Source organism: Scomber japonicus, chromosome 11 (genome assembly GCF_027409825.1).
Source record: "Scomber japonicus isolate fScoJap1 chromosome 11, fScoJap1.pri, whole genome shotgun sequence".
NCBI classification, from domain to species: Eukaryota; Metazoa; Chordata; class Actinopteri; order Scombriformes; family Scombridae; genus Scomber; species Scomber japonicus.
The window spans coordinates 11,852,002-11,987,024 of NC_070588.1; the positions used below are offsets into that span (position 1 = coordinate 11,852,002).

General features: G+C 38.7%; 2 protein-coding genes across 3 annotated transcripts; one reads left to right on the forward strand and one right to left on the reverse strand.

The window, feature by feature from the left end:
• Positions 1-28,868: 28,868 nt before the first annotated feature.
• asic4a (acid-sensing (proton-gated) ion channel family member 4a) lies at positions 28,869-116,011 on the forward strand. Its single transcript, XM_053328544.1, has 10 exons — positions 28,869-29,444; positions 102,108-102,252; positions 102,634-102,761; positions 102,887-103,040; positions 109,349-109,402; positions 112,413-112,566; positions 114,267-114,358; positions 114,504-114,583; positions 115,218-115,328; positions 115,865-116,011. Exons 1-10 carry the CDS (start codon positions 28,869-28,871, stop codon positions 116,009-116,011), a joined length of 1,641 nt encoding a protein of 546 aa, XP_053184519.1.
• Positions 116,012-121,428: 5,417 nt separating this feature from the next.
• Positions 121,429-130,524, reverse strand: chpfa (chondroitin polymerizing factor a). Of its 2 annotated transcripts, XM_053328804.1 has the most exons (5): positions 130,094-130,524; positions 128,355-128,919; positions 126,305-126,487; positions 124,905-126,153; positions 121,429-122,653 (listed from the first exon to the last, which is right to left on the reverse strand). In XM_053328804.1, the coding sequence occupies exons 1-5, from the start codon at positions 130,381-130,383 to the stop codon at positions 122,616-122,618; spliced, it is 2,325 nt and encodes a 774-aa protein (XP_053184779.1). In that variant the 5' UTR covers positions 130,384-130,524; the 3' UTR covers positions 121,429-122,615. The 2 variants fall into 2 exon arrangements, with proteins under 2 accessions (XP_053184779.1, XP_053184780.1); XM_053328805.1 differs by lacking the exon at positions 121,429-122,653 and having other exon boundaries at positions 123,594-126,153.
• Between the last annotated feature and the right edge of the window lie 4,499 nt (positions 130,525-135,023).

The window sequence follows — 135,023 nt, forward strand, 5'->3', positions numbered from 1 at the left end:
TTGAAATTATGTGGATAGATCATCAAACAACAAATTTGACCCAATGTTCTCAGTTAGAACATTCAGCAATTATATTTATTAATGTTTCAGCTTGTGTTTTCCGCACCATGAAATCCTAAATTCACTGCCTAACTACTCCTTGCATGTTCTAATGCTAGAAATTATTTCAGGCAATAATAATAATAATACTTTTTAGGGGTGCTGGGGGTGAAATTTAAGTGTGCTTGAAGAGCACCTGAAGAACACTAAAATTATACTAACAGCTAAATGTGTTTAACCCTGATGATTGAATCTCACAACTTTAAACTGATTAATGATGTGTAGGCATGATCATTTAAAAAAGTTATTAATTATTAGATGTTAATTTTCAACTGTTGATGTAAGTATGATATTGACTAGTAACATAATAAATCTTTACACTACTGGAAGGAATGACTAGTATTAAAAGCTGCTTTAAAACAAGATAATGGAAAATGGAAGATAAGCCAAACATCAGTTTCCTACTAAGGTCAAAGTGCATGTATGTATGTGGATGGCATTATACAAACTGTAAACTATTTTTATTCTTCTTCCTCTTCTTCTCACTACTATTATTATTATTACTATCAAATTAGAAGATTACATCTAGCAGGCTTTTTATTTTCTGAAGCTTTATGTGTGGCTTTGAGTTTAAAAGGTTTATAAAGTCTTGTGGTTTGAAAAGGGTATCCAATTTACATCTTAGTAGTTTTAATGATTTTCAAAAAGATTTTCATTGATAATCTGTGAAATATATCTATTTTTTTGTTAGTTGACAGTGATGGACACTTTCAATGTCAGAACTGCAAATTTGAATTTGTCAAAAAGCTTTCTTTCTTTTTTGACAGCATTTTATATTTGACAAAAAACTGTCTTTTTCAGTCTTAATGAAGCCTTTTGGACTTTTCTCAGCTCCTTGGCACACTTCAAAGCCATCAGGTCCTTGGAGTGACATTAGTATTCTGCTCACATGCACAATAGCCTGTAAGCAATGGACATTGAATTAGGGGAGAGTTTTATGCTGAAGGTATGGCCACAGAACACATTAATCTTTTATATTCTGTCGATAATGTGGCACAACTAATGATGGGGGAAAGATTAAGCAACGGTAAACACAACATGTAGTACAGTATATAACCAGGCATGGCTGACAAGGCTGACAAGGCCACAAAACTGCAAAACTGTGTTGCTTGAATCATTTGTTGGTGCAAGTTACCGTTAATTACAAGCTGTTGAAAACCATTTTTGCAACCAAGGCTTTATTATTTTGTGCTTTTGTGCTAGAACTAATATTTAAACAACATATATTTTACAGTCTCCGTTACACTTTCATTGTGCATTGTATATCTACAGTTTTCAAAAATAAGCAAGTGTCCAACTATCGCGTTCAGATGCTTTCTGTTCATGCTGAATACGTTAAATATCCACTTCATTTACGTCATGTAAACAAACTACGCACCTATTATCTGTGTACTCAACAGATTGGAGATGTACTCAGTCAAGCACAAGATGGGTGATTACTAGCTATCCTACGTTTGTACTTGTCACATAAAACACACATTTTATATCATGGTATATAGAGTAGATGTTTCTTTACTTGAAATGACATAAAATATAGTCAACAGCAACTTAACCAGAAACTTAAAGCTCCCTGGTGATCTTCCTCCTACCCTATTTAGATTTTAGAGGTAACTCCTAATTTTAACTAAATGAATCAGCTGTTCCTTGTCTATGACGCATATTTGATTTGAGTGACAGGAAGTAAATAGAAACAGGGCATTTGACAGAAGTTCAGAAGTTCAAGACAGCACTACACATCGTGCTACACCGCGTCTCACAGCTGGCTTGGACATTTTAATGGAAAACAAAGCAAGCCAACTGACGTACACTCGCGTCGAATTTGGTTCGGACCCCAAAGCGAGTATATTCTGTTTGGTCACACATTTCCAATCTGTGGCATGCACAGACTTTCTAAGGGGTAGTTAAGGTTAAAAAAGGGCAACAAAAGGTTTAAAAAAGGGTACTTTGGCACGCAAAGCTCAGAGGACAGGAACAGTCACCCTCATGCCAATAATGGCATGATTCTTTGAATGAAAATCAGCATAGTCTTGGCACAAGACACCCTTTTGTCCAAGCATGAGAGTAGCCCTTGAACACAATCAGGGTCCAGTAGGCTACAACATTTCTTGCAGAGGGCTGTGCAGAGTGGAAATCCACTTAATGTATGCTTGTTTGCTACTAAATAGCAGATTAACCCCAGAGGCTTAAACTACCTAGCAGCTGATGTAGAGTATTGCAACAAGGTGTCTACAGGGACCCTTCTTTCCATCTCTATCTTCTTTTTTATGGCCCAATCTGAATTACCAGAAAAAAGGATTTTACTCAGAAGGTCAGCAATACTCAAGTTATCAGAAGAAAAACAGACAAAGGTGTACAAGGCGTTAGGGAAGAGACAGTATATCACAACAAGGTACATTTTCTGGTGCATAGGTTGATTTTTTTCAACTTCTCTGAAAATTGAGAACTGCAAAACATTTAATATGAAGTTAAAAAAGAAGGAATAGTTCAACATTTTATCACATTCTGTTTCTGTCCACAAATAACAAAATCTCCTGACCAATCAGCACCTCTAAAGCTCACTAATTAACACATTATATTTCATTTGTTTAAATATACTTTTTTATTTATTCATCTCACTGAGATTAAGATCTCTGTCGTGAGGACAAACATAGCCTGAAAACAAACATAGCCAAAACAACCAAAAGCACATACAGCCCCAGAAACAATCACAGACATCATAAAAGAGGCTCCAGGTTAAATGTTTAAAATTGCCCAGTGGGTTGAGTCGTTCAAGGTCTAAAATTATTCTTAATACATATGTGAGTAGTAGTGGAAGGAGGTCTTCCCAAGTTCAGTATTTACCAGAGGGGTAACTAAAATCTGGTATGGTGAGCAGGGGTTTTGAGTTTTAGAAGAGAAGTCATATATCAAGGCAGTTTTTGTAGGATACATGGATAAATACAAACTGTGTTTTTCTTCTTTTTTTTTTAAAAAGCATGTTGTGGTGCTCGGGAGTCATTACTTGGCTGGGTGCCTATTGTCAAACTCAAAACTCCCCACCAACAGCTCAACAAAAGAAATTGAATTTTTAACTAGAATAGCTCTCAATCAACGTTTACAATAACAATAAAGCTTGCACTAAAGAAAAGGCAATCAGAGATCTTCCAAATAACATACTACAAGAAGCCATATCCCAGCGGTAGGTCTGCGTTAAAGGATAGGTTCACCATTTCTAAAATCTATCTTGGAACAATTGTCAGAGGCCCCATACATTTTTTGCCCACTGTAATCTGTTTATACTGACCATTAAATTATTCCCTCCGACTGGACTTACAATGTAATTTATAAAGTTATGGGGGACAAAATCCATAGGCCTAGTTTTCTTAATGACCAGAACAGGAGGAATGATCACAGCAAGAAACACATATCTCAACGTACATTTAGGCACCTGTCTAGTGTTTTAAGACTGACTTGAAACATTGTGAATTTGTCCTTTTAATAGTCATCAGATGTTGTAAAGTGTTATTGCTATTGATGATAATGCCAGTGCTCTTCTAGATCACTCAGTGTTTTAGTCTTTCAAAGGGTCAAAACCAGCCTCATGTCACACTGAAAACCTAGTTGAGATTCATTAGGATCTGGACACGCAGTGCTGTCAGTGTCAGCCTTAGGGCACATTATTTATTTATAGACATGTTTACAGTAGGTTATATGTAAGCATCTCTGTGTGTATATGCTTTGTTGTGCAGTACAATGATGAATGCCCTCAGGTTACTTCCCAGTTTACCTTGAAGCATTCGGAAGGTCTCCGTAAACATTGTTGGGGTAATTGTCTGAATGTGAGTTCACTGCGACATCTGAAACAGTTTTTTCAATGTCAATTTAATCTTTGTCACAAAACCAGTGCTGTTTTTGGTTTTTTTTACAACATCATATTTCATGTGCTATTTTTTCTGATAGATCTTCCTTCACATTGTACTTTTTCTAGAAATGTGCTGCCTTGAAATGAGACTTCCAAAGTACGTCCTGCAATGTGTCTTATGAGAGCACAAAGCATATGGGGGAGTATTAGAGACCTTTTGAGGTTGGGGAGAAAATTGGCCATTTGTCTGTCACATTCAGCCCATTCTCCCATTACCTGTACAGACCCATTACAAGCTAGAACTGTAATAACTCCTCATGATCTATGACTGTGATGTGGCTACCAGAAAGATACGCGTTCCCCGTTGAGAGTGGAGCATTAACGCCTATTTATACATACCCGATGTGGGGTTTTTAGACATTGTTTATTTTCTCTTGTTAAGGTGCAGTTTGTAGAAGCTTTTCTTGCTTGATCCCCTAATGACTTAAATTCTTAATCTCTTTGGTTTTACCTCCTGAGATTATAAAGCCAATGACATATTCAAAACCCTAGACCTCATTCCTTCTGCTCAACAGTTTCCAGCCCCTTTCAAGTCCTTGCCACAGAAGGGGAGCTCATGCAGAAAGGATTTGCCCTATCCAAGTATTGTACCTGCTGTAAATGATAGATTTAGGGAGAGGCAAGAAAACGGGAAAAATAATAATCTCCTTGACGTAAGACATGACAAGTGAATAGACATAAAAAAGAAACCAAGCACACAGAAAATTGGATTTTCAAGAGAGCCTTGTCTTGCAAGAAATGGCCAGTCGGAGGGTGTTAGTGAGGCAGACTGGCTTTCATTAGCCTAGTCATTTGGCATCACTGAACCATGAAGATGGTTAAGTGATATTATGTTAACCTCCTGTTTTACATCTAGAGTTGAGATTAAACGTAATTAGGTGGCTTTAGTACTTCCCACATAGTGCCTGGGTAATTGACGACTGACTGAAGTCATTTACTGACGGACTGTGCTATTGTTCTGATCTCAGTCGCCGCCGCGCCTGTCATTTTAAAAATAATTGACCAAGACCACAGACATCAGCTAGTTCGCTAAGGCTTTGACTTTCACTGTGGCCGGATCAAAAGAGAAACGGTGTGTCCTGTTTAGCAATTTATGGTATCTCTGCCCTATTTTTAGCCTGGCTGAAAAGATGTGATGAATGTTGAATTTCTATGTACTGGTGAAAAATCAAATACAGACAGAAAGAAGTAGAGCCAAACACTGAAGTGCTGTGCCCTATGTATAGTATGGCTATGTTTGACCTTTAAAACATAATTGATGGACCTGAGTCTGATTCTGGTGGCCTTTTTACCAGGGACATTTACTATGGTAGCAAAAGGCATTCTTATAAGACAGTACATATAATAGTAGGTCTGCACTGCTGTTGTGTCATAAAATATCTTCATATGATACTTCCATGGACATACTTGGATATTTGCTTGTGTACAATCAATGGCTAAATAATTCTTGCAACAGCCCCGCAGGAGAAGACATACTGTAGGTCAAGAGTTTTTCATCCTGGAGAGGCACACAGAAGACTATAAATAAACTAAAATAACTATAATTGGTTAATAATTCACACAAGGGCCTTATAGTTTACCAGTGGTGCGGCATGAGAAACATTTAACCATGTCACATACAGTGGGACATTATAGCCTGCTGATAGTATTTTATAGAGATTTGAGATTTTAAAAATTGTAACATGGAGCTAATAATTAACAAACCGTATTTAACATTTAAATACAGTTTACTACAGGGTGATATTTAGAGTGCAGATTTACATTCAAAAGTAAAATAAACAATAAACATGTGTGACTTACCTCTTAACTTCCCACACTTTGTACAATATTGCAAAGCTTCTTCCCCATTCAGATTCAAGCCACAGATTTGACATTCGAAAGCAGCAATATTCACTAACAGATAACATGTAAAGTTTCAGTTCACATCAAAATATATTAATGTATGTTTCAAATGGATGACTTTCATATCTTTCATATTGCATACATAAATAGCCTGTAGGCAACATCATTTCTTGTGGCGTTTCTGTGCTCATTGAAGCTAATTATTCACCATGTAGCCTTAAAGAAAATCCAACATGAAGTTCAACTGTATGTGACTGAAAAACATATTTGGTGTTTCTTTTAAAATTATAGAACAAGTTTGAATAATGGATCCCATGAAGGGAGCAAAGGGCTCCAAGATTGTTGAACTACCAATGAACATGACACAGAAAATAGCATAACTTGACAGAAAAAAGTGTAGCATTTTAGTCCCTGTAGGTCAGTAGCCCTCTGTTCTGTGGACATCGCAGTAGTCTGATCAGTGTGTGTGTGTGTGTGTGTGTGTGTGTGTGTGTGTGTGTGTTTGTGTGTGTAAGGTGTTATTGGCTCATGTTCAAGGGTCCTTCTGGATTCATTGTAGCCTCAAAGACAATTCAGTGTTGTCTGCTTTTCAGGCGTGTGAAGCAGCTAGCTGTTTTTATTGTGACAGGTGAATATAAAGCACATGGTTGGGGCTGCTGTCCATCATCCCACATCCATGGAAGTGTAAATTTAGCAAGTTCTTGTCCTCTCCAGCCACATGTTTAGATCCGTTGACGCCTGTGTAACAGTAAACAGATTGCATGAAGAGATCAGTCTGTCTGTGACTGAGATCTTTTCATCCAAACAGTCTTTTCTGTCCTTTTGTGGAGGAGTTTTATTAGGCTATACCAATGTCATGGCTCCAGTGAGAATGTGTGTTTGATTGGATTTGAATGTTGTAAACCCGCAATATGCCACATAAGGAGGTCATTAGCCAACCAATGAAGGTGATATTAGCAGCCTAACAATTAAACAGAAATTAACTATGTCTGGCAAAAGCTGATGAGACGGTCCTGTTAAGTCCTTAACAGCCACGTTGGCCTATTATTGTATTCAAATCAGGTTACACCATGAATACAAAATGCCAACAGGAACAATCTGTCAGTTTCCTGTCATAATTACAGTATGCTGCAGTTTGTGAAAGCAATGAAAGGTATAACTCTAATCTTCCACCTTCTCACATAGAGCTGTGAGTCTCTTATATTCCCTCCATCACAGTTAAGTCAGAGACACCAACAGCAAATTGTCAAACAATTAGATTTTGGTGTACAAAGGCTCAGCTGTTTATGGGAGTTCTCAAAGTTTACTGAAAGATCTAATCCCCCCTAATAAACACGCAGTACTATGGAAACATTGGGGGGGTTAGGTTCTTATCCATAATGCAGTGGCATCAGGGAGGCATCTGATCAGTCTCAATTTTATTCTACAGCATGGCAATGACCTCAAACATACAGCCAGAGTCATAAAGAACTATTTTCAGCGGCAAGAAGAACAAGGACTTCTGCAACAGATGGTATATGGCCCCCACTGAGCCCTGATCTCAACATCATTGAGTCAGACTGGGATTACATGAAGAGACAGAAGCAACTGAGACAGCCTAAATGCACAGAAAAACTGGGGCAAGTTCTCCAAGATGCTTGACGCAACGTACCTGCCAAAAACCTTGAAAATCTGTGCACAGAGAAGTGGTGATGTTTTAACGAGAAGCATGCTCACACCAAAAATTGATTTAATTTAGTTTTCTTCTGATTTTGAATGAAGTTAATCAATAAATAACCATTAATGGCATTAATTTTAAAACTTTTGCACAGTACTGTTTGTGAACTTAAATCCTATCAATCTGCTATATACCACATACGTTTGGGGTGGTGGAGGAAGCAAACAGCCTACATGCATAGGAGACGACTTCCAAACTCATCAGATGAAAATCTGTCTAGCATATTCTTGATGCTGACTGTAGTCCCTGTAACATATATTTTCCAGTGTTAGTTGAATCAAATATTAGGACAGTGTTCCAGTGTCTCAATCTGCCTTTGCCTATAAAGTGGAATGACTTTGCTACTCTAACCCTAACCCTAACCCTCCTGAACTGAAGCACAGCTACAATGTTCACTCATCTTTAGTTGTTCAGGTTTTTGAATGTGACCTCAAAGTCCACACTGTTTGCAGGAACAGAATATATACAGCATTTCAGTAGTTGCCGGCAAATCTTTCCTCCAACTTTTTGTCCTGCTGTATGATTATGATGATGATGAAGATGATGATGGGAGCAGCTTTGGGGCTAGAGAGGCAGATGGGCCCTCATCCTCCCTTCTGCCTGACGCTGGCCTGACCTCCTCTTCCCTTGAAAGCATGATACCTGTGAATACTCTGATTATGGCCAGGCCAGACTGCATAGGCCCACGACCTCTCGCTGTGCAGGCGAGTATTGAAGCAGTAGAGTGGACATGATTGACTCTCACTGCAAACCCTGCAGGAGAGCCGCGTTCCAACTGGGAAAGACTGAGAGATGGTGGGAAAGGGAGATGAAGGGAAAAGAAGGGAGCCTGTCCTGCTTTGTCTGGCTAATTAAGTGTTATTATCCAGCACAACAGGAGGTACCTGAGAAATAATTGGCCACAGCGACAGCTAAATGTTCCAGTATGAAGGTGAAGCCAGAAGCACTGTAAAAGGTCACATGCTATTATGCGTTGAGCTGATCTTATTAGTACTGCAGTATGTCAAAAGACCTTTAATTCATGGGCAAAATACTTCTAAGATTAGAAAAAAATATCCATCCATTGACTTAAAACCATTCTTGTTTAGGTGAGAAAATTGGATTTTTTCCCCCTGTGATTTCTGACCTGTTTGTCAAAGAGAGAGTTCCCTCCAATTTTGGCTTTTATACCCACTTAACAGGTAAGGATTATGCCTCTTTTGTAGTGCTAATTACAAATTGAAAAAAATATGCTTTCAACTCTACCACATTATAAAACATATCCCAACTATTACATGAAATTTGATAAATCTCATCCTTCTAACACCGATATCCACACTTGATCCACTACAGCAGAAATAGCTAACGGTGTAACACAGTGGGAGAATATTTCCCTTTCTAACAATGTTACTGGGTGATTTCACTGATTAAAACCTTTAACTATGGAGGAGGAACTAATCAGTGAAATCAGCTGCTATATTCAGTGTCTGTCTTGGTAAATGTGTAGCTGTAGCCAAGACCTCCAGTACTCCTCTATCATTACTTCTTTTCAGCCCTTTTCAGTAGCATTTTGGCAAATGTTAGATTGCTTGATTAATTTAGCTTTCATTTTAGGATAAAGGTTAGAAATCTTGATGAACAGAGTCACACTACAGACAATGTTGAAATAACTGAGGTTCCTCACATTAAATTCCTAGTGATAGTAGATGAATGAACATGGAAATACCATATTGGACTTGTCTGTAAAAAGACTAGTTTGCTCACTGATGAATCATTGTTGAATCACTGTATTTAAATATATATATATATATATATATATATATAATAAACTAAACTAAACACTACTGGATTTTCTAAACCTCTGAATGGAATATATGGCTCAATTTATAAGCCTGCAGCTGTTTATTTCGTCTAGTTTTCATGCTAGAATGACTGCTTACAATTCAGCTGTGTGGCAAAATGTCCTGTTGGAATTAATGTCAACAAGACTGAGAATAAAAAGTCATATGAGCCAGAGAACTGGACAAAATCCTATGCAATGTCCTCTCTGCACTACTCATTAGTTACCTCAGATTGGGAATGAATAAAGGTGCCATCATGAATTGACAAGTTGTCTTTATTTTATATTATTTTATTTAAAAATACACAATTTAATCTATTAAACATTAAAGAATGAGAATATTCACCATTTTTAGATTGAGAGAATATTTTTTCCAGCTTAAAATGACCACTGTTTATTTTCCATGCCAGGAATGAGTGTGACTTACTTCAGGTGTGTTCAGTGTTTGACAGCCGATCTCAAAACCTACCAGGATCTGCAGTTCTTCCTGTTATTTTCTGCCTCTTCCTTCTCTCATTTTTCTTCCCTAAGTTTATGAGTTGGAGTAATAAATGCCTCAGGATAGGACAACATTTTTGCTCAACTTGAAACATTCTCAAGTCACCCACATGCATGATCGTGTCAATTTTTGCACTCTAGAGAAAATTCAGGTCAACTCACATCCCTGCATTGACTTTATATGTAATAATGCTGCCTCTAAAATTGGCTTTGTATTTAGTCTGAGCGCATCTTTTTACAGGGTGATGGACCAGTGAACAAAGACATCCTCTTGCCAACGCTCAAACGCTTTGCATTAACCATAACCATATCCAAGTTGTCATACAGTGGTTGCCTAAATCTACCTGTACCTTAACCATCAGTCAGACTTTAGTTATAGTGAGACATTACACTTTTTCCTGGAATTTCCACAAAACTGTGAAGAGACAAATTCCAACTGTGGTTGTGCATTTTCCCCTGTGATGATGAAATGTGATTGAAAAGTGCTGTAGAAGGTTCTTTATGTATTTTTTAGTTACCCATTCTTCCACTCCATATATTATTTGTGAATGCTTCTATCCAAAAGGCCAAGTAGTGCTTGCAAGTTCATTTACTCCTGTAGAAATCAAACTCCTGACCTTGGCAACTAGCCCACCCATGCAATTAGTGTAGTGCTCATTCACTTCTTTACTGGGCTACACAGACACATCTACATATCAAAAACAGGAATCTAAACTGGACATTTCAAAGAAATGAACCAAGTGTAAGAGCTTTGAGGCGAACTCTTTGATGCTGAGACTCAATAAAGATAATGTTGGTCAACGGTCTGCCATGGTTGTGTTAGTGATAGTGTTATTAGGGAGCTTAAAGCAACACCAAAGTAGTGTTTTTTACCTAAACTACGGCTGCAACTAACAATTATCTTCATTATCGATTTATCTGTTGATGATTTTCAGTCATTTGGTCTACAGTATATAGAATGTCAGAAAATTCTGAAAAACGTTCATTATAGTTTACCACAGACCAGGTTGACATCCTCAGATCACTTATTTTGTCCAAATTACATTTGAAAATCCAAAGATATTGAGTCTGCTTCATGGAAAAGCATCATATCTTCAAATTTTAGAAGCTTAGCAAAATGATTATTCAACTGGCAAAATTGTTGCAGATAGATATCATATCAATTGACTAATCGTTGCAGCTCTAAACCTGACCCAATCAGAGTAAACCATACTATATTGTAAAAATTAAGACTCAAACTACAGTAGAATCAGTTTACACTATTAATCAGGTATATGTGCTGTTTGCTATTCATTGTTTTTTTCTTTTACTGATGAACAGACTGTAATTCATAAGTGTTCATGGTGTGTAAGTAATATTTCATTGTTGCTCTGTTCTAAATTTAAGAAGTTTTTTTAAACATAAAATCCTAGTGACGTACCTGATCCAGGCACTACCCAGCCATGATCCCTCCCTCCACCACTCTGCCATCTCTCCTTTATAGGCATACAACTTCAATCAGCACAAGCACTCTCTATCTGTTTATCAGTCTCTGGGGAGGAACAGGACATTTTAGAGCAGAGAGAAAAACGGCAACAGAAAGGGTGAGGAAAAGTCAAGAGGGGGCGCACATACTACCGACTGTGACATCAAAACGTCTTTCATGAAAAAGGGCTTCTTAGTGAAAATGTTGCTCAACTTTGAAAGAAACTATCACGAGGCAATGGAAGTCATAACTTATGTGCAACAACACCAACAAAATTCAAAGAAATAATTGTGTAAAATTGGTTCTAATAAACAAATAATTAGCAGCAATTTTGCCAAGGATATTTTTGTACAACCCAGTGCATCATCATGTTAAATATACTGTGAGTGAGTGAGTAAGTGAGTGAGATTTACAGAAATGATACACAATAAAGATAAGACCATAAATGCTCCCTAATGAGAAAATGAGGAAATAAGTCCCAGTGAGATTGTAAAGTAAGACTCTTTGTTCCTGCTGTGAGCAAGTGTAACATGAATTAATCAGCAACTAGTAGCACAGTGTGTTGTTATTTCACAGCTTTGATGAACTGAAGGAGCCATGGCAATACTTTTAATACAAAGGATTATTGCTTTCTTTATCTTGGCTCCGCAGAACAAAATAAGGATCGACTTGCATTCATAAACTGACTGAACAATATGGGGTGTTGTCAGATAACTGAACACCACGCTGCGAATAGCCAGATTCTGTTATGAACAAGTGACCAGTGTAGGTTATTATTTGAAGAAATAATAAACAGTACCCATCTGTGTTGGTTTGCAGAGAGCAGATGGCAGATGCAAAAGCTTACCAAATAGTGTAAAATTGATCTGTCTCTATTTGGGATTGCAAGAATTCCATTATCGGGTGATCGTTTTGCAATATTTATGCTTTTCACCCCTAGTTGCCCCTGCTATAATTGTCCACCTTGCCCCCTCTGAGCCTCCTTGTCAGCCAATCATTCACCTAATGCTAATGACCAGGTGCCAGCTTACTGTCCCTCAGATATCATGCCTGAAGACTGATGTATTGATCGGGCGAGATTGATCAGGGCAGGGAGGGATGATACAGCAACATTACATGATTTATTCAGGTTCTAATATCTTGCGTCAGGACTGCCCTCTGGGACTTGGCTGTCTAGGCCCAGTGTCATCATCCATCCAAGTATCAGACCCTCTTCACAGACTGTAGCTTCAGCTCCCCCACAAAAAGGCATTGATATTCTCTAGTTGGTCCAGGTGACTATTAAATCAGCACAGCTTGGAAACTGGTGCTTTTTAGATGTATTATTTTGTAGATAGAATAGATTGTTTTTCTTTCTTTTGCATACTTTACTAAACTGTGTCATAATTGGCATTCTGTGGATGGACAAAACCAAATGCACTGTTTTCTACTTCTCACAAACAGGGCTAACCAAAACAAGACAAGCTTGCCTCTCAAAATAACATTTTAGTATTCATCTGTTGGAAAAACTCATTTGTGATGCATTAGATATACTCACTACATGAACATGCTGAACTTAGACTATTTATGCCATTTGTTTACAAAGTCTCACAAACCTAATGAACACAAAACAGTCAAACTGTCTCTCAGTGGCAAGCAGAGAATGTGTTCAGGCTTCACTAGGGCAGTGAAGCAGACTGTTCTGCACAGATGACAGTGAATAGTTTCAGGTTTGCAACCAAAAGGAAAGAAAGAAAAAAACACCATATGACGCTAAAAGGCTCTTCAGCCAGTTTAATGAGGAGCTGACCCATGTAAGCCACAGACACCAGTAACAAAGTACTTCACAGTCAAATAAATAAACCAAACATAAAACACACAAAACATAAAACACCACATACCATCTAAAGACAGACAGGTTTTTATATGGCTTTTAAAAGAGTCCACAGAGACCAGAGACCTGCCACTTATTAGGAGACTATTCCAAAAGCTCAGGTGCTGCTGACTGGAAAGAAGGGATCGCCTGGAGTCTTGAAACATGTCCAGGGGACATTTAGTAGCCCGTGGTTTGAGGATCTTAGAGTTCGGCTCCTGCTGTGAGGAAGCAGAAGATCCATAATATAATGTGGAGCCTCGCCATGCAGGCCTCTATGGGTTGGGGTTAGGGTTAGGAGCAGGAAGCCAGTGCCAACAGGTTAGAATAGATGTCCAAGAAAAGGTTTGTTAAGGTGGTTAAAAGAGGAATTATAGTAGTCCAAACATGATGAGAAAAGCATGCATCAGCATCTCAATTTCAGCTCATGACACAACAGACCTAAGTTTGACTATTTTTCTTTTATCTTTTATCAATCATGTTTTAGTTAATGAAACATGATTGAGTCAACTTCCTAATATGAGTATCAAAACCGTCCATTGGTGAAAAATGAGCCCAAGATTATGCAGATTAGGCCAAGAATAAAGCACCAAGGTTTTGCCTGATCACTGTGTGAAGGTAATCAGCAGCAGTAATATAGACTGCAGTTCTATCTGCATTTAACTGCAGAAAATTATTTTCTGTCTGATTCCTAATTGCATCTAAACGGATATTTAATACAAAAAAAGCTCACCGGTGTACAAATGATACTGCAGGATACATTGATGAAACTACTGATAATCTGTGCTAGTGGAAGCATGTATATGGAGAATAAAACAGGCCCCAAAACCGAGCCCTGGGGGACACTACATGACAAAGCAACAGTGTCTGACATAAGTTCACCTACAAAGACTGAGAGAGACCTATCAGTGAGATAGGAGGAGAACAACTCCAATGTAGTCCCAGAAATTCCCACCACATACTATAGCATGTGTATTAATATGTGGTGGTCAACAGTATCCAATGCTGCGCATGCCAATAAAATGAAAAGCGAACACTCTCTACCATCTGCAGTGATTAATATATAATTTGAAACCTTAAAGAAAGCAGTTTCAGTGGAGTGTACCTTTTTGAAAACCAGATTGAAATTGGTCAAACACACGGTGCAAATGAGTTGCTTTTCAACAACCTTTTTTTAAAATTGTAGAGAAGAAATTTTTGTTCTGTGGCACGGAAGTGTGTACGTTTTGTTTCCTCAGCAAAGGTTGAACAATAGACTGATTAAAATAGCAGGGCACACACCCAGACAAAAGAGAGTGGTTTATAATATTGACTAAGCAAGGACCAATTATTTAAAAAAAATAAGAACAGAGAGGTTTTTAGGGCATCTAGTGGGCTTGAAGAGAGTTTCATTTTTCCGAACAAGGCTGCAATATCATCCATAGAAACCAAGAATCCAAGATGGATGGTTTAGAGAAACCACTTGTGAATGGACTGGATGAGTGCGAAATGTTTGCCCTAACATTTACAACCTTGTCTATAAAATATTTAAGAAAGTTATTGCAGTCACTGGTAGAGAAAATTGGCAAATGTGGAGGGCCCAGAGAGACAATATTGTTTATTGTATCAAACAGGACTTTAGGATTTCTCTTACTGGAAGATATTACATTAGAGAAATTAGATCTCTCAGCCTTCACCATTGAGGATACCCATCTCTTTGAGATGCAAGCTGGTACTTCAAGTTTTGTGGCTTTCTAGAAGTACTTGGTCATCTGATATTTGCACTCAAAACTCTATGGTTTAATTCATCCATGGGGATGAAGTTATGAAAGGGATATTTCTCTTAAGTTTAAGAGAAGGTACTTTATCCAGCACCTAGGAGAAGTGATTGTTAAATGTTTGGAGTCTCCACATTGCTATCCTTTAAAACAATACTGCTGTCAAACATAATAGAGAAACAAACTCATTTATGAAATGGGTACATCTCATGCAAAAAGAAGGCTCGAATTTGAAAAAAATATTAAATAAAATTCATTCATGTTTACTGACAAATAAATCCTTAGAGCCAACAAGTGCAGTATTGACCCCCTGTATAAAAATAAAAAATCAGAGGCAATATTACACAAGCATCATATGAAAATTAAAATGCCGGACCATTAGGACTTTGTCCAGCTTTATAATAGATGAAAAAAAACCCAAGCAAAATCTGATGAGAAGGAACTGATTGGGCCTGATCATCACTTTGCAATTCAAAAGAAGAGTAAGACTTGGTTCTTACCATCTGGCATATAAATTTGTTCCTAAAAACTATGGCATGTCCCCCACCACTACCCCTGAGCCAAGGTTTGCTGATAAAAGAGCAGTCTGCAGGGCAAAAGTTTAGCATTTTAACTCATTACAGAGTACCAGGATACATCCTTTATGCATCAAATCACATCATAACACACACACACATAGGACATACATCGCCATAACGTTTTTATCAAAGGTTGAAATCTCTAAAATACATAAATGAAATAGGCTCCTTGGAGAACCTTTTAAAATGCAACCTCATGTACCCGATAGCTTAAAGGGATAGTCGGATATTTTAGTAAATATGATCATTCACTTTTTTGCAGAGATGAGAAGATCAATACTACTCTCATATGTGTACAGTAAATATAGCCTGAAGCAATAACCACGAGCTGGTTAGCTTACCTCAGCACATAGATGGAAACATGGGAACAGAGCCAGCCTGGCCGTAACACAATCTGCCCACCAGCACCTCTAAAGCTCACTACTCCTTGTTTGTTTAATTCATGCAAAAACCAAAGTGTAAAATCAACATACTGTGGTTTTACGAGTGGTTATTGGCAGATTTTGTGACCTTTGGACGGAGCAAGTCCTGGTCTTTATGCTAAGCTTCTTGGCTGTAGCTTCATATTTACTGTACTGAAATGAGAGTGTCTCCCAAAGTATCAATGTAGTCCTTAAATAAATAATTAGTATCCAACTGTACATGTTTCAGTTACAGAGTGAGCACTAGAAATGTCAACATATACTGACACTACAGTTAATTATATCAAAGGTTGAAATATCAGCAAAATAAATCACCTCCAAGCTCATCAAGGACCTGAATTACATTATGTCACAGGTAGTTACCTAAGGACTATTTTAACAACATCAGGGGTTTCATTTAAACCTTGTATAAGCTAATTGTGTTTCAAGTTTAAGCCATGGTTACAAGGTTGAAAGGTTTTGTCACATATAGGATTGTGCAGTAGTGTGAGGTTTTGCAGTGAAATGTGTCAATATTATTTTATTAATATACTTTGTTCCTTTTTACAAGACTTATTGATCAACCACTAAAACAAGTTTAAATTAGAAAACTATAAATTATGCATGTTGTCCCTCACCAGGTGTCATACAACAACCTAACACAATCTAAAAAAAAGAATTAAATGATCTTAAATATTTTACAGTATTATGATGTTATCAGCATGCCAGCACATTTATCTATGACTGCTACTCCTGTGCTCTCAGAGACAGGTTTTTTTACTTCCCTCACAGTCTTCTGAACATTTCCCCAACAACAGTTATTTATGCCATTGTTTGTAAAATGTCACAGCCCTAATGAACAAGAAGTCTCCCGGAGGCGACCGGAGAATTTGTTCAGGCTTCACCGGGCCAGTGGCGCAGGCTGTTCGACACAGCTGGCAGGGGATCGCGCCCTGTTGTTCCGGCGGGCTTGAGGGCAGGTGAGCTTCTGTCACAGAAGAGGATGGGTCGGGCCCATGACGCGTGTGGCATGTTGTTGGTGCAGCTGATTGGGAGTCGAAGGGGGTCAGTGGAACCTCCCAGGCTTCCAATCCCATCCCCGCCCCCCCAATCCCATCTGTCCTTCCCTGACGGGCTCTGAGCAGAATAACAAGTCAGCATCTGTCCAGTAATGAGGACCCCCACTCTGCATCAAAATATCAAATGCTAACAGGTAGATGATGATGACAATAACCAATGTGTTCTCAAGAGAAGATGCAAAGACACAAAGATCTGTATAGTTCCCAGCTGTATTTTAAGAAACAGTGTCAGTATCCTGAGAAAGCTACTCTATGTGCCCAGGAAAAATAACAATTCAAACTATGGGCAAAAACTGTGTGCAAATGTACTGTACAATAAAATCCATCCAAGCCCGGCTGCAGTTTGTTTAACAGTTTAATTAAAGGAATAGTTTTTGGGCATTTCACTTATTTGACTTAGCTCAGAATAAAGACTAGAAGCAAGGGGAAACAGCTCACCTTGCTACTGTAAAGTTCATAAATATGTATATTATATGCATATACAAACATACAGTAACAGTTTCTTGATGAGCAACAGTTTGTCCATCCACTGAGTACTTTCCCTGCAGCACAAGTTGCCAGATATGTCTTTGATCTTGATCTCTGTACAGGCACAACCTGGCAACCTCATTGTGACAGCAAGACTTAGTGTCTGGCTTTTGTTTGCCTAAGAAATAAGTTAAAGCATGCAGTTGCCCCTAAAGCCATTTCTATTGCTGTTAGTGGATGAATTAAATGCACAAGATATATCACACCTTGATTACTGAGCTTTATTCAGGCTAGTCTTTGCTCCCTGCCTCCACTTTTGATTCTACGATAGTCTAACCACATCTTGACCCCAGCTTCACCTAATGCATAGACACGAGATTCATATCAATTTTTTCATGTACTCTGAAAAAGAAAAAAAACATAAACACATTTACCAAACTGCTCTGACTGCAAAACTTCAAAAGAAATCTGTGTTTGTTGAATAAGTCACGCAATCTGTGTTTCATCATTCTGTAAGTCTGTCTCCAGCTATAGTTGATTCTGTCTAAAATAACTAAAGCTGCAGTCGTGTTCTCTCTTGACAATGCATCCTCATCTTCCTGCAACCTGACACTATGAACTTTGAAAAGGGGGAGTGAGGGAGAGTTTTTTTATTAAGAGGCTGTTAGAAAGCAAGCTCATTTATTATTTATAATAAACTACATATATTGTATATGTTTCGCATGAATGGGTTTGCTCAAAAAAGATTCAACTGGTGACATTTAGCTTTTGTTCCACTTACTTATGGGGAAAGAGAGGATTTCTTTCATTTTTCATGTGGGGTCAGTTTAGAGAACTAAAAAATGCACTTTAGAAGAAGGAAGCAAAGGCTTACCTTGGTTACCTGCTTTTCTGCAGTGACCTTCAGCTTTAAAGGCAGATCCCTGCTATTTTGCAAGTCGATTATTGGTTGCCCTTTGTCAACAGCCAACTTTTTGAAATTCAGTGTCAGATCAATAATTTTACATTTAGCTCCATTTCATTTTGTTCTCATGGCAGTAGTTCATTCAGGCTAGATAATTGACATTCAGCCAATGACGGGAAAAAGACAAGTTAATGCCAGATTCAGCCCTCTGTCTGATTTGACACATCTTTCAAGCTTCTGAAGATGTTATTCTATCACCCCTTAGCAAATAACATAGTGGTCATGCTCAGTCTTTATTTGTATTTATTTTCTACTTTGCATACAGTATAAACATTAAGGGTGCGTATGACTTATACACCGCCTCTGCATTTATGGTATTACTGCGTGTAGACTTGAAGAGAAGTGATCCTCTGGGCTATAAAAAAATCACTGAACCCTGCTCTTTGCACTCATGTGCAAATCATGGCAATTCCTCAGTCCACTGCACAAGCTTTCCAGATTTTTCTCTTCAATTTGGGCAGAATGTTCTTACATATACAGAAAAATGACTACCCATATGGTTCTTCAGAAGATAGTACAACCTTAATAATGAGACCTCTCATTAGGCAGTTGAACCTCTGACTTTCATCTACCATTTTAACATGGTAGCAGAAATTGTGCTCGCACAGGCTGAACTAAGCTACTGAACCACACCATGTCCAATCTCAGCATTAATGTGAGTTGATATGTTACCTACCAAGCTACACCAGTCATTTCAGCATTTTCATAGAGATGAAAGTAACAGTAAAACTCAAGTGTTCTGAATTTGCAATGCAGTGATCAGTGAATGCCTCCAAATCCTCCTCTGCGGTTTCACAGTAGCATCAGTCCAGTCCAAAAGCACATGTGAACATTGTGACTGTGTGGGTTCACATTCACAGCTGTGGTTTTACTTTGATCATCCTCACCGTGTATTCATGCCGTTTCCCCAGACTTCATTATTTGATACAAACAAAATTTCAAGACTTACTCATTTACTTTCTATTAGCTTTAGGGGCTGAACATTATGTTCATGCTATGTATTTATTTGCTTCATCCCGGAAAACTAACTAATTGGCGGCTTTTTCTGCTTTAGGCCTTTTGCTCGTTTGATTATTGATTACTTCTCCGAACACTGGTAAAAGCTGCTCATGTTCCCACCTTCATTCCACTCCCTTGTAATGATTTTGACATTTGAGAGAAGTTCTGAGAGTACAGACAGACACTAACATTTTATCATTCCCATCTTAATGATATAATTTAAATGTACAAAATGTGTATGTTATTCTGAAGGGCATTTAAATTGGTGCAATTCAAACAACTGAGAACAAAGCTAAGTAAGACACTGACTAAGCCAGCACCTTGGTTACGACCCAGAGGTCATCTAGTGATCATTTGAGTATTTGACTATTGTGTGCTTTAACCCCCTGTGTGTGTGCTGGTGAATCCCTTTCTCTTTCACTCTGTGTGGAATGGGCTGCGGGCAAGCTTCTCTAATTGCCTGAGTGAATGAGTGTGTAGGTTGTTGTCTTTACACTAATGACCAGACAGTCAACATGTTTTTGCATACTATATTGTAAATAGCATTGCACATACTGTACATACACAGCCCAGGTTCTGGAGGGATGAGTAGCATTTTTCTCTTCTCTCCGGTTGTCAACTCACCCTGAAGCTAAAAGAATAAAGCCAAAGTAAACAGTTAAAGGGACATTTAAAATCCCTTGTTGCTGGTGGTTCTCTCATTTTTACATCGCGTCTGGGTTTCCCCTCGGCTGGGTTGTAGCACTTTGCACTGTAGCTTGCAGTCATTGGTGTGTGAGTGTGTGCATGATTGTGAGTGTGAATGGATTAATGAGCAGCAGAAACACTGTAAAGCGCTTTGGATAAAAGCACTATATATAACTGCAGCCATTCAGCAGAATTAATATTTCCATTTAACAGGACTGTGACTTGTCAATATTTGATCCTTTGAAATGTGACTGTGCAATTTTTGCAGAACGGCTGTCACCATTACTGAAAGTCTGATCTTTTTGTGTGTATGTAGTTTGGATGCGCTAGACTGGAGCATCAAACAGACCTGTGAGGAAGGTCAGTGTGGCACTACAGCACCGTGCCATTTGTACAGATCAGAGAAGCCACATATGATACAGAGCTTTAAAGGGGGCTGGATGCCATCCCTTCTGAATTGATTTTATACCTTAGATGTAAATGATGATGAGGATCGCTTTTTGCTTGTGCATTACTCTGTTTAGTGCGTTGTGGGTGAAACAAAAGACTGTTTATCATGAACAAACTAAATCTCAGAAACTGTAAATATTTCCATCACAAGGTAATTATTCTGAATAGCTCTCAGTGTTCAAAGCTCTACCCATGAAACATACTGATCAGGTGAGTCAAAGCAAAAGCTATGACATTTTAAATGAAAGTAATTTAGAACTTGTAAAGGTAAGCATAACTATTATAGATATCAGATGAATTTAAATAACACTATAATGAAAGGTTTTGTGAAGATAAACATTAGTAACTAAATGCTCTCAAAAACTCTTCAGTACATTTTCTCATTAGATTGTAACAGTTACATAAAAATGTGCCTCTCATTGAGCTAGGACCTCTGCTGTTTACTCAAGGGGAAAAAAGAACAAATATCACCCTGCTTTCTGCAGTCTCCACAATTCCACACCTTCAAATATGAAGCATAGAGAAAAACAAGAAATACAATATTTTGTGGCTTTTATGTAAATTTGACATTTCCCCTGCCGGCTCCACAGAGCCAGGCTCTCTGTTGACCACAGATACCCGCCTGTGTTACTGCTGAGGTAGCAGCAGCCTCTGTTGTATTGAGTCCTCATTATTTGTTATCAACACATTAATACCTGTCAAAAACAAATTACATACATCCAAGTTTAAAAGTTGAGCTGCTTGTGTACCCAATCTATAGAAACTGTATGTCAAATACATCAGTCTAGAGGCCTATCTTGTGGCTGCACCTTTAGGATTGAATTGTAGGGCATAGCTAGCAATTTTTTCACTCACCTATCGAAAAAAGATTGAGGTAATGATACAGTAACATAAAAAATACCAATTCCACTGCATTTTAATCCAATAATTTAACATCAATGTTAATGTGTGACATTTTCACCTGTTTGATGTGCAGCTTTACAACAACATTAAAAGTTAATGTAACATGAATGTAACATAAGATAGAAAATAACAATGATGAACATAAAATATAATAAAGTGAAAGTACAATACATAGAATGCATACTCAAGTGGTGGAAATTTGAGACTTAATAGCAAAAACTGAAAGTATTTCACCATCTGTATACGCAGGCTGTTAATTGGCACCTAGGTCTCTGAAGCCATAAGCAAACAGAACGTCACTTTTCCCAACGGACACAGACTCAACACCAGTCTTGATTAACCAAAATAAGCCTCTACAAATATGATTGCAAATGCAATTTCTTAAAACAAAGCTTAAAGTCCAGATATTTCTCATAGGGACATCACAGAACATTGACATGTATTCATTAGCAAGCAGATTCTAACTACAGTAGTCCAAGTAAAGCTGCATTTGGGATACTATGGAAGTGTTTTATTTGCAATCAAATGAGTGTGTTTACTCGATGATCTAGTAAATCATAGAAAATACCTTTACTTGTACATATAATTCAAAAGATGATCAAATGTAAAAACATAATAAAGTGAAGGTTTGATTTGGGGAAAACTGTCATGATGATCCAGATTAGACCCACAGTTTGTTTTGTTTTTTTATCATGTATGACATATGATTACCTATTTTGTTCAGGTTCAGGAGAAATGTTCCTCCAAATGTATACTCACTGTTCCAATGATTCAATCGTATATTGTCAACAAAATTACAAATTTAAAAAATTTAAAAAATCTGTCATGTTGAATCAGGTCAGAAAAATACTAAAACTTCAATCGAGGTCCACTTATTGCTCGGGGAAAAAGCTAATGATTAAAACTTCAGTTCAGGATTATTTGCATTGCTTTTTTTAATCACAATCTTAAAGGACAGTGTTAAAATCTGTCAAGCCAGTCAACTAACTATCTGCTATAACTAACTATCGGTTATTAAAACAACATGATGCAGTGTTTTATACAAACAAAGTAAAGTTAACATGAAGACTAAACATGATGAGCAGTATAATGTATGAATTTTGAGTTGGTTGTAATGTAGACTACAGCCAATATTCCTGTACAACACTTAGGGCAAACTTCACCCGCAAAAAATGTGCAAGCTGATCTACTACTTTGCCCGTAGCACGTTTGCCATATTTAATATGCAATGTGGGGCATTTCAACCCCAATGTACAAAATACAGGGAGGAGAAAATGCAAAATACGTACAGGACAGAGTTTTTCCACCAGTATTAATAATTTTGGAGTGGAATATTTTTGGTTTTACTAACAGCATTGACTTCGTCACAAATACTCTAGAATACCACTAGAAACTGATCACATTTCATTTTGCGCTTGCAGGCTTTCTGCTCGTCCAAACTCTCCATAACGACACGCAAAACCCTCATTTAAATACTGCTGTCTGCACCTGCTGCACAATTTAGTACCCACTATTTGGGATCTTAGTAAATCAGGCCCTTAGTGAAGAAAATTAAAACATATTAAATGAAAATTTATTTAATAATATTAAAAAATATAGAAGAAGAATAAAGAAACTTTGGGCAGGCTGCCTCTTAGAAGCTACTCTAATGAAAAGCAGCAGTACATATTCAGTCACCAGTAAATTAGAAATGTTCTCAATGGACTATGAATGCTTTTAATTTCTTTAATTGGTTTGAATGCGCGTAAAAATTGAAATGGAAAAATAAACTATAAACAAGATATTTGATTGCCATGACATTTTCTGAGAACATTGCTCTTCAAATGACACATTTTCTGAGTACTCAGCTCTAAAGATGATAAAATAATGATGGCGGCCTCCTTTTACTGACAAACTGTACTTTAAACACAGTGTCCTCCAGGGATTGCTCACAGTGCTCTAGACTTTGGATTTAGTTAGATTACTGTTTGATTATAATCGTCCTCGTTTGCAGAGTAAGGAGCTGTGTTTCTCAGATACCAAATAAGGAAACTGTTCCCAGCCTGCAGTTTCACGGTCAGAAACATACATTAAAATTCTATCACAAGCCTCCTTTATCTGCAAACTTTAAGATCTAACCCAGCTCAGAACCTTAATTGATGGGGAGGGAGCACTCTCAGACTGTCATTCATTGCCAGAGACACCGAAGGCTGAATGCATCTGTAATTTTAGCTCTTTCAAAATTAAAGTTCCTTGATTTGTGTACACACTTGATACATCACTTTGTTCATAAACCTGCTGCATAACAATCTACAGCTGTTGTGTAACATTGTAAAAATGTAACTATTATTTTCCATGTTTCCCTCAAAACTCCCTCCTTCACAACAGAAAACACTTCAAAACGTCCTGTCCATTAGAATAGATGCCTCTTAAAGGCACAAGATAACAACTATGAGGTTCAAACCATGTATATTATGTATATGTATGTATGTATATATGTATGTTTCTATAATGCATGATGGCTGATTATATAATATAATATTATATGCCTGCTACCATTCACTAAAAGACTAGCCTTATAATTAGATCTGGTCAATTTGGGATTTTTAAGCTCTATGATGGTCATTTTAACCAAAGCATATAACTCACATTTTCTTCAAAGTCTTTAGATTTTCTTCTCAGTTTCTGTCAGAATACAGAATATTACTTTTGCAAATAAAATGATGATAATTAAATCCTGTGCTGACTTACATTAATACTGCCACATTTACAGTATTTTGTCTTTGATGGCCCATTGAAACAAAGAACCTATAGCCAAGAGACCAACATTGATGTATAGCCTGTTTACACCACAGGGAACCTTTCCAGGAACTCACAAACCTTGCTTGTTTTCCAATTGGAGGAACCAGGGTTTAATACATAGTTCCTCTGCCATAGTCTCTGGACCAAAAAAAGGTCCCTGCTGTCGGGGTGCCTTCTGATGTCCCTAAAAACTATCAGGGCAGAGTTGATGTTAAAATCAAAGTTGCATGTTTTCTGCTTTCCGACTAGCATGAGAGACAAGAGAGGGATAATGAAAGAGAGCGTGAATGACAGGGAGAGGGGGCAGTTCAGTGCAGGGAATGAAAGCAAAATTTGATTTGAAAACAAGTCCTCCTATAATTAAATGACCAAATACATAATTTAACCATGAGCTCCAGAACGCCACATAGGAGCTTCTTCTAATCTGGCGTCTCTATTGGCAGTAATCACCAGGACAACATTACTGTATCTGTCTATGGTTTCCAAAACAAATCACTGTTAAAGAATCATTTTGTTTCATAATGTGACAATATCACAGCTAAGATCTGGTTAGATACATGCACAAAAACCATGTAGTTAGATTTAGGTAAAGATCATGGTTTGGGTTAAAATGGTTATCGTAAAAAGGTTATAGGAACATGTGGTGTGGGTTAAAGTTACTACATCTCTAAAGTTAGGCAACGTTTGTCGTCATGGCCACAATAATATTCACAGGGTTAAGATTAGAGAATGATCATAGACAGTTTTCAAGAAACTATCCTGATTCAGGATTGGAAATGTGATGCTTGCGGCTGGAAACAGGAAACGAACACTGGTCTCCTGTGGCCCGCTTCCTCCGAATGAGGAAAAATGTCGACTTTTATACAGTACAAGTCATCTGAACTGTGCTACTGCTCCAGGTCATAATTACTATGGCTGCTAGATGGCATTGTCACTCAAACGTAACTATAGGTTGTTTTGGGCGACTGACATTATGGCCTATTATGTCATTTTTCTTCTAAGTATAGTCTCTATTTAGTTCGACACTGTTACACATTAAAGTAGATTACTGTAGGTTTTGGTAAACTATAGGCACCCTGGAGTTTTAAACTATCCATTCTACTTCTGCATGTTTGATTTGCAATACAAGATCAACCATGCAACAGTGAATTAGAAACATCATGACCCTGTGATGTTGTTTTGTTGTGTGTTAAAATCATGTGAAATAACTAGTTATTGAGTTCATTATTGTAATTGTCACAAAATTACTTTAATCCTCCTGACTTAGATCCTGAATTTCTCTGGAATGACCTGGAACAATTGGCAGGCTACATATGTAATAGAGTTAGGACACAATAGGAACAACATGATGTGCGTTTCCACTTTACCAGCTCCAGGGAAACTTAATATAAAATACTTGTTTTTAAGCTCAATTGATGTAGTTTCATTTTTTGTTAAGCTCTATCCTGTGGTGCCTTTACTCAATTATTAAAAGACATAATATGCAGGTTTCTCCTTAAAAAAAGAAAAAAAAGAGAAAGCATACATATTCATACAAAAAAAAAATCGCTCTCAAACATCACTTCGAAGTGTGTGGCTGTGTACGTATCTACAGAGACTTTGCCCTCTGCCTGTATTTTCTTATTATTTTGCTGTGTTCAAGAAGCTTGTCAACCCGTAGGCATTGGTTGTGTATAGCTCCTAGCTAAAAACACAGGGTATGAGGGATCGACTCTATAAAAACATAGCAACCAGGCTCTCCTCTGCTCTCTATCTCTGTGTCATGGATGTGTAAAGAGCAGCAGGTCTGTGTGTCTGTATGACCGAGGGTGTGGCTGAGTTATACCTACACAGAGCAGAGATGCCACAGCAGGCAGGACGTAGCTCTGTATTCACACAACATCCTGCAATGCAACACCTTCCCGCAGGAACGTGTGGAGGTGTGGGTGTGTTTATTTGTACTTTTAAACATGAAACAATCAGAAAATAAGGTTGTAATCATCTTATTCATGGCTTTGTTCTTGCCAGTGCTGGTCGCTCTCCTCATTCACCCTCTAGCTCACTCAACCACCTTCTCTTTCTCTCTATTTCTCTCTCTCTCTCTCTTTCTCTCTCTCTCTCTCTCTCTGTCTCTCTCTCTTTCTCTCTCTCTCTCTCACTCTCTCTCTCTCCCTCTCTCACTCTCTCTCTCTCTCCCTAGGGCTTCTCTGTTTGAGTTGGGGAGGAGGGGCCACCTTTGAATGCTGTGTTTACAAACACCAAATCCTGCCTAGTATGTCTTTAAATTACTCAGACTCTTAAGAATATGCTAGTTTTTACTTAACAAATGAAATCAATGGATGTTTTTTTTAAGTTATTTTTGGCCATGAAAGGCATGTGTCTCCAAACCATCTTCTGTACATTTTCATAAGTGAACTGAACGTGCTTTGAATTGAGAGCTGCAATAGATGGAGCTTTTGAACGAGGTGATAAAGCTGTCAGCCTGTTCTCTTGGGGACCACATCATCCGTCCACATCTTATAGTTCTGCAACTTTCTTGCTTTATTCCTCAATAAATAAAACAAACAGAACAACTATTTTCCCAGCATTCATTTTTATTCATACCTGAACCTTGTATGTGAAAAGGACAAAATCTTTCATATCATAGCCTCCATAAATTGTATGAAGTTGTAATTCATTATAGTTGTGTTAGAAGTGATCAAAATCCCTGCTAATGTATGGAAATGTTACAAAAATATGCAAAAATGAGACATTCAGTCAGAAATTACTTGAAGGTCAGCAACATTTAATCCATCCTACCTCGTTTTGGGGACACAAAACACCCAGGGTTGGAGTGTGATTGGCTCTGGCAAACAAATATAATGCCATCCACTCCTTGAATGGTTTTCATGTGCCAGATGTGCCTGCGTGTTTTTTATTCACATTTGGTATTTAGTCATGGCGTGGACTGTGAGCTTTCATTCCCTCTCTGAGACTGTAAATAAGCCCAGCATCCTCTGGGAGTGACTACATAAAACACTCCGTGGTTAGCAGACCTCCAGTGCCTGCCAGAGGCATAGCTAAATCATGGACGCTTCACTTCTACCAAGCAAAGGCAATATCCTAGATATCTCTATTTGTAGAACACATAATCAAAAAAACAATCCTACTAGTATTAGTGTAAAAGTATAAAAAGCAAATGTGAGGGACAAAAACATAAAAGGAAAAATTAAATGTTTTTGTCTTTGCATTGTATCATCTTAAATGAGATGGTGCCCTTTTTAATCAGCCAAAGGGGAAAATTATATTTTAACTGCTAGATCTGATCATGCTTAGTATACAGTGGTTTTGTTACAGTGAAGATTATGATGTTTCACAGGTCATCAACATAATCAAGAGACATATTTGGAAAGGAGAGACGAGGCAAATTGTAGAGATTTTCTTTTGTACCCTTAATTTGTTCTGCAGTTTTGAGTAATCACGCATTTCTAATGCTCTCTCTGACTTGACTTGGCACTTGTGTTTAGAGCGGTTGAATTCACTTTTAAATATGCCTTTTCTCTGGAGGTCCCAGCCCCTTGTGATGTGACCTGCATGACTAATTCCATTTAAAGGGGAATAACATGAATTAGGGCGCTCACTTTTCTGCCTTGCATTTGCATAATTTTGTTTGGCAACTTGGAAAAAGGCCATTAACAGCACTAAGACACACACTGTAAAGGATACGAATGAAGCCGGATCAATACTTTATTTCAACATCTTTAGCAGCATCGAGGTCTACATCAGGAGGCATTCACTAATTCAAATTCGTGCAAGAGTCTTGTGATGCTACCATTAGGTCCTGATAAGAAAACACTGTTGCACTGCCTCTCTTAATCTCTGACAGACACGTTCGCTCGATCAATAGTCTTTTACTTTTTTGTTGTAAAGACAAGATTGATTGCCAGGACTTGCCTCGTGCTCAATTCCACTTCTCGCAGTCCTCATTATTGTTTCAATTAGGCATTCTCTTGAGACCTGACTGGGGGTGGCATTAAAAAGCAGTGACCCCTGTGATTCACATCAGTCATAGGATGTTTGGCAGGACAACCTTTGACACCAACTTTATTCCGGTCGAGAAGTGGAAAAGCCATCCAAACAAGTGGATTAAGCAGAAGGGGGGCTGTCTGCGGGAAGCGTGGGGATGACCGGGGGAAGTTGCGACTCGCGCCAGTGAGGAGGAAATAATCACAATGTTACCTTCTCATGAATTATTAAGTACCCTGTGCTTATTTTAGCCCGGCTTAAAATGCTGCATTTTCATCTGTGGGTCTGAGGCAGTGTGCAAGGGTGTTTTTTTTGACAGCTGTATTACTGCTGATAAGCGAGACTGTGTGAGCTGATCAAGTAGTGAGACAAGCGTTCAGAGCAGTAGCAGCACATCAGCAGCGCTCTAGTCACAAGGAGCCGTGGCGGTAGAAGCAGCAGCGGCACTATCAGTCACAGCACAGGCAGCAACGGCAGCAGCAGCAACAAACTCTCCTGTCTTTTTCTCTTCTTTCTGGAGTTGTTTCTTGCTCAGAGGACAAAAGCCAAGGAAGTAAGAGGGAAGTGATCCAGGGCTGATAGCTGCCATCAAAACAAAACCAAAACGCAGACCTGGCTGCCCCCATGCCTATCGAATTTGTTTGCAAAATCAAATTTGCAGAGGAGGATGAGAAGCAGAAAACCAAGCAGGATGGGGACAAGGAGAGTCTGATCGAGGAGAGCTGCGCGCCTCCGGCCAAGGACTTGGCCGGGTTTGCTAACTCCTGCTCCCTTCATGGGATTAACCACATTTTTGTCTCTGGTCGCCTGGGCATCCGGCAGACTCTCTGGGCTCTTGCCTTTTTGACTTCACTGGCACTGTTTGTTTACCAAGCGGCTAAGTGTGCCATCTCTTACCTGGAGCACCCGCATGTCACAGCTCTGAATGAAGAGGCGACCCCCGAGATGGTTTTCCCTGCTGTGACCATCTGCAACATCAACCGCTTTCGCTTCTCCGCTCTCACCGATGCCGACATCTACCACCTGGCTAACTTGACAGGTCTGCCCCCCAAAAACAGGGACGGACACAAACCTACTGATTTAATGTATCCTGCCCCTGACATGCAGGACATCTTTAACAGGACGGGACATCAGTTAGACGAAATGCTCATGAGCTGCAATTTCAGTGGACAGAACTGCTCAGCTGATAACTTCTCTGTGGTGAGTGAAAAAGTTTCTCAAACTTCTTCTTTTGCTTTACTTTTATCATGTTGCATTACTTCATCATAATTTCTTGGCTTTATCAAAGTAATTTTCTAGAAAACAAGCTCAGAAATAAAATGCATTTGAAATATTTTTCTAAACGTAAATGCATTTAACTTTACAAGATTTTTCTAGTTCATACAGAACTACTAATAAGCCTGAAAGGAAAGGAGCACTTGAAGACAAAAGGAGCTGGAATTCAGATCTCCAGAGGCCATGTGGTTCCTCCGATACATTCCTGCATGCAAAATTCATGGCTTTGGCTCAGTTATTGAGCTGTTTCTCTTCTCACTAAGTTCTAAGCAGCAACAGTGTTTCTCTCCAGCAGTTTGTTTCAGCCTGTACCAAAATCTATTATGTCAGAGAACAAAGGCTGCTCCCGAAGAAGAAAAACAGAAAGCTGTCGTATGTGGTTGTATACTTTTCCTTGGCAAACTGTGCTTTCATGCTGCTTCCAACTCGAGCAGCTGAGAGTGCATTGCAACAAAATTGTCATCGAAAATAGCCGAGTCTCTTCCTCCTCTGTTTTCCATCTCTCCCTGTCGCTCCCCCTCTCTCTTTCTGACATTGCAGAGCAGCTGCCTCTCTCTCCCTCTTTCCCTCTCTCTCTCCCTCTCTGAGCTGTTGTACCTTTCAGGAGGGAAGGAGTAATGCTTCTTCAACGTTGTATTTCAATCTTGCTGCTGTTAAGATTAAATATTTAAAGACAGACATACATGATTTTTGCATTAGCCAGATTGACTAAAAGGAATGAAACAATTTCCATGAGAGAGGGGGAAATCGTGTGCGTGTGTGTGCGCATGAGAGTGAGAGAAGGAGAGAGGGATCAGGTGAAAGAGAGAGAGAGAGAGAGAGAGTTTGTGCCTGTGTTCTGTGCACTATTTATTAAAGACACTGTCCTTGCAGGAGATGGATTTCCCCATCTCTCCTGCAGGAATAGGAATATGCAATTGCTTTAGTGATGATAAAGTGCAGGTGTCAAGTCTTAATAGGGTATGTTGAACATTGATATGCTCACCTTCCTGAGACCTAAAGATTCTGTCTTATCACAGGAATGGCACTACATTACCTTCGATGTGCCAAATTACACCAAAGAAATAATGACATTACACTGCTTCTGGTTTGGTGTCTTTAACAGAGTACTGAGGTATTTATTTTCCTTTGTCTTTAAGGTATCCACTCACTCATAAACTCGTAATATTACCTGTAGCACGAGAACAGATCAACCTCCATTAAATTTTCTTAGTTGTATTATCAGGAAAAAGAAAATGTCGTGTTCCTCAGGGGAGCCAAAAAGTTTGATGAAATTTAGTCTGAAGCAAAAACATGACTGTGAAAGTCTATAATGTGCTTCTCAGACATTTGATGGCAACGTCCTCTGACACTCTGACGCCCAGATCTCCTTCGAGTACATTAATTAGGAGACAATTCTGACATGCATGAAACATCTGTCCTGTGTCAGTCGATGAAGCATCTGTAGCCCTCTCTTTGGACACTGGGTAACTTCATCACAGATTAAGATCCTGTTGAAAGTTCCCTAAGCTGCTTTTTCCTCTCTGTCGGTTACGTGATTTAATGTATCTGCATTTTCTGAGGGCTGCCAGTTAGATTTGTTACAGGCTACTTGCTCCCTGCACGCATGACAAATCACTTACTCTTGAATCCCGACTAGGAGCACGACTGGAAGTGCAAAGTTTGGAAAGACTGGGAATTGTGGGAACGGGCAGGAAAACAAAATGTAAAAGTGTAAATGAAACTCAGCCACATGCTTTCACTCCTCGGTTCATGTTTGAGCACGTGAGTGTTTTGTTACATCAAATCACACGTCATCTGTTACAGCTAGCCTGAAAATAAAAGGAAGCCATTATTACAGGTGATGTGCTATTAATCACATGCAAGCATGTACAAACCCACATACACACACACACAGACATGACAGACTCCCGCACATATCGGTCATTACTCTTTCTCATGGGGCTCTACTTCATGGATCCTTGTAATGTGTTTTCTTTCGACTGATCATTGTTGGAGCTCCAGATGTTTTGTTTAGGTAATAGATGAATACATGGACGCAGTCCTCTTGGGGAAATTGCATGATGAAATATAATTGCAATATTTTCTGGCATTTTACCTCCTCTGTAAAAAAACAATCATTGTGGTTTTCTTTTTCTTTAATGTACTTTAGTAAATGTTTAAAACCACACTGCGTCAAATGAGTGCTTTAAAATATTAAACTCACAAAAATACATTTGAGGTTCTTTAATTATTACAGGAAATCATTAAATTGCTTCTATGCATTCACAACTCAAAAGAGTTATATAAAAACAAGCCTCACAACCAGAACTACATTGTCTGGTTGCTCTAATTTACAACAGGAAAATACATAATCACATCGTAGAGAAATTTGTTTTCCTCTTTCCAGCATTGTGGACTGGCGTGATTATTTGACGTAGGTAATAAGGCCATTCTTTATAATTAAAGATTACATTATTGACTCGGATTAATCACAGAAGATAAAGCTGATTCAACAAGCCATGAATAAATAGATTAATATTTTTCTTCCAGTCTAACTCTGAATAATTGTTCATCTATTGTGTGGTGCTGTCGCAGAGATGAGCAGCAAGCCCTTTGGCTTTTTTTAAACAGAGCTCTGAATTGGTTTGCTCTGACTCTCAGCTGTGTTTGCTGCTGCATTATCAGATTTTGCTCTCAGCAAGGACAGATCTCTTCTGCATATATTCATGGAGATAACTGAACAGCTATAGGGTTGCATGAGAGGTGATCTATAAAAACCTGGGTTAACGGGGACAACACTAAAGAGCTGTCCGCCTGCAATCTGTCATTACTCTGACTGAAGTCCCTTTTGTATGTTTTATAGATAATTGAATGTTTGATAGTATGAGCCACAGATGATGTTCACACCCCTGCCTGTCCAACCTTTCATAGTGGGGAGAGATTTTAGGCCACATTAATGTAAATCAATATGGTGAATAAATGGCACAAAAGAGACATTATTGTCAGCTGATCTCAATAAGTCCACTGCCCTTGTTTGGTTCATCAGAAAAAAAAAGATTTTGTGACGGAAGATATTTACAGGGTTAACAGAAACAAACTAAAGTATTGATAGTGACGAGCTGTGCATTTAGAATAGCTTAAAGACTTTGCATGTAGAGCAGCATTTTTGTGAGGTAGTGAATTTTATATACGGTTTGTACCAGTAATTTACAGTTCAAGACTTGAGTCAATGATAACTGAAGCAGCCTCGAAAAAGGTGCAATCACACAGAGATGAATCACCAAACATATAACATCTCTGCTGCAGTGCCTTGGCTTCACTCCTTTCATGTAATGTGTTTTATAGGCTATTTTCCTGTCATGTTGTATCTACATTTGAAAGCTAAACTACAGTGTTTTTGACTTTTAGGCTCACAGTGCAAAGTCTCCGTTTGTCAGTCTCCAGCTCAGGCCTGATGTGGTCTGATAGATGTGGTTTTGAAGCTTACGCATCTGTAGAAAGTTCCATGAGTGTGATCATTGACCCTTTTACCACAAGATATAGAGTCCTTATGTTTAGTCTCCTCTGTGACTCCTATGACAACTTGTATATACACAGACATTCAATCTTTAATCTCGGTTATATATATATAGATACTGTATGTACAACATGTGTGTGTGCATATGTCAGAAGATGTGATGTGCACATGTGCAAAAGACCCCAGTGGGTTCAACATCTGCACAGCCCCTAACAACACCCCCCCACACACACGCACACACATATTTCACCCAGTCACCCACTTCCCCCCTGGTGCTGTGGGAGCGTGAAAGTGACTGGCTATCTGGACTTGCTTTGTCTCCAACAACCTGTCAATTATCCGTCTACAGTTCCGCTGCTGTGGGTGTCCCTGCAGCTTAACATGCTGTCTGATATCTGATCCACAGACCCAACCCCGGAGGCCAGCACTGAACATTACACACACCCCACACGCCGTAAACAAACACACACATTATCCTTTCTAGTCTTTTCTTTTTTTTTAATCCAGAGAGGTTTTACTCTTACAAAATGTAAAAGAAATGACTGAGAACTCATCCTGAATCTGTCCTCCACAATGAGGCTAAAAGAAGGACTGCTGCCTTTGCAACCCACTTCAGTCCGCCTGCACTCCTTACCCACCCTCCCCTCCTCCTCCTCCTCCAGTGTATCAGAGGAAGATGAATAGCAGCGCCATCGGTCGGCTGCTCCTCCTGATATGCATCACCACTGTCTAATCAGATGAAGCCCACCTGTGACCAGCCACTGGATAACACCAATATGCAAACAGTTTATATTTGGGAAGATTTCCCTTTTCCATCACTCCCTGAGCCAGTTTTAAAACCTCTCTCTGTGCCACGGTTTGGAGCGCTCGGTTTGATGAGGAGAATCTGCGGCTCAGGGATGGCTTTTAACTCAACGATAAAGGCTTCCGATGTTGTGGTACTGCTAAACCCCCCTCCTCTAACCCCTGGGAGTCTTTTACTCACACAGACATTTGTCTCTTTCTGACAAGTCATACACCAAGCTGTTGGTAATGTTAATGTGGCTGTACACACACACGCATGCACACACATACAGGAACATGTGTATTGAGAGTGGATGCTTCCCCACACAAACACACACAGGTTTCATCACAGATTGAGAGAGTTGGTTTGCAAGATTGATCATGACTCCTGACTAGGTGCCCCTCCCTCTGTGGAGGATCAATACATCCTTCAGTCAGATTGCTTCCCTGCCCTTCCTACTTCAAGCCTGGTGTGACTAATTATCTTGTGCCTGTGTTTTGGGCTCAGCCTCAGCTGCATTTGTTAATGCAGCCGGAGTTGGTGAAGAATTTGATCTTTAGAACAAGATATCTGTTTCTTTTAGCGTATATCCAGCCCAAATCAATCAATATACACTGTCTACCTTTTCCCTAAAGGGCACTGAAATTATCGAGTAATACGAGATGACTCACAGCTTTACTGAGGAGGAATGGGAAAGGATGAGCGTTTTGATAAAGTGAAATAAAATTTCAAGTCAAACCCAAAGTCGAAAATAAGTTTCCCTTGATTGATGTCGTTCAATGCGAGCAAGAAAAGATCAATCTATATGGATAATAATTTTAAAAAGAGAGAATTGTATCCTCAGGCCTGATCAGATGAAAAAACAAAACTTTAAGGTGGCTAAATTTGTAGATCTTGCAAATGAAAAAACGTGTGTCTCCATGTGGAGCGGTTTTGGGGGTAATGAAATGTTTAAGTTAAATCCTCTCAGCTCAGTCTCCATATTGCAGATGTCTTTCACATTAACACCACTTATAAATTGTTGTGGCATTTTCAACTTGGGCCTCTCCATATTACCAGTTTGAAAGATTTCATTTTCAGTTACTCTGCTTCAGTGACCCCATCAAACAAATACATCTCGGCCCGACTAACAGCACTGCACACATTACCGGTATTATTCCCCAGGGTAGATTTTGAAAGGACTCATTAACCACTGTATTTTAGGTAAGACCTAGATTTCTGTTTGAGTAAGGGTGCATTTTCCTAATGTTCAATCAAAATTCAGTCCTCGTTCAGTGCAAAATGCTACTTCAAAGTTTATATCAGACAAATCAAGTGGATGTCTTTCAGAGCTACAGGTTTTTTTTATCATAGAATGTCAAAAAGAGAAAGGTTTTGTATCAAAAAGACTATAACTTTGGGAAATATCTGCTTAATTTGACCAACCTGAATTATATATATATATACTTAAACTTAATGTTAATTTCAGAACCTTTGGATATTTGAACTGAAACAGAGCTGTGGGCTGTTGTCCCCATCACTTGCAGTGAAAGCATATAAAGGATTTTTTAATGGCCAGCATGAACAGGGTTGATAAGAAGGAACATTTGTTTCAATTTTCACTTGGACACATTATTATTATTTTAAGACTGAAAAATGACAATGAAGAATTGTGAACCTATCATTTAATGGAGCATTGCTTCACATACTTCATAGTAAGTAATAATAACTTAATAAATAAATATGCATTAATTTACTTTACAGTTTACAGTGAAGACGAAGATCATTCATTGTGCAGATTAATGTGATTATGAAAGCCTTTTGGCTGTTGAATGCAGACTTTTCTTCTTAGCTGCCATGTGAGCATTTTATTTTGCCATGTTTCCCAGTCTCTGAATACATTAGTGGAAATTCCTCTGAAAAATTAACCAAGCTTGCTTTTAGACCACCACCACATAATGGGTTCGTGCTGCTCCATTCCCCGTGCTTGTACGGTTTAATTACTTTGCGTGAGATAGCACATGCAGGAGATGGACAAAAAAATTGAGACACCTTGCAGTGTAATTCAATGCAATGAAAGTGTTATTTCTGTTAATTCAAGATTTAACTTTAAAGGATTTTAAATGTAAAAATGTAATTTATTTGTTGAATAAAACTTAAGTGTTTGGAAAAAATGGACAGATACTAAACAAAAATCCTTATATTGTCATCTCTGTTCTGTAATCTCCTATACAGTGAACAAATTTATCACACTTGTAAAAGTTTAATAAGACTAATATTACTCCAAGGAGTGGACATTTTAGATGACGGACTCAAGCCACCAAATTAGAGGTTGTAGATGAGAGAGCAGTGTGTGGGATGATTTTGAGCACATACTAGAAAGTAACAAACTTAAGTGCTTAATGTCTTTTGGCAGGCGTTTGTGTACTTTGACTTAAAGAGAAACTGACAAAGACCTCAAAATACACTCAAAAAGATGTTGAGGGAGCGTCCTGGTAGCCAAACTGTTACTACAATGACGATGACCCTTGTTGCATGTCATACCCATCTCTCTCCCCTTGTTTCCTGTCTGCCACCTCACTATACTCTTACTTACTTCGATACTATACTTATATCAAATAAAAGGCAAAAAATACCAACAGGGTAAATTCATCCTTCATTATAGCTGCAGACTGCAGAATACAAAAAGAAAGAAGCAGCTTTGATGGCTTTGTTGCATCCCTGATTATTTGAAATATGACAGTCTCCTTCAAAAGGAACACTGAGCCAAGCCTGACCTGACATTTATGATGCCCAGTGGTGTGCTGTTTTTTTGTTATTTCCAATTTGAGGTGAAACTTAAGTAAAATACATTTCTAAATTAAAGCTGCAAGCAGCATTGAACAAGCCCTCGCACCTTGTGTGTCGGAGGGAGCAGCAGCCACGGTATCACTAGTGGGGGTCTGTTGACATGGCTATGAATTTTCAGGATTATCTGACACTGTGTGAATGGGTAAAATATTATCCTGTGTGCAGTACGTGACGCTGGGGATGACATATTGGAAATTGTGTATACTTTGGATGAACCATGTGCCATTTAGGCTCCCTTTTGCCTGTAGGCAATGCTACATAACTGAAATATTAATGCAGCAATGCATTTATCAGAGGGCAACTGACATACATATTCATAAATGTTGGACATTGCATGTAGGAGATAGCTATCATCCCTTGTATCTACTTTGTGGTGCTAGAGAACATCCACTAATTATAGGTCATGTTGCTGCATATCATGTGCAGATCACACCATGAAAAATGTATGTAAATTGTATGATGTTTGTCATAAAATTGGCTTCGTGATATCAGTGTGACTATGACTCAATATTGTCATGTAGTTCGCGTTCAGGACTCTTATCAAGCATGAGGAAGAGTTACAACAACGTATTGTTTCATGTTTTGGGCTAAATTGACAGTCAAGCCACACCAAAGGCTAACATGAAAACTCAAATGTTTCACAATTTAGCATTGCAAAGGTCTTTAGATGACACCTACAAAATTCAAAATGACTAATATCCTGGTGAACTTATGGATTGGACTCCAAGAAGCTTTTTTGTAGAGATCTGCCTACTTAAATTTTGTACATCTACCTCAAATTTAGGTGGGGGCTTTGATTGTTAAATTTTCTAAGGAGCACCTTTGATCCATTTTGCCATGTCCAAGCTTAAGACCCACATCCGATATCAAGTTTGGTGACTGCTGATGCATGTGAAAATATTTCCATATTGGCCAGGCCCCCCAAGTCCAGTTACGATATCAAATAAAAAACAAAAATATTAGTTCAAACATGGGTGCAAAGTTAAAGTCCTCTAACTCCTCAATAATAATAACACTAATAATACAAACAATAGGTTCCTCACACTTTCAGAGAGCCCCGTTGAGCCCCTGACACATTCATGCTCAGTAATTACACATAAAATTAAAATAGAAATGGGCAAAAGATCAGTGTGTCAGAGAGGTGTGAAATCACCTCGGTGGATATTTCTGAAGCCATTGTTTTGCCATGCAAGAACATAATGAACACCTTACAATCTGTTATTTATTCTCACTAATTGTGTGCATCCCCTGTGTATTTTATATTTCCAGTAGGTTTGAAATTTACAAATCACAGCCAATGTGACTCGAATGAAAATGTCAGTCAGCTACAATTCAGCCGATGAAAATAGCATACAGCACAAATGTCATGGTGAGTATTTACCCCTGGCATAGTCTGAACATGAGGCCCTCGTCTGTCCGCTTGGCTGGACATTTGGCCCTTATTCTGAATTATGTCTAATGTCACACACTTGGCTGTCCCCCTTTTTCTGCTTTTTCGAGTTTACTACACACATTTCACATAGCGTTATCTCAACCATGCTTTTTAACATCCTTTTTATGTCTCTTTGTCCTTCTCTTTAGTGCATTACTGTTTGATTTGATTTAATTAATTTTTTTTATTAGGCTCTCTTTTAGCACAACTGGGCTACTCTGACACATAACCTCAATATAAATAAACAAACAAACAATATTTGTACAAGGAAAACACTTAAAACACACATTTAACCCCAACAATTGTACATCATATAAAAAAATAACATTAAAACAGTGAAGCAATAGAGTAGAAAAATGGATGCCATGTACAGTATACAGCAGGGAGCTCACCTTATACTGTTGGCTACAGTTAGTGCAAACAAGGTTGAACTATACTTGCATAAAACATTGAGGTGTCATGACAGGTGTGATATTTTGTCTGAATCTATATGTGTGCTGAATGACTTTGAGGTATAAGCAACATGAACTGACCTCCCTGTATGATGGCGTTTGGCATACCTTGTAGGTTCCTCTTGGGAGATGCATGCAATGATTTGTCAAATGGCTTTAGGGTTGGGGCAGCAGCAAATGTACAAAACGCAATTTTTGTACCCGTGTAATGTGACCGACTGAAAATCACTGACATTCTACATTGCTTAATAATGCACACCAAGCCTTATGGAGCAATACACTGTGATAGAGAATGCTTAATAATTCAAGCTAATGCCTTGCTAATGTTGGTAGATCCTACTGGCCATCATTAAAGCCATATATTCTGGAGGGACCTTGGTTAAATCTTTATACTGCTTTATACAGCAACTAGCAATCAGTGGCTGGTTATAAATTGTCATCATGTTAGAATTTTTAGCAAAAGCAAACGTCGTAAATAAAGCTTAGTAACTTTTTTAACCACTGCAGTCAAAATAACCAACACAATCTTGGTTGTTTAGAGTCCTGCTGTGCTTACCAGGACTGAACGAATTAGCCAAAAGAAAATATTTAACCGCAATTTTTCTAAACCAATTTTGTGATTGCCATTAGAATTGCAATTCATTTCTATAGACTGAACTACAGATCTGTATTTGTGGTCTGCATAGTCTTAAATAAGATAGATTTATACTGAGCATTACCACAAATGTATCTCAGCCAGTGAGAGAAACGTTAACTAAACTCAACATGTAGTTGCCTGCTAATGGTTCATATGACAAACTGCTGGTAAGTCAAATCCGACAATGTTTTTAATAATTGCTGACAAAACAGTGTTGAGAGTGCTGCACTGTAACTGCTTGTGCTAATGTTAGCTTTAAAGGCTGACAGGACAAGCTGGATCACAACTCTGAATCTTCAAGATCGTGACAAAAACCTTCAGCGCATGATGATATGATGTGCTTCAAATTTTGACATGGAGCTTCTGACAGCTCAAGCTAGCTACTAACTATTTGTCTCGTATTGACGTGAGGCGGTCACCCAGATCATTTATGTAGAAAAAGACTCACCACTTTGTTGGTCTTTTTATGAACCCCTGAAAGAGACAACCCACTCATTCATCATCAAGATTATGCAGAGTGGAGTGTCTGTGACAAAGCCATCTTTGGCCAAGTATAAATACTACAGACATCAGCATACAGAGCATATTAAGAGCCAAGATCTGTGTTTTGTTGTTTTGCCAACTCACAGAATTAACGTTAATTAGCTGCAGCTGAGTACATTTTCTGACAACCTGCTTAAATTTTCACGCACTTAAAGTTGAAAATGGCTCTTATTCAAATTTGATGTAAAAGCGATTAATCACTCAGCACATGTGGCTCAATACAGCACTTCTCTACTTTCTGCCTATTGTTTCACTAATTAATTTGTTTTTGCTTTATTGTTTTACACTTTACAAACACACACAGGCCTGAAATACAGCACATTGCCCTCTCCAGATGTGTGGATATTATATCAATCTACATACATACTCTCCACTGTAAATCCACCTTATCATTTCCCTGCTTTTCCCTCTCCTCATGTACAACGCTCACATCTTGTTTGAGTAACATGTATGCAGACGGTAAATCTTTCAGCTGATGTTGGCAGCTTTGCCGTCAGGTCTCATCCATGTTGACAAAATAATTGACCTTCAAGTGCAGCGAAATGTCATCTGATTTACCACACCAAGTTTGAATCACCACTGCTCATTTTGTCACTGCATTTGGTTAGAAAGTGTCAACACCAATGCATATAGTGTAATGAGCTTGCTTAAAGCATTTTGCATAGAGTGTCCATTACTGCATATCTCTGTGTGACTATTTCAATGTAAATATTAAAGACACTATTAACCATTATATGGTGTTCTGTAGCTTTGATACCAATTTGTTCATCAAATAAAAAAATGTACATCCTTTTTTTCCCCTGCATGACAGAAATGCTGAATTCATGCGTTGTAGATCTTTGAAGTGGCATTCATGCTGAAAACCATGATTTTATCCGAAATGACAGTGAGGGAAGCTATGATGCTCTGAGGTCTTGCAACATTATCATTATACATAAGATAGTGTTTCATTTATATTTTAAAAACACACTGTTTTTTCATATATGCTTCTCCTTCAGTTAGCACAGTGACTTTTTTTTCCTACCGTATTGTGTGTCATTCTGTATTTACCGACATTCCTTATGTCCCCTCCTCACATGACCACCAAGCCACTGTAAGGCGTGTTTGTTTAAACAAGCGTGTAACTGCAGTCATGTCCCCCAATGGTGTTGTCAAGATTAATTCCATGTTTTACTAATGCATGCTAATGAGAAAGTTGTGTGCATTTGATTGTCAATAATGTGAAATACGGTCCTGCTCCCTAAATGCTGGCTCCGTTCAATAACCTATTAAAGTTGAATCACAGATAACTTGGCGCGCATCAGGAAAGCAATCTGAAATTTGTGCTGACATTGATCCAACAGGAAGGAGACCTATTGCTCCGATTAACACTGTTGCCCCAGGAGAGGAGTCCCTGGCCATTAATAGCCCACTGTCCTAGATTTTACTTAGACCATATAAAATACTTTCATTTATGAGACACAGAGGGGAAAAGCATCGTGGACATATATCAACCTTTTCTAGCTATTTCAGGGAACTGTGATGTTGATTATGGCATGTTTTTCAATTGCAGGTAATATTAAACTCACACATTTAAAAAAAAATCTGTCAATATAATATAATTTGCTTGTTTGTACAATGCTGTAATGACTACTCTTATGTATATGGCTAAATCTGAACTATTCACTTATTGTAGTTGTCAGTGTTTCCCTATGTGTGTTATAGTTGGAAATTAACCTCATTGTAAAGGTAAGAAAAGTTAAGGGGAGGTATCATGGACATTTCCAGGTATATATTTTTATTTTTATGACTCTACCGGAATATGTTTGTATGATTTATGTTTTCAGAAACTCCCTATTTATCTTATACTGGTCCTTTATTAGGGGTGGGGAAAATTGTTTCATAAATGCACTGCTGATATGGATGATTTTCTAAATGTTAGTTTAGAAAATAGGGCAGCGCAAGTCCCAGACAGTCTGCTGCACACACGTGCTACAATTTTCTTGCACTTATCTTCAAAAACGCAGACAGTTGCAAGTATGTTTTCATTATATGACTAAATCTTTACATTTTCAAGGTGAAAGTGAACTTTCGCTGTCATTCAGCAAATAAGGTTAGCAAAGCAGAGCAGCAAAGTCCAGCTGTAACTAACGAGACCAGCTCACCAACACTCTCTACAGCATTTAACAATTTAAACTAGGGATGCTCGATATTGATAAACAACTCTTGTTTTCTGATACGTACTCTCACTCGCTCCTCTCAGCTGTTGTGTCTCCAGCAGAGTAGGACCCAGATAGGACCCACTGGACTCTGACGGTGACGTCACAGAGGCGACTCGCTGAAAACATAACAGAGAAAATGACAATGAGGAGATAAACCTCGTTTCTGGTTTGTGTACATGGTGGTGGACGCTATGAACTTGTTAGCCACGGTTAGCCACAGTTAGCGACCCACGACTCTAGCATGTTGTTGTTGTTATACGTCATCAAGCGCGCTGGTAAATGTCCCATGCTGCGTTCATGCAGGCTCGGAAATGCTGAAGCCTACAGAACAAACATCAGTTATAAAAATCCGATACCAATACTTTCTGATATTACATTTTTAAGTAAATATCGGCCGATAATATCGGACATCCCTAATTTAAACTAAATCTGAAGTGAGGAATATAACTCGGTGCTGAGTCTGTTTCACCTCAACAACCCTGCACCCTTTCAGTGTCTTGGACAACAGTGGCTTTTCCCCGGAGCTAACAGTGCAGCAGACAGGCTGCTCACCACTGCTGGAGACAGGATGTTAATAACAACACAGCTGAGCACTCTGCCTCATTTTGTTATTCTCACACAGGCAAGAGCCTGTAAGATGCTTTCAAATTCATTAATTCATTAACTATTACAGTTAACTTATAAAATGAAATGGTGGTCCGCAGCCTGGTTTAATTGAGTAAGAGACTGAAAATTGTGTCCCCTTTACCATCCATTCAATGAGAATCGATTCTGAATTAGACACCAAAAAGTCAGAATCGAATCAAGGTGATTCATGATATTCCCATAGATTCTCACCTCTGCCCTTAATGCAGCCCCTCAGTTCAGCCTCTGTCTGAAACAGACCATCTTGTGTCTCTTTAAAGTCCCTTTTTTGCCTTTAGTGGACAACACAAACAGCCTGTGGAATACCTTTAGTGACAAAGACTGTTGGAGTGGGTTTGTGCAGGTAGCATTTTTACATACTTTAACCTAAATTTTTGGAACTATGACCATGTTCAACACAGACAACCCTAGCCCTGATCCTAACCCATCATAACAGTCCATGTCCAAACATTGTAGCATGAAAAGTAAATCCTTTATTCAGTACTCCATGCAAATATGTTGCACACATAATATATATATTTTCCTTAAACATCTTAATTATATAAATAATATGTGAATTATGTATTTATTGTCTTTTTCGAGGATGTGTTAAAATAAAGCTGCGATCCAAAACACAGATGTGGCATTTCAGGTGCCCTTAACACCATGACAGAACATTTGAAATTTGAGGTATGAATACCCGGTTACAGTTTCTTGCACTTTGGGTGTCATGTCAGAACCAGCTAATGGGTGTCTTGAAACATTTTGAACACCGCACATGAACATCTGTAAAATGCCATGGACCCTTTCTAAGTGTGCCAATTATTTAAATACCAGATGTCTGCGTACGTCTGTAGTTTAATGCCAACTCATGGGAGGCTGCTATAATTAGATCCTCTCAAAATGCAATTGTCTGATCTTACAACGAGATGAAAAGCATATAACACACATCATGACTGGAAAAGACAAATAGCTCATCCATTAAACAACATCCCCCCACTCCCCTTCTCCAGGAACTTGGAGATACAAGATGACAGATCTTTTAAAAAATTTGCCCTCATCCATTTAATTATAAACACTGTGATAAGGGCATCTCCTTAGAATAAATATGACCAGTAATGAGGTATGGCATCACTGTTTACGCATGTCCTTGACATTCACTTTGAGAATAAGGAAGGGGGTAACGGCATCTTTCTAAACAAATCTTGAAAGTCCACGGGAAGGGATAAATGTCAGTGAGCTTCACTCACAAATTTTTTTCTACAGTGAAGGTCACAGAAGAAGAAAAAAAAACTCATAGGACTTGTAAAACCAAGTCCTAGGAGCTTAACTCACGAATCACTGTCATTTTTTTCTTTTTCTTTTTCTGTGACCTTCACTATGTCTACTCTAAAGAGAATTAGCAGGATATTAATAAATAATTGGTATGTATATTGTGATGAAAGTGATCCCCAGAGACAGATTGAATATGTCTCACATAAAAGCATGCCCTTAAACTGTCAATTAATTAGTTTAGGTAATGATAAATAATTAATTAGCATGACATTGAGGGACCTCTGGGACAATGTGACAACTAGATAAATTACAAAGCTTTACCGTGAAGCAAATAATCCTGAGACTTTAGCTCATACCACATAAATCCATTGTGTATCTGACTATCAGTGTAATCTAATTGGTGTCATCATATCTCTTTTGGCAAGAGCTTCGCCTAAGGACACCATTTGGCCGCTCCAGTGGAAGTGTACTGTGAATAGATCAATAGATGTAACGGGCATGATTATGTTACGATTATACACCGGAGTGAGCCTTGTAAAGCCCAGAGAAAGGTGAGTTGAAGAGAGGTGCCACACCTCTTGGCACAGTTCCTGCACCTGACAAAGCTCAGTGGGAAACAGAGCGGTCACTGAGATTGGCTGCAGCCCTGCCTAAAGACCAGCTGGCTCCAGAGCAGAATTAGAGCCTCCCCCCTTGTTTCCACCTGCCGTATGATGCTCAAGTGTTCCAAATCAAGCCATTATTTGCTTCATTTCCTTGCTGTCTGACTCAGCTTGCAAGGATGTCAGCTGCTCTCCCCTATAGCATTGCATATATCTACTTAGAGAATCTAAAAGAAACACAAAAACTCCAGCCAGCACATTCCAGATATTAATATGAGTGACTTTTATACCAGCATGACAATAAGAACAAAATGTCTACATTAATTTTATTCATCAAATACCCTTTCAAATATGACCACACCAAAGCTAGTCTTCATTTGTACACCTCTGAATAATTGAAGTCAGCACTCTTAGAATTCTTTTATGATGTGGTAAATAAATCAGAGCAGATCCTTTCGAGGCTTACAATGATACTTGGAAGAGGTCACCTTTAACCGTGCCTCTTTCTAATGCAGGTTATGCAAGACTAGGGCCTGATCTCACCAGACATCGCCTGTATACAGAGTAGCCACTGAATAAATAAAACCCTCACCCTTCCAAACACCAGCGTAAGATGCCAGGATTAGCATCTCATTAGACAGTACTTGCGCTGGGGTTTGTGGACAAAGGAGTGAGAAACGGAGCAAAAGAGGCACTGTTTGAGGTCCTTCCCCTGTATATGAAAGAGATTTAGGTTTTTGCCTTCACTGAAGGGTTTCTTTTATAAATGTGGAGTATGCAGCCTTGTTTTCATTGGAAAAATCTCATTTTTGTGGCTTTGATCAGCTGCTCTGTTACACCAGCTGCATCGTCACAGAATACTGTACCATTATTCAAGATCTCGGTCGGAGGTACAGACAATTTTATAGTCAAAATACACCCTTTGCTAAAATCCTTGCACCGAGGAAGAGAGAGTAATCTAGTGAATACTTGCACAGAAAGACTTGGTGACAGTTTGCCTCTGAGATAAATTGGCCACAGCAAAAGTGTCTCCTGCTGGTGGCCAGTCTGTGTTATCTGTGCCATAAACATGCAATTTCCCCTTGATTGTGCTCCCCACGGATAAGTAAACACATTTAGCAGAGCAGTAAACTACAAAAGACAAGAGCCTAAAAGACAGTTGTAATAATCTGCCTGAAGAAACAAATTCAAACCCTAATTCACAGAGGTTCTAAAGATTATAGATATTCAGATTGTCAGCCTGCAGTAAATGTTAGCTCTATTTTTTATTTTTTTTTTTTGGAGCATTTATTAAGATAAAACTTGGATGTCAGTTTGTTCTCTCTCCATGGCTACAAAATACAAAGCAAGGCACCTTTATACACATGCTTATTCCCTCGATGTCTCTGGGAGATGTACTATAACTGACAGATATGAATGAAATATGAAATGCCTGGATTGCCTGGACAGCCCAGACTTTTCCACATCACCACCTCAATTTAGCCGTACAAACAGCACTTTGCACTGTTGGATGGGCAGGTTAATGTCCTAGACTTGCACAGAAAAAACTTGAGATGATGTTAATGTTCATATGTTAATGCTGTGCTGTGTTGCAAGATGAGTTGAGTTTTCATTCCCATATGGATTATGAAACATATACTTCCATAGCTAAACTGAAATGATATCATCACTAGCATATATGTTCTCTTAATGGAGGACTTGGTTGGGATTTTGATTGCTATGGCAGTGGTGTGTTTACCTCTGGTGGTTTATATACCATAATCTGTTTCCGACTCCGAGGATGTTGCTGTTCCTCGTTAGTGCGGAACACAATCACAAAAATCTCCATGTCACTACGAACGGTGCAAAAAAATCATGCTGTGAATTTTACTAAAGTTAAACTGCCTGTCCTTGCCTTGTCATCATGACATGCAGGCAGTGTCTGAAATTAAGTTTTTAGCTCACTGCCAAGGGCTGTAAACTAAAAAATTACCTGCCAAGAATATCACCCCTTATCAGCCAAAACAATTAATATATCTTTTCAGAGAAATATGTCATCCTACATATTCTTATTTTATTAGAATCGGGGGAATGACGTGAGTTTTAATACATACTCAATATTCACTTTTACTCATTTTGTCATATGTTCAGAGTTGCAGACAGCACAGACACTGGAATAGGGTTAAGCTAGAGATGACATTAATTTAATTATCCATCCAGGCAGTTGTACTTGATGGTTTACTTAGCACTTGGCTAGATATTTTCATTTAACTAAAATGTCTTACAAGATGATTTCACTGCAAAGAAACACTCAGCATCTCTCCCTGCTGATAGAGTAGAAAGAGATTTGATTCAACCACAAACTAACAGGAATGCTCCATTAGCAGTTTTGGATACCAAAGGTGATCTACAACTGACTTTTCAGAACTGAAGGGCAGTTATCAACAAATCCTTTAAATGAAAAAGTAGTTTGTAACTCTTTTTTAGAACGACACATTGAAGCGTTTTCTGATCTTATGTCATCCTGCTTAATTTTCCTGTGTAAATCAGTCTTCATAAATGTATCTGTGATTTATGTTAAGCATTTAGATTAGTTTTATTCACTATGGTTGAGGTTTCATTTGTCACAAATTGAAAAGGGTTAAAGAAAGATCATAGCTTGAAATAGGTTCTTCATTATGGTTAGAAAAATATAGTGTTTTGTGTATAATGACTATTTGTGTTAAAGTTAGAGGAACTTTGTTGCCTTGGGAACAATACTTTGTTTCGTGGATGTCATTTTCATGGTTGAAAGAAACCAACTTTCACTTCGTTGAGATGTGGTTTTTTAATAACTTCATCTGACTTTTTGCTTTGCTCCTGAGAGTCATAATTAATAACGCTGCTAGAGGACTCTGTTATTTCTTGTTCTTGTTTTGAGTTTTTTTCCTGAAATGTTCAAATCTGTTCTTGCATATCTTCATTTAAAAGTTTGTGAATAAATAAGCATTACATCCCTATCAAATCACTGGCTTCACACTTGTAGTTTAATTCCTTTAAGAAATTTACATATTTTTGTGTTTTAGTTTTTAATCCTTTTGGGGATCACAGTAAAGGTAAAACATGACATCACATGGACTGACAGGACACTCGGTCACTGGACACTTTGAGTGACTTGTCGTCCTGAATCGTCCACACCACAGGAACCTACGGGGTTAAAATAAAAAAAAAGTTGATTTTAGTGACTGACAGCAAGTTATTCTGCACTTCACAGTTGTTTTGTGGCTTCATTCATCTTCTCTGGTGGTCACAGTAGAACTGACAAAAAAAAAAGCTGGTCATGACGATCAATAGACTTAATTTGTCAGGAGTAATGACTGAGAGTAATTCACTAGTTTTGCACACTTTTTTATCTATTCTAATTTAGTCCTCACAGACTTTATAATTTTTCAAAATATTTTACTTTCAAGTCCAATATGCATTTTTACTAAAATCAAATGTGAATATATTAAATATTTTGGGACAGTTTTATTTAAAAAAGGCTGTTTTTCCATTTTAATTATGTTTTTCATGTTTATAAAAAGACAATAAGACATACATGTTGACAGCTGAATGTTTTTGTCCTGCTTTTAACATCCGTCATCACATATATGAGCAACTAATGATGCATTTATGCATATCATTATTTAACAGGGAAACTAGTTGGGAAACCATTTTAATGGTACTCTCATCATTGGTCCTTTCTTGCTACATTTGTCCTGCATTCTGTCTACTGTCAGACCGGACAAATGTATTCATCACTGTAGTATTATGAGTTATTATTTTAATGATCAGCCCTAATTCACTTGTACATAATCCTGTTACATTATCTTTTGACCTCGTACGCCCTGATGATCGCAATGATGCATTTACTGTGAAACAATTTTCTTTAAATCTTTTTTTTTTTTTTTGTAATTTTAATTATTGGAGAGAATGTGAACTTCGTCCCATCCTCGAATTCTCAAAACCCGGAGAAGGAGGAATGCTGTAATCATTGTTGCCATTGGGGTAAAAACACAACACATATAATTATATTAATATTGTACCCTCCAAATTTCACCAATACTATACTAAATCACTTTTACCAGCTAATGTTTTTTTATCACTGGACGTGCGTAGATCATGATGGGTTCTTTTCTGGTTTGCGCTGTTACCATTACTAAGGCTCATGTTAGCTCGGAAATGTTTTATTGTCATGATTTAAAAGGCACAAGAAAGGGCATCAACATACAATGGAGAAGTGGTGGGAGGCACTATCATCCTCTCCCAAGGCCAGTTCTGTGCTCTAATTTCTTTTTGAGATTCACAGGCAAAGAGAAAAATTATCAAACTGAGCAGAAATGAAACCAAAAGGCTTCAGTGGCTCAGCACCACCCGTCCGTGGAAAAACAGCAGTTTTAAATGCTGCCGCTTTGTGTAGACTGAATAATGGAAAGCTACTCAGAGCCTTTGTTTTGTTTTGATGATGATACCGCGGACAGTGTGTGGAGGCCAGCAGGGACGAAGTGTGAGAATTGAGGCGTTGAATGTTTCAGTCTTTATGACCAGCCAGTAATATATCCACCAATTATAACTCTAGGGCCATAATTGGCCCTTCCTGTATAAAAAATACAATATTATTCAAAATAAGATACCTTTAACAACTCTTTTCCAATGCAACATGTTTTATTCACCAAATATTTTTGGCTATCCAACTTTCATCAGTGCGGTGTCTGAGGCTGCTTCTGTTTTACCTATAGATATCACTATAAATACAATAAATACAAAACATGATCATCATCATCATCATCATCATCAACATTTATAATATATCATAATTTCTCCCTATCTATTGACAAACATAATGTCCCAATTTGAGATGAAACTGGAAAGATATATTCTTTGCATCCAACTTTTATGTTCTGCTATTCTTTGTTTGAGTTCTCATGATGTTTTTCCTACATAAAAAGGACATGTTTATGCATTAAATCAATCCTCTGACATCTATATCTATCTATACATATATATCATTTCTGTACAAATGCTGTTAATTTAGTAATCAAGTAGTCTGCTTACAGCGTTCATTTTGGGGCTTTCATACATGACAACAAAAATAATAATTTTTTTAAACTACAGTAATTATCTTTTTTTTTACCCCCATCAAAGGTTTCTTAGTAGCGGCAGCACTATTATTGCCTTGCACTTTCTGCTGTTTACCTAAGGTTGGTACTGCATGCACATCATCACAGCAAAAAGAAAGTAAACTTAATAAAAAGTGCCAGAACCAAGTCAATAAGATGAAACAGCAGCGAGATGCAGCAGCGAAACAACAAGCATTTGAAACAGCAACAGCAAACAGTTGATCAAATTCAGTAAATAGTAGTATTAGTAGTAAGTTGTTTATTGGGACCATGTACAATGTTAAACATACCATTTTACCATTTTAATATACTGTACCAGAGTTAGTTTATAATGTAGCTAATTTTCATCTGCAGTCCTTTAAAATAGAAAAAAATAGCTAAGCTGCCCATTTCATTACTTTATATTAATCTAAGTAATATACAAATGTAAAAGTAATCTGCATAAAAAATAAAGAAAACTAATCTGTTATAATTATAATCCGCAAATACTGATCAATTTGAACTGGACAGACTTGATCACTATAAGCAGTTTCCAATGTGTTAGGAATATTCCAATTAAATAAAACATTTCAGCTTTGTCAGTGTCAAGCTAAGTTACCATGAAAATAGCTTGTAACTAGAGATTAGTGAAAATACAATCAGTTTTGTAAATCCTGACAAATGTTGCCAGAATGTGTAATACGACATAAATCCTGGTACACAGCATGTACTGAAGAACTAAAAATGTAAATGATATACTGAGATTGCTGCGGGCAATATAAGATGTGATTCAAACAATCTTAAAGTTGGTAACTCCCCCTGTGAACTGTTGATAAGTGTGTCTGGGAACTACTACTCCAACAGTCTCCCCGTGCTCCAAAGTTAAGATCATTTGATCGCCCACCTCAGAGACATCCGCAGCAGTGATTTACTCCCTGTATTTTATTTTATTTTGTATCTTGCCGATCATCTATCTTACCCAGCACATGGAGCATGGATTTGGCCTCTGTATTCTGTCTTCCAGATTACAACAGGTTCAGCAGCCTGTCCACCACCCACCACTCAGCTAAAGCCTCTGTGGGGCCTGTGGGACGTGGCTTGGTGCCGATGATCCTGAGATGTTGGTGGAGGTTTAATCCTCACTCTGTGAGAAATGAGGTTCTCCTGCTCTCCCTTTTGCTCTTGCAACTTTGATCTAGCCCTAATGTGATTAGGCAGCGACCCTGACATGACTGGCCCTGGAACTTGTAAAAGAAGGGGTGGGGGAGGAGAGGGGGAGTGCATCTGATCTGACCAGTAAAAAAGGAGAAGAAAGGAATTATTCTGAAGGTGTCTTTCCTCTGTTGCTTGTCTTGTGGGTAATCAAGGTTTCATGTATTCGTTTTTTCCTGGCAAAAATTGCAATCTATAATGACCTGACATTTCTTTTTTTAAAACTAGCCAAGAGGCTCATGATTTGAATATTAACCAGGTCTTTACTTCACGTAAGGTGCAATCCACTGGGAGGAAGCTTCTTTTGAATTCTGCAGGATCTACGCTTCTCTGAGTTGAGTCTCCACAGTGAATTAATGTAAATCTACCACTGTGTGTTACTGAGCAAAATGGTTGTGTAAACATCCTGTCATTGCAGTTCACGTGAGACTGGTGCTGCACTACACCCCTTTACAGATATCTCTTGTTCAAAATCATGCACTGAGCCTGTTTACTGTGTCATGCACCGGCCTGCTCCCATACCGTATGTGCTACACATTATTCTTGCCGTCAGCTCACTGATGATGTGTGGGCTGACGTGCGGCGCCTTAACTTCAGAGGCCAAATGTGTCAAGTCTCGATATATTAACTTCCCTCTAATGGACTTTATCAACCACAGTGCAGAAAGTCATGGAGATTAGAGAGAGAGGGAGTGGATGTTTGATTATTTTTGCATTCTGTTTGGTTCCTCACACCATGCCAGCCGTTAGATGCAGATATTTAAAATGCCTCTAGGAATCTGACGGATATGGCATCATGCTTCATTTTCAGGTACCTGCTGATACAGAGGCCACCACAGCCCAGTAATCCTCACTTGTAATGTGTTCATAGTGATTTATGGCATGTTTTCTGTGTTTAATGTCCCAAGAAACATGTATAGTATGATGCTTTCAAGGCGTATGCCAATTAACATGTTGAAGTATACCATAGAACCCATAGAAATTAGACAAGAATACATATACACTGTGTTTTTAATGAGTATTTCAGTCAGATACCGGCTTGAAGATCCACCTACGTATTGTGTATTCCTTGCTTGCTTTGGCAACCCAAAAGGGACAATGTCAAAGAAGAGACAGAATGTGAAAGATGTCCTGTACAATTGGCAGCAAGATGGAAAAAGATGCTGCACCACAAGGGATCTTTTGCCATTAGTCTAGAATGAGGGAGCTGGTGTAGAATGGAAATACACTGATTTACAGACATGATGGTGCTTTTGGATCAAGAAAAAATGTGTCAAATCACTCACACTGCTGATCATACTGAACACTTATTTTGACCAAACATTAAGAAAAGAAGTAGATGCATACTGCAGATCTAACAAAGCCATGTCATTTACTGCAGATACAAATCTTACAGGGGTGTACAATAGGTCTATATATGACTTATATTGACCCAGCAACCAGTATAGGAATTGTAACACTTACAGGTCTCTTGTGCAATCCTCCTATCCGCTGTAGCTGCAAGTAGGGCTGGACAATTATGGCAAAAATCATAATCACGATTATTACCATGTAAATTAATGGAAACTGGCTTGAATCGACTCAAAATGATCCAGAGGCATTGGAGTAGCTGTTACTAGGAATATTATGCGACCAGACACAACTTTTAGCTATAAAAACAGTGAAGGTAAGACATAATTTGTAGTTGTTGGATTTTCTTTGACGGTGTCAGTCACAGTGTCATATGACTATATTCGTGCTTGTGTAACTGCCCTGAGATGATTTTAATTTATAGAGAGCACTGTTGCCCCCGCCGGCGGGGTAATAATCTTTTTTAAGAAAGTAACTGTGTTCTGAATACACCAATTTAAACTGTAACTATAACGGAATACAGTTACTCGTATTTTGTATTTTAAATATGTAACGCCGTTACATGTAATCCGTTACTCCCCAACCCTGGTCATAGACCACTTTATGATTGATCTTCAGATGATTAAACAAATTGGTCGTGTTGCCGTGGGGTGCAGACACGATAGTGGGACATAGTTTGCACACCATTTCTTTCTGTTCGACGTCCGACAACTCAAAGCCCAAATGTTTCCAGACCACTGAAGATGTCCCAATCCTACCTTTCTTCTTGTCAACCAAAGGCTGCCTCTCTGCCATTTTAAATCTCCCAGATCTGCGCAGAAACACACTGTTCCTCCAGCGGATCTAACATAAGGGGCGGGACACAGAACTTGCTGGAAAAGACAGGGGCGTTGGATTTATATCACAGGTGCTCCGCGCAACAACAATAATCGTTTTATGTCGATTATTACGTTTTTATAATCGTGGGAGGCCAAAATCGATATCGCGATTAAAATTCAATTAATCGTCCAGCCCTAGCTGCAGGGGCTGATAATTGTCACAGATGACATTTTTCAAAGTGTGGATGAGTAGTAAGCTACATAATTAGAGCAAAATACAGTACTGACATATCAATCATCAACCCTATCACCTAGAAGCAGGGCCATGCCTCAAATACACCTCCAATCACCTGTCAAACCTACTTATACCTGGCCGACCGAGGATGGACAAACAGCCCATGCTTCCCACTTACCTCTTTGAAACCGGTTCTCCTCAAGCCATGACAGCAATCACACCATCGCTATGCATCCCAGGAGGTGGGCTTACATACCACAGCTTTGTGGGCCCTTCCACTAAAGCTCCCCTAATGAGATCACTCCAGCCCCTGATAGATCTCAGGCCTCCTCTCCTCCGTCAGCAAGGGCTGAAAACCACAGATCACTGTGTGATCCTTCTTCAACCTTCTCCTCATAAGCTGCTTCTCTCACGTACAGTCCTCGACTATCCACCATCTGCCGTCATATCCACAAACGGAGCCAGACATCAGAGACTGGACCATAACCCACTTCCAACAATACCTGAAAGGGAAACGCTCTCGTATTCACAATTCTAAGGTACAAAACAGGCCAGCTCAGAGTTTCTTTGGCTAACTGCATCTTCTGCTCCGACTCCTATCTCATATATATTTCAAGCAGTTGACCAAATACATCAGTTCTAGGTATGCTGCCAAAACAACACCTCAACAGTCTTCCTCACCAAAACACTAAGAATAGCCACTCGTTTCTTGTTCCAGAAGCATTTTCACAAAGTCCTCCACATTTCAGGCATATCTTCAGAACACTATTTGAGCCACTGGCAAAGCGTCCATATCAGCCAGACTGGGCATCTCAGATCAAACCATCAAGGTCCTTGGTCACTGATCATATCAGACACATTGCTCCTACATACGTAACAATCTTAATGAGCTCACACTCAACTCAGGTCAATTTAAATCTGACTTTTTTGGGGATCTATAATCAAGTTGGGTGGAACCACGCCTGAGACGTAACTCCCACACTGGGTCTCCGTCTGCCCAGTCTTCAGTATGTCCTCCCAGACCAGCCTAACTGATGACATCCTTCTTCTACCTTCAACCTTCACCTATACTGTACATCCATTCATCCATCGTCAACATCCAATACTTCCTCTGTATCCATTAAAATTTTAAATCACATATTGCTGTGCCACGGTCCTCATGAGAGAAATACTACTCAAATGCAACAGTGAATACATTTTGTAGGAAATGTAATTTTAGTTTAATCACTTTTCCTCTCAACATAATGTGAAAATGTGGATCTTGATGCTGAAACATATTCAATAATGCTGTACAATATCTGGAGATAGTACCTTCAGAAATATTAAAATTTGATGGCGCTGGCAGCACTTCATCAAGTTTAGGGAAAGATGGTCTTGGTGTACTACAGAAAAAAATTGCAGTGATTTGGATCACAATGTGTTTATTAACATTTTCCAAAATTACAATCTTTCCCTTGCCTCAATGTAACCACACATGGCACTAAGGATGTGAACCACTGTCTCTGCTGCCAGGTTCTTGCATGTTGTACATCCACCAGCCAACCTGACTTCTTCCCTCCAACTTCAGTGTGATATATGAATATAGTGCTTCGTTTGTTCAATAAGTCATTGCCTATGAACAAATCAACTATTTAATAATGAGTGGCATCTTCAAAAATGTACATGAACAAAATAATTTTGGTCGGAGTTCTTAAATAAGATACCCACAGTTTTCATTTTGTTTCAGATTTGTTCTCAGGTACACGTGAGTACAAAATACAAAATACAGTGTAAAAGCTACTCCCAAAAGTCTGTTTACATGTTTTTCTCCATTGGCACTTACCATGTTATAACAGAGCACTCACTGCCTGCCTCTCTGCATTTCGAGTCCATCTGTATTCAACAGCATCATTTGAAGCTGTGTGAAGCTACATAAGGAACATAAACTAATACCTACTGTATGTGTTGTGGCTTTGATATATCAGGCATGAAATATATCATGTTCATTTATTTGTTTGTTTGTTTTCTCTGATGGGTAAGAACCATTAAGTGTGTCTATTTTAAGGAATATCAACAGTTCAACTAAGTAGCGCTAAGAGCACATTGTGAGTGTACTGTCAACTGTTTAAGCCATCACACTGACAGCTTTTCTTAGCTTTTCCTGTGTTAGAAGCTGATAGCTTCTAATTGAAATAACCTAAACTAATATAACCAATTTTCTGATGACAATGTTTGGTCACATTTTAAACACAAATTATTCTGTAAAATAATATTATGACATGAATTTCATGTAGGAAGACTTTGCAGAGTAGGCTATCATTGCCATTGGTCTGAATCATATTGAATTTAGTGATTAAATAATGTAAATGGATGACATGAAATGCAACAAAATGCATAAACAGCAGCTAATTTAAAATAAAGGGATTGTCACAGAAAGGTTAAATTTGGGTTCAACACATTTCTATTTTACATGTGTGGATACATCCCTGGCCTATGAGTCAGACCATTTCTTTTTTTACTTTCAAAGATGAAGAAGAGCCCAAGTGGGCAGTTATTTTCAAGAAAATGTCGAAGATTATTATATTAAGTAATACCATTTATCTTCTTGTGTTAATTGAGTTGAGTGCTGGTCCAGTGCTTACTTTCAGAGCCGCTGGTTTGAAGCAAAAGACCAAAGCCATCCTTCACATTATACTATCCTCACATTCAAGACAAATATAAAAGATTAAGAGATAGTTAAGGTGTCTGAGTTTTAATAATTAATATTCTGGCTTATACAATTAAAAGATTTTATTTGTAAGACTTACTTGGTTTATATAGTCTCTTTACCCTGTACACACTTCTATGTTAACAAATGTACTGCAGAGAAACCGTTTTACTTTCTACACCTGAGCTCTGGCCTCAAAAATGAAACGGATACAGCTCTCCACTCCTGCCAGAATAGAAAACATACAAGTAGTCATCCCACACAGAGCGAGCCCAGACATCCCACCTTTTCCTGTGTTGGCCTTTTGTTACTCTTGTTCTTCAACATTACACACACATACACACAGACGTGCTGTCCTTTCAGCTGCATGGTGGACTATAGTACATCAACAGAGACCTCGAAGTAGATCTAAGTCAGTGTCCTACCCAAGGGAAGTCAATCAAAGCCTCCCAGCAGTGAGCCATTTCTCCAGACCTAGCTGATCATTTTCCCTCTAATATCCCCAGTCCCGGCATCTCAGAGTCTGATCAATGTTGTTGAAAACAGAAAACTGTCCATTCTGTCAGGGAGCAGTGGGGGAAGTGAAAAACACACAGAATTAATGACTTTGTAAATGGAAGCAGGGGTAGACTTTGTGACACCCATGCCCCCCTCCCCTGCCCCCCACCCTCAAAAAGCAGTCCTGTCGTCCTCATCACAAATGAATTAGCAATTCAGATAGTGGCCCTGGGGTTGCCGAGTGTTTATGTGGATGCCCAGTGTGATGAAGGCTCACATTTGTTTCCTGTCACTGACCTGTCACTCACTCGGCCATTAGAGCCGAAGGCGGTGCTGATTTTAGCCTCAAATAGTAGGAAAGATGTTTGCTGTGACCAAAGAGGCATGGACCGAAAGAAAGAAAAAAAGAGGAGAGGAAAGATATTTACTAACCTCACACCCTGCACATAATCATCCACACACACACACACACCACACACACACACACTTACCACTTACATACACACAAACAAAGCAGACATTATACCATCAAAGCTTCAGGGAGAAATGCCCTTCACAAAAGTGGTGAGCTGGCACACTCTGCCTCACAGTAGATTACTTGGTGAGAGAGAGAGACAGGGCTGTTTTAAACATTATTATATGGGATCAATATTCCTAATTAGCACTTCTAAAGCAGCCTAAAGTATTGGTTTGATTTTTAGATTATATTTTCCAATGCATGGATCAATTAGCTATTTGAAGTTTCATCTTACTTGGGCTACAGTAATTCTCACCCTTGCAGTTTTGTAAAGATGGCAGCTCTGGCTCCGTGAGGCTTATGGAGGGAAACCATATTATTTTGAAAAGAAACTTTGAGTTGAGAGATGTGGCTTAACCCAACATTACACATGTCAGATTGTGTAATGTTGAGTAGCAGTGAAGTGCTTGTGGGTTGACAGAGTAAGAAATGTGTATTTGTGTTATGCAGAGGGTTAATTTAAATTCAGAGATGTTGTATCCCTTCACTCTTACATCCATCCATCCATTTTTCTTCACCACTTCTAGAGGGTCATGAGGGAACTGGAGCCAAACTCAGCTGACACTGGGCAAGAGGCGGGTTACACCCTTGACAGATCGCCATAGTATAGAGACAGACGGCCATTTACATTCACACCTACAGGCAATTTAGAGGGAAATTAACCTAACCTCTAATGTTTTTGGTCTGTGGGAGGAAGCTGGAGTAGCCGTAGAGAACCCACAAAGGCACAACGAGAACATGCAAACTCCTCAGCACTGTTTACTCTTGCAGTATATCCTAAATGCATGTTGGCTATTAAACATTTGAACACATTAAAAAGAGGGGTTTAAGATTACACAACAGCTTATTTTTAATTTTTAATTTGGTTAATACTACAATGAGTCTTCTGTTAAAGGTACCCTCCAGAGTTTGAAGGAAGTTATGTTTCTCACCCAAACACATTACGAACATCCTTGTGCCCTAATAATGCCCTGGTGTTGAATGCATTTTATATCTCTTCTTTTTCTTTTTTCTTTTTACATTTGGAACCCATGGTCTTTGCATTCATGTTTTCTAGCTTGCAGTCTTCTTCCTTGGTTTTTGTTGCTACTTCATTCTTCATCTGTGATTACACATTCATGGGTGTTGCCTGCTCTGAAAAACTAACCAAACTCCACACAGGACGTTTAAACAGATTTTTTTGGCCACTTGGGAAGCAAGCTGTAAACACAACTGACATATTGTCATCTTACAAAGTTGACTAATTTGTTAGCAAGCTGCTGTTTATTTACACATTAAGCACAGCAACATTAGCTTTAATTTGGACTCCTGTTTCTGGCTCCTTACCAAATGGAAGTTCATTCTCTTTTAGCTTCGACTAACTCAAGAGGGAAATGTCTGTTTCATTTGCTGTGCCACTATGTCCACCTTGTAGTTGCTAATTTTGTTTGTCATTTTGGTGCTGGACAAGTAGTGAACCATAGTGGGTTTGTTAAAGCATTTTAAGCATTTAGCTGAAAGACACAAGAATTAAAGAGGATCTGTTTGTCTTTCCTTATTTTCAGTCATATATATTTATATCATGTTACAGTATAATGTCAGATGTTCAGTTAAAGGTGATAGAAATGTGAAATAATGAGGTTAATGTGTACACGTTTACCTCATTATTGACATTTTTTATACTTTCACCCCAATCTGACATTGACTCTTTACACACTCGTCTGCTCAACACACAGAGCAAAAACATTATGGTATTTTCCCATTGTTTCGGTGGTACAGTAGTCACGCCAAGCCATGACTCAAGTTGAGCTTGTATGCTTTTTTTTGCCATTACAGAGCAGAGCAAATTGGAATAATTAGTTTACATTTTGGAGGTGTGCTGGTCATCTGCAGCTCTTCATCAAACATCATCATCACTGTGGCTGTTTCTGCTTGTACTATTCCTCCCTGAATTATTTCTAACTGATCCTCTGAACAGATAGCTCCAAATATGTCCATATGTTGTTGTGTCAACTGTTTTGAAGCTCTGCTAATTTGTTGAGGACCATGTCTCATTTCCTGTAAATTCTTCACAATAAAAGTCTCTCATTATTTAGCCATTTAAAACTTTTATTATGAAGCTGCAAAAGCAGGAAATGTTGAGTTTGCATCAGCAGTAACTTGATTCGACTCTAATATGGCTACCACTTTGAGCAGAATGGGCTCATTGGTAGAGGAGGCCTTAAAGAGACAGGACTAAAACTGCCTGTTAAGAAACAGATGCTGAACTTAGGGGCTGACTAAAGGACCAGTAATTTATAAGATAAATAAGGAGTTTTTTGAACTGTGAAACATGAAAAGCTACTGTGGTGGAGGCCCAGAATAAAAAATAAAGAGCTGGAAATGAGCATAACAGGTCCCCTTTAAACATAAAGCTGAGGGGCACTTCTGTCAGATGATAATTCTCTATGGGTTTTTCACGGGATAACCCATTTTTGTGATCCATGTAATTAATATTAATAGTTAGTATTAAATAGAGCAGTTTTACAAGATAACACGGTCTGATCGTAAAAATAAACATGCCCCTTTAAAAGCTATTACAGAGAAAGCTCAGCAGCTTGCTCTTTTACACATTTTTTGTATTTCTCGCTTGCAGAGAGAAATGCTGTAGAATTGATTTAATGAACAAACTTTAGTGGACCAAAATGTCAAACCTACAACTAGTGTAAATACTGTACATACTGATGTTCAAGGATTTCAATCCAGTCATACCCTTACAGTTGGATTTCAAACATTGTAATGACAGGCTGTAATACTTTGACTGGGGCAGCTACTGACTTTGAGATTGTGGTCCTTTTAATGTTCATTTCTATATGAGTGGCATTCAATACACAGTACTGACGGTAATAAAGCAGACTGATGCTCATTGCAGACAACAGGCCAATCACCATGTGTTTTGTTTTGCAGCACATTTTTATCCACCGCTTCCATATAGGATGACAGCTCATTGTAGCAGCACAGTCGTTTTAAATTCAATAGTAGTCATGTCAGCTCAGGTTTTATATGAGGTGTTTGTCCATTGCTGACCCTAATTATTTAAATGTAGCATTAATCCTTTGAATCCGAGCGATTGTGAAGCTGAATTAGGGTCAGCCAGAGGTTAATGATGGTCAGAATTATCTGTTGGGTTTCAAGATAGTCTTTTCAAAAACCTGCATTTAACATGGCTGCAGAGTAATTATAGCTTGTAGACTCACTTTTGCCCACCTTGCAGTCAGTCTGCTTTATTAATGTTCGTGGACGTGAAAGCAATTTGAATCTTTTTTCCCTGTTGAAATATCCATTGTATATCTAGAGTAGACCCACTTCCAAATGGTTCTTTCAATTGGCTTGTTTGTTGGTATTTGTCAAATGTTTTCAGCACTATAAGTAGCCCAGCACACACGACAGTTGAATCAGATCTCAGTGGGTTATGTGGCAAGGTTTGACTGCTTTTGAATTCTGTCAAAAGATTAAGAGTGGCTGATATTTCAGTGTGCTAAAGCCTAATCAATAAGAACTTGGGTGGCCACTTACACGTTCTGCATGAAAGCATTCACTTCCTCACAAACACAGCATCGAGCAAATTGAAAGCAATGAATAGAGAAAAAACAATCAAGTGACGGTATAGGTGAAAAAATGTTGAGAATTCTAATTCAATACTTCTTGAAAGCTTTCAATGTGATTTTTTTGGTGTGTTGTTTGAGTTTTTCTTCAGGCTCCACCACAATCTTTGCACACTGACAACTCCAAGTGTTACTGGAAGGTACATAGGAGATATAACATTAGTCTTAACAATCAGAGCAATGTGTCTAGAGTCTGCTGTCAAGTAAAGCAGCTGGTTGCCTCTTCTTCCTCATCATTACACTCTTTGTGCTGTCAGGATGTGCCTGTATGTTGGTCAAATTATTGCAAGACATAATGAATTGAGTTTATAAAAATGTTCCCAGGCTACACAAGTTTAGAAGACGCCAGGTCCAGACTGCAGCGCATACATTTTGAAATGGTACCTCAAACAGTCCAAAGATAAACCACATTTCACACCTTCATGTCTACACCACACAGTTCACGGCTTGCTGATTTAACATATACATATAGGCTACAGTCTGAAACTGAAGACCCTGGAAAGTATCTTTTCTAGGCTTTGGAGACAAAATGTTCCCATGAGGTTTTGTCATCCAGTCGTATTAGAACCAGGATGCTATCACATGCTGCTTGATGTTGAATTTCCCATTGGTGTATCATTATTGGTCATGTTTGTTTTTATGCTGTTCGTGCTGCATACACATTTTTTATAATAAAAAAAAAGAATTATTTCTGTTTTTGGTGCACTGTAATTGTTGTTTAACCTGCTTTAAACACAATACAAACAATATTTACATGGCCCAAATGTGCAGACAAAAAGTTTATTCTGAAATCATTATGGAATGATGATAAATTGCCATTGTGATTCGTAACAGAATCAATTTCGCCACTATCCCACAGGTAGCTTTTTTGGAAAACATTAAATATGTAAGCTCATTGCGCAGAGTGCAATCATCATGCTCTGAATGAGTAAAGGAGCCTGAATCCTCACCTGTTTGTGATCTTAATAAGGAGATCAGGCAGGCTGACAAGAAGGGCTGCGACTTAATTAATAACTTGTCAAGGCTTAGCTGGCATACATGTAGCATTAGGTGCCTTACAGCTCTCATCTAGTCTTACATGACGGCACTGGTAGCCCGTGACTTGGCATAAGCAGTATATAAGGAGGAGTGCATGGGGCCCAGGGGTGCACTTGATTTGGTCATCAACATAATGAGGTAATTTTAAACAGATTGCCGCTGAGACAGATAATAGGCACATCATCAATGTGCTGGCCTGACCTTTACTAACAAAGCATAAAACTGTCTTCCTCTGGCTGGATGTTCATGTCCTCAAGGCAGTATTGCATTAAGCCTTCATATCAAATGCAGTTTTATTCTTCTTTGAGCTATTTTCGCTCTTCAAAATTATGCAAGCTGTTATAGATATATTGATTGGTATATCCTTGCTGGAGATCCCATTTATTTTTTTTAATTATTTTGCAATGAATTGTATTAAAAGTGAGAATCACACATTTTTATCAGTCACATAATTTTCCATGTCTTTAAACTGCATGTTAGCAGAAACAGAACCTTTAAAGAGCAGATAACCGCATGATAATAAGATTATAAAGTATCGTAATAAAAGTAATATAATTATTAAGATGAGTGCTACCACTGAACTGTTAACAATGTGCACAAAAAGTTCAGATACGAAACATACACAGAGAAATACAATACAATACAAAATGAAAATTAAAAAGAAATTAAATAACTGTACATTTAGCAGTCATAAGCACCATATAAATATTTAATACATTGTTTTTTTTATCACACTATAATGTGGCTGTAAGCAGATATGAGGACATTTTAGGTGTTAATTGATGTACATTATTAGTCAGCAATTATAACTTCTCCTGTAGAGACATATTTTACATACATATTACAGACATATTTTATTATTTGCTGTTTTATATCAAGCTCCATATATAAAGTGCCCACTGGAGAATTTATAGTTGTTGACAAATGCATTAATAAACACTTACATCTGTTAAAAACCATAGATTAAATGTTTATATACTGCTTGTAAATGCTAGATAAAGAGGTTAAAGTAAAGTGTACATATTCAGTACCAAAATTAAATTGCAATTTTGTGGCAGTCTGTCAAGTATTTTTCATGATATTTCAGTCCGTGCATAGAGATGAATCAGCTCATAACTCCCGAGAGCCCCGCTGCTAGCGTCACTAAAACTGACTAACGTCCACTATATTATAAAAAGAGAGAAATTCTATATTAAACTTTAAAATGAGGCACATTTTAAAGATTGATTTTATATGAGCTGAATCTGTACATATATTGCCTCATTGAAATTGCTTCCATGTTCACCAAAGGAAAGGATTCAACTTACTTTGAAACTACAGCACATCAAATGATGGGACTGGCTTTGCGAGCCTCTTATATACTCTGTGCAAATTGACAGCCTTAAATAGAAACTGTGTTCAGACTGATGTTGTCATCTCGCCATGCTGCTCAGTGAGAAATACATGCTATCACTGGTCAGTGAAAAGTTATGAAGTGCTTTTGGGCAGATACTGTATGCCAACTTGTTTGCACTGTCAAGTAGACTGATCTGGTAGAGCTATGGGCTTTCATTTCAAGGGCCCATGTGATTTTATTTTTACCTCATCTGCACTGTGCTTCCTTTGCTGGTGAGAAAGTAAAGCTCTCACAGCCTAGTACATCTGTTCTAATGAACAAAATGTCCCTCTGAGGAACATAAACAACGCAACATTAACAACTAGAACAAGTTTTATATTTTAAATTGATCAACTAATGAAGTAGCTCATTGTGGTCTATTGGCTCCTTTGAGGATAACAATAAGCACAGGATATTATAAACATTACATTATCTGGAAAAATAAATTTCAAATGCTTAGCATAAGAATATAAAATTGCAACAGAGCAAATGTAATAACACAGCATAATAGTCCACATGCATCACAGGTTGTTATGATGCCTGTTATCAACCCTCCAGTCATTAGTCATCATAGACAAATGCTCACTGCAGCTGGCAGCAAACAGAGACATGAAGGGCAGCAGTGTGTTGAAGAATGCATTTTCCATATTCTTTTTCAAACCAAATCTCTTACCCTTTTGTTACACTTAATATGCCTAATTACACCTTTTTATGCAAATTTTAAAGTGATATGAACAAGTTCTATTTTCTATTGTTGTCTGTGTTTTAATATGATTTGGCAGGTATTTTGCATACAGTACTAGACCAAAATGTTTTAAACATCATATTACCTTTGACATGTAATTACCTACTGTCATAACCCATAGAGGTAGTGAATTGTCTCTTTATTATCAGTGATATAGTCTTGACAAAGATTCAAGATTAACTTTATTGTCATTCAGGTTCTACGCAGGACAAGTGCACAACAGAACAAAAGGGCGTTGCATGCTTTATGATGTTTTGCTAAAATAAACGTGCTTCTCAGATGAATGTGTCCCCCTCCTCTCAGTCCTTGTCAGCAGTACAGTAGATCACATCATTGGGAGAAGCACTGCAGATTAAAAATGTCAATTTCAAACATCACACTCTGCTTTATGATACTATATGTTGCATGGAGTTTGGAATGCACACAGGAATCTAAACAAGCTTGAATGTCACAGAAAACACACCTGCGAGAGCCACATTCATGCACGCACACACAACGAGACTGTCTTGACTCCTTGTGACATGACTATACACTCTAATCGTTAGGGTTCAAACAGTGTGCTACGTGCTTCAGTCTGAATAATGTTTCTCCATCCTCCAGCCTCCTAAGCCGCATTGGCCTTTGACTTGTTTACACAGATTAAAGATGTGATGTTGAAACATGTGCTGGATCAAACAGTGCCTCTGCTGAGGCGTAACAAATGTCAGCATGATGAAGGTGAGGACTCTAATGCTGTATTATCTCTGCTACATTGTTTAGTGGAACTGCAGGGGAAGCAGGTGTGATGAATGTCCAGCAGAGATGGACACACATTTCTACCTGTCTCCACCTGTCTGTGGAGGGGGTAGGGGGGCAATCTATTTAGCCGGGGGGTTGGGGGTTGGGTCAGGCAATCCAATCTGAAGATGTTTGCTGGTTGACGGGGTGGAAGCAGTGAATGGACATGGCACAGTTTGGCCCTGGGAGATTTCTGTCTGACACTGCCAGGGAAGATAGACAAAAGCAGGGTCAAGGACAAAATGGGAAGGTTCGTGCAGGACAGGCAGGTGTCACCTGATGTATTGTGGGTTAACAGCCTCAGAATGACATTACTATTGGCTCAGCCCACAGCACAGACATCTATATTTTTTTTAAAAAGCTGATCCCCTCCCCCCTGTTTCAGATTCTTCTCTGCATGCCTCTGATGTTACACAAACTTTCATATTTAGCTGGCCTGTGTAAAATCCAAGCAGAGTAAAGAGGGAAACCATTAGATGTAACAAAAAAAACATCTACTTTGGATTGCAACCTATTTCAATCTCAATGCTGCCTGAGAAAGAGTGCCAAGCTTGAAACGAGTTACAATCCAGAGTAGTTGCTAATCGGCGAGTAGTTTCACTGTTTCTCATGGCTACGTTAAATCCAAAACATAACTATCTTGCTCTATAGTTGTGTATAAATGGGAAATACAAATCTTGCAATCTAAATCTCAGAATATGTTGTCATCGCCTCCCAAAATGACCAATGTCAACTTTCTGAATGATTATCGGAACTTTCCAAAATATGGATATTTTTGGATCCACCATTGCTATGGTGAAGGTTTAGTTCAGCCATGAAAACAGTTTGGTCAATGTCCAGGAAAGCTCCACCATCTCCATACTATTACTTTCTCTCTTCATAAAGGACACATAGCTTCCTGCAGCAGGCATTTTGACAATAAAGCATGTGACTTTATTTCAGGAGAGTGCTGTTAGTTTCCCATTTCTAGTTGTGGAAAGTAACTAAGCAAATTTACTCAAGTACTCTATTTAAGTAAAATTTTGAGGTACTAATACTTTCATCATAGTTGCTATAACAACAGTTTTTCCTTAGAGAAAAACTGTATACCTTTAAACCTTACAATAGTTACCAGGGACAGGGAGTTGAAAACATTGGCATTGGCCATAAAACCAGTTGTCACGTCTTTCAGAGTTTTGCTGAGTTGTCCAACATCAACATTCTTGTCTGGGTGTGAACCGCCTCCAACCTGTGAAGTTTTATGGCTCCAAAGAGTCATACTTACATGGCAGCTAGATGTCCTTTAACATAAACGAAGGTCACATCAGGCTTTTGAACAAATGACAGATGCTGTCGTTTTTCTTTTGAGGACAGTCTCATGAAGTAATAACTATTCCTTTTCATCAGTGACATAATAAATTAAAAGTGACATTGCTTATCGGCACAAAATGCACAGCTTATTTTTGAAGTCATCCATCGCAAAAGCTGTATGAGTCAACAGTCGGTCTGTCAACAACATCTAAATTGGTTTTCAAGCTCTTCACTTAGATAATGAATTACATATAGCCTCATCAACAGTGAATGTGGGTAAAGCTTCCCCTAGACAAATACTGCTCTTGTAAAAAGATCATTAGATTATGTTGGTGTCACATTTCTGAGAGAAAAACAGGCTCTGTTTTAAACGAGTAAAATAATTATAATTTTGCAGAGTGACCTTTTTCTCTGACCCTTTTTTAAAGGCTGCTCTGCTGACAGGCTCTAATTAACATTAGCCTCTAGCAGCTGGTGTCTTCTGGGAAGCAGAGAACAATCCTGGCCAGGCTGTAGTCCTGTAAAACACAGCAAAAGGCCATCAGTTCATCTGTTCACCCTCCCCACTCCTCTCATCACCCACCTCCTTGGTGTCTCCCAATCCGGCAGGAAAAAAAAAACCGGAAAGACTCTCATACTGTAGATGCTGCTGTTAGAGATGCGTTCTCTCTCTTTTTACATTTAATCCTTTTATTCTATATTAACAGTCATCTACATGACTGACAGCCGGCTGAAAGCACTTGAGAACATGTAGGAAGTTGGGTCAAGTTCAAACAGGTTTAGACATGATCATTATTAGGATTTATCATTCACATTCTGGTCATGTAAATTATTAAAATGTGTTCAATCTAGCAGGTTGTTTAATCTTGGTTTGGACTTGATGCATGTAAATTCACATGCCAGCAGTGTCATGAGACACATTGTCACGTCAGGAATATGCCACGGCCCTAATTTCCAGTGACCACACTCCAGCACAGAAGCAATTCTATCACATTTGCGTCCCAGATCAGCGTGCTCTTTGAATCGCACCATTACAGCTTTTTCTTTTGGTCTTTTGGTATGGTGTGTGCGCTTTCTAGTGTGTCACGGGTGTAAAATGATGCAACACTACGGGACACGACCAGGGTGTAGGAATTGCATTTTGATCAGTATAGTCTCAAAAATCTAGTCTGTTTGCACTATTGATGGCTACAAATCAATGAATGTGTACTCTGAAGTTAGCTGTCCTTGATCTGAGAAGCACCTCCTTCAGCCATCTGGAATATGTGCAGAGTATTTTTTTCCCAGCTTCTCTAAAGCTGGCGTCATCAATGATTTAGGTCATGATACAAACTTGTGCAGTGGCAATAATGGATGACTACGGACATCACCTCAATGCTGTTTTGGTTCTGTATTTACTGTTTACTTCTGTAAACTCTGACTCAGGTTGCAGTATCCATATTGATCCACTGTCTAAATATTTGCTGGTTTCTGAAAAGCTGGCGCTCTGGGATCTTTTCATCTTACATACATTTTCTCTCATATGTCTTTTTCTGACATTATAATTTTTTAAATGTTAAAAGCAAGGGTAACCTAAAACCCAGTATGTATTTTCAAAACTGCGATTGGTTCAGACATTTCAGTCAAGGTCAAACACCCCTCACTGAGATAAAAATCAGGTAGAGTGAGAATACTTTAGTAAAAACGATTCTCCATACCTTCTGCAATTTGTGTAGTACTGAGAAGTACTCCCTACGCACCTGCCATTTCTCACTGAAAAAATCAATCAGCTGCATCAGGGGGGCTCATTTTCATCATCATTTCATTGACTTTCTCCTCGTCTAAATTTTCCTTACAACTACCTAGTGATACAGCTTGAGGCTAAGGACATCATAGTATGTCTTAATGAGCTACTGTGTGCATGCACTTTTTTTCCTTTAGCCTTGTTAGCTGACATTTACTGAAGGTGCTCACATGTTGCTGACAAAAGCATTCCCAGTGTTGCTCTTGCTAGGTGGTGCTTGATCTTGGCAGCTCTGAGGCATGATCATCACACAAACGGTCAGATGAACAAATCCGGTGAGGGAGAAGTGCCCTGCTGGGATTTAGTGTTGATGTGGCAATTTTATGAGTGATATTAATGGTACTGCACATGGCAGGACGAACAAAGCTACAAAAGGGATTTTGATTGCTTTGTATTAATAATATGGTATATGATAGCGGTTTAGTCTGTACTTTGTTCTTTAGTATTCACATTTTAGCATAAAATTATACAGAACTATTCAAGTTAACAGTATGCAGGTTATTTGCATGTTTGGGTTTGACCATTTTCAGGCCCATAATTAATAACACTCTCAGTGTTGTTTGCTTTAGAAATTGAGTTTCATCCCTGATTTCTGCATTAAAACACAATTTTAAAAAACCCAACAAACTTGAGTGTAACCTTTTAAAATTAAGTGAAAATGTAAGAGTTTTATTTTTTACAGCTCATTCTATCTGTAGATAGCATATTGAATTAAAACATTTTTTTACAAGCTCAGTGTGAACATGAGGCAACGTTAAGATTAAAATATCCAGTGACCTGACATTATACCTACCATATTTAAATGTGACCAGAGAGCAGAGGTAATGAGGCATTATTTTAGCTTAATTGTAGATTCCAACTAGCAGAAGAGAAGCATGACTTTTGTCTACAAAAACTGATTTTTGTCTGACTGACTGAATAAAATAGGGCCAACAATAGACCCTTGTGGGACACCTTTACTGACCTTAAGTGCACTTGATTTTGCATGGACGATCATCATCATTCAGAAGAAATTAACTGTAGGTCCGACATCTTTGATAACACACTGGGATTTTTTTTTCCCGTCGTGGCTTTGTTCATTGAGACAGAAATTTCCCTTTTAAGTGCAACTAACTATCATGGTGAGGCTACACAGTTGTCTAGTAATCCCTTTTCTTGACTCAGTTTCGTCCTTGTAGCCACTGAGGTCCACACTTTTTGATGCTGACCTTATTCCCAGTATGTGTGATGTAATCCAACATGACATTCAAGTATGTCCCCTGGACCACCGAATGGCTCCTGGTGCCTGTGTACCTTCAGAATAGGACTGACTCTCTGGTTCCCCCAACAGGGGGTGACAGGGAATTCCCCTGCAGGGAATAAACCGATCGTCTCTTGTTTTCCAAATGGACCTTAGTTTTACACTGAGGCACTAGAGCTCCTACTCAGGTAGTCAGGTGCTGGAAAAGTGTCAATGAATGTCACTGAGGGGAAGAAAAGCATGTGACAGGTTGTTTTTTTATACATGAGATCTACTATCTTCTACAGCTGCGATGAAGCACAACAGTGTGGTCAGAGCGATCTCTTAAGGCATCAGAGTGTGTTAAACAACATAAAAGTTCAAATACCTTGGCCAACGAGGTAGTGGCCTCGTCCATGGGATGTAAACGGTTCTAATGGAAATCAATGAAACCACTGGCATTTCACGTGCCATTCTCCACATAACTCTTATTTCTAAAACTATAATGTGCAGTGAAAACATAAGGTCAGAAAAGTAATCTAAATAATATAACATTGTTAAAGTTGCTAAAGAGTTACCCTGCTTCTATGATTTTTATGCAGTCTACACGTGTTCATCAGTTAAAGGCACAAACCTACCTGAAAACCTTTGTTGGAGCCTGTTGCTGGGCTTGTTTATATGAGAATATCATTGGTTCAGAATTCAATTGTGTAAAGACTAGTGGAGCACACAGCTTATTTAAAAATGCAAACAGCTGATTAAAGGCGTGTCTTCATCCATTTATGACTAATTGTGGGAGTGGATATAAGACTTGTTAAACCACAGCCACTTACTTCCACAACCATGCATACGCACAGCTTTATAAATCTGACAACTCTGCTAGGTGCTAGATATTGCCGTAGGGGATTCCAACCAAGAGATCACAGAGACCTGATGCCCTAGGTATATAACACAAGCACGAACAAAAGACACAGCATCAGGGCCTGGATACTGTGAAATTTTAGTCTGTGATATTACTAGCTGGGGTACAGATCTTAAATCGAAGTTATGTGGGTGTTGGATGTGTTTTAGAAGGTTCCCCATGAGAATCACGGTGAGAAATGTTCTTTGCCAAAGGAAATGGAGAGAGAAAATGCATTCTTACCTCTTTTCACAGTTCAAGGGTGAACCGCCAGCCCGCTCATCCCACCGTCTCATTATTTTAGAAAAAGTAACATTCATGTCAAAACACAAAAATAAAACTTATTACTTTCTTTCTTTTTTGTTTGTCCAATGTAAGATCTAAATGTATACATATTGTGCAAAGACGTCTTCGCCTTCCACTGTAAATGACTGTGAACCAACTAGTAGTGCCAGTTCTCTCACAGTAAGGATTAGTTTTTTTCTCAAATGTATATTTTCTCAAGACATACATGGATCAGTTTTCTATGCTTGAATTTACAATTGGGATTATTTCAGAATGAAGCCTGAAGGACTAATACGTGTAATTGCAATGCTTTGCTTAGAAATTTTGTTATTGAAAAGTACATACAATGATGGCTGTTAAGGTTAGCAGCCACTCATCATTAAAAACTGCTGTTAAGGAAATTGCAGGGTCTGAATCAGATAGGATAGATATGTAGGATAAAATAATTGCATTAGCTTAATGATAAACTGACATTGTGCTAGACTGCATGTTATACATATGTCCACATCTATTTCCTTCTCTTTAAATGTTCATGACAGAAAGAACAACATGCCTGTTGAGATGGCTTTGGCTTAAAAAAATACAGATGGAGCTAATGAACAATGACACAGATGTACAGCATAGTTAAATGGGAGTGTTGCTCCTTTGGATGAAGAGAACAAAGTGAAAAAGAAACCTGTGAGAAAGGGAGAAGCTGTGAGGAGAAAGAGGCCCATTTGATAGACTGACAGCTGCTTTAGCAGCTCACAGCAGCTTTCTGCAGACTCCGCCTTTGACAGCCAGGGATAAGTGGCCATTAAAATCCCATGATCACTTAATACACCTGTCATTAGCCATCAAGTGTGCATTAACACAACTAGCTGGGGCTTACCACAGAGGACAAAATACAGTCTTTGTTCAATTAAAACACTATAAAATCCTACCCACTTTTTGCTAATTTCTCAGGACTTTATTGTGCTCTGATAAGTGCTCTCAGGAAAGTAACTATATTAAGGATTTCACACTTACATAACAAATACGTCACACTAAATTCACATTAAATGTACTAAGAAATATAATTGTGGGTTCTAAACATTTGAGAACACAAATCCATCTTTAAAAAGGAAAAAGGAGAGTAAAATCATGAACTTTGTAGCAAAGACCCATAGCTGACAAACCTTGCCAAATAATACAACATATATTCATTCAGACTGCATCACTACTATTACTATTAGGAGCAGGGATGGGATTTTATATTTATATAATGTTATTAATTTGTATATCTGCATTGTCTGACCGTGCCTTTCAAAATGACTCATATCAACCTTTTCTTACCTGTCAAACCTATGGTTAAAATGTTGTAGTTTAGGCAACTAAAAGTATTTAGAAAAAGAGAGGAAAACATTGTGGTCAAAGATTATGTGGTTAAAAGAAACACATAGGACGAGTGAACAGTTCAGCATGCCTTTTCAATCTCCCTCACGCACACAGAAAAAAAAGCACAAGAGAAACATTTGGTCCCCAATTGTGTTTGTAGATTAAATAATTCCTTGAAATGTTTGGTTGAAAATGCTGTGGATATAGTTTCATATCTAAAAAGCTAATTTTCATGAAAATGCATAGCATTTAATCTGCCAGCATTTGTCAGTGGACCACCTCTAGGAAATATAGTTTGATAGTAGCACAGATTAGAAACTTGGTGTTCTTTGTTCTGGCATTTGGAAAAAGTTGTTTTGTGTTCACAACTACAGTATCTGCTGGGCTGTCCAAAATGTCAGACAGTCTGATGCTTAAGTGCTGTTTTTATTGCAGAATTGCTCTGTAAAGACAACAGGCAGACAATAGAGTTTGGACCTTGGTCAGTCAATGCAATGTTATCATTAATGGATTCATTAAAAGAATAGGAAGCTCTATATGTATAAATGGATTTTCTGGTAATTGTTTTTGTAGCCTGAGGCTTGAGATGCGGATTTGTTTTGTTGGTCTGTTTATTTCTTTTAGTATCATAGCTAAGGCTTGCCTATTTTCTGCATGAATATACTGTTTGAAAAGTATGAGTACCAATCCATTTTAATTAGGTCAGAAAGTCCAGAACAGTAACTCATAGTCTTCATCAGTCAAAAATTGATTTTCAAAATTAGATTGAATTAGAAAATGTCCATCTAACCACCCATCTAACCTCTACCAAGTCTCTTTAGCATTCAGCTGTGTGGTGCAATAGCTGTAAATACAAAATCCCGACAACAACTGCGAGTTATGAAACTTCTATTGCCTCTGGCGGATTTCTTACGTAAAGGTTATAAAACTTTCTTTCCACCTTAACTTGACATGAACAAAGCCTTCTGTACTGTATGTAACCTGTCACAGAATGTTTTAAAACCTCCATCGCAAACTAAAATAAATCATATCAGGTATGGTGTGGCGTTAGCCTTGCAGTTGGGAAAATAATGCAGGAGGGAGTGTATGAGAGTGAGAGAGCATTGTGACTTAAACTGTAAAATTATAGCTGAATATATGGGGGAGTAGAAATTAAGATGAATGTTTTTAACACAATAGAAATAAAACAAAAAGCAAATCCGAAAGAGCTTGCAAACAAATGAGTCTGAACTGAACTGTCAGATTTGCAGATATACCACAGCTTGATATTTCACTCTTTATGCAGATTTTCATATAAGATGTTTTAGTGGTGCATAGCAATCAAAAAACAGAATAGAAAACACAAGCACCTATACGGAGAAAGAGAAAATACAACTACCATAAGAGATAAGTCATATAAATATATAATTATACAAATGATATAAAATAAATCAAATATATAAAAAAAATATGCTAAGTGAAAAGAGTTGTTGAGTTTAAGAAGTGTTTTACAAGATATTGATCAGGATAGTACAAATGTAATAATACAAATAACTGTATTAAAGTTACTGTCAAGGACACGAAGGGTGGACAGATGTGCAGATTCTTTTATGTTATATTGTGCCGTGTCGATGGGTGGGATGGAGTCCGTGTCAGTGGGGGTCCCAGGCCTTGTAAATGAGGCCAGCTGCAGACCGGAAGGAACTGGTTTTGTGGCGTGACGTTTTGGTTTTGATAGTCTGCAGCCTCTTGCCGGAGGAAAGTGTTAAAAAAGTGTCCGGGGTGGGAGGGGTCAGACAAAATCATTCATGCTCGCCTCAGTGTCCTGCAGGCCTGCAGGCCCTGGAGGGACGGCAGGTTGCGATTATTACTGGGGGCTGAATTATCCATTAGCAGTTCCTGTCTGAAATGTACCCATGGATGTGGAGACAGCTATCACTGAATTACTTTGATACTGAAGAAAACTTTAAAATGTGATGAGCTCTTTTTTTCCCCTCTGATTTCTAAGCGGATTTAAGAACGTTTATTATTGGATATCAGGGATAATGAAATCTTCTGAAAGTGTAATCACACTGAGAGTGAGTACTATTTTTGACTTTCACCTCATGCAGTTAGTATCTTTGCTTCACCTTCAACTTTCACTCTTATGGCTTTTTCCTGTTGAATCTCCTCGTCTATTACAGACTGTATCCTGTTAAAATCCCATCTGGAGCGATGAGTAAAATTACGGAGAAGCATGGTGAATATTTCATTACCCACCTAGCCCTGTAATGTTAATCCTGTCCGAATGGGGCTTTAGAGTGTAATTCAACTTTTTCAGCTGTCACGAATGCTGTTGTTACATGAAGCCCTCCAGGAAAGCTTGTTGTACACATGGCTGAAACTTAAACAGTGTTTGAAAGGTCAAGTGGAAGTCAACATCAAAACTCTCTGAGATCTGTATTCTTTTACATTCTTCCTGAATGATGGCCATTTGTAACTGTTGATTTGAGCTTGCTGTAGGCCTTTGAATAACAGCCGCCCTTGTGTCCTCAACTAATCAGAGCCATGAGCTAAATTGCAGTGAGAAGTGTCTTGTTGATGAATATGAATATCCATGTTTCAGTTTCTCCAAATAGGCATGCTAGCTAAAATTTATGCCAATGTGGGATTTTTCTTGTTTCTTCGCTGCCTGAGGGTAGTTGACAGCTGTTCAGTTTGCCAACACTCTTGTCAGATAGCAGGCCAATGAGTTCCAGCGTTCTTTTCTGGTCTCTTCCCTCATCGCAGTTTCACCAAAACATGGAAATTCAGGTTGTCAGTGCTCAGTCCCACAGGATGCTGAGCAGAATCAACGGCATCTGACTCTGTGGTGGCCACAAAGCCACACGACAGGGTATGTGGGAGACATGGGGAAAGGCGGGGTATGTGCCTGGGGTAGCATTGGCACTTAATGTAGTTGCAGCTAGCGCGTCTTCCCTCTCCCCCTTCACCTCAGCCAACCCCCACCCCACCACCCAGCACTGAGTGATGTCAGACAGTCAGGGATGCTGGATGCTGAAGGAGAGCGCAACGGCAGCAGGCGGCAGAGATAAGGCCCCCCCATACCTCCACAGATTAAACAGCAGGATTAACCTCTCTACTCCACCACTGCCACCACGATGTCTTTCACCCCCTTATCTACCCCCACCTCCCCCTTTTCCCCTTCAACATTTGCCACCGTACATTTGTACAGTTGTCATGATGTGGGAAATTGCTTTTTAACCCTATGTGGCTTTGCTCTGTCATTGGCAACTGAAACATAAGAAAATAGAACGAGCCCTGCCAAGAAAAAAAAACACAAAAAAAACCATAACTGTTTTTCCCCCTAAATGGTTTTTGGTCTCATCCCAAGTCAGACTTGAAATAGCATGTCTGCAGAAATAAGGAAAAAATGAATCCCTGTGTATATGTCACAGATTACAGATATTTTGGTCATTTTGTGAGTTTTTCTTCTTCTTTTCTTTGCGCTTGCCAGATTTAATAACTTGAAGATTCAGTTGCAACATTTCAGTTATTCATGTTCAAAGGAAGGAGCCAGAAGCACCAATAAATAGTCCGAGAGATAACGTCCTCAGCTGTGCCACCCTGAAGCCACACTACAGAAATGATTTGCAGATATTTATTTATTTCATGTGTGTTCAGGGCTGCCACCACGCTTCTAACAATACATGTCCAGACCCAGGTTTCATGGTTATTGGATGGCAATCAAAAAATATACACGTTTAACGACTCCACTAAAAACGAATGGTATATATATACATAATTTATATGATCCAATGTTGCCTCACTCAGAATCCATGCAGAAGTCAGTGCATAACATCTTCTCCCCAAGGCTTGTGCAGTAATTAATTTAGAAAATGATTTAGAAACATCATAGTTTTGTTACTCTTCCTGTATTTTATTTGTATACTTCCAACAACTTTTATTTGTTTGTTTGTTTTTAGCCAAGCCATGATTCCAGTTTTTCTCACAGTAGCCTCTGGGAGCAGGTTGTTCATTTTGCAGCTCCCTTATTTATCATTATTTATCAGACAACCATATTCATGCACACTGTCTAATAATAGTACCTGACTGATTTTATTTTAGCATTTTGTCTTTGTACAGGCTTTTGTTGCCAGGTAACAATTATAATCATTTCTATCAAATGTTTAATTCTGCCCATCAGAGGTGGGGCTAGGATGGAGGAAACGTAGATCCCCAGCTCTCCTAACCAGGCAATTAGCATAGCCTCCCTCTGTGTTAGAAACCTGCGATAAGAGGGCTAGTGACCAAGTGAGCTATGACATTTCATTGATCCAGAAAATTGCTGCAGAGCCAGCCTTGAAATTAGTTTAAATTGCTGAATCAAAAAATGTTATCCTGGATTCTGGCAAGGCCAGCGTAAACCTTATGCCTCTAATCCCTAGACTGATGTGAAAAGTTGTCAGGGATCGTGTCGCCCACCACCACGATTGATGGGGGAATTTGGATTCCCTGTGACAGAGAGAGACACATGCGAGCAACTGGGATTTGACTTGGATGGCACTTATGGCTACCGGGGTCGTGACTTGGTTTCAAATCTGCAGGATTTGGGAATTTCCAGTGTGATCTACCACTGGCTTTGTGCTTTCCAATTAAATTACACGCCAACTTTTTACTGTGTGACAATGTCGGATCTCAAGCTCTCTTAGATGTGAGTTGAGTCATAAATCTAAGCTTTGACGCAGGGTTCAAGGATTGGGGGAATAATTTACCATCAGTCAGGTGCCTCCTTTTATCCTCTTTGGATACTCTCAAAATAGCAACAAAGAGCAGTGCTGGTGTTGCAGATTGATGGAAGGAGGGAGCAAGCAGGAATATGTCCACTTTAAACACTCAAAATGTGGAATACGTTTTGGTAAGAGGATCACTGAAGCAAACACAGGAGTGGATTTAAGACAAATATATTCAGATATAAGTATAATCACTACCTAAAAGGAGTGCTTGACCAAGAATAGTAGCTCTTGTGTTTGACATGCAGATCACAATTTTTGCTATTACAACAAAAAAATGAACACTGATTGCTCACAATGACGCAAATAGTAGTGTGTCAAACTCAGAGAGAAGTTGTAATTTGAACTTTAAGAACTCACCCACACAATGCTTGTCACATTATACTGTTCTCACAGTAATTAAATAGGCAGTAGACACAGCCTTCTGAACCTATTTCAGCTCACTGATTGCTGCAGCATGCCACTGCCCAGGTGTACCAAGGCTGGTCAGTAATGAGCGACTGAAATATGATTTTTATCACCAGCACACGGCAGTCTGAGACTGTCAGAGCTGCAGATGTTATTTTAACTAGTTCTGAGAATGAATAGTGTGCCTGTATGGTCGAAACACAAACCCAACCACCCTCCACCTGTTACCACTGCACCCCACTCATTTCTTTTTTTTTCTTTAGCGCGAATGGATTGATGTGGATTCACTTTCACATTCAAATGTTTTCTTCAATCTTCACCTCTGATGAAGTTTTTTTTTCTCTGCCAGTTTGATCTTTGTACAACCCCTGTTTTTATTGGTTTGTTAATTGCGTCCCACGATGTCAGCAAATGTAAAACTAGTCCACTGTATATTTAGTTTCTCTTTTTGCCTCATGTGGAAAAAAGTTAAACTCTAAGTGGGTGAAGCTTTAAGTATCATACATAATCCTTCTTGCTTCTGACAGGAATGAGAAACTTGCCCTAAAGACCACTCAACGGATTTTTAAGTTAGTGTGTGAAAATCCAGCAGGATAAGAGAATGCCCCACTGGATACACCCGGATTAGTATATCTATTGATTTGTGTCATCTTGAGGAACACGCAGTATATTACAAGCACATTAGAAGACAGTATCTCTCCACATTAAAATGTGAAGCCAAGAGAACGAGCAAGGGCACTTCAAACAGCTGCTTAGGAGCTTACTGATTTGCTGAGTGTGTTTCTTCAGGTATGTAGTAATATGTTCTCATTAAGGCTCAAAGATAAAAGCCACAAACAAAAAACTCCTTATCCACATGCTAGGGCTGAGGACTTCACTGTGTTCAAGGAGAAGCTTGATAAAGCCCAACATCACACTATTTGATGTAGCTTCAAAAACAGCATGTGGGGTTAAGGAACCAGCATTGCAGTGACGAGCGCTACATGTACTTTGTGCTTTGTCTGCTTAAAGTCTTCCTCAAAGTCCGGCAGTATGTTGACTCTGTGATGTGTTCACACTGTCTTGCATATCACACCAGCACAGATGCTGAACTGGATCAAAAGTAATCAACTATAGAAGCTATCCTCCCACAAAAACATGCAAAAACAAAGTACATCAGCAGCCACAGTAATTATGACTGTAGCTCTCCAAAAGCAAATGATGACGTAGTGTTCTTATAGAGCCAAAAAGTCCACAGAAGGAGGCTGAAGGATGGATGGGTCAACAAAACATGGAATATGAACGCTGTTCATTTCTCATTATGTGTTAACTGCGGCCAAGGATTGTAAATGTTGATGAATGGATAATTTAAGAAATGAAGGAGAAAGAAAGAAAAACTCCAAACACCAATTTTTGTGTTACAAAAAAGAGAGGACATATCTAGAAATAAAATCAATTGTTCAAGGACAACAGTCTTTGGATTGAAAGTCATGCAGCTTTATAACTACTAATTCAGCAGCAGTGATGGTGGAGCGAGTGCACGGCCATCTGGGGTAAGATGTAGAACAGACGCACTGCATCATTCACCTCCATTATTTCTGTTTTCAACAATGCAGTGAAATGAAGGCTTGTTCAGGCCTCTGAATCACAGACTGATTCAGAATCGAGACAGTGGATACCCAGTACCTGCTTCATCAGATGGCTGTCTCCCGGAAAAAGACATGAAAGGCTCTTTTAACCTCATACTGGGGTATATGCTTGTCTAAATTAGCACCTGAATCTTCTTGTTACAGTAGCGGAGGACCCAGAGGACGTTATTGAGTTTAGTGTGTTATAACTAAACAGAACTAACTGAACGTATTTCTACAGGGTAAAGAAGCGCATATTCTACAAGGTTAATAGTTTCATAAGAAAGATCAACATGTGTGAAAAGAGATGTGAGGAGAGAAATTAGCTGTTTCCTGTTGCCTGATGCCCACTGACTGAGGTATAGTAGAGCTCCTGTGGTGGAAATGGTGAAAACGTGTTTCTCTGAGTTCTCAACAATGATTTGAACTCATATTTGAGAGATACCAAAGGGCCATCTGTTAAACTGAATTGGTTGAAGAACCTTTTCAGTAGGACTGCGAGTGGCAGCAGGTTTCCTACCAGACTACAGGAACAGCTGATGGATGTCTGTGGGTTTAAGATGAAACATACAGACAAGACACTGTCATAGTGTCCAGACTTGTGGAAATATGTCTATAATGAACCCTTATCCTTTGAAAATATGTTCTTCTGTGAAGTGACTTTCTCAGCTTTGACCCAAATCAAAATGTGGCAGAGGAACACACTCTGGCTGATTACAGCTGTGGCTGCACAGCTGTCAAAGCTTTTGAAAGAAAAACTATCTCTTGGGGTCTCAATAAATGGAGAGGAAACTGTTTGGGGGATCTAATTTTCTTTACCCACAGCCCTAATCATTTTAGTTTGGAAGTAAATTATTGCTGTAATTGAATTATTTTGCTTTGGACATGATAAAGGGAAACTTGTGAAGATTCATCATACAAAGAAGGTTGGTAATCTTTGCCTGAGACCCTGAGCCACCAGGAGTCCTAAAATAACTATGCTGCCGTTGGAAATGACATCTGCATGACAACCTTTTTCACTGAGCTGACTAACCTTGAGTCTCTTTGGGCCACCACTCTATCTGGCTTTAATAGATGTTTCCAACTATTTGACCTCTAATAAAAAATTTGAAGGATGAACATTTTAGCAATTCTCTGGTTCTGTTTATGGTAAGAAGGTCAGAGAGAAACAGAGAACTACAGGATAAGGTAGCCAAATACCATTTGTGGTACGTAATATTTTTTAAGATAAACAATGGCACTCCTGACTATCCAAAAGACACATGTGTATGGGTGGGGGAACATGTGCCCATCAAACTGGAGTTAGTAGTAAACAGACTTTGTGTACGTACTCCAAGGAAAGAAATTAAGAATTAATTTATTAGAATGCATCATTTCAAAGATAAAACTTTTTTTCTCCATTTGGTTGAAGTTATAGGTATGATTGTTTTCTCCAGCAGCATCACAGCATATGTCCCAGTTAAAGGCAACTAACAGTAAGTATTACACAGCAAGTAAGGACCATGCAGGTTGAATATTTGATGTTAGGGCAAGTCATAATGACAAAAGAAAAGAAAGCATAACGTTTAGTTTCATTCAGCAAAGCTGCTCCGTCGTTAAATAGTTGCTGTGCAAGGACCTCTTGGGAAATTAAAAACATATTGTGCCACAATTTCCCTTTGACTCAGAGCATCCCTTGGGAGAGTACTTTTAAAATTTCTAATAAAGGAGACTTCAAATTACAGAGAGGGGACTTGGCATTAATTAAACTGGGGATTTCAGTAGGGTCAACTCCTCATATTTATCTGTTTATACCCATGGTTTGGTCCTGTGTAAAGACTGTTTGGTGTATTGAGGTCACCGCTCATGGGTAAAACAAATGTGTGGATGTCCTCAAATATGATACAGAGATGATTTATGTGTCACAATAAGCTAAAATCATGAGGTTATAAAAATGTGTTGCAGTGCAGAAAGGTCACAAAGATCTGACAAAGTTCACAAATCGTTCTTCTTTGAATCACGGGACCATTCACTGTGGAAAATAGGCTGTTTGCTCTTTAATTATCAAATTGTAATGTCATCACCTCATTTGTCAGATTAACCTTTTAAGAGGGTTTGCAGCAGTTTGACTCTTCCATTATTTCTGCTATACCAAGCTGCAAATAATCACTCACCAACTACCTGCAGTTTCACTGTTTAAAAGCATCAGTCATTTACTATTGTGTTCAATGCTGTGAGTCCTGCTGCTAATGTTGTCTGCAACCTCGACTCGGGCAATTTACAAAAAATATATACATGTGGGATTTTTTTTTCTCTGTGTGTTTCTGAAGCAGGACTGTGGTAGAATATTAATAATAATATACTGTTTCAAGGAATACAAGTGCACGCTGTAGTTTTAGGTTTTCATGTTGATGTCAGTCAGATTTAAGTCAAGTCAAATCGATTTATTCATACAGCGCCAAATCACAACAGAAGTTATCTCAGGGCACTTTTCACATAGTGCAGGTCTAGACTGTACTCTTTAGTTTGAAGAGACCCAATATACCCCCGTGAACAGCACTTGGTGACAGCAACAAGAAAAAACTCCCCTTTAACAGGAAGAAACCGCGAGCAGAACCAGGCTCTGGGTGAGCGGCCGGCTGCTCTGACTGGTTGGGTTGAGAGAGAAAGACGGAGAGAGAGGGGTAGAAACATGGCAACAACAATAATAACAAGGTCAACAATAATAATAATAGAAATATGTATAGTAATAATAACATAGCAGGCAAGGGCCTCAAGCAGGACCATGGCAGCAGATTGCTAAAGTTTGATGAAATAAAGTGAAGTCAGATTGATGATGAGGGTTTGTGGGAAAATGAAGGGTCCCAGAGGTGATTCCCATTGATTTTGTTGATCCACTTTACTGTACTTCATCATCAAGTCAAAGTTTCCCTTAAACAGTAAAAAAGAAGTAGACAATTGATTTTTTGGGGGGGTGAAAAAGCTGGGACCCAGAGTTTAAATCATAATACATATGGTGTTTCTTTTACCCTAACCCTACAGAACTACCATCGGGCCAAAAATTTCCAGTTATGCGCAAAATGTAAAAATCTGGTTAACATGAAAACTCTGTGCTCATGTTTATTTTTATGACCTTCTCTTTTTAACCCCATTCCTGGAAAAAAAAAAGTGAAGTGAAATTGGCAATACATTATTCATTCCAAATAAAATTTTAAAATTGTGAGTTGTCCTGAACATTACAGCCTCTACAACATGCTAGTAGGCTTTAGGCTCGAAGGCCGTGACCCAGCAAGAGTCATCTTCTATTAAAGTTAGAGCTTAAAAGCTGCATGTGAACACACTGTAAAGTCTTTATGTAACATATAGGGCCCCAGCTCGTGGTCGGCGCACAGCGGATGGCGGGCATGTCACGTGTCTTTGTTAGTTTCCCCGGTGCAGTTCATTTTCTTGCCCTGCGCCCACGTTGTCTAAATAACAAATGCACTTGCACCAGTTTGTGCGCCTATGTGTTGGTCTCAAAATGAGGTGTGGTCAGGCGCATTGGTGGCACGTTGCTATTTTGAGGCAGAGGAAAGCGATTGCGCTACTGACCAAAAAAAAAAGAGGTCTAAAGTCACTGGTGCATATTTAAGGGGCGCATCATCAAGAGTCCAATATGCTCCTAGATAGGCGGTAAAATATTAAAAATACATGTCATATTAGTTAGTCATAATATTTATCAAATATAATTAATTGTAAAAAATAACTAATAAATGAGAATGAGCTTTCCACTGTCTATTTTTGGGGGGGGGGTCAGCACCTTGGAAAGTGCAGCTGAAGACAGTCCTAACAACCGTATGAAAGGTTAACATGATTATGAACAATATTTAACACATATTATTTAGAAGACATGGATCAGGTTTACATACTTTCAACAATTAAAACCCTGCTGAGTTTACCTCATACTAAATGACTGAACAAAACCATTTTTAAAGAGAACCAAAATTGTAATTGTAATGATAAATAAATGAAAATAAAGCACCACGACGTCTGTGTGGTGTAGCCACATGCACAATGACCTGACGGGAGGAGACGTGAAAGTCCTTAAAGTCAAATCCATAATGGCCGTTTATTAGACCGTTTATTATGGTCCAAAGATGCAGTCATATTAAATGTCAGCTTCAAGTACAGCATGTCAAATCAACCTCAATTGAGTATAACTGAAAACGTATTATTTAGATTTCTTACTTCTTCTGGTAAATTAACATTTCCCTCTTGCAAAAATAGTATATACAAAGCATGACAGAACAAAGAGAGAGAAAAGAGAAAGAATAAAACAAGCATGACAACAAAGCATACCTTTGTTGTCATGTTTTTTTTTTACATTCAAAATTGGATAAAAGGAGATGAATGTCATATAAATCCTGTAATTGATGGATATGCACTCACTCACACACTGAACACACAAACTTTCCAACTAACTTTCTTCACATTTAATTTTACATTCCAGCATAAACAACAGTCTGTAATTGCCCATCACAGTCCTGAAATGATATGAAAGTACATCTGACGCCTCAGTCTCCAGTAATAACATTGAAATCAATAGTCATGTCCTCAAGTTCTGGATCAGCATACCATATCTGCAAATTAGACAGAAATACATTCAAAATAATGCTGTGATGGTCCAGATTGATCAACAAGTAAGTAATTAGTATTCATACTGCGAATATGAGATTAAGCTTTTATCCTTTTACATTCAGTTTATATTGTTGAACAATGCAGATGTATTCCTGACAACATGTCTTTCACAATACTCTTACATTTTAATGTAGCCTGATTTATTTATATTATTATATGATAGCTTCCTTACACTCACTGTCCTGGGAACAGCAGTGTCACAAGCTAGACCTTAACAGGCCCTTTATTCTGCACTTCTTCTTTAACAGCCACAACCTCATGTATGTATCTGGATTGAAATGTCCCAGCGGTGGACTGTTGCATGTCAAAAAAAAGAAACATACTGGAGTCTCGGCTCACAGAAAGTGCATTCCTTTTTGCAGTAAGGATGTCATTCATGGTGTTGAATGCCCTCTCGCACTTACCAGTGGAAACAGCAATAGTCCTGACAGCTTTTAGTAGAGACTCTAACACAGCAGGTGTAGAGGACGCCTTGATTTCCAACAGTCTCCCCTCTCTCTGCTTTGAGCACTCTGCACAAGTGTAGCACCTCAGCATCCCCATACTGCATATAACTCCTCTTTAGGCAGGAGCCAAGACATTCATGTCCTACATTAGCTTTTTGTAATGGTCATGTGATGCATTTTCTCTGACACTAGCATGGGGAGAGGTTATGCAAGTCATCCGGTGTCTCATGTTGTGTGACTGCAGACTGCAGAAGAACTGATCTGCATGTATTTGTCCAAGTCTGCTGTTCACATGCAGGGAAACACCCATGAAAAGGTTTTATTCCACAGTTGCACGAGCTCTAGTCACGTGTCGGCCAGGAATGGAAACCATGGGCTCAAAAACTCAAATAACTCAAGTTTGCAGCCCATTTTCCTCTGGCAGTATCATCGTTCTTTCTTGGAGTGGCCAAGAGAGGTCGCTAAACTCTGTGAGTGCATCATACATCAGTCTCAGATTACTGATAAATGCTGCAGATGTGAGCACATCATCAAGCTCTTAATAGTTTTCCCTTCCTTTTAAACCTCATGTAATTTGTTGCTTTTGGGAAGTGATCATGAAGGACTCAGACAGCTCTGACAGTCCTTTCACTTGATGCCACCTATCGAATGGACGAAAGGTGTAACATGAGTAGACGCTGTCCAACTTCATGTGTATACTGCTCTCAACTCCCTCTGATTTTGGGGAAGGCATGGACCAGTGAGTAGAGTTCATCAAAAATCAGAAAATTAAATTTCCGTGATTACATCGCCTACTGTTAGTTCAAGCCAATGGTTCAAGCAGTGCCACATAATTAAGCCCAAAAGTTAATGTAATATCTTGAGGTGGAAATAATAATCAGACGGAGACCAACTTGTACCATGAGACTGCCATACCTTTTACTGTGCAACGTTGATAAGGGTCCCAGTGGAAACACAACATACACCCAACATTGACCAGTAGATGGCAACATAAGCTTATAAATCATTCCCAATACACTACAGTTAATTGCTCTGCTAGCTAGCAACGCCCACTCTCTTCCCCAGCATTAATGATGCCATGTCACAAGCAAAGGAAACTAGACACTGATCTAAATAATCCTCAATAAAATGTCTTTGGGATGGCATCTGCAGTTATTCCATGTAACTCAATCATCTCCCAAAAAAGGATTTGTTTAAGGGTTAGCATTCACGAATGCTGGACGTAGACATACAACTAGCACAGATTTTCCTTTTCAAGAGTCTAAGACCCCGCCCACATTTAGTAAATTCAGCTGCAAATTCAGATCAATCGGAAATTCTTGCAAAAGTCAGCCATGCTTGCCAATATTATGTGCTGTTCAAAAGAGGTTGTGGTCTTGTAATCTGATGTACTGTATGCATAGCCTGTGCTCTCTTCTTAATTGCTTTACATGAAGCACATTTCCATATGTAAGCAGCCTTTTTATGATTCTTTGCATTCTTTGATCTTTTTCCTGAGGCTCAGTTGTTGTTTGTACTTGTCACGATTGACGTTGTGCGTTGACCGCACACTGACCCCATTCACTTGAGAGTTTCAGTCCTTGTCCACAGTTTTTTAAATTGATTATTAAGAAGGAAGCTAGCTATGTGTTTACACAGAGACTCAGTCGCATGGGTGTTTAGGGGCGTGTACCTAGACTCACCAAGAGGTGGCAGTATGCAATAAGAAGTAAGGAAACACGTGGACAAAAATTGGAAGTGCTGGTACTCAGCACAAGTGAGTACTGGTCCTTGCCAAGTTAGTGATGTTGCATTCATCACTACTTTTGGCTAACATGTTAGCTATATAATACTAATACAGAACCTAGGATCATTAGCTAGCTAGCTAGCAAGCATTCATAACTTAAACATTTTAATAATGCATGACCATAGAGTTATCAATTACCTGTGGAGACCAACGTCCAGTTGGCATGTTGATGTTGGCTTCCAGGCAGCTGTTTGATGTTCATTCTCTCCTCATCATAGTGGGATTCATTGTGCTGTTTGGGCTCATTCATGCCCCTAATCTCAGCTTTCCAGACAACCTCAAGTACATCTTCAAGTTGTATGTGTGACTGCAAGCTTCTGTTTAAATATAAAGATAAATGTATGACATAAAGCCAGTGGGAGTGGAGTGATTTACAGTAATTGCACCTCCCTGAAGAACTAATGGTTGATGGGGGTGTAATATTGGCTCAGATGAGTGTTTTCACATGGAAAGTTTGCCCACCCACCCCCCCACCACCCCACCCCCCCCCCCCCCCAACTCCTTGAGTGGGACTCAACCCTCTACCCCCCTACTTAAGCTGCCATTCATCTCCAGTCTCTTCCTGTCTCCTGATTGCATGACTCTCAACTTGGGTTGAAATGGACCTTTAACACGATTCAACACACTCTCCTTTGAAAATTTTCTTTGATTGTTAATGGCCAGAACAGTCTTCATGCTGCAAGTCACATTTTAACAGATTAAGTTACATTTAAATGATACTGTCTATCCATGATATTTAGCCTAACCAGACTCTCTTGGTATGTGAATGTTTTTTGTAGCCCAAAAGTGGTCCATGCTACCTGTTTCCGTAGCACCTATGATAATGCACCAAAGGCACCTTCCCCAATGCACCTTCAGTGTAAATAAGTAATTGCAAAGAAACGTAAGTTGTGCTGCTATTTACAAACCAAAGTAGTGAAAAGTTTGTATTTGTACATGCCAGTTGCAGGAATTTCTTTTCTACTTTTTTGTAATGATAGGTTCAAGGCAAATGGCTACACTGCACTTATGTAAGTACTAAATATAGGATTGTGCAGTGCACTCTTTATACCACCCAATGATATTCCCTGTTTGAAGAGCAGTGCAAAGCCTCCACCTTCATAGCATCTTTGTTGTTTGTGGCTCAGGGGGGTTTCTGGTTAGCCAGTAATGGAGATCTAACAACTTTATCCAGAGCACTTCACGAGGAGTGATACTCTTATTATTAACTTGCTGTGTGTATTTGAATAAAAAAATGTATATCTTGGTGTGTGTATTTAAGTATTGATTATGAATTGAGGATTAGTGTCATTTGACCTCATTGATGATTTTCATTTTGATGTTTTCTTGGTTTGAACAACCCGCTCTGTATGTATCCTGTTGAAGCTTTTGTTACTTTAATTTTCTGGTCAGTCTGTTGCTTGGTATTTGCTATCTTTAAAAGAATGAAAGAAAGAAAGAAAATAATAGAGAAAAAGAAACAAGAAATGCTATGCTTGTGACATGGATGGTGACTGTGCTGATGTGTGTCTTAAAGGAGGATCAAAAAACTTATTTTATTTCCAATTAACTATATTAGTTTGAGTTGTACTAACATAAATCAATTTCTCTTAGTTAATGTAATTATTTTATTCCTGCTGTATTTGATAAAATGACTTGGACTGACTCAATTAAATTATATTGCATGAATGTACGTAGTTCAAATTGGGGACACGTATATTGTTTTGAATGGAAATCCTGCCCACAATTAAATTGAGTTCATCCAATGAGTTATTTTTTGAATGAATTGAACCAAAATATGAACACTCAGCATTGGTTTCATGTCTACTTTAAAGTTTACAGATAATTGTAAATGTTAAGATAAAACATGTTTTTCCATACATTAAATGTCCTCTTGTCGAAACAATTTCAGGATCTATGTCAGCGCACAGTTACAGCACATGGTTGCATGACTTTAATTACATTGTCTGTTTGGCAGAGCAGTGGCACATCAATCTTATCTACTCAGCTGCATGCAACAATCCCAAACTTCAACGAAATCCTCTCAGATGACACCGGACCGACAGATATTGCACTCTCTGTTTTTGCCATGAAAAAGTCTTTCTCAGTCTAAACTGAACTGATCTGTATTATTAGACATGTTGACATGATCACAGCTGACTTTATTTAGGGCGAAGGTAGAAAATCAAACATTGTACAAAATAACATTATGGGAATTGTTCTTCTCATCAAATTTTTTAGATTATTTATTTGCATTATTTAGATTTACAGGTTTGCATTTACATAGCTGTGTGTAAATAAGGGAAGTTTATTGATTTCTGATTCATATGTGGTTTGTTGCAGTAGCAATATTATGATTAATATTAATGATAGAGGCAGCCATAGATTCACAGCCACAACAGCCTAAAATACAGTTTTTATCAGTGTTTTTGACACAGTGGTGCAGACTACTGCATCACCATGATATAGCAGAATATAGTGAAGGGACAATTAAAAATATCCCCCGATCCCAGACGGGCCTTTTTGTTTGTTTTGTTTAGCATTACAGATTGGGCCTAAACAATGTGTGATCAAGCTTAACCAGAGATAAGGCCAACTTTATCTTCAGTTCAACAAACAGCAGGGCAAAGCCAAGTAGGAGTGATGGATGGTCCCTCCTAGCTTCTCTTGTTGTTTGTTTCATCCCTCGCTGTGTTTAAAAATGACCCTTCAAAATGGTACCAAGGGTGGAAACTGGTGTTCTCTGCTGCGCTGAAGGAGGATATGCTTGCTTGGGTAATCCTTTACCATGGCTTTTACAAGGGCCTTTCTTGCCACCAAGGCAGCCCTTCAAACATCAATATGCTATCCCCTTTGGGTAGGTTCACTTGATGGCTTTCCATCCCTGTATGAAGGCTTGCTGGCAGAGATGGAAGCACCATGGGAATATACTGTCATTGATTTCTTCATCCCAATGCACACACTGATGTATTGACTGCAGTGACGATCAGAGACATTCTTTCTGCTGCTGTTTGGTGGAGCTGAGAGACAATGAACAGAAATTTATCAGACTAAGCCACCAAGTCAAAGGCCATATTCATTTTCATTTCAGTGCAACATTGCCCCCCTTTCTCAGTTTCCTTCAGGAGAAGAAAAATCTACTTTGACTGTTTTTGTCTGTGAAATGTTGCTGGAGCCCTTTTAGAAAAGGAGCCTTGACTTACTTTTCAAGCTATGATGACAGCCAATGTGATTATGCTGAGGGGTGTCTGAGCACAAACAGTGAGGCTTGCTCCTCACTGCTGCACTTACTTGTAGTCAGCTGCTCCTGTTTAAAATGGCTATAGACTCTCTGAGGGGTAAAGACCCACAGATAAAGCTTTGTGTAGTCTGGGAAGGGGGGGAGGTTGGTGTTTCCCCTTTCATCACAGTGAAGAGTCTCTAATGCATTTGGAATCATAATTCAGTCATCACTTGCTAATGATAAGTCATGCACGGCACAGGATTCACAGACTTGCAGGATGTTAAGGCATGTTTGATGTCTCCAGAGTAATATTTTGCAGCTTGTTGTCACCGCACGGCTAAAATAAACATGCTCTGTTTCTGACATCTGCCAAAGTGAATTATAGATCTCGAGAAGAGTTGCAGAAGTCAGAATTCTTCTTCCAGGTTTACAACGTTGTTGTGTGTTATAATAAGTTGTGCGTTTTTTTAGTGCCTGACTGGAATCTGACTGATACAACATGTGCTCTAGAGGCAGAATACAAGGGGAAACACACTGCAGCTGCTTCCCACCTTCAGGTAATGGAGCTGATTGTGAGTGTGTGTGTGTGTGTGTGTGGGTTTGTGTGTGAGTGAGTGTGTGAGTGTGTGGTAGAAGGGTACAAATGACCTTGTAGCAAGTGAAATAATCATGCATACTTGATGATTTAATATCAAAAAGTAAACAGCAGATTAATTGTGTTTCTTCACTCATGACCCTGTATTAAAGCCTTGAATTTCAAATTATTATAAGAAATGCACAGATTCCTAGATATGACAGATATGTAAAGCATTTGCATTATATCATTGCAATTCTTCCTGCAAACGTGCTTGTCACAGGGAGCATTGGGGGTTGGCTTTGTGTCTGTTAAATGCAATGAAACAGCTCAGAGATGTATTAATGGAACTCAGCCACAGTCTCAGCAGCTCGGGACAAGGTCAAAGTCGAGGCTACCACCTTTGAAATTGATTTGACAGGGATTTATTCAAATGGAGCAAATGTGTGCTAAAAAATGCATGCCGCCTGATACTTTCAAATTATAAATGTTGAAGCCATATTCACCTGTGACACAGAGAGAGATATTCACCTCAAAATGGAAACACTGTAAATACCTCCATCCAAATAACAGATGCCGGTTGACTAAATAACACAATGACCTGCTGTCTAATACATGGAGAAAAAAAATCTCAATTTATTTCTGACTTGACTTTTTAATCTTTCCAAAACATCTTTTAAGACTTTTTCCAATTTCTGAGAATATTTGAAGCAATACATTTACTAATAAAATGAATCACTGTAAATGAAGTCAAATCTTGTTTTAAAAGTTGGGGTCCAATATTTGTTTTTACTCTTCAGTAGTAGTAGTAGCAGTAGTATCAGTGGTGAAGTGTCAGAATAATTATCTTTGCATGAGGATGATGTAAGCTTAAAGGTTATCATGTGAAATTTTATGATTTCATATGTCATATGTCGGATTTGGGTGAGCAAAGATGTGAAAAATTAACATGAAAGATGACAGAAAAATATTTATTTTAATCGGAACATCTAGTAATTAATTATCTATACAGTAATATATATGACACCTGTTATTGTGTCTGAGCAGTTAAAACATCAACAGTGTTTACCGCTGTGTTTACCGCTGTTGCCATGCTAAAATGCACTAATTAGCAGAAAGCACAGCTACAGAAAGTATAGATGAGGCTGATGGGAATGTCATGGTGATGACATCCTCTGGAGACCATAAACGTCTGTATGAAACTGCATGGCCATCCAATAATGAGGCACATAATGGTAATGATCATCTCGACCTCCGCCACAGCAGATTCACTCTGCAGGCTTTGTCCGTAAATAACAACAAACAAGTTCAGTGTGAGTAAACTCCAAGGAGCTCAAATGAACATTGACAGTGAGTGCTGTAACCACAGGAAGCCGTCCATATTTTGAGTCCCTATCACAAGCAACTTCTGTAACTGACAGTCAGAGTCCAGGCAACAGGCCTTGATTGTCATTGCCCAACATCAACTCCTTCTAATCCACACTGAGCTTTGTGACCTCTGATGCAGGGTGTCTGTTATGTTCATGGACAATTAAAATTTAAAAGTGAGGCAACTGTGTCATCAACTTCTGAAGACTTCTCCAGCAAATGCAATAACCCTCTTAGCTGGTGTGAAATTGATCTTTTGAAAAATGTTTTATAAGACCACTAAGTAGACATTTAACATATATGTAAAATATGCATAACAGGATAGTATATAGAATATTATAGAATGTTACATTTTCATGATTCTTTTGACCGTGGGCTTGTCCTTGACATTTGGGAGCTTCAAAAGCTTCCTGGAAGGCTTTCTGTGGTCTCATGATACCTATTTGGCAGAACTGGAGTCCACATGCCAAACATCTGGGCAGGTGGCATCCCGCCACTCGGCTAATAGCAGGCCAGATATCTGGCCTGTCTTTGATGTGCAGACAGGGATTGCAGTGGTGCTCTGCTCTCACTCTTAATAACCTGGTATTAAAGGGGCATCAAATCATCTATAATCTTTATTGACCTCCTTTAGTGAACAGTGGGAGTTGCAAAAACAATGATAGATGAGCCCAAAGCTCATAGAAGAAAACTAACTCATGAGAGCGGAGATCCAAAAGAGAGGTCTAGTGAGGAAGTGATATGTCACAGTGCTAAAGAGTGCAATAATTTAACTGCACTGTAATATCATTGCAAGGGTGTTTATCTTTCATTACCAAAATGGGATGGCAGTCGCTCATTTGTAGGACAATACTGGTGTGTGTGTGTGTGTGTGTGTGTGTGTGTGTGTGTGTGTGTGTGTGTTGGTCCAGAATAGAATAAGCTCCAGAAAGTGAGTTTTTACTGCCATAAATGTCACCACCTAAATTGCAATCATTAATTCACTAACATTAATTATCAACTCTATCAGTCCCATGCAGGCACTCTATGCAGAAACGTGCTCTTTTTGTCCAGTAAAAACTCTACTTATTGTGCCTTTGATCATACTCAGTCAAGGACAGGATCAGTAGTTCAAGGTTTTCAATTCCTGTCCGATGTGCCTGTCCTTTGTTCCATCTCTGCATTATCTCCTTCTTTAACTCAGCCTTTTGAAAGGACTGTGATTAGAGACCAAATTAAACCGGGTGTGTTTAGGTGTGCAGTATAAACCTCCGTGTCTGCCAAACTTCCCTGGGCTCTGGCTTTAGATCCAGCTTAGTCTAATGGACTGTGAGATCTGCTTTTGACTCAAAACAAGCTCTTTCGCCTGAGCAAAAACACTAATCAGACTTGTTTACTTGGATGATTTATGTAGCATGAAAAACATGAATCCCCATGCTCATAAATGTTACACGGTTGAGAGCCAAAGATTGTTTCATTGTTGCGCTCACCAAAAGGGGAGGTCTGGATAAGTGAGCCAGTAAGTGGGTAAAGTGTGTGCACTTATTGCACCATCTTGTGAATAAAGTTAGTGTTGCATGTCATTAGGAGTCCCAGGACATTACACGTGTTACACTACGAAACAACAGGAGGGGGAAAAAGTATTTATTATTTTATGCACCAGCCACATTTTATAAAACACTTCCAATCACATTTGTATATGTTGATATGTATATGCATATATGATACATGTGCTCAGTTATGAATTACTTGTCACAAAATGACAAGAGCTAGCAGACAATATTTATTTGTATCTGTATCTCTCACATCCTTGAAGGGACACCATATTTTATATTGATGATTGATGCCAAGAGATAGTAGATCCTGCTTTGCCTCTCCGGAAGTTTCATCAACCCTAACATGTGGCTTCATTCCAGCAGATATCATTTCCCCAGAGTTGGAAAAGAAAAACAACCAAGCAGGTGTCTTGGTTATGATGAATACTAAATAAAAGGTTGGCCAGGGAACTGTGACGCCGTTTCTTCAGAAGCAGTTGGGTGGGAGTGTTGTTGTGTTTTAGGGTGTCTGCCAGAGTCTGAGAGACTCACAGAGCGGTGAGAGATTTAGAGTTTAGGAAATGAAATCCTGTGTTGATGACAGAGGTACCTTAATTAAACCTGAATATCTAAATGACTGCAGAAAAACAAAGTCGACAGTTAGACAAATACCTGAGGCAGGACTGTTTGTCGCTGCAGTGCCCCGAGCTGATCTCTTCTCGGTTGTACCGGTGTCTTCCGCACAGAATGACTGATCAGAGCTTTGGGCAAATTGAGGTGAAGTGGAAAAGTACGGCACTCCTGGCACATGTACAGCACCCAATGTGCTCCTTTGCTACCTTGAGAGTCCCATTAGTTCATACATTCAGCATGACTGTACTGTACCCCTCTCTTCTGAGCCGTGACCTCAAGGCATGACTCAAGGTCTGGAGTGGAATAAATAGCATGAAATTGTTCCTAAACCACCATAGGCCAGAAAATAACCATAGCTTAACCAGAGGCTCTTTTGGGGTTTGAATGGGTGGATTCTGAATGACTCAGACAACCCAGAGTTCGACGGTCCACCTGGAACATGTTGCATTTTTATGTTATCTGAGCTGTATTCAAGCTATTATCAGGGGCACTTAAAGTTTCTTGAATGTTCAAATCAGGTTAACTAATTTTAGTAGATAAATGGATCATGACAACTCTTGGTCCATTACAACCAACTGCAGCATTTAAGGTCAAGAATGACGTACCATTTGGGTTGGACCCAGACATCATCTGTAACAACAAGGATTGATTCTTCTCAATTACACATAAAGACTAATTAGGGATCTGTCTCTCACTGAATTGTTCCCATTACGCCACTAGTTCCTAATCACATTTATAGAACAGGACCTTTACGACTGCGATGGTAGTGCAGACTACAAACAAAGGAAGCTCTCACATCTCTTCTGAATGTTGTGAATGAGCTGCAAATGTTGTGGACTATTCTATTTGTGAGTTGCTGTATTGTGCTGCAGACCCTGTCCATTTTGAACCTCTTTTTCAAGAGCATCTCTTGTGCTCCATTAAATGAGTGCACTCGGATATGCAGGAGAAAAGCAGCATGGGGTGGAAAAAAGGACAGAAAAAAATGGGAATACTAACATTTGAAGAGAAAGAGGTTTGCTGAGTGCACTGTTCTGACTTTGGTGCTCCACTTATTTTCGATTCTCTGTCGGAGGAGACCAGAGAGAGGGCAGCAAAGGCAGGGAAAAGATGAGTCAGAACTCCTACACTAATGACTGAAACAGGCCCTGCAGGTTCATATCAGGGTTTGTTTTAATGTATGGTATTTATTCAAATGGAAGAGCAAAATGTACAGGCATATTGCTTCATATGGTCAAGCCAGTCCGTCACCTTGTAGTGTAAGCCTGCCTCAGTGTTTAATCATTAACACAGTCGGTAAACAAGAAAAGGTTATATTAATCTGTATTACACAGTATTTACCTTACTTGAATGGCTGTATTAAAAAACACTATTGAGATTCAGGTGCTTAGTTGTGTGATGAAGGTTGGAATTAATACACAATAACTATAATGTGTTTAATAGTGTGTGTGTGTGTGTGTGTGTGTGTGTGGTAGTTGTTAAGGGACGTTTGGCAGATTTGTATTTACTCCCTACTGTGCAGTATGTAGAGATCTCTAAGCGCTGACCCATGATAAAAGTAAGCTGCCTGACATTTGATTGAGGATTATTTATGAATTATGCAGCTTAACTGTGGTGCATGCGAAGAAACAAGATTTAGCAATAAGTTCTTATCACTTCTTGTCAGATTTTCAGACACGCATGCTGAGTTAACACATCACCATGCCTGTGAAGATTCCCAGTCATCTAGATCGTGGATATCCAAAAGGGCTAAATCAGTGGCTTCAGCCTCTTGAAGACATCTTGTCTCTCATCCAAAAGGCTTCTTCAGTTCTGACTGACTGGTGGGGAGTAATTTAACCTCTGTAAAGTCATTAGAGTCACATGAGTGGAGTTTGACTCATGTGATTCTTGGTGGTTAACTGCTTGGGAAGGGATGTCAGGAGTGTATTGTAAGCGGCTGATAAGTTGCAGACCTCCTCCTCTGTTGAGTGACGGTTGTTCAAGTTTGACATATAGGCGTCCTCCTATATTCCTCCTCTCAGATCACCCAGCTTCTCTGTCCTTCATACTATATGTAGTCTGTTTGTTTAGTAGTTGTTTTATCCCTGATGTACAGTATAGGTATGTGCCTTCCTCGCTGCTTTGAACTGCAAATTGCTCTATTTGCTTTTGTGTGTTTGGTCTTTAGGGTAGATGAGCTTCTGTTTCAAGGTGTTGCTGGGTTTGCAGTGCTTGTTGATGTTTCTCAGATACTTCACGGACAGAATGAAAATGTTGTTGTTGATTGTTTGTCTTTTCATCACCACCATTCACAGTGGTTTTCATACCAGATCATGTTTTTCTGGCGAAGGCCCAGTTTGGGTGTCTGCAATCTTTTACGGCTTCCTAAAAGAAGTGTTTGTGGTCCTGCTATTTCACCTAAATACTTGCGTGTACATTCTTCAATTTGCACTGTACAGTTCAATAAAGCGAAACTAATGTCTCTGATGTTCTCCTGTGTGTAGTGAACTGATGAGTCGTGTGAAGGCTTGCACTTATTGGCTTTTTTATTGTGAGTCAGGTATCGTCCACAGCTAGATGCTGCTCCCATGATGGATCACGGGGATCTGCTCTCTACTTCCTCCATGTTATCTGTAATAGTTTTAAAATAATAACAATAATAATAATAATAATAATAATAATAACAATAATGATGATGATGATGATGATGATGATGATGATGATAATAATAATAACTTTATTTATAGACCTCTTTTCAAGCCAATCTGATGCAGTGCTTTCCAAAGGTGATACAATTCCAAACATCGGCAACAGTAAAAACAATAGCAGGCGATAATAAATGACACAAACATTACACATAACACAACCTATCTTTTTTATGCATTTACACTTATTATTTTACTCTCACTATGTGGTTGTGCCATTGCTTGAATTTGAAATAGGTGGCATTCAGACAGTAATTAAGCAGGTCACGTAGCTGGTCTGGACCTTTCCTTACAGTCTCCACTGCATCAGTAGTAGGATTACCTATTAAATATAATGTTGTAGGACATTTTTGCCATGTGACCATCTTTTTTTTTCTATCTCTTAAATGAGATTACATGCAGCTCAGTGTTGCTTTATTATTCTTTTTTTTTTTTTAAATCTATTTGCAAGCCAAAGTGTGGTGATGAGAAATTTCTGTAGTGAGAGTGAGAAAAGGGAAGCCGTCTGTTCAGAGTTTTGTGTCAGGACACCAATGAAAAGATTATGTGCAAGGGTGAAGGGATGAAATGGGATGCAGCATAAATGTGGTAACTGACTTTGTGCCTTGCATTTAAAGGCTAGGAAAAAAAGATATTTTTTTCTTTTTTGAAGACATTTTACACTCAGCCTTTCATCTCATTCTTTCTTCTTCTTTGTTCAGTAGGAACTTTGTAGATAAAGACATCACATCCTTTTTGTATCTATCTTGTAATGCTGCAGCCGTTTTGAGAGATTCGAGGTGTTTCCCTGAGTACTTTTCAAGTCAGCTGTTTCTTTTCATTGTTATGTCCTCTTTTGCTCCAGTGCAGGTGCATCTCTACTGCTTTGGATGCATTATTAAAAACTTATGCATCGCCATGTCTCTTTATTTGTTTGTTTGTTTGAACACTGTAATACAAATTCATGTATCAGGCTTTAATTAATTATGTACCACCTATCCAAACAGTCCAGATCTGAATTGAACAGCATTAGGCTCCATACTGCTGTTTGTTTTGTGACTGTTAGAAACCATCAACGCATGTATGAAGAAACGGAAACTCAATTTGGAGTTTGGATTGGTCTTTTTGGCAAGAAAACAACTTATTTCCCCCCTTACTGTCCCATCATGCTCATGGTTTGTGTTGAAAGTACAATTTTGGTAATTTTCCTTCCTGGTTTTATGTGTCAAAACCATATAGTAATTTTGTCACATATTTCTCAAAACAAGAAAAAAAAACATTTCCCTTATTTTATAGAAATGTTACAGAAAGGAATATCTTGGAACATTGGAACAAGACGTAAATACCTGCACAAATAACCTCACTAGAAATAAGAAAACACTGTTATTACATTGTGTTTTTGTTGTTGATAAAAGACTAAATCACAGGAGTAATAGGGTGTTTTTTAGAGTGTACTGTAGTACAATGATTAGTATTCCTTTTGTACACACCATTGATTCTGAGAAAACACTGAGAGGTATCATGCAAATATTCAGTACGTGTCACTTTGCGGGTCGAGTCATACAACTGAGAGGATGTAATGAAGCCATTAAATCAAGGAACGTTCTGTCTCAACCTTAAACCAGCATGAGCCAACCTTAATAGTTTTTAACTGCCAATCAGCGTTCTGGCATATTCTTCCAGCCTCCGTAAATTAATTCAAATCCTCCTCCTACCTCATACTCGGAGAGCTACGCGATGACATGCAGCCTGCTTGGAAATGGATGTCCCCCGAAGAGGCACTGAAGTGATTCCTGCAGGTTATTTAAAAGGAAGAGTGCCACATGACTGCCAGATCACAGTCGTGAAGAGGTTTTTTAAGGGTTTACCCCACCAGGGATTATGAATTACATGGTAAGGGGTTGGTCTCTTAATGCATTTAGCGTGGAGAGACACAAACTGAAACGAGGCACTTTGGGAGAAAAAAACTGTGGAAAAAGGCACATTTAAGCCAGTAGGGTTATAATTGGTAAGATAGAGTATATGCAAATGTCAGTCAGGCGTCTTTCCAAAAAAGCCACTATAGACAAGGGATTAAAGGATGGGTTCACAATTTTTGAAGACAACAGTCAGGTGTTTTTTTTCATGTTGCAATCGTTCCTCCTGAGGCCTGTACTACGAAGCTGGATTAACCTATCCAGGATCTCTCTCCGTTACCTGGGTTGACTTAACCAGATCTTCGCAGTCCAGGATAAGCGGTACTACGAAGCTGGTTATCAACTCGGTAAATCAACCCAGGGTTTTCCAATCTGGATCTCTGCGCGTTCACATAAAGGGGAGGTGTTTGCAGCGTCTGACCAATCACAAACATGGAGAAACCCTGCAGAGCAGACTACTTTACCATGGAGGAGCAGACAATTATTCTTCAACAGTATGAAGAATTCAAACACATCATCCAGACCAAAAGCAACACTGATGATGCAGCAGCAAAAACCAGGAAGGAATGCTGGCAGAAAATTGCCGACTCTGTTAATGTGTAAATTCATGAGATCATACAATATTAATTTATCAGACAATATAAACGGACAGCACTCTGATCACACAATGCCACTTTATCACGGCACAGACGTTTGGGGCAGATCGCTTCCTCAGTGCCCTTCCTCTCATAAGAGACATTAAGTTAGTTTAATATTCAACATTCAAAATACAAACCTATTATGCTTCAACCATTTGAGTGAATGATTTCAAACCAACTGTATAACATACAGAATAATATCCCTCATGTGCCTCAAGGATTATTTTACAAATATATATTTTCGTCAATTTTTTACAATTACAATAAATAAATACAGTTATTATGCTCCCTGACACTTTGATCTCAGGATGTCAAACCTACAGAATAATATCCCCCACGTGCCTCAATGATTATTTTTTAAATATATATTTTGGCCAATTAAAAAATTGCATCTATCCCTAAAAACTCTTTCTCTCCTAAGCGCTCCTCTCACGATCCGCGCACCAATGTTGACAGCCAGGATCTTTTAAGAATGGGCAGGTCATTTACTAAGAGAGCTGATTGGTCAGGAGGTGGTGCTTTTGTACTCATTGATCTCTTATCCAGAACATAACCTGCTCCGGAGCAGGTTAGCCGTTCAGCATAAGTTACCATGGTGATTTACCCCGGTAAGAAGTGAACCAGCTTCGTAGTACGGAAAACCCAGAGTTAACCCTGAAGTTACCTCGATAAGAGAAAATCCAGCTTCGTAGTACAGGCCTCTGTTCATAGAAGATCCCTTCATAATGCAAGTAAGTGCAAAGTGATGAGGGCAAAAATCCATCATTCGTCATCCATCTGTACAAAAATGCATTTAAAAGTTTATCAACTTTTAACCCTAACCCTTCAGCTGTCCAAGTTAGTGCCAAAGTCCTTTTTTTATTATACTTCCCCCACAGCTCAACAGGGAAACACAAAGAGGGAATTTGATGCTAAACAGACTGCGAATGTTGCAGATATCCACTTGATATGACTGACTCAGACAGCTGAAGCCTCATATAAACCTCAGATAAACATTTAATCACATTCTTTTCACAAAATGACTGTTTGGACACACTGTGGATTTTGGCCCCCATCAGCTACACTTGAAGATATAATAACCAGTATGAACAAGAGGAACGGTTACAGTGAGGAAAACCTCTTTCACTGTTCATATGGGCACCTAACTGCTGTTTTAATACATATACTTTAATGCATTTACACTCATTATTTTGCGTTCAGTATCTAGTCATGTCAGATTGCATGACTTTTATTAATGTAGCCAAGAATCACATATTTATCCTAAAAATGTTTACAAGGTGAACATACTGTACAACACCCTTTAACCATAAACCCTCAATTCTGATAAGGAAAAACTCATGGGAACCTTTCATGGGAAGTTTTCTCATGGGAGTTTTTTCTTGGCACACATTGCAGCTTCATTATATTTTGCTCAGAGCTCCAAAAGCTGACCAGTACTCCTCCTGTTCTCCTAGTTAGTTTGTTTTAATTTAATTAAACAAAAAAAATGTTCAGGAATGTGCACTTTGTGTACTTTGTCCAGCTGGTATTTCAGCCTTTAGTAGTACAATAATGATATCAAGCAAACAGTACAGACATGTCATTTAATATAAGTTAATATTAAATGTAATAAGATGAAGATTTTGAGTGGTAGGGTATAAAAGTGTGTGTGTGCAGACGTTCAGTCACAGACTATTGCACACTTGGAGCACATGTTGATCTATTTTCCATTTACCATCCACAAGTCTGTCGAATGAGATATTGCTCAACGCTTCCAAATGATAACAAAGTGAACACTGCTACAGTAAGTGTCACGATAATTAGCTCTTGTGTACAACTTGAGTCACTCCGAGGAATACAATACCTCTTTTCATTTGGTTTGTAACTGCCATGCTGCTGCTCTGTCTCAGCTTGTCAACAACCGTGCCAAATCCCCACTTGGGAATTGCCCAAGTTAGTCCTGTTACCTTTGCTAAATTTGGTGCAAGGTGTAACAAGAGAAAAATGCTCCATCAATCACACTGCAGACGGAGAGGGGGGGTGAGGGGGTACAAAAGCTGAGAAATAAACCAGTGGAAGCTCTGCTAGCAACTGTTTCCTGGGTGAGATGATGGGAAAACTTCGGCACGCTCTCTGGGGACATCATTTGTGAACACTCCGACGTCCTCCAGAGCCCAAAGTTTTAGAGCGGAACCCAGGTGCTTGGTCGGGGTGTTTTGAGCATTTCTAAAGTGAAATCCTCCTTTGCCTCTGTTGCCTGCTCCATCAGATAAAGTCTGCCTGCCGAGGCTTAAGTGTGTCAATGAACGGGGGCAGGATCAATGATAAGTGCAGCTTACCTCCTCAACTGCTCCGCACCAGCCAAATAGAGATTAAACCATTTCAACCTAATAGCACATGTCAGTCAAAAGTCACACTTGAATACCTAAACTCCCCTTACCGGCACACCCTCCCCCACTTTGCCATCTCCCATTCTCTTATCACACTGAATGGAAAGACAATTTATCAAAATTTAAATTAAAAATAAAAAAAAGAAGAAAAAGAAGCAGCAGCAAAGTGGTTATTAAAACTACCTGAGCATTTTCACTGCGAACATCCTTTTGTAACACACCAGAGCCTGAGATCTGCCATTATGTCAGCCATTTCTCTGAATCCTCCTCTAAGACTCACTTTGAAGGTCACCATTTGTAATGTCTTCAAAAGCACACATACAGTACTATGGCGAACACACTTGAACACACACACACACACACAGATCAAAAGCCTTGAGGCCTATTATTACATAAAGTAAAAAGACTGTCCTTCTAAACATCACGCTATTGTAATAAGGTAGGCTACTCATTTCTTGCTCTAATCACTGTTGTGAATATTGCTAAATTGCCCGCTGTTCCAGAGAATTACTTAACTGAACCCCACAACTGCGACTTTGATTTGTTTTTCAGCCATCTCGGATGTGAATACACTCTGTGTTCTGTAAATGAGAGCTTGTGTTGTTCGACCAGCATCCCTTATTTAGACATCACAGCACTCATTAGGTGGATCAAGCTGATATCAAAGTCAGCACACAGACGTCTGAATGCCGGGACTGTCACAGTGTCTCTAATGATATGTCTGCCGTCTACCCAGCTCGATTGTGATTTCACTGTCATTTCTCCAGTGCCTTGTTGGTTGACCTCTCCTGTCATGTTATTCCTTCAGTTATAATACTTTCATCACTGTGTTTTATTTAATGCTTTGACAAAATAAATCCAATATATATTATAAATGTGTCATTTGGTGGAAGAAGCTCTACTCAGGGTAGTTGTTCAAGAGATCATTATGTGCATTTCATTCTCAAAAGCAGGTTTTCCTTAAAAACCTGATGTACATCATTGCAGATATATTATCAAATATAATTTACCATTCACTTTGCAATGCACCCCTTTAATTACTGTCAAGATTCTTTAATTTACATGGTTTACAATTACAATGGTGACAGATTTACATCAGATTCACAGCAGACTCAGATTTCCTCCTAAACTCTGTCAATGACCCATAATTTTTATTTTACACAATGTGCAAGTTAACTTTCCTAAAACAATAATAATAAAAAATGTTATCATGAAATTAACTACATAACTAATAATGTTTTGAGAAGAAATACTTTTGAAATACATTTTTCTATGTTTCTTACAGTAGTTTATTCTTGTGGTCTCCAGGGATCTCATTCATTAAAACGTGTATGTTAAAAATGTTGGTAGGATTATAATATTCATTATAATTTATTAAAAAAACTTAGCAACATGCATGATATTGGTATAAAAGACTGATGCTAAGGCTATACAGGTTGTGGGAAAAATGGGCCACATCCTCACCAGATGTAGTTAGAAACAATGTTTTTGTACTGCATTGAGTTAGTCAGTCATTGTAGTTTATGTATGATATGGACTGATGTAAGCTCAGACCATTTGTTTTTATTTCTAATTTTAGTTCTGGAAAGGCTAAAAAATATACACACTCTTCAAATGCAGAGTATCACTCATGAGTCTCATGAGAAATCCTAAGCTTGACAGACTTGCGGTGCCAAATTACAGTTGCTAAACAATGATTTAACAATGTCTGTTCTTTGGGAGGGGATGAGGGAACCATCAAATGAATAGCTTGAAATAAGCATTGCGTCCTGTGTTTTGGATTTTGGTAGTGGGGCTTCACCACCCTTTTGTGTAGTAGTAGTTGTAGTAATAATAATATAATAGCCCCTTTAAATCTCAGAAGAGGTAGTAGATAAATGACTTGTAAGATGGGTATTTTCTGCAGTGCAGCAGTTTAGATGAGAGGCATAAACAAAGAGATGATGTGTCCCCCACAGAGACAGCTCCTCTGATAGGTACTGACGTGATAGCTCATTTCAAGCGGCCTCTCTCTAGTTGACTTTTGTTTTCTTTTGAAGGAAGATTAAAGAATCTCTTTTGCCATTTGATATTTCTATAGGATGGTAGTACTATTGAGCAGCGGTGTGCAGGTTTTGTCTGGTGGGGGTGTGGGAATTAATTCAAATACAGCTTATCAAAGTCCACAGGGGACTAAGACAGCAGACTGCATTCAGAGGTCTGCGGGTAATATTCAGTGACTTACCAAGGCAGAGACGCAGCTTGTTTATTTATTTATTTCCCCATATCTCTGGCTTCATTTCAATCCACTGCTAGTACGAGCTTGTCACAACCAGTATGTGGACTTTGTCATGTTTATGGTGATGCTAATGATAGGAATCTATTCTCTTCTAGGTTTACACCAGATATGGGAAATGCTACACTTTTAATGGCAACAAGACAACATCCAGGAAAACCAAGCAGGGAGGAATGGGAAATGGGCTGGAGATCATGTTGGATATCCAGCAGGATGAGTATCTGCCCATCTGGAGAGAGACAAGTAAGCCTCAAAACCATTTGTCCAGTGTAATCCCATATGCTGCAGCATGAGGTGCCTCTGCTTGGGTTTAAATCAAAAATAACCCGCTTCCATTTCTCTGGGTCACACAGTGTACATAATGCATTCTTTTTATTGCATTCCTACTGCCAGAAATTGTGCTTTATAAAAGGAAATTCTCAAACAAAATTCACAACCTGAGATTTGTGCTCACATTGTAGTTGTCATATGATGTTAATCCCTACTGGCTTATTTTTCAAACATGACAAAATATGGTTTGCAGTTAGCATCAAACCGAGTCCAAGCTGTCAAATGAGGCAGCTGAAATCCCCTTGTACTCTCCCTTTGCAACACTCCATGCTTGTGCTCTGTTTCATTTTGAAGATGAGACCTCCCTAGAGGCTGGCATCCGAGTTCAAATCCACAGTCAGGACGAGCCTCCCTACATTCACCAGCTGGGCTTCGGTGTCTCTCCGGGCTTCCAAACCTTTGTTTCATGTCAGGAGCAGAGGGTAGGTCTTCCTCATCACACCCCCTCCCATGCCCCCCTACATCCCATCACCAGATTACTGTTCATCCTGCAACAGTTCACCCCTGCTGGCTCAGACTGGGGTCTAATAAATCTTTGTGTGCTTAGCTGACCTACCTGCCCCAGCCCTGGGGGAACTGCCGCTCCACCAGCAAAGAGAAGTTCCCAGGATACGACACATACAGCATCAGCGCCTGTCGTTTGCTCTGCGAGACCAACGAGGTCCTGCGAGTGTGCAACTGCAGGATGGTGCACATGCCTGGTAAGATCACTCCCTAAGTCATATTTACACAGTTGTCATGGAAGAAGAAATTCATTTGTGTGCATGCATTCCTGGTGCACACATTTTTTATTGATCTATTTATTTTTTTACAGGGACGATGCATATTAAATCAAAATCACTGTAAATGTGTCAGTGACAGCCAAAAGGGTAATTATCAGCTCTTGGCCAGATGTTAGATTAGCCATTATAGAACGAAACAAATTAGTAATTCATGGTCTCACATTAAAGGGGGAATTAAACAATTTTACAAATTAAGTTATGAATAGAGGACGTTGTGTGCTGTACAGCTTCTAAAGCCCTTTGAGATAAATTTCTGATTGGTGATATTGGACGATGTGAACGTGACTTAAATGGACTTACCGGACCAGATTGGAGATGTGGGGTTTAAAGGTTGAATCAGTTTCACCCAAACATATACACCTCTTCATGCTCCTTCAGGAGCTCCTTCCCCCAAATTCATGGACATGCATCACCAAGGCAACAACCAAAAGAGAAATATAGCAGAATTCAGAGTGATGCATCAGCTGTAGAGTCACTTCTGTCCCTCTCACGCTTTATCATGAGCGGAAAAATAATTTCATCTCACGTGAGCACAGCAGTCCATCCACTTGCTCCGCCTATCTGCGTCCTCCTCACTTCCTGCTGAACCAAAATAGTTTGCATGTCGGCTCCACAGGAAGAAATCCACAGTGTTTGTATTTATTGATTCATTGATACGCTTAATAAGTTCAAAGCACATGTACAGTAGCATATTTGTGTGACTTAAACAGCTGCCTGCTCAGATTAAACGCGACAGAAATAGACTCTGAGCGTAAAAAAATGCGGGGGATCTCCATGAGACTGTCTCGGATTCAGTCTGGACTGATACATTTAATAAATGGAAGCGTATCTGTACCGTGGGGGACTTTCTACTGTGTGAAATGGCCACAGCATCTATTTCTGTCCGCTCCCACTATTCAAAAGGTGCTGGAGATGGAAGACTGTCCTCACCAGCTACTCTGATAACTTCCCCCTGTCCTGTGCATGAGCACAAACACTCCATGCTCATTGGTCGGAGTAGTATGATGTTGCTCAGTCATAGCCACTGTGTTTACATGCCAATTTAGAGAGGCAGTACTGTGTCCTCAGTACACACACAGAATGGACAGTTAGTGGAGACAAAAAGTGTATTGGATTAGAATTGCTGACTCTACCTTTAAAGAAGGTGGACATTTTGGTCTAATGAAAGTGGTTATTTTTTTGCCTTATGGAAGTAGTAGGATGGTGCATTTTGGTAACTTGACTAAAAGTCAGAATATCTCAGCCTTGACTGCTTTGATTGTGACCATTCTTATTTCTGTCTCATGTGAGTTCCCCATCTGCAAAACTAAATCACTGATTATAACTTATAACAGCAGGAACTGAGAACAAAATAACTGAAAACTAGGAACCAGTGAAGTATTGGTTTGGACTTGGAAACAGTTGCAAACAAATCCTAGACTATTCAAACAGACAGTTTTCAGAAGTGTTTGGTTTCCTTTAATAAAAAAAAAACTGGCAGCAGGGTATTCATATGATATTATTATGACCCCTTGTGCAAAACAAGTCACCGTTTTTGGCCCACTTGAAAAATTCCAGCACTGATATAATTTGGGGGCCACATTGCTGACCTTGATGCTTGACATCTGGAGTAGGATGCTCTTCAGCTGTGCTGGCAGCTCGCTGTCTAGTGACACTTCGGGTTAAAGTCTTAATGAGTTTCTGATCCGTTTGCTGAACCATCTCAGCTGTTTGGGAAATGTTTTGTTTTCCTCCTGTGCCCCTCATCACTTTCTATGATTATCACTGGTTTTGGTTTTTACGCATGTTTAGTTTTCACTGGTATAAACAAAGATATCAGAAGTATATTCTGAGGCATCAAGAAGTCATTTTTAGCAGGAGGCACAGTTTTAGAGTGCATTTATTAATGTTCACACCAAACCAAAGTCATTACTAGTAATTATCTGTGTTGACTTCTATGTTTATCAAATCGGCCTGTTATCAGTAGCTATTTTGTACTAATGACATGCTATATTGTGTTTAAAAGAAACTGTGGGACAAGACTGTAAGAGAAAACTCAGAGGTTACATTAGCCTGCTTGCTAGCTCTGTTGAGAAAGTGTTAAGTAAAGAAAGCACACAAACACATGACTCTCCTATTTAGCTTGCGACTCTTTGTCAAAGACTACAACTAACTAATGTTAATCTTAATTACTTGTGAGTTATAGTTAAAACCACTGATGCTTTAGTCACTTTAAATTGGAAAATTCATTTACAGTTTCACTCAAGTCAAACTGTTTTATGGTGTGAGCTGAGTTTGGTTATCCATATCTCACACTGCAGTTAGCACAGTCACGATTTGGGACGACTTTAAAGACAGGACTGAGATGAAAAAACAGGACGTTTTGAGTGTCAGGCAGACACCACTTAAGCAGTTTCTCTCCTCAGCTCAGGGATACGATGCAGAGGTGAGTCTGACAAACGCAAAGTAAGATGTCTAGACTTACTCAGTGTGTGCATCATCATGGCCAAAGTGTATAAAGTCAAAGAAGCGAGTCACTGAAAGCAAGCTGTTTGTTTGATGTGCCTGACAAGTGGGCCTGTTTGGGTGGCAGCATTTAAAGTTAAGACAGGAAATGTATAAATTTATCCATGACTCATTTCAGCTTCCTTCTTGTACTCTTGTGACATTTACTGCATTATTTTCCACAGACGTGAATGAACAACGCAGAATGAGACATTTCATTTGAGGTACAAACTAGTTTTAATATTAATTTCCCCACATTTAATGTAACTGAGCGGATGCATAATGACATTTCGGCAAAAAGGAAATTCCTTCACCATGCTATGAAAAATAAATGGCAAGGTTGTCAGGTTACACATTTACATATCCGTCACACATTTCTAACTTCCATTTGCAGGCTGTAATGGCCGGACCGAAGCTTTGGTCTGATCCTGAGAGAGAAATCGCAACAAATCATTTGATCTTGACAGGCTGTGAAGCGGACATGCTTCTAATCAGTTTGTGTGCTCTGCTGGGCGATGGTGCCTACCTCACTACAAGATCAAGGTGGCGTTACAGTAACCTCTGAGCTCATTTTACAAAAGTAGTTAATATGGCCTTTTACTTACTTTTTGTCATCTGTACAGATTTAGACCCACGCAGGATTACAGTACTTGTGTGTTTTGACATTTGCATTACACAGGCAAATGTTATCAGGTAGGTTCAGTGTTTTGAACGAAGGTGGACCAGTTATTGGCATAACTTGTGGCTTATGCCTGTTTTTTTGTCTAATACACATATAAATTCCACTTATGCCCAGAACACCCCATTTAAACCTTTATCAAAGTCCACTGTCACAACAATCAGCTGTGGAGAAATTGTGCAACCTTCTGAATTTGTCTTCATTGCAGCAATTTTCCAAATGAATGAGACAAGTAAGAAAAAGGACTCTCATAGGGGGAAACTTTTGAATTCATAGATAGTAAGGCCTGTTCACAGAGCAGAGGTGTTTAGAAAGAGCAGCAGAACCACTTTGCTTTCCATGATGATGTATTACATCAGATATTGTATTTATTATATCAGATATAATAAATGTGGAAGCTTTTCCAGGCCATTTGCCCAGTCTGAGTTTAGAAGAGTGCTTCTGTCAGGTAGCGGGTAGCTCACATTAGTCTGCTGCACTTATCAGTAGTGAACACAATTTATTGTTGCATATTAAGTGCGCTGAAATTCCTTCATAGGTTTCCAGAGCAATTGGTTCCAAAGCTCGCCAAGGCCAACTTGCCAATTGAAAATCTTTTTACAGCCTCGATGTGACAACACAGTGCTGTGTCAATGAGACAGAGGAGCACAATTTACTGAATCTATTTTTTTCCTACAGCAGTCCTCTAAAGCTGCAGCGCTGCATTGCTCAGAGTTATAATTATCATTAAAACCACTGTATCAATATTATCATGATCATTATAATAGTTTGCTTTTGAGAAAACACAAATGTTTGTAATCCATGTCATCCGCTTGCTCACTGACATAATCCACCAACTGTGTATAGTGTACTTGCCAGCAATTTGTCACCAGCATGTGTTTATATAATCCTCCATTTGTTTACAGTCTGTCATTTCTAATTTTTCCATTCTTTGGTTCAAATAGGGATGAGCAGAAATTTAAAAGTGGTTTGATTTTCTTTTCATATTTAGAATAATAGAAGATCAAATCACTGGCAAACAAACAAAAAATGACCTTTTTACTCATATTCTGAGACTGGATGTTGTCATCAAGGCAAGAGCGCAATAAAGATAAATAAAAAATAAAAGTCCTCTCCCTGTCACTGCAACAGTCTAATGGACCGTTTGAGTTTTTATAATGTTAATAGGCCTAACTATTTTCTGAAGCCCATAGCTAAAATAAAACAATTTCTGAACATTTATACCTCCGACCCCCACTGTGGTTATACAGACCGCAGTATGCCTTATTAATGCCTGTAAGCTTTTCCATTTCATTTAGAGAAGAGCAGCAATGGTCAGCAGGAGAACAATTTGCTGTTTCCACCTTGTTTTACCTTAAATCCTGGGAAGTGACCTTTAAAAGGGTTTCTATGAAAAGGTAGATGGTGAACAGCTTAAAAGATTTCAGTCACAAGATTTTTTTGCTTTAATCCCTGCAGCCTTCCAGCCTTTCTTGTGTTTTCCCTTGAGTCTCTTGTGTTTGTGACCAACTTTTTGACCCTGCCTTTTTTGCCTGCCATCTTTGTACCTGTGCCTCCACTGCCTGATCACCTGTGTACTGACTTTGGCTTGATTAAAGGACTGTTTTTCTGATTACCTCTGAGAACGAGTCTGCTTTTGAGTCCCTGCTCTAGTCAGTCATCACGTTCATCTATGTCTGTTTGTCAGCAGGATATCACAAAAACAGCATTTTTTTTAATACATTTTGATGAAACATGAGGAACAAGTGATTAGATTTTGAGGTGAATTTATAAGGCATCTTATTCTTTTCACTTATATCTCTTGTACTGTGAGGCATAGAAGCAAAGTTGTGTTTTTCTATATTTGGTTGGCTCAGGATTAATATTTTATTATTCCAGTCTATCTCTATATTTGGATGACTACCCAAAAAAGCTATTAAGCTGTTCTTGTTCTTGATGAGTGGACAGTAGGGCTGGGTATCTTTTTTTTAATCACAATACCAGTACCAATACCAGTATCCTTAAAGTGATACTGATACCAATAGAGTATTTCATTCAATACCTTTTTACTTCTTTCAATACCCATTATGTGACACATTCAGTTGCATAAAATTCAAATTATTTTACACAAATAAGTTTTGAAAATGTTCAAATTATTAAAATATATTTTTTTGTTGCATTTCGGCGCTGAACTGAATCAAATGTGCCATGCTTGACTTCACCTCCAGAGCCTGTATAAGTTGTTGCTGCAATCACAAGTTGCATTAAACTGAAGAACATTTGTATTGATTGGCTGTGCGGAAAACCATAATAAACTTTTTTTCTACATCTGGGTATTATAAAAAGGATCAAATGCAGGTATGATTTGACTGTAGAAGTTTGGTTCTACTTGGTACTGGGTCAACTGGGTCAATGCCTTCATGGTATCATGTACTGACACTCGGCACTGGTGGACAGCAGACAAAGACACAGCACAGCTTTTGCCTCCACACTCAAAATGTCTATGATTACAATACACAAGATGATTTTAATTGTTTGTTTGTTTTTGATAGGTTGAAGATGATTTATTTGGTGTCAAATCAATGAGGTTATTTTCTACTCATTGAGAAAAATACATCATACAGAGAAGGAAAATGTGTAAGATCATCAGATGTTATTTCACTGTGTGTTCATTAACATCCCTGTGTGAATGGGAAGGAGACTTTAAAACATTAACCCCATGGTCATTTCACAGACTGACAAACACACCTCTGCCAATTAATTGTGCTGCTGATGAATACCTGTCATTAATGGTCTGGGCAAGATGTTTTGTCTGCGAGAAAGTAAATCATTGATTGGTTTTTAAAGACTTTCTAAATATGCCTCACGGGTGGAGTCAGCATGCTCCATTTCTCAGTGCAATCAAGGCCAGACATCCAAGATGGCCCACACTCCGTGGATGGAAGTCATCCTCTGTGCCTGCTTTCATTTGGAGATGAATGATAAGCTATGTTGTGTTGTTCACAGCCACGGTTCCTCATTGCAGCAGACGCGGGTCACTGATCATTTCTGATTGATCAGACTCATTTTCTGTTCTCCTCTCCAGGAACTGCAGATATCTGCCCTCCCAGTAAAATCAACTGTGTTGACAAAGCGCTCGGTAAGAAACAATCTTCCTTCATTTCTTTTCTCATTACAATAGATTACCCCAAAGGGGAAATGGAAACACAATCAGTAAATATGATAAGGATTTTTTTTTTCTGTTATACAAATACCTAGAGGTAGACTTGATATTTTGAAATAACGTTTCCTCATTGTGATTTAGTCACTTTGGAGCTTTATGGCTGGGCTACCTCTATTGTTGAACTTATTCGTATTAAACCAGCGCTCCATTTCCTGCATATCTGCATCCTCCCACCCTCAGCCTTAAGTCTGAATTCATTCTCCTCCAGCAGATATCATGACTGAACAAAGGTGTCTTGGTTTCAAAGGCATTATGGTTGAAGTGAAAAAAGACATTTTTATGGTGTACTTATGATTTCTTAGCCAAATAAGACAGACATTTAATTATGTCTCTTTAAAATGTGGTTGATTGAAATCTCAGATATATTTTACAAGAATGGGCGATATTCATATGAGTCATATTCCTGAATCAAATAGTGTGAATAAATTCACTCTCTATGAAAGGTAATAAATTAAAATATAATTTATATTTTTATATTGTGAAAGTATTTTGTTCCCACATCAGACAAATAATATATACCATAGTTGTCCTGCATACAAATAACCTGATTTATAAGATACATAAATCATCAAATTATAATTACTGCTTCCAGTGCTTGTGCTCCCCATTTTTGTCTGGACTGGACGCATTTAGAATGAGAAAAGAGAGATTGTGAAAAGCTATTTACTCTGCTGTGTACACACTATTGTTTTTAGACTTAGGATTGTGAATATGTGTTTGCTACCACTATCTCAGTAGGAAAGAAAATAGGTGATGCATTCATTGAACATTTTATTTCATCAGATTATGTATTTGAAAGTGCTTGATGTATCCCCACTGTCTCTGATCATAGTGCACCTTGCTGGGCAAACAAATTAGGCTCTCTGACCTTTTTATTGAAGCCTTTTATGAATCATGAAGCGTTTAATGCTCTTTGTTATGTTGACCCAAAAAAGTCCACTGGAGCTGATCAGTTAAGAGCCATGGCTATAATTATTACCAGCTCCAATGAGCTAAATAATTATTGTTCAATCTCTAAACTATCGCAATTTTGCAATTCTTTTAGGTTAAAATGAAGTGTGGAGAGAGGTAATGCTGGAGAAGAATCTGACTGCACCCATTATTATACTGCTATAGGAGAAATAACACTCCTAATTTTAGTTCTTTAAACAAATTGCAATCGTCTTGTGTGGCGCTAAACCCAAGATGCTCACATTCTCACTCCTTAGGTCTAAATCTAATGACCCAACCAACGAAGGGAACAAATACTAGCCAATCAGAGGCAGAGTTGGGCAGGTCATGACTTTACCATCCTGTTCAGTTAGTAAACAGCATGAGAAATGGGCAAAGAAATAGCATTTTATGTTTATAGCAAAGCACATATAGGAAAACTTCCTGGATATCCCACATCTTTTTAACTATGGATCATCATGCACTAGACCCTGATCACCACGTAAGTACTGAGTTTGAGAATCTGGCCTTTAAGTACTGTGCTCCAATCCAAAAGGAACAACCTGCAGAAGTTTATAAAATTAGATAAACTAATCAGTTTTAATCAATTTAAATCTCTGAGCAGTAAGAATAAAATTTTTCTTTGAATTTGATGTTGTTCCATATGTTGATGTATTTGACCTGTCTGTTATATAAACAGTTGATTTATACTATAACTTTTATGCTTTTATTGTTTTTATATGTACTGTAGTGAGTGTGTCCTTGTAGAAGAGAGCATGCTCACAATGGCCCTTTAAATAAAGGTTATATAAATAATGGGGAAGCAGTTTCAGCCTGCATGCTAATTGAGTGCAAGTCCAGGTATGCTGTGCTGGGTCCTCATTAGCACTTAGTGTACAACATTTATTCTCTGAGCAAATGCTGTAACTGAATTACTGTAAACACTGCTGCTACAATTCTTTTCGATGATGTAGTTGGACTAACACGTAGTCTATACAACCTGTACGACCTGGCTTTGTGTTGTACATTTTATCCATGTAATTACTTTGTTAAGTGATTGTTGCTACAATTAATGTGTAACATTTTTATAACCAACCCAACTGGGAGAAAAACTTCCAGTATAAAAAATCTTTTCAGGCTGTAAAAGTAATGTAACAAAATGTTAGCTGTTATGCTTCTCTTTCTCATAAAAATACACACTTCAGTTTGCTTTTCATTACATCTGGACATTAGTACTAATTTTCGACTGTTGTCATTGTCTTGAGAGTTGATGGGTCATGTAACATGTGCCTTACGTATGGTTTCTATGGTAACCTGGAGTCTAGCATACATTATTCATAGATATTTTTATATTAACAATAGATCACATGATTTTGTGTAATGTGAAATGGGTCAATGGTGGTGAGAAAACCAACAGAGAATTATCTCTCAACTCTGTGAAGGTTTTAGCATCTTTTTTTGATTTTATTGTCCACAACTTGACTGTTTGGTTTAATGTCAATGCCCTTATCAGCATAGATGCAGCAGGCTACTGGTTTCAGCCAAAAAGTGTTGATAAACTCACTGCCCAATGTCTGCCCAGCACCAAATGCCACACAGACAAAGGTAGCAGCTTGCTGGGGAACATAGTGGGGCATTTATCAGCTCAAGAAGCAGATATTTTTCTGAAGAGTTAGTGCAGATGAAAACAAACCTAAAGGAGAGTGAATATTGGATTTATATTCACCAGATGGACAGAAACGCTGCTTCTGCTTCTGCTCTAAAAACTTAAAGGCGATAACTGTGAGGTGTCTGTGTTGTGTTTACAGCTTGTTTAGTTCCACCCTAGTAGCCTAACAATCACTTAATGCTGCTTTACGACTACATATTGATGGCCTTTTCCTCTACATTCTGTGTTGTGCCTTATGTGTTTATCTGGAAGAGTGATTGCAAACAGATCAGCACTGAAACTGACCCAGTAAATATCTATTAAAGCACTGTTTCCTTTGTGTTGCAGCACAGCTACAGAAGAACAGTGGGGATGCCTGTCCATGCGAGACGCCCTGTAATCTCACCCGCTACGGTAAAGAGCTCTCCATGGTCAAAATCCCCAGCAAGGGCTCCGCTCGCTATCTCTCCAGGAAATACGACAAGTCGGAGGACTACATCAGGTACGGCAGGGAACCTTCAACAACAACAAACTCACTTAAGAGCAGTGATGTGATGTTCACTAAAAAGGGCCATTAACTCTGACCTCCAGCCTGTGATTACTAACAGACATAAACACACAAAAAAATCAATTATTTTCATGAGAGCTTCAGTTTATAAAGCTGATCCACTGGGATTTTAAAAATGGTAGATCTTCGCCATCCTTTGTTTTATATTGTGATATATTTGCCAAAATTGGTTTATTTTTATTTAGTTAATTATTGTATCAACAAAATATAGCCGCTCTGCTACACTTAATAGCTAACTACTCTTTAGGGGTGCTCCCTGTCTGTATACCACAAACTAAAATATCTTGAAAACTACAAGCCATGAAATGACTGATACCACAATAAATGGGCAGCACCCAGAGAATTATTCCATCTGATTTAAGTGACCCTATGACTGTTTGAGCACCACCATTAAGTCAACTTGACAAATACTTGGCTTCAAAACTGATTTCATTCCCCACATGATGAATCCTAATATTTCAGGTGACGGCTTTTATGTTTTACATATTATTTCACTCACCCACAACCCGAAAAAGTGCAGTAACTATAAAGTTAATCATTAATGCTGAGTGTAAATGACCCATTACAGTGTGTTTCATGTGTGTAAAGTCATTTGTAAATGTACTTGTTATATTGCTTTTATTCTATCTACCATGAACACTGAAGTGCTTTAGACAAAGAGAAGAAACTAAATCCATGTAATGTATAAATTGACAGTATTAGCACCATTCTCACCTGAAAAAATATTCAAACTTAATAAAGTGACTATATTAACAGTCCTAAAGTGAAAATTATAACAGGTTAATCTCCAAAATTGCTACTTGCTGTCAGTTAGTGCAAAATTCTTTGTGGGATACTTAGCTTCAGCCAAGCAATGGTGTTACTTCATCTCTCAGTGACAGACTGTCACTTAATCTTAAATCTTAAAAATAAGTCTTAACATAAGATCTATTTACTAGCTTTTTTAGAGCTTCAAACATGCCTCACAGTCTTCATCAGTGGACACAGTCAGTCCAGTATCAAGTACTTCTTTATCCGCAGATGAAGACTGTGAGATGTAGTTGAAAGGTCTAGAAGAACCTAATAAATTATGTCTATTCAGCACACATTTAAAATAATGTAATACCTAATTCATATTGTGAGGCGTAATGAACACAGTAACATTTTTAGTAACTTTTAGTCCTGTTCTACAATTATGTTTTATGGAGTGTTTGTTAATATTCAGATTATAATGAATTCAGTGCACTTACAGTGTGTTTACTCTGTCGAGGATGCAGCAGGAGGTAAACACACCTTAACAAAGAGCACTTGACGCCTCGCAACACTTAATATTACAAGACTTTCTAAATCCAGAGAGATCAGACGCAGCAGTGACTGAGCATGCTGTCAGTGCTTGTTCTGCTCGTTTCAATGAAACCCTGAAACACCTCATTATTTCACAATCGTTGGTTGGATCTGTGTAAAATGCTGCCGGCATGACAATCCCATCACAACAGTTAACAGTGAGCATAAAAATGACTTGGTGTGGTACGTTTAAAAAAACAATTATGTTAGATTTGGATATAATTATAAAAATAAGATCACATATTTCATTGTGTTGTGTTGGAGATTTGTTTTTTTAATCTATGACATTCAAACTCTACGTGTTTTCCCAGAGACAACTTCCTGGTCTTAGATATCTTCTTTGAAGCTCTGAACTATGAAACAATTGAGCAAAAGAAAGCTTACGATGTTGCAGGATTATTAGGTAAGTTTTCTGTCAGTTTTTTCTCCTGTTTCCTGAACATTTAAATAGACTTGCTGGTGCAGAGTGAAAAGTGTTGTTATTGGGGCTGCACTTACTTTTCACTGAGCAGCTTTGGCATTGTATCCATTGTCTTCTTTCTCTCCAGGTGACATTGGAGGACAGATGGGTTTATTCATTGGAGCCAGCATCCTGACAATCTTAGAGATACTGGATTATATCTATGAGGTACAGTGTTTGTCTCTCTGTCATGACCGTGCAAGGCCATAGCCGTCACAAATGTGATTGGACCTAGCTGTGGAATAATTACCAGTAATTAACTGTTGTTGTCCTGCTGGATGTCAGCAAGGACTCTTTTGCAGCTTAAAGTCATTAACAAAACACAACAGTGCTTTTATTATTTATTTATATATATTTATTTTTTAATTTTCCTCCACAGTGACAAAGAGATTGTCGGCCTTTTTTGTGAAAATGTTATCACTGAGCTTGTTAACATCCTCTAGTGTGTTGTTCCAACCCAACATTGTCATCTAGGGACTGACAGTGTAAACGTTATCACTTATTATGCACGTGTGGAGTTTTATTTGATTTCCAGCATGGAGAAACTAATATCCGCTCAGGCGTGTGCTGAGTACATGCTACGAACGCCAATCATGAAATGAACTCATGGCTTAGCTGTATCCCCTTTAAGCTCTCTAGCCAGCTGACTACTGACTGCCAAACATGTACGAATGCAGCAAAATCACAGGAAGGGAATCTAATGCAGACATCACAGTGAATGAACTGCTGCTTCTCTTGTCTCCCTCCTCTGCTCTCTTCTTCTCTTTCACTCTCCCTGCTGCCGTGGCCTGGCTGGAACCAGGTGGTCAAGCAACGGCTACAACGTCTGTTGAGGCCACAGAAAGAGGAGAAGAAGAGCAAGCAGCAGGCCAGCACTGTTGCAACAGTGGGTCTTGAGGAAATAAAAGCAAAGGTACAGCACACACTGTACTGTAACAAATGGCACTTACACTATTTTCATGCCAAGCGTACAACTTTCCCTACAGCACTGTTACTGCATTAAGAACCTACAAGGGGGGTAATTTAGGGAGAAGCAAATTTATATTTTCATATTCCTAAAATAATGGAGAGTGTAATTTTCGTAATTAGTCTTAACCACTGTGCAAAACACATCCCCCCTGGAGCTCAGATTTGTTATTGCACAACTTTACTCTAAAGTTGTTTATTGGACAGTGAACAATAGACCTCTGTTTCATATCTTACCACAATTACACTGTGACAAGTCAGTCAGAAAAAACAAAAGGACAATCTACTTTGTTACCATTCAGTAATTACAGCTTTGATTTAGATGGTGCGACCTGCTAACTCTCCAGTACAGATATCCAATTAGTCACTTTTAGTTAGTAATTTCATTTGTGTCAGGGTTGTGAGAGATTATTCTGAATCATTGTCATTATCTTCTTCCTATTGTTAGGACATACAGTAACATATCATCTTTGCCTTCAACAGGAGCCCAATGACATGACACGGAGTCACCCAGAAGGGGCGTATGCCAACACGATCCTACCCAACCACCACCTCCCTCACCCTAACCCTCTTCACCCTCACCACCATCACGCCGGGCACCACGGGGTGTTTGAGGACTTCGCTTGCTAGAGCCAACCATTGTTTCCTGTCCTGGTGACAACAAAAGATGAGAGCAGTCTGTGTTGAGATCAATAACAGACCCTCTGCATTTCCGTCGCTCCTTTGCTGTCACCAGTGAAAAGCTACAGCCAAAGTCGAACACCAAACTTGTGCTGCTAACAAACCACTTGTACGTACAGTTATGTAGGCACAACTTGGACACCGCTTTCTCTCTTTTTTTTTTGTTTCTTGTCTGGATGGGACCCCTCTCGACTTTGTCTTGCTTCAAGTGAGAAGTCAGACACTTTGTGATTTCAGGATCAATTTTTGGTACATGATCACTACTGGAAACAACAGGAGGACTGCATGTCACCTTGATCCAGTTTATACTCCAAAAAAGGAAAAATATGATTTATTTATTCAGCTAGCATCTCAGATTTTTCTGTCTATACCCCTCCATTTATCTCTCATCAAACTACTGTACTCCATGGAAAACACACTGTACCATATCCAAGCCATTGCACCATCATAAATTGTGTAATTATTTAAAGAGATACTGTTATCTATATGTTCTATATTGTATACAGAAAGAGACGTAAGCAAATCTTATTCATGTTACATCCATCCAAACTATGAGGGGAAATATTTAGGCTGAAATGTTTGACCTTGGCTTAGAAGATCTAGCAGCATCTTTCCACATAATTCACTTTGTCTGATTTGTGGTTAAGGTGGTAGAGAATAGCATTGTACTTGTACATTAACTTTAAAATGAGAAAGTTCTGTTTTAATGGTTGTTGTATATATTAAGTTCATATATAAATTATGTAATATTCATTTTAGTTATTTATACATTTTAGAAAAAGACTTTTATATGACAAAAGCGATCACGATTGTAGCAATTACTGTACACGTAGAATCTGCAGATATGTTAGACTGCCAAACATCAACATTTGTCCAGGTAACAAAAATGGACTGTATGGATCGTGACTATTATCTGTATCATTTCCTCATCTATGTCCTGCTTTTTTCTTACTTCAACATTTTGTGAGATGACACACAAATCATTGCGGGTGGACGTGCAACCAGTTACGACATGGTTGTACTTAAATTATTCCTCATATTCAATCTTATTCAGGTCATTTCTGCCCACCATCCAACTCTTCACTTTAGTTAGCATCATAACTTTAAGCTGACATAAGCAATAACAGCCAGAATTTAATTTTTTGCCAACTCATCTCCTTCAACTGTGGGCCAGGAACACTGTAAAAGTGTAACAACTATTTACAGTGCTGCATCTGTGTGCGTGTGTGTGTGTGTGTGCGTTTGTGTGTGTGTGTGTGTGTGTGTGTGTGTGTGTGTGTGTGTGTGTGTGTGTGTGTGTGTGTGTGTGTGTGTGTGTGTGTGTGTGTGTGTGTGTGTGTGTGTGTGTGTTTGTTTGCATGTGTACTTTAACATTTTGCACATGACTGAGCACATTAAACCGTTGCGGCTCGGCTGAGCTGATCAATGGGGGGAAAAAGGGGATGTTTGAGAATTGGAATAACTACAGTAAAAGCTTTGAGTTTACTGCAGCAGAAAAGTTTTTATCTTCTAAAGGTGGAGCTACAGCGGCAGATTTTAATGTAAGCAAATATTGTTCTGGTGGCTGAAATAGACTTATTGGTTCACATAATGGGCTACACAAAGACAACACAGTTTTCAAGAGCACAAGTTTAGCAAAGTGGGAAATAAAAATAAAAATGGAGACTCACAAGTTGATCGTGTTTGTCAGTTAGCTCTCGAGTCGTCATTTTCCACTGTGGGAACTTAACCTGTAACTTGCGAGGCTCTGGTGCGAGGTTCTTCTGTGCATTTTTACAGTATTTAACTAATTTACACCATTAAAAAGGCAACAATGGGACCAACTATACTACATCATATAACTATAACTATGTCATCTTTATGGTAAAATTATGTAATCAGTTAAGGGTCAGACAACAGTGGGAGAAGTAGCACTGATATTGATTTGCTTCCACATTTATGCCAGCTGTAAGACAGTGCTGAGACCAGGACCAGCCAGGCACTCCAGCTTTATGCAGTTTACCTGTTTGTTCCACTGAGCTAACTATAATCCTTTATTTTTATCATAATCCTGTTTCATTATTTGTATTTGTTTCTTGCACTGTTTGGCAAAACTGAGTGTTTCTGCCAGATGCTGAGAAATCTTCAGGTTGGCAAGAATGGCTCTCTTACCCAATAAGGGCCACCATGTCTTTGTACAACAACCATTCTCCAGTGCTCGTCTTTTTCCAGAGTACTGGTTGTCCTGGTCAATACAGATGCAGCAGTAAAATGATTGTTTTCAGTTGTAGTCATGCTTGTTTTATGTGATGCTCAATCAATCACATTTAACAGTGCTGTGAGCAACCAGAGTTTCATTTTGTATAAGAAAGCTCCAGGAATTCATCTGCAGAGCGAGCTGTAGAGACAAAAGTAGAACCTCTGCCAATGGCTACATGTTAAGTTACGTACGTTCCCGCAGTGGAAAATGGTGATAGGTTATCTAAATAACTCCAGGCTAATACTGAATACCTTAGATTAGCTAATCTAGACATATTGGCATGATTTAATGCCAATCTCTGTCAGTGGAAAGAGTTAACTGGGCCTCATAAAACTGTTTCTCCTCTTTTTATTTTTTACCCTGTAGCGCTCATCATTAGGCTTCAATCTAATGTTACTTATGGTATAGTCACACTTGCATCATCTTTGGCAAATATTTGCTTAGCTTCACTTTCACAAAACCAAATGAAAGAAGTAATGTGCTCCCAGAAATGTAAAATGTTTGAATTCTTGGCTTTGTTTGATGAACTGCAAAAAAAAAAAAAAAAAAGACATTATGGGTGATTCTTATATTGTTGCATCATCCATATATATGTTAGACTATGCTAGGGTACTACAAAGTGCAACATAGTGCACTGCTAAACCTGATTCACTTTCATCACAAGACAAATGTTTTTATAGATTAAATGATAATAATCCTGTGCGTAGCAGTAAACTCGTTCATCTCCCAGGGTGCTGAGCGGGAGCAGGAATAATGTGGAAGAATAGTCATAGAAGTTCCAACAAGGATAATCTGGATCATCTTTATTTATTAGACGTAGATTAGTATAAATCTGAGCAAACACGTTCTGCATTACGGTCTCCTCAGGCTCATAAATCCTAAATGTTATTATCTTGGTTGATCGTGTTTATCTTGTAGCACCTTAGCAGCTAACTTGCTATCATGCAGCAGTTCATGCAGGAATGCTTTAAAACTGTGAGATCACATCCTGTTTTCTTGCAGGATGTGAGCAAAACATCTTGGACTAAATTCTGCACAAGAAGTCCATGTCTCAACATGTCTCTGCCAGCCTTCTCTGTTTAAAAGTTAATATTTGGGAAATGTATAAAAATGCTTCACATTACATGATGTCATGTTTACAAATGACAGCATAATTTTTCTGTTAATTTGATCAGCGGATTCTGTCGCTGTACATCACTTTAGTCCACAATGAGATTCCACAGCCCTCCATCTGTCAAATCCCCTCCTCCTGTCAAGTAATCATGGGCTATACATGGCTGTTTAATATTCATAATCATGTGTCACTTTGACATTTTCAAAAGGTTCCCAATCACAGTCTCTGATGGCATCCTGTACAGGCTATGCATAACAATCTTCTCCTCTGTCATCAATAATTGTAGCTATCCTCCGACATGTCACACAGGGGCTGGCGTGCTGAGATGAATACAGGGCTGCGTTTGCACTGTAGAGTTTGTCTGAATGAGAGTCAGAGCCTGGAGAAAGGGTTTTTCCATCCTCTAGATGCTGCGTCTGAGCTGCACTGTGACAAACAACCTGGCTGATTCTGTATCCAAAAGCCTTTTTAAACACAGATAAGCTTATCAAAGAGCTGATTTTTGGAGTGCGTGCAGTCTGTGTGAGGTGCCACAGGACTGAGCAGTGGGCGGCAGGTTTGTACTGTAGCAGATGGGACAACATCCCTGCTTCACAACATGTAGCCTGCATTCCTGGGATTCCTCGAGCCTCTATTCTGAGCTCCTGTCTTGTACACCAATTTGGGCCAACCTTTTTATAACTCCATGACATTCAAGTCTGTGTGTGTTTATTAGATTATCCATATAAATCAATTGGATCCATCCAGCAACAGATGTTAAAGAGAAACAAAAATCGTTGTCCCCATTAGTCACTTAGACACAAAGTGATGGGAAAAAAGGGTCAAGGTTTAAAAATCCCCAAGTTTCCCTTTAAGTTTGAATGTTTGATGTTTTCACCATTTTTTCCGCTGCATATTTCTTTAGCTGAGGTCTGGGAGGTCATCTGAGAAGAGAAAAATATCAGCGCAGGGTGATGCAAGCGGCTGTCAGGAATTCAGAAGAAGTTTCATCCCATTGCTGACAGAAATGGAAATAGACCATCACTGCAGTAACAAGAACGCTTACATTTTGTACAGAAGTGTTATCTTGTGATTATTTCCTCTGTCAGAACACATTTTATAAATGTTAAATATGATTAAAGTTTAGATTGGTTATACCAGTGCCTCCTAAATCCAGAGCCCAGTTCACTTTGTAGCCCCCTTTGTTGTCTGTTTTCTTCACACATTTTCATTCAATTTTTCTACCCCTGACTGACACTGTTATAAAAATATTTCAAGAAGACTGAGGGCATCTCAGTGCTTATTTGAAGGGTATTTGAAAAAGCTTCTTTTTTTTCATTAGTTAGGATGAATAGCAAAATAATTATTTTGTTACGTTTGTTACATGACTTCCTTGTTAAACCAAACGTGTAATTCTTCTTCTTAGAACAGCCTCCAGGTGAACCCAAAGTGTCCTGGAAACAGACTCGTAGCACCGGTTCCTAGAAGACTTGAAACAACTGTGTCCCCGTGTGGGAGGAGAAAGTCCTGGGATCGTACGTAAAACAAAGTACAAAATAATGACTTGCAATTAACTCCCAGCTGCTCTGTAGTTATGTGGTTTTACAGCATGCCTCAGGGTAGTGCATATGGACCCCTGAAATAACTAAAGCTGTAATTAAGGTTGCAACATCTTTTCTGTTGTTACCCAACCCAGACATCAGGAATACCTCAGGTCTAACATGGACAGGAATATTAAGTGCAATGCTGCTGAACATATGCGGGGAAAATAAATAAATTGGTAAGATAATGTGATTTTTAAATGTTGTTCAGTAACGGCGCTCACCTCAACAACTGTCTGCAGCACTGGTCCAGGACCTGTGCTGCAGACAGTAAACATGCTCTTCTGCTGACACCTAAAGGACAAACTGGATTTTACAGAAAATCACCCTGTATTCTTATCTTTAAAAAAAATAATAATAAAGACAACAAAAATTAAATATTCAAATATTCTTTATTTTAAAAAATTACAATAATTCACAGTTCATTGGGAATTACAGCACACAAAATGTGATGAGCATTAATTAAAATGTATTGCTTTGGTTATACTAGTACCCATATGCATAATATAATGTAAACCAAAAGAAAAATGTGTACCTTTGTAGTTTTTGAAATGAATTACTTGATTGAAAAGTGAAATGTACAAATTTTGAATTGTCTTCATTGTCAGACGACATGACACAAAATACAAAGCTAGATGGAGAATATATTTAATTTTGTCACCAAAAATAATAAAATATAAATTGCTGTGTAAATAAAGCTAAAAAAAGGTTTAAAAATAGAGTCTATATAAAATATTTATACATATACAGAGAATGTCATGAAAGCCTCTGTTAGTGCGGAAGTATTCAGAATCTGCATAATTTATAGAGAAGTGACAGATAAATAAGTTATGGACAAAATACTGAGACTCTACTCAGTGACGGCGGCTGTGTTAACAGCATAGGGTGATTAGTCTGCCATGCTCCCTTAACTGTAGTCTCCTCATATCTACAGGAGGCAATGACGACATACATCCCCACAATAACTTCATATTGTAATTCCAGCCCTCCGTTTTTCACAGCGTTTTTTTTTTTTTTGTTTTTTTTTTTAAGATTCTGTTTACAACGACGCACATTATTAGTGTCATACTCTTCGAGGAATCACGGATAACATTCATATGATGTCAGCCGCAGTATTTGTCACTGTGGACAACTGCTCTCTCAACAAAGAGATGCGTTATAAAATGGATGCAGGAGGTCAGCGACAACAGACCTCCATGGTCTGTGCTCACATGGTAGAAAATACAGCAAACATAATGTAGGATCACCATTGTTGATGTAGTGTTCCCAACATATACTTTCATTCCAATTAAATTTAAATAGAAAGGACTTGCCTTCATTTCATGTATTTTACAGTAAATTTCATGATGAAAAGTGTCTAGTGTCAGCAAAATACATTAAAGGTCTTGTCAAAAAAATACAGTGTATTTACTTAACACACAGCGTGAGTCTTAATTTATGTAACGTAACAGAGTTTTGTGATCCACACACTGCTCGACTTGCAGCAATTGTCACTGGAATTAAAAATCCTCTCCTCCATTGGGAAGTTATCCAGTTGCGTTATCTGTAATATTGCACTTTTTCATTAACCTCTACTAATAACTTTCTTGTGTCCAGTACTGCTACCTCCACCACTGCTCACTAATGTAGAAAAGGCCTCCCGTTGGATTGCACTGAGTCTGGGAGAAAAGAACCGTTTCTAAAACTGAGCTCAGGAGATGGAGAACAATGGCCTCATTCAATAACTTACAACACCTTAAACAAAACAGTCCAAAATACTCTGGAACAGTTTAACATCAGTTTTAGAGAACTATATACAAACTGCTATACTTGGTGCCATGGATAAACATGGTAATACTTTATGTTACAGGTCCTTTAATTTCAAACTAATTTCCTAGTCATTCTCTGAGTAAATTGCAGTGGTTTAATGCTTAATTTCATGGACATTTCACAGAGAGAGTGGTGCAATTTGGTATAAATTATAAGAAAAAACCAAAAAGTGTTGAATTGGTTCAGTTGGTTTTCAATGTGTTGTTTAGTGTGTCAAACTACATACCTTATTTGCACATTTGATTGTTTCTTAAAAACTCCATTATAAGCATGTATCCAGCATATCACTACATAGCGCTTTAAAAGAAAGTGTTTTAGGAACGTGTTGGGAAAATAACCTAATTTGACACAAAACTACACACTGAAAACGAGTAAACAAACTAATATCTTCTGTCAGTTTGTCAAGACTTAAATTAACCCAAATACACTGAGAGGGTAATTAGCAAGTACACCAACACTTTCCTGTTTTTAATTAAAATCTGTATTGCACCTCTTTGTAAAATGTTTTAAAAATGAATCGTTAAATGTCTGCAATACACCAGGAGTTAGCATAAAACTAGAGACCTGTAAAATAAACCATTACCAAAAATGCTTCACACAAACTTATTAATTCAATAAACTCAATACAAGTTAAAAACTGTTTCAAAGTACCACTTACTTCATGAAGGAATCCTGAAAAAAGAAACACATCTGGGCCATCACTTCTAAACATGTACCGAGGTGACCCCCCCCCCACCCCCGCCCCATTGGTCATAATTCTCCTTTAACCTTGTACGTACATGTGCTTGCAACATCAAGAAAGGGTGGAAAGGAGAAGACTTTAACTCTGATATACACAGGCTAACTGTATACTGGTAGACGTACACTAGCCCTCATCTATGACCTCTTAAGACCAACAGGACACACTTTCTAGAAACATCATTCCCTGCTTTGAGGCACGTATAAAATCTGTGGAAAGGATCATAACATTTCCAAATCATCCATAAATACAACACATTAAATTATCCCCCCAATGTAACAGGCTTTATCTACAGTGAAGAGATAATACCTTCCATCCGCTCGTATTGGGTAATCATGTTGTAATACCAAAATTCTGACGAAAAACAGCAGCTGGGTATCCCCTGAGGGGTGGATTGCAAAATGGTGATGCATAAAAAAATAATTTCAACACAGCCAGCATATGAAAAGTCAAGGCACATGTACAGTGTGCTTTTGTAAATACTCAAATCAGTAAATATCAAAAGCTCAGTATTTCAAATGCTGTTTTGTGAAGGGACACACAGACTGTGTGCTGCCATTTATCATTAGAGTGACACACCACAGCTCAATTTAAAGACAGCTTTGATGTTAACATTGAATCAAATGACTGCTTAGTACTTCTGACGCCACTGCCACTTTCTGCCACTTTCAAATTATTGTTTTGGTTCACTTGTTTTGGGCTCATCAGACATATCCCAAGGCAGCCATATCCTGCACTTAATTTCACGTCTGCTGTATGCTACCCACGTAGTGCAAAACAGTGGAGTGCACAAAACCAGGATAAAAATCCAACTGAATATTGGAATAATACTTGACAGGTGGAGAAAAACATGACTCCAATGGGTTATTTATGTTGTCCTGTGACAGTGGTGGACACCTTAAATCATAGGAACTGGATAAACCAACCGTACATCAAGGCTCTGAAGCTACTGCTGGAACCTAGTGCACAAGAATTAGTCAACCCAGGTTTCAGGAATCATCAGAGTAGCAAAAACATTTGGTTTAGCAACTCATCTGTGTGGACAAGTGTTGTAAACATTTCAGGAAAAAGGTTTCATTAGGAATGTACTGCATTCAAATTTCCAAACTAAGTAAACTAAAGTTACAAAAATCAAATAACCTTTGATGCACACTGAAAGATGGAGAACGTCAAGCTGTGTTAAACCAACACCCACACACATTGTTTAGGTTAAAATGGATGCAAGTGTTTCTTGTGTTTATGTTTCAAATACCGAATTCTAGCTTGCATCAAGAGGCTATTTAGAGAATTGCACAGCTGTTAACATCCATTTTAACTCATGCAGGCGTAGACGTTTCTCTGGTGTTTTCATGTGCTGTTACCTTGTTCTTGCTCAAAAAGCAGCATGGCGAGCTGGGAGCGAGAACCCAGACCTTCCAAGTTGCTCTGAACACATCTATGATAGATGTCTTCACTAAGCCTCGGATTGCAGGCTTGGTAACGGTACTGCTGATGCAAGGCAGGCTCCACTGCTCTGAATACATGCAGGCTGGAATACTTTACGAACATGTCGTAGATGTCCAGGGTCTCTAGTATCTCCTCATTCTCTTGGACGTCCGCTGCCATTCGTGTGCGTGTTGCCATATAGTCAGAGTTGTAAAAACAAGCCTCTTCAAATGATTTGCGGTCAAAATGGCCAGCATCTTTGACCAAATCGACTGTGGTTGGACGCTGCTGGTTGTGATACGCCACATCAGGGTTGAAGTCCTGGAAATGGATGGGGAAGAACACCTGCCAGTTGTTAATGGAGTTCATGCGGCAGCGGTTCAAAAATTCAGAGTTGACATTTGTGTTGACGTTTGCTAGGAAGAACAGCGTGTCGACCGGGTGCTTCTTTGAGATAATGTCCATGAATTTGATCTGGGATGGTGTTTCCGTCTTTACACTTATCCATGGGATTTTCACAGTAGGGTATTTGCGTTCATAAGCATTTATCTGAGTCTTCACGCTGGCAAATATGTCATTCTGGTTAACTTGCTGTGCCTCTACTGGGTCATAAATAAACAATAATGTTAGGATGGAATTTTCATTCGTCTCAAAGGCATTAGAGGCAAAGACTTCGAGGAAATGGTCAACATAGTTCCGATCCTGCTGGGTGAGAGGTATAATGATGTGAACCCTTGTAGCTTCAGTGACATAGGGCATGGGAATGATCTCTATACGACTCAAAGGTCGCACCAGGTGAACCCGCTTGGTGATGGAACGGCTGTGACCTTTCTGGTTAACAACCTCCATCTGTAAGTCCAAGGTGTACTCCATGCCCCTGACAGGGTCAAAGCGCCTGTAGCCGTTAATCAGCTGCTGCTTCTTCAGATGTAACACAGGCTTGTACTTCTTGTTCAGCTCTCCCATGGCTATGTCGATGACATCAGCCACGTCCATGCTGTCAATGCCGCGCAGCTCACACTTAGGGGAGCCATCGATGCATGAATAAATCTCCTTTTCTGTGAAGTACTCCCACTTCAGAACTTCAAACCGAGATTTAGGCTCAAAGGGTGGATTGATCCCCACTGGCCAGTGGGCGCTTCGGTTGCCCTCAAAAGCAACCACGCTCACATTCTTTATTTCTGCCTGTGAAAAACATAAGAAGTGTTGAGATCTAAATAGTTGTAAACCCGCACTGACTCTGCTAATAGCAGAAAACAGAGGTAAGCAGAAGGAAGCCAGGTTTTTATTTTTGGCTGAACCGTGGGTGATTTGTGACACTTGACAATCAGCTTACCTGCAGCTTAGCAATCTCATCGTAAGTCTTCTGCAGTTCAATCTCAGTGAAGTATCTGTGCAGTCGGTACATCTGCTCAGGGTCAGACACTGGATGGACAGTCAGGGCTTTCTTGAACTGCTCACTCTGCTCTTTACTTGGATCAGAGTTTTTTCCCAACTCGTAATGGTGGTATTGAAGCCCCTGAGAAGAAACAAAGGGGTCTTGTCATGAGAAGTCTTAAATCCAGCATGACAGAAACATGACTAATGTCCTATCAAGCTTAGTTGTTATGCTGCGCTACTTTCATTCAAAGGCTGCACTTTACACGCTATCTTGGGCTCATCTCCACGGCAGCCAGGGTGGTTTCAACCATAACTGCATAGTAAGTGAAGACGGAGATTCATTATGGTCACTGTTTTGGTCACGTTCAGGAAGCAAATTTGTTCTGGGAACAGAAGGTTTTAAGAGATACATAATCTCAATTTTTATGTTATAAAAGGCACCAAAAGACAAGAAGTTAAATGTTTAAAGCTGAAACATATAATAACAAATGACTGACGTTGGACCACAATCCCATTTAAAGTCACAGTCACTTAGGCTGAAAACAAAGTAACCACCTAAGGAGCTTGAGTGATTTAAAAAAGTGAATCCAATCTGATAAAGCTATTAAAAGAACAAAGCATTGAGACAATGCTTAACTGAGCTGTAAGGCCAAATGTTTACTAACAGCTCGCAGCATTTAGTGGTACAATTACAGAAGCATTGTCCACACTTAATTGTCATCAATTTCCTCTTTTTCTCCTTCTATTTTCCCTCTTCTCTCACAGAAAAACTGTTGTGTGACTCTGTGTTCAAGCTGTTTTCTTTCTCATAACAGACCTTCTGACTTTCCCCCTGATTGTCTCCCTTATCTGGGGGGCTCTGCTGGAGCTCGTCTGGCTCCGGGTACTTTAATTAGCCATGCAACTCACTCTCAGCTGTGAAACAAGATGGTTTCCTGCTCTGAACACGACCAAGGAGGGGGAAATGAACGCAACATCTAGGGAATAAGTCAACTACAAAAACTGTATATTGTGTAAAGTAATGGTACGTGTATGTTCATTACCTTCAGACAATGCATTTTAATATTATTATATTACTATTATTATAACTGTCCTGAATGCAACAAACAATGAGGTCACCACCTGAAAGGGCACCGTGACATATGAGGGACACAGAGAGCTTGTTTGACCTTAAATACTAATGACATTTACAGGAGCATGGCATGTTGACCCACAGGGGATTTTCACACCATTGAACCTAAGCAAGGCTGAACTCAGCTGTCCTCTGCTTGCCGCAATGGTCCTGGAGCAGTAAAAAGAAAAGACTGAAGGCTATTAGCGATCTACTCTGTAATATAAATACCACCTTGGTGCTACATGGTAATTACAGTTTTATATAGCCGTCTGTCAGTTTTAAGTGCTGTCCAGAGGCAAAGCATGATTTCTGCCGTGACAGTTTTGTTTTCCTGCTGCGAACGAGACCCCTGCTTTAACCTGTCACACACCTGTTCTGAATGACAGTCTTCCAACATTTTTTCCCTTTGTGGCGCCTCCTTCATTTTAACTATGAACTGCCTTTTTCTGTTCCCCTTAAAACACCAAACATTAGGAAACATATATCAGGAAATGCAAGGAGTGAAATATGGTATTGAATAAGTAAACTGCAAGTTTAAAAAGGGCATGAAATTAAGCTGAATCATCAATGAATCCTTTTGAGTCCAAATTAGTCAATTTTAAGAAAAAACACTCAAACTTTTCTGGTTGCAGCTTCTTAAATGTGAATATTTTCTGGTTTCTTTAGTCATCCTTGATAGTAAAATGAATGTTTTAGGGGTTATGTTGTACAAATCTGGGATAAAACAAGACATTTCAGGTTGTATCACGGCCTTTGGGAAACAGTGATTCACATTTTTCTCAATGTTCTGGCTTTTTATAGACCAAACAACTACTTAATCATATGAGTTTTTTTTTTCAAGTTATTTAGTTGCAGATCTAGTAGAGTGATGTGATCATGTGCCACTACCTACCTCATATTCACTGACACAGTTTACGGTGGTGTAATCAATGATGCATCGTCCGAGCCACTCGTCGGGTCTAGCGCTCAGGATGTCATTCCTACAGTTTTCTAGGAATGGTTGAAGTTTCAGGAGCAAAGTCCGTGAGAGGAGGTACCCGAATCCTCCGTAGCAGTACTTCCCTTCCATCTCCCCGCCTATGAACTCCTCAGGACTGCCCATGTAAAGCTCTCGATCCATACTCAGATGATCTACGAGCTCTTTGATCCTGTCAGCTTCTGTGTAGGCATCATCTTGGACAAAGTAAAACCAGTCATATTCATTGATATAATGTTCGAAAATGTATTTGATGGTCTGAAACATGTTCCATATCAGTCTCTCGTCTCCATGGGAGACTACAAACATGCCGTGGGGGACTTTGCGGTTGCGCATGCCAGTGAAGAACACCACAGTGTCCAGGTGATGGCTGATGGTGCGATTGACAGCTACGCCCAGGATGTTAATGCTGTTTTTGGATGTCAGGACCCCGACGAACAGACGCTCTCGTATACCCAACTCTGTGCTTATGTATTTTGCCCTGAAAAAGACATTAAACAGCTACTGAGTATTTGATTATTTTAATAGAAATGTACATTTAAAAACTTGAACAAAACTGCCACCAATTCTCCATGCTGTTGTCAAAGCAAAATAAGTTATTTTGAACACTGTTTCAAAAAAGTTCATGTTAAGTTTAGTTATTGACCTGAAGTTATTTGGAATTTGATCTTAAATGATTAGTCAATGGGTGCACATTTTCTGCACCCATTTTGGTTGAGGCTTTTTAACTATATTCTGGACTATACAAGTGGAAAAAATAATCAGTAGATCAGTCAGTGATTAAAATAATTGATGGATGCAGACCTAATTGTAGTAATAATGACTGAACACTATTTAAAGAGGCCAGACTATTGAATTTTTGACTCTAGTCCAAAACTAAGATGAAATCTTTGGTTTTGTGCACCTAATTTAATGGGTAAAAATGGTATCCAAACATCCACACAGACTAACCAGAAAAACCACAGGCTTTTTGGAAAAGTAAACATGCAACAGCTCGCACTGTGATTCATCACTGCTACCATGACCCAATTCTTTTCACTTGTACTGCACATCAGTTGTGCTTCTTATCGCACAAATCACTGCATAAGAACAGGTTTTGATGACACTTGGATGCTTTTAAATGCTTATATCTCTGATTTCAATCTAACTCCTCCTCTGGGAAAACTTTCCCAGAAATGCAACCCAACTTTGGGTGTGAAGGCTAATATTTCAACAGGGTCACAATCCAGAAAATATTTTGGAAATGTTTTGCCTTGAAAAGACAATGCAAGGCTCCATCCTTCAGCATGGAGACATGATGGCACAAAATAGCTCTACTGCATATAAATGTTAATTAGAAAGCAGCAGAGGAAGTGAGGCTGTAAACTATATTTCATCAGCCTCTCTGTAACAATATGATCAAGCCCTTAAAACATAATTATATTTGCTTTCAGTCATTAAATTGAGAGCGTAAAATAACATGCCCACGTGACACCTGTAAACATATCATAATGTGGATTAAACAATTGATAAAACATAATAATTTACTGGTGATGAGTTAAATTATAGAGGCCTGCAGCAGTGTAGCATTCATTTTATTGATGTGGCAAATATAACCCATATACTGACAGTCATAATGATTGTATTCCTTTGTAACTTGGCAAAAAAAAGCCTACCTGAAAACTTTCTTTGGGGCACTCTGCTGGACTTGTTTATATGGGAGTATTTTTGGTTCAAAATCCTCTTCGGAGTCCACGTCGTTGGCAGTGGAAATGGAGTTGGGCTTTCGGGCTCCTTTGAGCTGTCCATCCTGACCCAGAGTCACATCTTCAACTTTCTTACCGTCTAGTTCACACGCTTCCTCCGTCCAGTTCACACTCAGTAAACTCAGCGTGAACCCTAAAGAAATGCCGATTATCACTGGGCCGACCGAGCGAAGCACAGCAACAAGCGCCGAAAATCTCATCTTGTGCGTCGGGCTCCTGTCCACCGAGAGTCCCCGCGTCGCTTCTCAGGCGTCCCAACAGGCCTCCGGTCAACTGTACATCAAGTCTGAGGGCGAAGCAGACCTATCCACATCAGACTTGAGGGAAAGATGTAGCTTCTTCCTTAAAAATTCACGCAGGGCTCTTACGTGTCAGTAGAGCTGCTACCTGGCTCCTCCCCGGCCGGACGTCATCGCGTCAGAGGCGGGACTAGTTCCAGACTGTGTGGCTCCGCGCGCTGGCCGAGCGGAGGGATACACAACAAGATCTACTGAGAGTCCTCTGTAATGTCACTAAAGTAATTTTTTTAAGTACAATTATGAGGTATTTGTACTTCACTTGAATATTTCTATCTGATGTTAGACCACTACATCTCAGGGGAAAATATTGTGCTTTTCTATTCCACCAGGCTACATATATTTGACAGCTTTAGTTACTTAAACAACACATTATTAAAGATGAAACCAGGGTTTTCAATCTTTTTTGGCTTTTGACATATTAGGAAAAAAGCAGTGTGTAGTCTGGGTCACATTTCAGATGTCTATGAGTTGAGTTGTAAACAGCGCCACCAAATAGTTTTTTATTTTCCCCACTAGACTCCTCATATGGTTTCATTTCAGTGAATGTTCACATTATCCAATATTTCACCTAAAATAAAAGATTAGAGAAAAAAAAAATCCAAAAACTGAAAACAGATTTGTGTGTGAGAACTTTGTTTTTTCTTCTTTCCTCTCCCATTAATCATCTCATGACCCCTCGGATGTATCTGGTGACCCATTAGAGGGGATTGAGCTCTAGGCTGGGAACCACTGGACTAAACTATGTAACTGTATATAAAGTAGTTCAAACTAACTCCAGCTGCAGCAGCTACAACAGTAACATGCTGCTCTAACACTGATGACTCAGTATTAATCATCTCATGATGTCATATATAATAATATACCAGTCAGAGGGACCAAACCACTACTTTTACTGCAATACTTTACTACATTCTGCTGCTAATACTACCATATTAAGGATTCTTCATGCAGTTCTTTTCCTTCTTTTACATTACTGTATTGGTGAAGGAGCTGAATACTTCTTCCATCACTGCCCCCTCTGTCCTTCTGTATAATCTTTATACACAGTCTGGTCTGCATCAGGTGATGTTTATATTTGTTGCCACATGTGGTGAATTATCATCGGTTGTGTTTTCAGCAGTGGTGGAATAAATATTCACAGCTTTTTCCCAATTAAAGGAGCAATTTCAAAATACTCCAGACCTCCAGGCACTCAAATAGTAAAAGTGTAAAAATTACTTAATCTTTAGAAGTAACTGTATTCATATGCAGTCAGAATGTCTTTTGTTTGTGTTATATTACATGTTATATTTATTTAATTGATAATTATAGATTAATTGATTAGTTGCTAACTATTACATTTCATCTACCACCATTTAATTTAAAAGCACTCAGCCAACCTGTGTGTTTGGACAACTGTAGAGTTGATAGCGTCCACTTCATGAAGCAGCTGTGAAAACAGAGAACAATGAAGTCTGTACAAGCTTTCTTCTAAATGAGTTTCTGACTTTCACTGAACTGCGGGAACAGTGTGGTAGATTACTGTGCAACATGTTTTAGGACATTTCACGTGTAATACATATATTATGCATTTTACCACTGTTGTTTAATGTGTGAAGATATGAATGCTGAATGAACTGGAGCTGCAACAATTAGTCTATTGAGAGAAAAGAAATCGACAGCTATTTTGATAATTGATTAATTGCTTTGAGTCACTCTTCAGTGACAGTAAACTGAATATCTTTGAGTTGTGGACAAAACAAGACATTTGAAGACATCATCTTGGGCTTTGGGGTCAACATTTTTCACCATTTTCTCACAAAACAACAAAAACCACTAATCAAGTAGCTAATTGAGAAAATAATTGACTGTGTAATCAATAATGAAAACTAGTTGCAGCTCTATGTAGGCTTTAATGGAAAGGAGCAGTTTAATGTTGAGACACTGGCACCCCTGAGGCAACTGGTCTTTTCATTGTAATATTTTTATGTTAACAAAATTATTTAAATGTTTTATGATACTTTATATTTTCAATGTAACTTTATTAATCTTCACTCACCTTCTGCTTTGTGTCATGTCATGAACATCATCTTTCAGGCAGTATTTTTTGTGCACTGGTCCCTCTTGAGACTTGTCCTGGTTGTTATATATCAGGATGATACAGAACATAACCCAGTTAATAAGATCTCTGCATGGTTCTAACATTATCCAGGTTACTGATCATCTGTACAGGAGTGTCGGTGGCTCCTCCACATCATAAACAGTCTGTGTCATTTCTGTATTAAGCAGCAGGTATCCTCTGCACAAAAATAACAAATTAAGTCATCAGCATTCACAAACAAGTTCATATCACTTTTTTAATGATGCACAGCAACAAAAATATATTAGATGCGTTTCAGCCTCGGGCTTTCCTCAGCATTACACTCTCTGTACAAGACTTTCACATTTTGATCCAATATTAATTGTCCCTCATTATACAACTCACATTGCACATTTTAGGCCTGCATTAAGACGAGCAAGGAGGCTTACATTTTACAGCTGAATACCTTTGCTTTAAGAAAATGTAATTTGCCAGCTAGATTTTTCCTATGCAGTTTATCCCACAGCAAGACTTCCCTTTGAAATGTAGTGAGGAATAAAGTAAATATTACAAAAAGTACCCAAAAATTGTACTCAAGTATAGTAGGCTACTTATATGTGCTTCGTTACTGGTTTGTAGTTTGACTTGGATTTTGTTTGTTCAAATTCTCCTTATTCCTTATCCTTATTCATTAAACTGATTGATTGATTTCATTAAACTGTGTTTAATATCACGTTACACAAATTTTCAAACTCAATCAAGTCTAAGGATTTTTTCATTGGCTCATTGAATATTATTCAATATTTTATTATCCATTCCACATTTGAAGGATTTATGCAGAGTTTGAAATAAGTACAACAGTGCACTGACACACTTCAATCGCATCTCTCAACAGTATTATTATTAATAACCCCCCTCCCCACACACACACACACACACACACGCACACATCTCTCCCTGCAGCTGCTCCATGTACGTTTTGGTGATGATCAGCTCGACTTTCAGCTCATCCATCTGGCTCTTGTTGTTGTTGCCATCCTCTGGCCTCTGTGCTCCTCACCCACATGTCAGGGTCTGTGTGCTCAGTCGATCCTTCAGCTTCTGAAACTCACTGGCCTTGATTTCACCCGTCTCACCAAGATATCCATCCTCTCCCTGAACCCCTGACCCACACAGGCCGAGCGGCATCAATAGCAGAATCAGAAGACTCCTTTTTATCCAGTTTTAGGTCTTCAGATTGGTACATTTGCAGTGTTGGTCTGTTTGCATAGCCCTTAAAAAATGAAAAGGGAAAAAAAAGATACGTGATTGGCATGCTGAAATAACATTAAAAGCCTGACATTATTCAATATGACCGTATCTTTTTAAAGAACCGAGGCTTATCTGATTATTTAAAACCTAATTTAGGTGATCAAAACACTTCCCTTTTTCCTTACTTCATATCTTGACTTATACCCCTAGCTTTGATAAGTACTGTAACTAAAATAAATGAACATAAAAATTCTGTGAAGGTCATGATCCAGAAATCAAAGGCGACAGGATATTTTTTTAATTCTTGAAGATGTTTTATCCTCTCACCAAAAAGGTTTCTTTAGTTCTGAAGCTCATATTTTATACAATTGTAGTGATGAACAAATAAAGCAAATCTATGTCCTCTTCTGCCCTCTGGTGGTAACTGAAATGCTTACCTCAATTCATCAAAATCTTATGTCATCAGAGGGTTTTTTAGACAGCTGAGGCCTCATCAAGGTTCAGGTTGATCATGACTTGCAGCTAGTAACATTTGGTTACATGCACCACAGAATTGTCCATATATAGACAACAACATAAATACAGTGACTATATATAGGTCAAACTGTCACTGTAAACTATTTATACAGAGTTCAAGTAGTGCATGGGTAATGTAAAACGTTGCTTTAGGTGCATACGTGTATACATGCAGGGAGATAGATAGAGATATTTGACCAATAGCTACAGTCGTTTGTACATGTCTACTGTACGATCTGAATATGAACTTCATGCAAGCATAATGTATGTGTATGTAGCCCATGTATAATCAGTAATGTAAAAGATTGTCATTGCACAGGGAATTCATTGTCTCATTCATTTATTGATTGTATTGTACATGCATCCGGAGGTCATTTCATGCTCTTGAAAACAGAAAGTCATATTAAGTTTCACATGAAAATTATTTTATATACAGTAATGTGTATGTGTACATTTATTTTTCATTTATGTATCTATTTTTGTTTATTGTCAAGATTTGCTGTTTTTTTAGGAATACATAATCAGTATATGTAATTGTATGTTCATTCAGTACATTCAATGAAGTCGCTATTGAAAACTCACTTTTATCCTTTCTTATGATCTTCATTTATTTCCTTATTTTGTTATATATAGCTAACAATATATTATTACTCTGATGGATTTAAATCATTATATTTCATGATAAAGTGTAGTGTTTGACATCGGGGACAGGTAA

Coding starts and splice junctions, on each gene's coding strand:
- asic4a (XM_053328544.1), top strand. CDS start 28,869: ATGCCTATCGAATTTGTTTGCAAAATCAAATTTGCAGAGGAGGATGAG. Junction 29,445..102,107: donor CAGCTGATAACTTCTCTGTG/GTGAGTGAAAAA, acceptor ATTCTCTTCTAG/GTTTACACCAGATATGGGAA. Junction 114,359..114,503: donor CGATGTTGCAGGATTATTAG/GTAAGTTTTCTG, acceptor CTTTCTCTCCAG/GTGACATTGGAGGACAGATG.
- chpfa (XM_053328804.1), bottom strand. CDS start 130,383: ATGAGATTTTCGGCGCTTGTTGCTGTGCTTCGCTCGGTCGGCCCAGTG. Junction 128,920..130,093: donor GCCCCAAAGAAAGTTTTCAG/GTAGGCTTTTTT, acceptor TGTCTTTTTCAG/GGCAAAATACATAAGCACAG. Junction 126,154..126,304: donor ATGAGATTGCTAAGCTGCAG/GTAAGCTGATTG, acceptor TGTTTTTCACAG/GCAGAAATAAAGAATGTGAG.